General features: G+C 43.5%; 2 protein-coding genes and 1 long non-coding RNA gene across 3 annotated transcripts; 2 read left to right on the top strand and 1 right to left on the bottom strand.

Moving 5' to 3' along the window:
* The first annotated feature begins 21353 nt into the window (after positions 1-21353).
* Positions 21354-27105, top strand: LOC141130018 (uncharacterized). Its single transcript, XR_012241948.1, has 2 exons — positions 21354-21575; positions 25573-27105. It is a non-coding gene; the product is annotated as an uncharacterized lncRNA (long non-coding RNA).
* Positions 27106-41241: 14136 nt separating this feature from the next.
* MPC2 (mitochondrial pyruvate carrier 2) lies at positions 41242-88391 on the top strand. Its single transcript, XM_073616110.1, has 5 exons — positions 41242-41471; positions 76156-76196; positions 78987-79071; positions 83127-83238; positions 88136-88391. Exons 1-5 carry the CDS (start codon positions 41369-41371, stop codon positions 88191-88193), a joined length of 399 nt encoding a protein of 132 aa, XP_073472211.1. The 5' UTR covers positions 41242-41368; the 3' UTR covers positions 88194-88391.
* A 32862-nt stretch (positions 88392-121253) lies between these two features.
* On the bottom strand, positions 121254-121481 carry LOC141127581 (peptidyl-prolyl cis-trans isomerase-like). Its single transcript, XM_073614180.1, has one exon. It carries the CDS (start codon positions 121479-121481, stop codon positions 121254-121256), a length of 228 nt encoding a protein of 75 aa, XP_073470281.1.
* Between the last annotated feature and the right edge of the window lie 415 nt (positions 121482-121896).

Genomic DNA, 121896 nt, shown 5'->3' with positions numbered 1-121896 from the left:
ATTTAAAAAGTATAATGAAAAAGATAAACTTTCCAGAGTACTAATAAATTTGGTGGTGAAAGCCCACCATAGCTGTATCGAACTGGCTCTGCTTCAAAGATGAAAATGATGAACATTTTGTCTTTGTAGGTAAGTGGATATAAATCAAATTTGGGAACAGAATGTACATCCTTTCAATATATGCTGCTCAAAAAAAAAATTAAAGGAACACTTTTTAATCAAAGTATAGCTTAAAGCCAATTCAATTCCTGGGATATTGATCTGGTCAGTTAAGTAGCAGAGGGGGCTGTTAATTTCATTAACACCAAAGCAAAACTAATTAACAGCTGGTGCACTAGATGGGCAACAATGGGACAACCTCCAAAACAGGAATTGTTTTACAGGTGGAGGCCACTGACATTGACTGAGTCCAACTCCTCCAGGATGGCAAATCAATATGTACAATTGCCAGAAGGTTTGCTGTGTCTCCCAGCACAGTCTCAAGAGCATGGAGAAGATTATAGGAGACAGGGAGTTACTCTAGGAGAGCTGGATAGGGCCATAGAAGGTCCTTAACTCATCAGTAGGACCGGTATCTGCTCCTTTGTGCAAGGAGGAACAGGATGAGCACTGACAGAGCTCTACAAAATTACCTCCAGCAGGCCACTGGTGTGAATGTCTCTGACCAAACAATCAGAAACAGACTTCATGAGGGTGGCCTGAGGGCCCAACGTCCTCTAGTGCGCCCTGTGCTCACTGTCCGGCACTTGCCAAATGCCATTGAACTTGGCATTCGCCATTGAACACCAGAATTGGCAGGTCCGCCACTGAAGTCAGGGATCCAAGTAGAGGAACAACAAGCAGGAGGAGCCAGAAGGAATGTCAGCAAAGCCAGTCTTTATACAGGCAGGAATGAAGTGAGCTGGAGATCTTTAAGTAGGCAGGACTGACGAGCAGATCCACAACAGCTGGTTAACTGTGGAGAGAGATGAGAGCTGGCAATTAGCCGACAGCTGAGCGGCCAGCTCAGAGAAGGAAGGGCTGAGCCAGCCCTGACACACATGTGGCAGACATGAAAGGGTCTGGAGGAGCCATGGAGAACGTTATGCTGCCTGTAACATCTTTTATGATGACCAGTTTGGTGGTGGGTCAGTGATGGTCTGGGGAGGCATATCCATGGAGAGATGCAGTGACATCTACAGGCTAGACAATGGCACCCTGACTGCCATTAGGTAACAGGATGAAATCCTTGGACTCATTGTCAGAACCTACACTGGTGCAGTGGGTCCTGGGTACCTCCTGGTGCATGACAACGCCCGGCCTCATGTGGCGAGAGTATGCAGCCAGTTCCAGGGGGATGAAGGAATGGATACTATTGAATGGCCCCCATGCTCTTAGCCTGACCCAAATCCAATAGAACACCTCTGGGACATTATGTTTCGGTCCATCTGACGCCGCCAGGTTGCACCTCAGTTTGTGCAGGAGCTCAGTGATGCCCTGGTCCAGATCTGGGAGGAAATACCCCAGGACACCATCATTCGTCTCATTAGGAGCATGCCCCAACGTTGTCAAGCATGTAGGGGCCATACAAACTACCGAGTACCATTTTGAGTTGATGCAATGAAATTTCAGCAAAATGGACTAGCCTGTTGCATCATTTTTTTACTTTGATTTTCGGGATGACTTCATTATCATTTTCATTTCTTTCAAACGATGAAGCATCCTTTCGTTCCTAACACATTACCCAGTCCATATCAGTATAGATATCCAGCATGATATTTTTTTCCCTATTGAGATCTGATGTGTTTTCAAAGTGTTCCTTAAATTTTTTTGAGCAGTATGGTTAACAGAAAACCGATGGATTTACCAAACCGTGGTCTAGAGGAGGTAACACAGGGGGATGTGGACACACAGTCCTCTGATGCTCAAGAATTGTTCACACTGCTCAACCCCAGTCAACTCCCTCACACTGATTAATTAATTGGTGCTGGTCTAGAGGAGGTAAATGAACTTGTAAATGAACTTGTATTAACAAATAAATAAACTTTCAAAGCATATGACATCCACTCATCAGCAAGATTTATCCAGGATTACTCAGCACTTGAAAATCCATAGAGGTCCATAAAGCCTCTATTCAAAACAGATATATTTCTCATACAGCCAATGCAAAAGAGTTTAAACTTCAGTAGATAGAGTATAAGTCCCTTGTGAAAAGCGTGCAGTATAAGAAATCCTCATAAAGGAAAGTTCAATACTTTTCAAACAGTATGCAATCCATTTCATCCACTATATATCCTTTGTTTAATAGATGGAGGAGGACAGCAGCAAAGCCATGTTGTATAGTTTTTGCCGGCTGCTTCAGAAACAAACAAATGTGCATGGGTGTTCCTTATACCATATACGCAAAAAATCAATCAGGAATCAAGAGAATCGTTTGTGGGAGGATATTGGTAACGTGTTCTCAATGGACACCACTAGATGTCTCACTAATGTGTGTGGCTTAGACTTAAGTGTCTCTCTCCATTGTAAAAAAAAAGTAAGACTCAGCCCAGGTTCACACTGCTGCTGGTTAGAAATCGTGCAAGCTCAGCTGAACTCGCACGATTTCAAACCGGCAAAGCAGTCCGACTTTGGGGGCGATTTGACAGACATCTGTGTGGGTTCATGCACAGATGTCTATTCAAATCGCCCCGAAAGTCAGCGCCACACTGAATCAGACGGTACCATTCCCGGCAAAAGCCGCCAATTTGGCATGCGATTTGACATGTCAAATCGCATGCCAAATCAGCCCAATGTGAACGTGGACTCAATCCTACACTGTGACAACCACTCCCCTTGATTTCCTCATGCCACATTAAGCATAAATGATTTATACAATATATACAACATCCCGGAGCTGTCAATTTTTTAATATAACACTTCCTAATATTCCTTATTTTTAACGTTTTATTAAATAAAAAATAAAAAAAGGGAAATAAAGGTGGGAGATGAAAGAAGAAAATTCCTTACGGTAAAAACAAAGTAAAGATTAAGCTATCATTGAGGCCAGGTGGTTTAGTTGCCTCCAGCTCCAAAATCTACCTGGCTTCATGTTGTAAAAGTATATGGTCAAAATCCCCTTCCTGGTACTGGAGGGGACTACTTCCAACATCCAGCAATTAAGGCACTTGGGGTTTCTGTTGTGTTGTAAGCACACATAACGAGCAATAGGAGCTTTTAAATGACAAGTGCCAATTTCATAGATATGATCTTGTAAATGTCTCCTAACCGTACGGACGGCCTTCCCATTATAGAAGGACCCACAGGTTCAAAGGATGACATATACCACCCCAGTGGTGTCATCTGTAGCTTGATCAAGTATTGATTTAATTAAACCAAATACTGTTGTATGATACCATACCGTGATTATCGGTTTGACCGAACATCTGTAACTTCATCCAAGTTGAATGGATTTGCTAACGTGAAAGAAAACCATAAAACATTTATTGATTTCATCAAACAATTTTAATAAATGATTTTGTAAACTTTTATTGGTGTTATCCTTTGTGCACCCTAAATAAGTAAAAAATAAAAAATACGTAAAAAAATCCTGTTCCATTTGAACTATCTTCTACCACTATATACAGCTTTTTTCCTATTACCAGTTAAAAACAATATGAAATCCAATAACAAAAGTGCAATATATTTCAGATTACCATCCTTAAATGGGGTGGCTGCATTTGTTTTCATTTTTAGGCTTTTTTTTTTCCAGATTCTAGATCATCTTAATCTGGCCAGTAAAACACCTCCTGTCCGAGGGTGTCTCCATTCTGGATGGTGGAGCAGGGTTGGATAAAGAGAATCATTGGCCTGGTGCTGAGGATTTTGGTGGGGCTTAAAAATAAATAAATAAATATATAAAAAAAGCAAACAATTTTTAACAAATTAATTTAAATAGAGAGAGAGAGGATGAGAGAGAGAGAGAGAGAGAGAGAGAGAGAAAGGGGATGAGAGAGGGGTAAGGGAGGGAGGATCAGAGAGAGAGAGGGGGGGGATGAGAGAGAGAGAGGATGCGCATGAGCATGTGTGGGAGTGACATCAATGCAGCCCGGCCAAGGTATGTGACCAAAGGCACAGAACTTGGCAGGAAGACCGGGTGAAGATGGAAGCGCTCGGGACCCATTGGATTGATCACAGCGCAGCGCTTGAGGGCTCAGTCTGACAGGTAATTGTACCCTAATGTGCTAATATGCTGTGCATACTTGTTCATTATGGCAAAACCTACCTTAGGGCCTCTAAAAAGTAGTAATGTTAGCGAAGTTTACTACCACTTTAATATCACAGGATCCCAGGAGCTTCTTATGGGGCCCCCTACTGACCCGGTGGCCCTTGGGCAGTGCCCAAGTGCATAGTTGCCAACATTTCAAAAATATTTTCAGGGACACTTTTTTACCAGTAGTATATTTAGAGTATACCACTTACCCAGTTTTTGTGGGTAAGAGGCATAGGGGAGGAGTATGGATGGTATAAAAGTGGGAAGTATGTGCAGGTGAGGGAGAGGAATGTGGAGGGTATAACAGTGGGCACTATGTACAGGAGAGGAGTGTGGAGGGTATACCAGTGGGTAGTATGTACAAGAGAGGAGTGTGGAGGGGATGACAGTGGGCGGTATGTACAGCAGAGGAGTGTGGAGGGTATGATAGTTGGGCAGGATGTACAGGAGAGGAGTGTGGAGGGTATAATGGGGGCAGTATGTACAGGAGAGGAGTGTGGAGAAAAAGACAGTTGGCAGTATGTACAGGAGAGGAGTGTGGAGGGTATGATGGGGGCAGTATGTACAGGAGAGGAGTGTGGAGGGTAGGACAGTGGGCAGTATGTACAGGAGAGGAGTGTGGAGTGTATGACAGTTGGGCAGGATGTACAGGAGAGGAGTGTGGAGGGTATAATGATGGCAGTATGTACAGGAGAGGAGTGTGGAGAAAAAGACAGTTGGCAGTATGTACAGGAGAGAAGTGTGGAGGGTATGATGGGGGCAGTATGTACAGGAGAGGAGTGCGGAGGGTATGACACTGGGCAGTATGTACAGGAGAGGAGTGTGGTGGGTATGACAGTGGGCAGTATGCACAGGAGAGGAGTGTGGAGGGTATGACCGCCGGCACTATGTACAGTAGAGGACTTTATGAAAGTGGGCAGTATATACAGCAGAGCAGTGTGGAGGGTATGCCACTGAGCGGTATGTACAGGAGACAAGTGTTGAGGGTAAGACAGTGGGCAGTATGTACAGGAGAGGAGTGTGGAGGGTATGAGAGCAGGCAATATGTACAGGAGAGGAGTGTGGAGGGTATGACAGTGGGCACTATGTACAGGAGAGGAGTGTGGAGGGTATGACAGCGGGCAGTATGTACAGGAGAGAAATGGATGACAGTGAGTAGTATGTACAGGAGAGGAGTGTGGAGGGTATGACAGTGAGCAGTATGTACAGGAGAGGAGTGTATGACAGTGGGTAGTATGCACAGGAGAGGGATGTGGAGGGTATGAAAGTGGGCACTGTGTACAGGAGAGAAGTATATGACAGCGGGCACTATGTATAGGAGAGAAGTGTGCAGGGTATGACAGAGGGCAGTATGTACAGGAGAGGAGTGTGGAGGGTATGACAGTGAGCAGTAGGTACAGGAGAGGAGTGTGGTGGGTATGATAGTGGACACTATGTACAGGTGAGGAGGATGAAGAAATCTGGGAAGAAAAAAATTTAAAGGTTTGTGGAAGGATGTTTAAGGACTGGGTAGTGGTTAAGCGGGCCATACATGGGATGAAATTAAGCCAATTAAGCAGAGACCAGCCATAGTCGATCTATGTATGGGCTAGCTGGTTGTACACAAGTCAATCTATTAAATGAACTTGAGTACAACCAGCCTGTCAGGTTTTTCCCAAAACAATCAGTGCTGCCAGCTATAGTTACCAACACTGATCATTGTATTCTGTGGGTAGGGAAGGCTCCCCACTTGCAAAACACAAAAACACTGTATGAGTGATTCCCCCATCCACAGGTCAGCAGGTGAGAAGGTGTGTGGGGGCAGGCTGGGGAGAGAGGTCTGTCAGCAGGGGGGTGTGAGGTGGTCATGGAGCGATATTAATCAGTGGGTGGGGGGAGTAATTGGGAGTGATATCTTTTGGAGTAGGGTCTGTCATCTTCAGATTGGGAAATGGTCACCTGTGAAATAAGTTAAAGGGAGGTGGCTAACATGAGAAGTGGCTGGGGAGTGACCTGGTTGGTGGCGAGTGTGAAATGGATGATGTGTTTCAAGTTTCTTTCACGTTTGTGGTAATGCTTGCTGCCCTCTGAAAAGTGATCTGTGGTGGATTGCTTTTCAACGAGTGGTATAGCAGCAGCTGACAGGCATTCATGAGGTGCTACTTCCGCCTCCTTTTTTTTTTTACATTGCTGAATGGTATTTTTACATTGTTTGACTATGTTGCTACTGCGAGTGAGTTTGGCTTGCAGTTGCAGAGTGGCCCCATTGAAATCAATAGGCATGTTTGACAGGCAGTGCTGCCTGTCAAACTCTGCAGGCTGAGTTAAAGATGCTGCAGCTAAAGAAAGAACAAAAAAAAAAAAGTTGCAGCTGTGAAGTAAAGCATTACAGCTATGGCAATCGTACAGCCCTGTCTAAATGTATTTTCAAGATTTGGCTCAGGAACGTGCGGTGAGGTCAGTGGGTGGTGAGGAACTGGCTAGTATCAGAGCTAGATACACACAGGTTACATACGCCGCGAATGTTAGAGCGAGAGCAATAATTCTAGCACTAGACCTCCTCTGTAACTCTAAACATGTAATCTGTAAAAAAATTTAAAGCGTCACCTATGGAGATTTTTAAGTACCTAAGACTATACAATTAATTATTATATAATGTTTTTAAGGTAATTTACTATATTTTCAAAAAATGTACTCAAGCAGGTGGCTTAACGGACAAATTACCGAGGTTTGAAGTTATAACTTCAAACCAGTAATTTCACAGTAAATAGATAAATAATAAATTATCATCTTATAACATATACCATAATAATATATGATTTAGCTTGATTAAAACTGTACCCTTTCAGCAGCAGAAGATTCTTTTTCTCCCTCTTAACTGTGTGAGAAAAACATGGGATTATGGGTAAATCTAATACACATAAAAACATGTTTTTTTCCCTCTAATTAAGAGGGGTGGGCTGGAAGGGAACATTTGTCTTTTAGAAACATGCCACCTTCTATGACACTGCAGTGAGAGGACAGCCTCCACTGCAGCATTCATATTGGACAGCTGGGGCCAATGGTACTTTATAATTGGTCCAAGACTCCAAGCTGTCCATTGAGCTCAGTGCCTCTGACAAGAAGTGAGAGGCACTGTGAGCTCATCCTTTCAGTCTGCTGCAAACAGAGTGTACCAGCTTGTATTTAAACTGGCCGCACTGTATGTAGATTTGACAGGCTGCACAAGGAGCCCATATCTCTGGAACCGTAGGTCCTAGGAGCCCCAAACTTGGGCAGTGGTGGGGTATGTCTTCGGCTACCTACCCCCGCAAACCCCCCCCCCCACATTTGGGGTCTCTATGACCCTCGAAACGCAATTTTTTTTGGGGGGGGGTGTGAATTTTTTTTTTTTGCAAATGGGCCTATCTTGAGGTAAGGGGCCTGGAGCTGCAGCTCCAATAGCCCCATGTTAATCCGGCCCTGTGGGGGAGCAACAGAGAAACAAAGGTTTTAAATAAATAAATAACAGCTGACCATTGTACACACTCCGTCAGTGTTAAATGGTTTGTCTCAGCCCCCTGCTTTTCCTGGACAGCTTGGTCTGTTAACCTTTAAGACCAAGATGTGGCTTCCAATTTAGAAGTCTTGACTGAGAGCTGCCAGAGACAGCTTGGTCATACAACCACCTAAAGTTGGGAACACATATGTGCAGTAGCTGGGCATTAAAGCCCATCTTTTTCATCACCACATATATGTGTTATGCGGTCAGCAAGAGGTGAAGTTGAAAAATAACAGCGAAAAATAGATGTAGTCTGAAGCACCATGAGTGATGAGCCTCCACCCCTAAATATATAAACAATAAAAAGACACATTGGTCGTGGATCTTTAAATGAGGCAAATCACTTTGAAACATTTGTCTCTTTTTTGTCACATGTCACACGATAGGGACTTAAACAGATATTTTGAATCCACTTTTTTTTACTTGGATCCACATTATATGTACACACAATTCTTCTTTATAGATCACTGTTGGCCACAAGTGCCATCACCTTCTCACATAAGTCATGGATTCACTGTAATAGAAACTTAGTCCGCCTCTATTTGCCCTCGAGGTCCATTTGGGTCATGTCGCCACAGCCCCTGGGGCAGACATCCCTTGGTACCCCCCTGTAACGAAACATCCCACACTCCGCTTGAGTGCTTTCGTCATATACCGCTTCTTCCCTGTCTGAATATAGATATCAAAAATTCCAACCGCTGACAACCAATAACTAGGCAGTACTCATTTTGGCTGCTCAACATGAACTGTTTATTTTAACACAGGCACACAGAGATATTCAAACTTCTCATCAGTAGACTGTCCCAATCAGCAGGGAGAGCTGTTGGAGGAACCCCCCCCCCCCCTCCCCACAGCAAATACACATAGACATAAGCATCCCATAATAGGTTGCTCCCAAGGCTCCCAAGGCAGACAGACAAAATAGAACAATGGGATACATCCACACCTAACAAACACATAGCAACCCCCTCCCCACCTCATATTATCTAGCAACGGTCTCTGATGAACGGTGGATTTTATCTTCACATATTCTTGAGGTCAGACTGGGGTTCTCGGTCAGCCTGTGCCCCTAATAGACACAGGGTGACTTACACATAAGAGGGGCTGGGGGAGCTGGACAAGGAGCCTCCAATGCTCTCCAAGGTAACCTGGATTTCCCAAGCCCTCTGCCCAAAGTGACTCCCGTCACACCTCCCCTTACAGGGCTGCTAGGTTCCCCCCATTTTTGAGCTGACCTGTAAGTAACAGGGCTACATGTCCACATTTTTCCCCTTTTTTCCCTCCCTGCATTGGGAGTCATCTATTTTGTACATGTTATTATCATTCTGGCATAGATAATTTTCTTGCATCTACTCCTGAGGAAGTGGACAATGATCCACAAAAGGCATAGAGTTATAAGATGCCAAGAAATGTGTGGATCGCTATCTACTATGCAATCATGTATTTCCATTTGCCAATAATCATGTATCATCTGTTAAAATATCTTGTATACAAATATCAAGATTTTTTATGAATTTATATTATTATGGTAACCTATTATGGATCAGCTTATTATATTTCTTTTGAATTATTATTTTTTTGTGTTTATAAACTGTGAAAATGAAATCTGCTATCATGTAATAAATTTGTAAAATATATATATATATATATATATATATATATATATATATATATACATTTACATATATATATATATATATATATATATATATATATATATATATATATATATATATATATATATATATATATATATATAACAATGTAGATTTGTTAATTGTTTTGGTCATGTTTTTTTTTCTAAGCTCTCAATTTCAGTTCATGTAAATACCTAGAGGACTCAGACTTGAGTACAGTTCAATTTAATTTCAGCATTCGATACTAATCAAGGTAAACAGGTTTATGAAATTTGCAAGCTAGTTAGTGAACCAAAGGTGAAGGAAACAGGCTAGACAAGGAAAGAAGAGAATAATGGTTAGATAATTAAAAAACAATGTTATCTGAAAGTCATGAAAAAAAATAAACCTTACTTTTCGAATGTTTAAGGTGATACCCTTGTCAGTGCTCCCTTTTGTGTTTATGTTAGATATCCTGCCATATCTTTTATGTGTGTCTCCCCTATGCACAGCATTACCAAGGCAAAATCTTACTGCATGAAGAGGCAGATGGCACTTTCTCTCTGTTACCTCTTCTGTTCTCGCCACACTACATGACTACAATAATATAATAAAACTGAAATTGTGCTTAAAAGTTTCAGGACCCATACATACCAGTGCACGCAGCATGTGTATTTTCAGTAGCACATAAAAGCATTTTTTTTTTACGTTCTGCTATTAAACATATCCAATTAAAAAAAATCAAATTTCTTCAAAAATGTAGGCCAAAATGTATTCCGCTACATGTCTTTGGTAAAAAAAAAAATCCCAATAAGTGTACATTGATTGGTTTGCATGAAAGATATAGCATCTACAAACGATGGTATATATACTGAAATTTGTAGTTTTTTATTTTTATACTAGTAATGGCCGTGATCAGCGACCTATAGTGGGATCATAATAGTGCGGCAAGCAATCTGACACTAACTGATGCTGCTTGGGAACTGTCACTAACATCACCAGTGACAGTAATACAGTGCTAATACTATCTGTCACTGTACTAATAACACAAGCTGGGAAGGGGTTAACATCTAGGGGTAGCAAGACATGCCGGCAACTCGATTGCTTCTTCTTAAATCTTTATTGAGCACTAACAGCAGTGTGACATCTAAGGTGCTAACATGTTTCGGTCGGAGCCTTCTTCATAGCCATCTAGGGGTAATGATAGGGTTAACTGTGTGCCTAACAAGTTTAATGTGTGCAATAAGTTCTGCTTTTACTAGTAGATGTGGCTGATTTTTCTCCCTGCTTTGCAGGGAGAAAACACAGCCACATCTCTGCTCTGTGTACAAAGTCCTGTGTTGTTCATAAACACAGGGCTCTGTACTGTGATTTGCTAAGCTAATCAGCAGGTCCTGGACATAAATAATTGGCTGGGACCTGCTAACTGACTTGTGCTATAGCATATAACTGCACAGATGGGGCTGCGCGTGCGTACTCCCTACCCTGAAATGCTGCATTATGTACATGTACGTGATTCAGCGCAGAGCGGCCGCCCCATTGCTGCATATGTGCATGGGGCAGTCCACAAGCAGTTAAAAACAAATACAATATATTTCTGCAGTACATGCACATGTTTTATCTCTTTAGATACCTGTTGATCTGCCAAAATTGCCCTTAGCTCCTAATTCCTGTTGTGGACTGACAACACATGTGTTTTTTCAGGACTGACATCTCAATAAATGGTGTCAGCCCTGCTCAGTTGTCTTATGTTAAACCACAGAAACCCCCTCTCCCCATCATCAAAATATAGCGGATAATTTTTTTCTAGTTCACATTAAAGTGGTGTTCCGGCCGAAATTATACATTTTAAATAAAAATACTCCTATAATACACAAGCTTAATGTATTCTAGTAAAGTTATTCTGTAAACTAAGGGCTGTTTTGTTAGTTTATAGCAGTAGTTTGTTATTTTATAAACTTACAGCAGGCCGTGGCCATCTTAAGTCTGGGCATCTGAAGCCAGACTGTATTTCTTCCTGGATCTCATCCTTGCAGATCTCGCACATGCTCAGTGCAGCACAAGCAGTGTAATAGGTTTCAGGTCAGGTTTCCACAGCAACGGCAGTTTCAGAGGAAGTTGCCTCCCCTTCCCAGAAAGCATTGCAAACAGGAAATGATGCAATGGGCCGCGGCCAGGGAGGAGGAAGTGAAAAATGAATACAGCAGATATACAGTAAGTGCTGAGAAAAAAAATTAAAAAATATCCAATTTGTTTACAGTGCACAGTTTAGTGAGGGATGCTGAAGAGTTGTAAAAGTGGGTGGAACTCCACTTTAAGAACTGGGAGAACTTCTTCAGAAAACATATGAAGTGTACAAAGAACAAAGGTCAACTCTAAATTTATGACAAGATCAACACGTATTTTGATGGGAATATATCAGTTTTTTTTTCTGTTACTAGTTTAAAGTGGAGTTCCACCCACTTTTACAACTCTTCAGCATCCCTCACTAAACTGTGCACTGTAAACAAATTGGATATTTAAAAAAAAATTTTCTCAGCACCTACTGTATATCTGCTGTGTTCATTTTTCACTTCCTCCTCCCTGGCCGCGGCCCATCGCATCATTTCCTGTTTGCAATGCCTTCTGGGAAGGGGCGGCAACTTCCTCTGAAACTGCCGTTGCTCTGGAAACCTGACCTGAAACCTATTACACTGCTTGCGCTGCACTGAGCATGTGCGAGATCTGCAAGGATGAGATCCTGGAAGAAATACAGTCTGGCTTCAGATGCCCACACTTAAGATGGCCAGGGCCTGCTGTAAGTTTATAAAATAACAAACTACTGCTATAAACTAACAAAACAGACCTTAGTTTACAGACTAACTTTACTAGAATACATTAAGCTTGTGTATTATAGGAGTATTTTTATTTAAAAAGTATCATTTCAGCCGGAACACCACTTTAAGTAATTCATGACCTATAAAAGCAAATGAAAGTAGCTAATTGGCAAAAAACAATTATGTGCCAGAATTATACATTGTTAATACTATATACGCAATGCCTTGAAAAAGTATGCAACCAAAAACATAAATTTTTTTTTTTATTGGGATTTTTTTGTGATAGACCAACACAAAGTGGCACATAATTGTGAAGTGGAAGGAAAATGATAAATGTTTTTCAAATTTCTTTACAAATAAATATGTGAAAAGTGTGGCGTGTAATTGTATTCAGCCCCCCTGAGCCAATACGTTGTAGAACCACCTTTCTCTGCAATTACAGCTGCAAGTCTTTTTGGGTATGTCTCTACCAGCATTGCACATGTAGAGAGTGACATTGTTGCCCATTCTTCTTTGCAAAATAGCTCAAGCTCTGTCAGATTGGATGGAGATTGGATGCAGTAATATCACAAGTTTTTCGGCTGCAAGAACATCTCATTCCCATCTCTCCTGATTACTGAGTTTCTCCATACTCACATTGTCATTTTTATAGACTTTGCTTATATATTTTTGATCACTTAGATACACTCACCTTAATGGATTTTGTATATATCAGAGTAATTTTGCTTTAGGTCCTTGTAACAGGTTGATGGTGCACACCACTCTTCACATGGCCGTTTTTTGGTAGCATTTTTTGGTAGCATTTTTTTACTTTATTGTATCACTTTTGCACAATACTATATGAGTTTGTATGGTTGTGTTTTATCATCTTCACTGATTATTTAATGGTTGCGCGCTTGTTTTTCGGAGATATATGTTTTTTAGCTTTTTTGTATTTAGGCTTACACAAGCAGCTGCACTTTTTTCACTTAGTTAGCGCAGAAATTTCCTTTATAGCTTTCTTCTAAGATTGCCATGTATTTGGCTCCATCCATCTTTCCAACAACTTAGACCAGCTTCCCTGTCCCTGCTGAAGAAAAGCATCCCCACAACATGATGCTGCCACCACCATGTTTCACAGTGAGAATGGTGTGTTCAGGGTGTTGTGCAGTGTTAGTTTTCCACCACACATAGAGTTTTGCTTTTAGGCCAAAAAGTTCAATTTTGGTCTCATCTGACCAGAGCACCTTCTTCCACATGTTTGCCGTGTCCCCCACATGGCTTCTCGCAAACTGCAAACAGAATATCTTATGGCTTTATTTCAACAATGGCTTTCTTATTGCCACTCTTCCATAAAGGCCAGATTTGTAGAGTACACGACTAATAGCTGTCCTGTGGACAGATTCTCCCACCTGAGCTGTGGATCTCTGCAGCTCCTCCAGAGTTACCATGGGCCTCTTGGCTGCTTCTCTGAATAATGCTCTCCTTGCCCGACCTGTCAGTTTAGGTGAACGGTCATATCTTGGTAGGTTTGCAGTTGTACCATACTCTTTCCATTTTCGGATGATGGATTAAACAGTACTTCGTGAGATGTTCAAAGCCTGGAATATTTTTTTTTATAACCTAACCCTGCTTTTAACTTCTCCACAACTTTATCCATGACCTGTCTGGTGTTCTCCCTGGCCTTCATGATGACGTTTGTTCACTAAGGTCCTCCAAGAAACCTCTGAGGGCTTCACAGAACAGCTGTATTTATATTGAGATTAAATTACACACAGGTGGACTCTATTTACTAATTAGGTGATTTCTGAAGGCAATTGGTTCCACTAGATTTTAGTTAGGGGTATCAGAGTAAAGGGGGCTGAATACAAATGCACGCTGCCTTTTTCAGATATTTATTTGTAAAAATGTTATCATTTTCCTTCCACTTCACAATTATGTGCCACCTTTTTTTGGTCTATAACATAAAATCCCAATAAAATACATTTACGTTTTTGGTTTTAACATGACAAAGTGTGGAAGATGTAAAGGGGTATGAATACTTTTTCAAGGCACTGTATATTTATAGACATGCTTGTTCATGTTTCTTTCTAAGCTCTGAATTTCAATTCAGGTCAATGCCTAGTATACTGTATATAAGAGGCCTCAGACTTGAGAACAGTGGATTTGATTTCAAAAATTCAGTACTAATCAAGGTAAACAGGTTTCTGAAATATGCAGACTAGTTAGTAAACCAAAGGTCAGGGCAACAGGCCAGACAAGAAAAAAAGAAAGAGGATAAAGGTTGAACAACTAAAAGCCAATGATGTCTGAAACTCAAGTAAAATTAACTTTTCAAAGATTTGAGGCTATGGGCCCTCTCTCAATGTCTCCTGCTATGTTAATGTCAAATGACGTAGTAATTTCCAAAGGTAGTACAGCACATTATTGAAACACACCTCCAATGACTATCATACCTTTTGGAGCACAGCCATAGAAAAAGATGGTGCGTGTCTGATGCTTAGTATTCAAAGTATTGGGGTTGCTTTAAAATATTATATGCATTAACAGGAAACATCACGTGCTTTAATGTGCCACAGTGTGAATGGGCCCTCAAAAGTTAGAGTCCCAAGGAAAAAAGGGGGGAGAGGTTTTTGAAAAGTTTTAGATGTGAGTAGGTGAGGAGAGTGAAGGACAGGATCAACTTTTGCAGATGTTGCACCAAGTTCTTTTTTGTGCAAAAAAATTTCAGTCTATGAAATTAAACTCTATAAAATATAAAAGAGGAATTTGCAGTACACCTGTAAAAATGTATGTCAAGCCTAAAAAGTGTTTTCTAGTTTTGGATAGAGTGGAAAAAATTAGAACTCCTGTCTGTGTTTTACTGCTAGATCGTTTGGGCTCTGTTAGAAAGATTTACCCTCACTTCTTGTCCTGCTGGCAAAACTTCTACAAGCCAGGAGGTGAAGGAAAACCAAGAAGGCTCATTTCACAGTTACTGCCCTACTGAAAAGCTATCTGCAGTGGATCTCTCTTCAAAGGAAGATGAAAGGAGGTTTGCAGTCACTGCCTTTGGATGCCTGTTTTTTTCTGGCTAAGGGTCACCGTCACGCTATAATGCCAAGTGGCCACAGCCCACCCCAGATAGTCGGCACTCAGTGTGGACCACACCTTTTTGGTCCCCCAACTACGACACTGTTTGTGCTGCTTTTCCATTTACTAGACTGAGTTTTGCTGTACAGGGGATTACAAAGGCCAATACCTAGCCAAGTTCAGATATTTAAACTGCTTGCAATAAAAAATATACATTTCATTAGGTATTAAAGTGGAGTTCCACCCACTTTTACAACTCTTCAGCATCCCTCACTAAACTGTGCACTGTAAACAAATTGGATATTTTTTTTTTTTCTCAGCACCTACTGTATATCTGCTGTATTCATTTTTCACTTCCTCCTCCCTGGCCGTGGCCCATCACATCATTTCCTGTTTGCAATGTCTTCTGGGAAGGGGCGGTAACTTCCTCTGACACTGCCGTTTCTATGGAAACCTGACCTGAAACCTATTACACTGCCTGTGCTGCACTGAGCATGTGCGAGATCTGTAAGGATGAGATCCAGGAAGAAATACAGTCTGGCTTCAGATGCCCACACTTAAGATGGCCACGGCCTGCTGTAAGTTTATAAAATAACAAACTTCTGCTATAAACTAACAAAACAGACCTTAGTTTACAGACTAACTTTACTAGAATAAATTAAGCTTGTGTATTATCGGTGTATTTTTATTTAAAAAGTATAATTTTGGCCGGAACACCACTTTAATCAATGCAAAGCTATATTAATTTGTATCCTGTTTAATCGGTCTTGAGTACAGCTTTCATTTTCATTTTCAAAAGATTAAAACCAATATTATTTAAATAGAACATTTTAATTGTTTCAAGATTACTGAATAGTAATTTAAGGCATTGGACTAACGATATTTCATAACTGATCTGTCCCACATCTTCCCTACTCTATTAAAGTGGTTGTAAACCCTCACATATACTCAGTGAAGTGACTGGCCTCAGGTGATACACAGAGATGAAACAAATCCTTCTACATGGGTTGCACCTGCTTATCTCTAGGTGTCTTTCCCCTACATGCATTCAAAGTGCAGGATTTACACAGGATCTCTCACCTCTAAAAAGCAGGGGGCAGAGAGCTGAAGTTACATCAGTGAGGAGAGCAGCGAAGGCCGATTGGAGGGAAGGGACACACCCTTCTTCACACAGCACACAGGAACAGAGCTGAGGCTGTCAAACAGCTGTAAGTCCCTCCCCTGTCACCATTTTTCTCTTGGTGTCAGGAAAACTTGTCAGAAGTGACTCATGCTGATAGCAGAGGAATGAGGCAAAAAGCAGAATTGACACTTAATGCTCTGAATTGAGACAAGCACACACAGAGTATGTTCTGCAGAAGGATATGCTTTGTTCATATTTCAAGTCTGAGGTTTACTACCACAGCAACAGAAAGTCATCTTGAGGCACATAGTTTCAGTATACCATTTGCAACACACTTCCATCAGATACCTTCTGTTTTAGGATGACTCTACTGTTTTTTGCACTGATTAGTTGCAGGGCTTTTTTTGGTTCCATTTATCTCACCCCACCATAACATGCTTGGTTATTGTGTAGTATGTGGAAACACCAGCCATTGCAGATTACCTAATTTTTCCCATCAGTAGAAAGCCATAAAGGTGAAACTGTACACCTTCATGCTCCCCCAACAAGCAACTCCAAGTTTTTCCAAGTGGCAAATCACCAGGCCCCAGTACAGTTACATTAGGGCAAACAATAGTGTGTACAATCCTCTGTAAATTTCTGGGGGCTCCAGCGGCAGATCATGTGGCAAGGAAGTGCAGGTGGGCAAGTACAGCTTGCTTATTGTGCCTGCTTCAAATGAAACCTGTTATTTGGGTAGCATGAGCAAAGTACAGATTATTGAAACATTTACAATCTGTGTGCTAAACCTACATAAAATAAATATATGACCTCAATGTATGTAAGTTTTTTTTTTAATTGGAAAAAGCCAACTTTATTTGTATAAAAGTATTTTACAAAATAGTTACTTATGTGAAATAATAAACAGTACATTATAACAGTCGTTTTGTGTGAGATTCTTTGTACATACATGTTAAGGTACAAGTTTATGATGGTGTATACATCCAGTATATAAAAGACTTCATGTCATTCTACTACCAATAGATTTCTGATAAAGATTTTCATGGTTTAGACTTCCATAGGATAGGCACCTTCTAGTTTTATCTAAGTAGGTCTGTCTGCGAGGCATTGGGGTATTTTAAGCACATGTTTCTCCATCCTCTAGCCATCTATCCCACACCTTTGAGTACTTATGTGTGCATTTCCTATGGGCATAGACCAGCTTTTTAAATGGCAGTGCATCATTAATGTCCCTCTTCCATTGGTGTATGGAGGGAGACTGAGCCTGCATCCATACCTTGGCTATGCACTTACGCGCCATAAACATCATTTAGAAATGTAGCTTGGTATTTGTCAATTTCTACGTCTGGCAGAAGTCCCAAAAGACACAGTTTGGGGTCCAATACTACTGGGGATCCCATATTGTCATGTAAAAATTGGACAATCTGCGTCCAATACGTCTGAATGTTTGGGGAGCTCCATATGAGTACCTGGTGGTGCGTGGCACAAATGGCATGTCAGGTCATATGTACGGAGAAATTTTGCCTTTTTAAGAGGGGTCAAGTAGGCTTTGTGTATAATGTATATTTGTGTCAGTCTGTCAGATAACTTGGGGGACGTCAATCTGGTCCTTTCCATTATTTCATCCCAGTCTTCCTCCTCTATGGGGTCTATGTCTTTTTCCCATTCCATTTTTGCCTTTTGTGCAGTGGCATTTGACCTACGGTTTCTGATCTTTAGATAGAGGGTCAATATGAGTTTAGAGGTTTGCTCTCCCAGTATTATATCCAGGACCAGGGGAGAATCTGACACTACTTCTATATTTGGTAGTTGTGTTTTTAATGCATGGCGAAGTTGTCAGTACTTAAAAGCCATCTGGTTAGGAAGTGTATATTCTTCCTTAAGCACTTGAAACTGCTTGAGTCTGGAGTTAGATAGCACCTGATGTATATATATTATACCATGTGTAGCCCATACTGTCGAGTCTGAGAGATATTCTAACTCAGGTAGGTGTTTGTTGAACCATAGTGGGGTATGGGTGTGAATTTTCCCAGTGTTTTGCTTTTTCAGCCTGATTTCCCATATTCTTTGATGATGGAGTAGCATTGCCATATTATAACTTGTTTTTTTTTTTAGTAATGTGTTTCCCTCTAAGGATAGCTTGGAGCGGGGTAAATGCTGGGTGACCCGGTTTGTTACATACTAGGGATCTGTAGCGTTGCATTTCCACTTTATTAAAGTGGTATATATGGAAGAGTTGAGCTGCCAAGTAATAATCTTGTAAATCAGGAAGGGACACTCCTCCCTTATCTGTGGGGTTCTTTAAAACATGCCAGGCCAGTTTGTGTCTGCCATTTCCCCATACAAATTAGTTTAGAATGGCTTCCATTTGTTTAAAGACTTTTAAAGGGATATAGAGAGGAGCGTGCCAAACCATATATAGTATTTTGGGTAACAAAATCATTTTTATTATATTTATTGTCCCATCACCCCTAGTGGCAGCCTGGACCATGTCTGGGTTTTGGACTTTATCAAGTTAAATAGGGGTGTAACATTTAGGTGTGTGTGGTCCGTCAAAGACCTAGTGACCTCCACCCCCAGGTACTTAATTTTGGATACTCTGGATAATGGAAGAGTTAGGTTTGTTTTAGGGGGGGGGATATGTCCAGCGGGATGATTTGATACGCAATCCCGAGTAGCTACCCATTTTTTCAATAATTTCAAGTGCGGCCTGTAGAGAAGGTCCTTGATCTGCCAAGTATAAAATAGTGTCATCAGCATATAGACCTATTTTATCTACTGTATGTCCTTTCCTCAGTCCCTTTATATATTAGTGTCTGCTCTGATGGCAATTGCCAGCGGCTCTGCTGCCAAGGCATATAGTAGGTGGGACAGGGGGTATCCCTGTCTTGTACCCCTTTCCAGAGGGAATTGCTCCGAAAGCCAGCTGTTAACAAATACCCTTGCTTTGGGTGTCTGATATAGAAACTTAACCCACTGCATAAACTGTGAACCAAAGCCATAGTTGCGTAGGCACTGAAGGGATATTTAGCTTAACCACACCCATTTTACAATTTAGTTTCCATTTCGTGTTTTTCCTTACTTCATTGCACATATTACTAGGTGCGTATTGGTAATCTAGTTTCGTTTCTCATGCTCCTGTTATCTTCTTTTGTGTTTCGTTTCCTGTAAAGCACGTGATTTCTTAAAAATAATTAGTTTCACTTTTGTCATAAAATGTTTCTGTATTTGATTGGATAATTTGTATGACACGGTCAAGGGGCGGTAGTTTCTGAAAGCCCCCTTTAAATATTCACACCAAAGAATAAAAAGATTAGATTTGCTCGGCGAGACTTTGTCAGTTTTTTATCATTGTCTCAATGGGCTAATCTCACAGGCCTGTGGGGATTGTAAGGTACACCTTATGCAGACTTATCGAGGGTCTAAAAATATCCCTAGACAATCTACATTTGCCAACAGATGGTGGCTCGTCCAGAATTGATAATAATACGTCCGGTAATCTAGATTTATATCTATTTTTCTCTTGCCGTGATTTATTTAGAGATCGATTCCTTTTAAGGGACCTGTAATTTGTTTTTTAGACCTCGATAGATAAGCCCTGGGTGGGCTTCAGAGAAACTATTCTGAGAAGCAGTAAGATAAGCCCTGGGTGGGCTTCTAAGAAAATTGCTCTGAGAAGCAATAAAAAACCCTGGGTGGGTTTTAAAGACTTTAAGGAGAAGTCCATAGAATAAGACTAAATATATAAAGTGCGTATTATAATATAAGTGTGGGACACTGGTAGTAGTAACTGCTGCTATTAATGCTAGGATCGCTGATCTCTGTTTTGCATTTTGATGATCGCTACTATTTACCAATATAGTGATGGTATTCAAATAATTGCAATTAAATACTAAAATAATATAAATACCACCCTGTAATCAACGTAAATAAATAACGTGCATAAAAAAAAAAATAACAATTCCTTGTGAATAAGAAACAATGAAATCTTCTAAAATCAATAATCAAAATGTGCAATCCCCAATACTGAGTATACCAGAGCGGAGCTACATAGAGGGAATGTTGGAGAAAAAATAACAAAGAAAGAAAAGGCTGCCAGAGACCACTCCCACACCTTAAAGACATACTACTGAATGCCTGATTACTACTAACTGAAGGTGAGGGTTCTGTGAGACCACACTAGGAGACACCAGCAGCAGAAGGATACATATTCATTACATCTTATTTATCAAGATTAAATAGAAGAATTACTTACAGACTATTTATATGCCAGCACCCACCTACCTCCTTTAAAGCACTTTTTTATCTGAACACCTGCACTTTATTATAGCACCAAAATGGACTATTATCACATATTTTTATGATCACTATTTTTATGTGTACTTTTCTATGACATTATTTATGATTGATTGCACATTTTGATTATTGATTTTAGAAGATTTCATTGTTTCTTATTCACAAGGAATTGTTATTTTTTTTTATGCACGTTATTTATTTACGTTGATTACAGGGTGGTATTTATATTATTTTAGTATTTAATTGCAATTATTTGAATACCATCACTATATTGGTAAATAGTAGCGATCATCAAAATGCAAAACAAAGATCAGTGATCCTAGCATTAATAGCAGCAGTTACTACTACCAGTGTCCCACACTTATATTATAATACGCACTTTATATATTTACTCACACGTTTTTTATTTCTAATATTGCGCAAAATTAATTCAATTATTGATGTTACTAAGTGTTGGTGTGAACACCCCCATTTTGCTGCAATATTATCACTTGTTTACCTATTATCACCTACACACATAACTATTTGGCGACTTCACTTTTTATTATCCACCAGCACGAAGGACACTTTTCAATCATAGAATAAGACTGCAGCGACTGTTTCGGGTAAACAGTAGAAAAAACCTTCGGGAAAGGTTGATGTATACAGTACTGTAATTATAAGAAAAAGTCTGATAAGGTGTGCCAGACAAAACCCGATCTCTTTGCTTTATCTTCCTGTTGCTAGCTAGCTGTCATAAGATGATTTGTAATCTGTGTAATGTTTGTCTGTGTGGAATTTGTCGGGTGTCATAAGGTAAGATGACACCTTTTCCACTGCACTGTTTATTTTTAATGATTTATATATGAATGCTTTGACTCTAACGTTTAAGATATAACCTGTACCGTACTGTAGTCTGCAGAATGATTCTGGTATTGTTTCAGTAAGTAAAAATATTTTCTTTTCCTTGCAGTAATCAGACGTTCAGTGTCATTTTAGAGAAAGAACTAAAAAGAGAACTAAAATATTGGGTGGTCTGACAGAACTAAGTCTTATACCGGAATTATCGTTTTAAGGTTTATTGGTGTTTAGTTTCTGCTGATTTATCTGTATAGAGTTGAATAAGAATTTTAGAGTTTATAAGGAACCCTGGATTGGTGAGTATCCAGGTTAATTTCTTCTTATGTACTAACAAATGTCTCAAAAGTGTCCTGATTGTATGAAGGTTTAATTTACATAACAAATTTGTGTTTTAAGAAGGGTTGACAGTGAAGGGAGTAATATCACTTATTCGAAGAGCAGGGGAGACTTATCAAGTCTGTCCCAGGTCTTTGATGTATTGTGACATTAAGGACGTTTTTACCAATTAAAATATGGGTAGAGCGTTAATAACACTTTATTAAGGTAATACATAAATTGGCGAGGCTAACTTTTAATTAAAACATGCTATTTGAATAATTCTTTTTGCTACTGACATTTTTTGCGAAGGGGAAGTCAGGTGCAAAATTTGGACATTTGGCTTTTTGCCAACAGGGTTCAAGTGCAAATATCTCACTGACTGTAATAGATAGTGGGGAATTGTTTGCGGCATTAGTGCTACCGCAATTGAAGGCACTGTTTGAACTTGTTGGCACTCTGCCAAAAATTTGAAATGTAAATAAAAATTGTTTGGTTATAAACATAGGAAAAGTAATAATATACAGAGACTCTACAAGAATTTAGAATGTTTAGAAAGAAAAATAAAGTTGAAAATAAAAATGCACGCTGTGGAGATCCCCCGGCTGGACTGCGGCTCCCTATAGCATCCTAGCCCAAACATTGTTCACGATGGATTTAGCAGAGTCATAGGATGGTAAATTTAAGGGTTAAATAAACCTTCTCTATGCTTGTACTGTGTGCCCCGCCCCCTCCCCCCTTACATTCCACAACCAGATAAGGACCTCATCACATAAAGACACACAGCAACAATTTTTTTTTTTTTAACAGCTTGCAAGCAAAAGTTAGCAGAATCTGTGTTAGAATTCTGGAAAAAAAGATTTATAGACATTTGGACACAAGAGGCAGGATTTGTTCAGTATAACATGCACAGTCTCTTAATACAGACATGCCTCAGCAGCCTTAAACATGCACTTATAGTAAGACAGCAAATATCGGATTGCGCTACAGGCACTGTAACTGATTTTTGCAAGAAGCTGACAGAGAAGGATGCTGCAGGATGTTTTGACATTCCTAAACAAACACCAGTGCAGACACATTATCAAAATGATTTCTCAGGAAATAAAAAGGGGAAACTTTTATACAAAGAGGGAAGGGGCAAGGACAAAGAGGGAGTTACATACAGAGAAAAAGAGGAGAAAGGAATCTTAAGGGAAATTGTCTCGCCCTACAATACTCCCATTAACCTGGTAAAGAAGGCAAATGGTGACCATAGGTTTGTACAAGACCTGAGGGCCATCAATAGCCTAGTGGTACCGATTGCCCCAATAGTGCCTGATGTGCCATCAATACTTACCGCCATACCATACGATGCAGAGATTTTACTGTGATTGATTTAAAGAATTTTCTTTTTCTCCGTCCTTGTAGACGAGGAGACACAGCCACTTTTTGTTTTTACTGTGTCGATTGTCCAACACAGTAGTCAGTTTATCTGGTGTAGAATGCCGCAGAGTTATATAGACTCACCTGTGGTCTATTCTATAGTACTCCAAGCCACCCTCGGACCTTGGACTGCCCCTCATGGTTCTGTACTGTTGCAGTATGTTAATGAGTCTTTTGATTTGTAGTTCTTCAGAGGAGGACTGACGAGCTGATAGCCTATCCTTATTGAAATGGTTACATGTATGTTGTCACAAAGTGTCTAAGAAAAAGTTACAATGGTGTAAACAGGAGGTTGAGTACCTAGGGTTTGTGCTGTCTCCGGGAGTAAGGAAAGTCAGTCAAAAAAAGAGCTTTCGCTCTTGTGGGTTTGCCCCACCCACTTACCAAGAAAGACATGCTTGCCTTTCTTGGAATGATTCGTTACTGCCGCCAATGAATACCTGACTGTTCTTTCTATGACAATATACTGAGACAAGCAACCCTCTCTGAAATGTCTGATAATGTAAAATGGTCTGATGAAATGTTAAATGTTTTTGCCATGTTGAAATGTGCAATGGTTACCAGCCCGAGCCTCGGCCTCCCTGAAATATGGCAAAATGTATAACTTGTTTGCCAGGGGAAATTGCAGAACCATGGCGGGAGTACTGGCCCAGGAACATGGTGGGAGACTGCGCCCTGTAGTTTTTTTTTTTTTCTCTCAAAGATGGTCCCGGTGCATGTTCAAGGCATGCCCGCGTGTCTCAGAACTCTAGCGTTCTGTGTAATGGTGGTTGAGATGGCCATTTCTTTCACTCTGGGACACGACACCACACTTCACACCACCCACAATGTGTCAATCCTGTTGAAAAATGTACATACACAGCACATGTCTGCTCAGAGGTTGAGCGGATATGAGGTGATTTTACTGTCCAATCCAAAATTGCACATCAAATATGCTTCTCCCACTGCAGGCCCAGCACCAATTTTAAACGCCCTTTTAGGATTAAAAGGAGAACAGGATGAGGTCGTGCCACAACATGACTGCATAAACCTCATTCACCAAGACACATCACCCAGGTCTGATTTATCTTCCACAACACTACCAGACACACAGAAAGTTTTTTGTGGATGGTTCTTGCTCTAGGCCAAATGATCACACATACCATGCAGGGTATGCAGTTGTGCAGCTTCCAGATGTTATACTTGAGGCCAAGCCTATCTCATATCAATCAGCACAGGCTGCTGAATTGCACTCACTAGAGCATGCCAGCTCTTTGAAGGTCAGGATGTAAACATTTACACTGACTCGAAGTATGGGTACGGCGTGGTACACAACTTCGGTATGATATGAAGTAGGCGTGGCTTCGTGGCAGCAGATGGAAAGAACATTTCACATTCCTCTTTAGTAATGTTACTGCTAAAAGCTATCCAGCTACCTAAAACACTGGCTATAGTACATTGCAGAGCACATACAGGCCAACAGACAGAGATAGCCAGGGGAAATGCTCTGGCTGACCTTGCTGCTAAACAAGCTGCTATCTCACAGACAGCAGACATCCAAATGGCTATGCTGATATCTGACCTATCACCATTTGAACAGTCACTTGCAGATCTCCAGGATTATGCATCAAATCATAAATATATATATATATATATATATATATATATATATATATATATATATAGTTAAGGGACTGGGATAAAAAGGGTGTGCAGAAAGATCCAAAAAATTGGACTTCTCTGCAAAGAAGGGAAAACATGTATACCAGCGGCAAGTGCATCATTCTTCATCTTACAGTACCACAGAATAGGCCACGGCTGATCTTCTGAGTAGAGATTTTAATATTCTCAAGATGGGTCGAACTTTTTGTGACCACAAAAGAAGATGCACAAACAGTAGTGAGGATCCTCACTCAGGAAATCATTCCTCGATGGGGATGCCCACTTCAAATAAACTCAGACAATGGTCCAGCTTTTATGGCCAGGTCTGCCAGGACTCGGTAAGATAGAATGGAAGTTTCATATTCCCTACCACCCTCAAAGCTCAGGGATAGTAGAAAGAATGAACAGAACAATAAAAGACAAGATAAGAAAGGCCACAGGAGGAACCTTTGCCAACTGGAAAAAGGTCCTCCCAGCAGTCCTGGCAGAAATAAGAATGACCCCATCCAAAACAATAGGGTAGTCACCTTTTGAAGTTTTGATGGGTAGACCTTTCCCCACCCCATGGGCCAGAGCACCTTTAATGGTAGAAAAGGGAGATTTAGACTTAATACAGGAAGAATATGTAAGAAAACTGGTTGAAACATTGGATACAGTCGAAAGAAATGTTGCTCGCACCTCTCCTTTTTTTTTTTTCACAGGAAGCTTCTCACCCTTTCAAGGTGGGAGACACCGTGGTGGTCCAACAGCTGAACAGAAATAAGAAGCAAGAGTATCCCTTTGGACCTCCTACCACAGTGATTGCAGTGACCAGAATAGCCATCCTAGTGGAAAACTGCCAGTCCTGGATCCATGCCAGCCGAGTAAAAAAGGTTGCCCAAAGCTCCAGGAGCAGGAAGGAGACCTTGGATAAAGGAGGCCCTCAAGCAGAAGTCCAAGCAGACGAAAGAGGAGTTCCTGGGAAAGCAGGTCCGGCCAGAGAAGATGACCTCACTTATTTCACCACAGACTTCTGGCAAGGCATTTTGCATCCTGATCCTGATCTCTCTGATAGTGTCCCTGCCCACTTGGATCATCACTAACTGTATCTACCACCCTGAAGATTTCGGTGCAATTAAAAGTATCTGTGGGAACACACACACACACACACACAAGAGAATATTACAGTGACACAAGCTGGAACAAAGAGAGAGATTGGAGATAGTTTTACTGATAAGATGCTTTTGCTAAAATTTAAGTATGCTTATGCTCAAAAATCAGGGTATGAAGCATGTTGGATATGTAGCAAATTACATCCTAGTACTGCCCGAATTCCTTTTTGGCTGTACCTTTAAATATTTCCTCCTTTCTCAACGAGACTCCTCCTGTCTTCTTAACTAACATATCCATTCTGTACATAAATAACACTGTTACCTTTTCAATAGCAGGTAAAAGTCATTCCCCCTATTGGTGTTTTAATTTAGGGAATGAGACACAGACTAACCCCTCCATTTGTAGCAGGTCAATATTTAACATCTCCCTGTGCCAACCTAGAGGCCAGTATACACCCCAGATACCCCCTCAAACACCGCAACAAAGGGGAATTGTTCTATAAACAAGATATTGCCTGGGCATGGTTTCCTTCTTAGACAGGATGGGGTATAGACATGATGAAAAGGCTGAACAATTATTCAAGTATATTGGATGAGATAATGGAGAGGAATGCAGATGACATTGCTATGTTAAACATAACTAGAGCAATTAGAAAACAGAACTACATGAGTTAGCTATAGAAAGCATGAGTGCAGCTCTCGCAGGTTTGTGAAATGACTGAGAACTACGAATGCTGTACTTGGATCTCTAACACAAGTGCTAAGGTGCCTGACTGCTATGATATTATTGCACAACACCGAAAAGAAGTAGGCCAGCTCCAGCAGGAAGCTAGGGACATTGCTAAAACATGGAGTCCATTTGACAATGCAGGATTTGGGCTTGGAGGTATATTTTCATGGTTAAAAGACATTGTCCTTGTTATGATATTTATTCTTGCTCTGATTTTTTTACCTCTGCTTTAAGTGTTGTATTTGCATAATTGTACGCATTCAATCTCCTGATCATAAGGTACATACTCTCGGTGCGCTATAAACGCTAGGCCCTCTGTAACTACATCAGATTTATATGGGGGGGATGTAACTGGCTATGATTATCAAGGGGGTTCCTCCAACAAGAGCATTTATAAAGATATATCTACCCTGCCGGTCAGTCTCCAGAGCAATCAATTCAAACGGGGTGAATTTGGCCACTAACATCGTGACCCCCCTGGAAAAATTTGTATGGGTGCTGTGATATGCCCATCCCACCCAGGGGTGCCTCAGCGCCGCCTGCAAATGCCCAGTAACAGGTGTCTCCACCAGTGCAATAATATCTGCCTTTTGTCTTTTAAGGAATGTTAGTATAGCTGTTTGTTTAATTTTACCTCGCATACCTCGCACATTCCATGTCATAAATTTAATATCTGTCCCATTGGTCATGGCTTACTGGGGGTATATATACTGGCAGGGTAGCGTCTCCTATTAACATATATTGCATATTCATTTTAAGAACATCACTACAATTCACACAATAACCATGTACTTTTGGGCTCCTTTTCCAACATAAAAACTTGCGCACAACGGTGCAACATTTCCCAATGCTCTGATCTGCTGATCTGGCATTTTCCTTCCCTCCCAGCTTTTCACCTCCCCAGCTTGGTGAAAGCATACTGTACCCATGAACCAAAGTTCGGATTTTCTTCCAGCCTTCCAAACTGACTGGAGGTGTTCTACTTGATCCAGCAACCTTTATATGAATTAGCGTCCAGTTATCAACGTTGGCTGGAGGTGTAGTACTTAAGGTGTTACGAGCTGGAAAGTTCAATATAAAAAAGAAAAGGAAAAAAGAGGGGTTGCAAACAAAACGGGGGCGATTATTCACTGTGTGAAGCATGGAAACGGCACGAGGGATGTCCTATGTGTCTCTGAGTGAGACTCTCGCTGCAAAGATTCACAGTCATCCTGGTGTGCTAGAGTTTTGGGGCCTCAGCCCTATGATATCCCCATAATTGTGCTGTGGGGGCAGTACAGTACCCAGGGTGATACTCTCTGTAGTCCAAGTAACTGCAGGTCCAAAGCCGTGTACCCAGGAGTATCAGCAAACTGAGGGTTCCCCCCCCCCCCAGAGATACAGTAAGAGGAACGGACCCCCTAACCTCAAGAGGGGGAGTCTCCAGTCTCACATTCAGTAATGTGTGGGTTGTAAGGATAGGGGGGAAGAGCAAAAACAGAAGGGGGGGCTCTGGATTTTTTGTGTGAAGAAATAAATGATGATGGTGAAATTACCCCCCACAACGAAGGGGACATTTAGAAGAAAAAAAGGGCCTGTCATCTTCTGCCAATGGCAACAGTACTCACAGTATCCGGCTGCGTGCCCGATCATCCATCCGGACGTCCGCGTTGGTCCAACCAGTGAGCTGCCGCCTTCGGGTCTTCAAAAAATAGGGCTTTGCCATCCTCCTCCACTCTCAGTCTGGCTGGGAACAACATAGCATATTTAAGGTGTGCCACCCTGAGTCGTCTCTTGACATCTTGGAACTGTGCACGCTTTCTTTGGACTTCATTAGAGAAGTCAGGGAACACCACGACATGGCCGTTGCCCAGGGTGATGTTACCTTTCTCTCTGGTCAGCCACAGGATTTTATCTCTATCTTTAAAGTTAAGGAACTTGGCAATGAAGGTCCTGGGGGGGCTCCCACCGGTGGAGGTTTAACCCGTTCCACTGCAAACATGATTGAAAAGGCTTCTCTTCCAAAATGTTGGATCAAGAGGGATTGCAAATATTCAGTAGGGTTGGTACCTTCAGCCTTTACAGGTAAACTGATGAATCAGAGGTTGCCAATGTATGTAAGTTTAGTGGGGATTCTTGTCCTAAAGAGGAGCTTCAGTCCTCCCTGTACTGGCACCAATATTATTGTGCATACACAGATTTGCTGAAGAGCTCTGCCAGGCCTTCGAGTCCTGGAAGAGCCCTTTGGCACATCTGAGCAGGAGATTTTTGGCGCATGTGCAAAGAAGCCAAAGTGTCAGAAAATGCTCTGTAGAAGGAATGCTGCTGCTGGTGCATGTTTGCGTGCGCGCACGAGTCTTGGCACCAGAGGAGCTATTTAAACAGGGCTTGTAAACAGAGCCAGTGCTGTCTAATCTGCAGCTTTCCCGTGACCCCTGCTACCTGTAACTTGCTCAGAGATCTGTTCCTGTGTCTGACCCAGCTTGCCTTTGACTCTTCCTGCCTTCTGCCTGCACCCGACCCCGGCTTGTCCTTGACTTTGATCCTGCCTGCTCCTCTTGTTACCACGCTGTCTGCCTGTTGCCGACCTGGCCTGTACTCTGACCTGTCTTGGCCTCTGCACTTGTCCTGGCTTCTCAACCCTGTGTGTGCCTGTGCCTGTTTCTGCTCCACATACCTTAGGGCTGATCCATTCTTGCCCATGCAAGAAATGTGTCAGTGCTGCTTTGCAAAAAAATATATTTAAATCCAAATGTGAGGGAGGGCGGGGGGAAGCAGCATGGCACTATGACATGTACACTAGAATGAAAGTCTGCTTTAAATGGATTTATTGTTTAACCACTTGCCGCCCGCCATATAGCAGAATGACGGCGGCAAAGTGGTTTCAAAATCCTGACTGGACATCATATGACGTCCGCAGGATATTGAGCAGTTGCGCGCCCCCGGGGCCGCGCATCGCGGCAATCGTTGTTGCGGTGTGTCAGTCTGACACCCCGCAGCACCGACCTAGGTAAAGAGTCTCTGACGGAGACTCTTTACCACGTGATCAGCCATGTCCAATCACGGCTGATCACTATGTAAATAGGAAGAGCCGGTGATCGGCTTTTCCTCACTCACGTCTGAGAGACGCGAGTAGAGGAGAGCCGATCGTCTGCTCTCCTGGCAGGGGGGGTCTGCGCTGATTGTTTATCAGCACAGCCCCCCCTCGGATCCTACCCAGGACCACCAGGGAAGCCGCCCAGGACCACCAGGGAAGCCACCCAGGACCACCAGGGAAACCAGTCACACTGGACCACCAGGTATGCCCCCTAGACCCCCAGGGACATACTAATCAGTGCAAAGGCAGCTGCCAATCAATGCCCAGGCAGCTGCCAATCAGTGCCCACTCCAATGCCTACCATTGCCAGTGCCACCAGGAATGCCTATCGGTGCAGCATATCAGTGCCCATCAGTGCCACGTATCAGTGCCGCCTATCAGTGCCCAGCAGTGCCACCTGTCAGTGCCCATCAGTGCCACCCATAAGAACCCATCTTTGCAGCCTTTCAGTGCCCAGTGTCGCCTATCAGTGCCCATCAGTGCCACCCATCAGTGCCGCCTACCAGTGCCCATCGTCAATGCCCGCTCATTGGTGCAACCTCATCGCTGCCGCCTTATCAGTGCCCATCAATGAAAGAGAAAACTTACTTATTTACAAAATTTTTTAAACAGAAACAAAAGCAAAACTTATTTTTTTCTAAATTTTCGGTCTTTTTTTTATTTGTTTCGCAAAAAATAAAAACCCAGGAGGTGATCAAATACCACCAAAAGAAAGCTCTATTTGTGGAAACAAAATGATAAAAACTTAGTTTGGGTACAGTGTAGCATGACCACGCATTTGTCATTCAAACTGCGACAGCGCTGAAAGCTGAAAATTGGTCTGGGCAGGAAGGTGTATAAGTGCCCTGTATTGAAGTGGTTAAAGAAAACCTGTCATGAGAAGAATGTAGACTGCCATTGCTGAACTCCCTATGAAAATGCTAATCGATTTACTGATCCAGTATGTATATGAAAATCAGGAGTTCTGATTTCACTTACTGCAAATTTGTTCTGGGTCAGTGATTAAGAAAGTGTTGAAGCCATATTATATGAGGTCATCAATGAAAGCCATTATATTTATTTTATGACACATTTTCTTTAAAGAGACCCTGCCACCTTGCCCATTCAGGGCAAAGTGGCCGGGTCTGTTAAAAGCCAACTTCCTAAGCTAGTTATACTAACCTTCACAGTGATCACCTAATGCTCCTTCCTCTGTTGAAGCTGTTGTATAATGCCATGTGTACGCTGGCGTTGGAGCTTACAGGGAGTGATGATACTATATTCTCCATTAGTGTTTGAGCCTAGTGGGCAACAATGATTCATAAAAGGGGATTGCAGATACTCGGAAGCATTGATTCTTTTTGGTTTTATGGTGGCTGCAATAGAAGAAGAAGCACTGGGTTGGGGCTTGGCTTTCAAGAATTATTTACCCATTGCCCTGAATAATATAATCTGCCCGTAACCTCCAAGATATCTTGCCTGTTTTCTTACAACTGTAAACTAGAATTTATAAATCATATCTTCTGATTTTAAAACTATTCAGTAACTCATGTGTAAAACCACAAGTAGGCAATACAGAGCCAAGAATATAAAAGCTTGTGCTGCACAGATGTCAGCCACATATTCATCCAGGTTTTCTTCATCTTGATCAAGCCTTTTCATTTTTATTATTCTCTCAAAAAATGTGTATGTTTGAAAGTATAAGACATGGTCTGGTACTTTTTTAGAAGAAGAATACTGTACAGGGACTGCATAAAGCAGATATTAAAGCATAACTTTGCTCAAACAGTGAAGTGCCGCTGGATCGCTCCCTCCCCCCGGTTTTGTGAGAAAGTACCGATTTTTATTGGGAGCTGCTCCCACTTTTGAAATCCTTGTCTAGGCAGGGATAGTGTCTCTTGCCCCACCCCTTCCTGCAGCCTCCTGGGACAAAGGCAACATTTTCAGGGTACTGCTTTCAAATCCCCCTGCAGGAGGTGTGTCTATGATGTACAGGACTCACAGAAAGAGGATTTAATGACCCTGACATTTAACCCAAAAGACAGATCACAGAAAGTGGGTTCAGTGACGCTGGACATTATTCACCCTTGGAGAGCATCATCAGGAGGATCACAGAAAGTGAATTCAGTGACACAGGACATCATGCACTCCAGGAGAGCATCATCAGGGTGGTTCATAGAAAGTGGGTTCAATGATTTTGGACATCATTCATCCCAGGACAGCATCATCAGGAGGATCGCAAAAAGTGAACTCAGTGACACAGGACATCATTCACTCCAAAGTGGGTTAAATGATGTTGGACATCATTTACCCCAGGAAAATATCATTAGAAGGGTCACAAAAAGTGGGTACAATGCAGGGTGGATTTGATTTAAATCACTAATAAAAAGACTTCAATCTTCACTTTGTGGGGTTCCCTGAGCTTTCAGAGGGGGCCTGCCCTAAAAGCTTCCTTCACTCCTGGCTGCTAGATGTATTTTGGGATGGAGGTGTTGCCCCATGCCTTCGTGATTGAGCGTGCACAACACACCCCCCCACGTCCTCCTCCCTCGGCCCCCCCCCCAAGATCCCTGATTACAAAAATCCTCAATTTTCAAGACAAAGTCACCATCCTGCGCCTTGCTAGAGAAAAGGGCCCACTCAAGTTTAATGGTAATAATATCTCCATATATCCAGATTTCTCAGCTGAAGTTCAACACCAGCACATATCCTTTCCTGCGGTGAAAGACTGCCTCCACGCTGAGGGCCTGCCATATGCGAGGCTACCCGGCCCTCACGGCTACATAGTCGTAGAGAATATTAGCTCTGCCTCTTGGACCTTACTATAAAACGTATGCTCTGTCACTCAGAAGTCGTTCGAGCACGACAATAAGGCAGGTCGCCTACTTGCATATCTAACTAGGCCGGATCATACTTCCATCTCTATTCCTAGGATACTAACTTCTCAGTATAGGGTTAGCAATGTCCCTCAGGAGATAACAGACGCCTTCTATCGTGATTTATACACTACTAGGGCCCACTACTCTGATGCTGGATGAACTGGATGACTACTTGACTCAGACGGTGCTTCCCTGACTTTCTGACCAAGACCGGACTGAATTGGACAAACCTTTCTCTGTTGAAGAGCTCTCCCTGCCAATTTCGCAGCTCCCGACTCATAGGACGCTGAGCTTGGATGGCTTTCCAGCTGAATGGTATACGCAATTTTGACACCTCGAGTTCCATCTTACTCAATACATATAATGAGGCGCTGAAAGATGGAGTGCTCCCTCCTTCTATGAGAGAGGCTTTAATTATTTTGATACTCAAACCACGGAAAGATCCGCTCAAATGTGACTCTTATATAGACCTATCTCTGTCATTAGAGTGGAGGTTAAAATTCTGGCCAAGATCATGGCTAATTTTCTGAATGGGATTGTTGCGAAATTGGTTGGGAGTGATCAAGGGGGATTTATAAAAGGCCGTTCAACCAGAATGGATATTCGTAAATTGTTCCACAGTTTGACCTATCCCCATGACTGTACCTCTACCCGTGTGATTGTGTCACTAGACACCTTATATAGTGTAGAGTGGCCTTATCTATTTCGGGTATTGCAACTGTATGGGTCTGGCCCTCGACTCATGCATGGATATGGCTACTCTACACATGACCGCTTGCCCGACTGAGAATTAACTCTCAGGTCACTGAGCCCTTTCCGATTACTAGAGGCACCAGGCAGGGGTGTCCCTTATCGCCCCTCCTGTTTACTTTGGCTATGGTGCCCCTTGCTGTAAGGATCTGTAGCTCTCCAATTATTAAGGGACTTCCTATAAATGACATTGAAGAGAGTATATCTCTCTATACTGATGATATTCTAGTTTATCTAACGGACCCTCATACATCTCTTGATAACCTCTTGTCTGAAGTTAACACGTTTGATGACTATTCCAGATTCCATGTGAACTGGGCTAAATCTTTCCTATTTCCACTAGATCAAACTGTACTCCCGCTGATTCACTCAAACTCTAAACTGCAAGTCGCTACCTCTTTTAGATATCTAGGGGTTATAGTTCAGTTACCACTATCCTTGTATATTGCCAATAATCTACGCCCCCTACTGCTACAACTACACAGACCAAACAGTGAAAAGATCTGCCCCTGGATCTCATGGGGAGAGCCAATGTCCTTTAAAATGATTTACTTACCTAAACTACTGTATGTTATGGCTAATTCACCTTGCAAAATTCCCAAATCCATTTTTAAAAGCATTGACTCCACCTGTATTGAGTTCCTTTGGAACGGGCAATCCCCTAGAGTTGTGTTAGAAACTCTGCGCCTCCCCTCACATATGGCAGGTCTGACATTCCCTAACTTCTACCTTTACTACCTAGCATCCCAGCTGGTTAACATTCATGATTGGCTCCACCCCAACTCTGATAATGCCTGCACCACTACTGAGGGAGCAATAGTTTCCTTATTTGAGACACTCCTTAACATTGTCTATAGGGGATGCACACCACCTGGACCGGGCATGTTGATAATCCAAACCTCCCTATTCCGAACGGTAGTTGCGAAAATGTCCACTGATCCACGGCAGACCTGCAGACCTCCCCCAAAAGTCCCTTGTGGTTTAGCCCTAACCCTAAGGAGTTATGTTCTATACCTGACCCCATCAGATGGACATCAAAGGGAGTGAAATACCTATGTAATCTATATTACCCCCCCCCCGGGTTTTAAATCCTTTTCTCAACTACAGACTTTGACATCCCATCGACATACCTATTTTACTATTTCCAACTCAAACATGCTATATGTACTCAGTTTGGTTCTCTGCTCAGTCCTATTAAGACACCTGACCTGGAAAAACTTCAGAGAGACCCAGACCAGACAAAACTTATATCAAGGTATTACTCCACTATCATGACAGGCACTAACCCTAGGTTTCAGAGGACTCAAGAAAGGTGGGCCTCCTCTAGCACAGAAGAGAATTGGTCTGAGTTCTGTGATACGTTTAAAACCTCTGTTATCTCCTCGAGGGACAGGGTGATTCAACTAAAAATTTTCCATCATTCACACCTCACCCCTGATAGACTGTATAAAATGGGACTATCCCTCTCTGCTGACTGCTTCTGCGGTTGCGGACAAACTGCTGATTTTCTCCACTGCTTTTGGACTGGTCCACTGGTACACGACTTCTGGGTTGACATAGGCTCCTTCATATCTTCTGCACTGGGTTTGCCATATAGTGCACCCTAAAAACTGTCTGCTGGGCATATTTGGTGACCTCGCTGTCCAGCCTCAGGCTAAGAGACTACTTCGCATCCTCTATTTCTATGCAAAGAAGTCCCTCCTGCTGAAGTGGAAAGGGTCAGAGACCCCAACGCGGAATATGTGGCTGAAACTTGTCAATGATTCCCTGCCTCTATATAAAAACTTACCTTTGACATCCGTAAGAGGACTAAAGCGTTCCACAAAATATGGGGCAGATGGCTGGCTAGCCCACTAACCCTCTCCCCTGTACTACCATGACAGGGGTTCACCTTGTGAGTGTTGCATTAAACACTAACTTCTGTTACGCCCAGGATGTTTAAAAACCATATCGCTTACTCCTCTGTTGATGTTTATATCCACTGGTAGATGTAATACCTAGTTTATTATTGCACTCTGCCAGGATTTTCATGATATGCTGGATTAGGAGCATTCTGTTATCGGTGTTGTAGTTTTTGTTTGTGCCTTTTGTTTTCTGTCAGTATTGCAGCGTACACACGAGCGGACTTTTCTATCGGACTGATCCGACGGACCAAGTCCGGCGGACAATCCGATCGTGTGTGGGCTTCATCGGACCTTCAGCTGACTTTTCCAATCGAAAATCTGATGGACTTTAGATTTGGAACATGCTTCAAATATTTACGTCGTAACTCCGCCAGACCCAGAAATCCGCTCGTCTGTATGCTAGTCCGACGGACAAAACACTGACACTAGGGCAGCTTTTGGCTATTGGCTGTCAACTTCCTTATTTTAGTCCGGTGTACGTCATCACGTATGAATCCGTCGGACTTTGGTGTGATCGCGTGTAGGCAAGTCAAAAGTCAGTCGAAAGGCCGCCGGAAAGTCCATAGGACCAGTCTGGTCGAAAAGTCCACCCATGTGTACGTGGCCTATGTCGTAAAACTGCAATAAAAATATCTTTAAAAAAAAAAGTAAAAAGGCTTGATTTAAATCAACTCAATTTAAATCATAATTTTTAAAGAAGTGTCATTTCTGTCCCGCAGGAGCTCCTCCTCCTCCGACCCGCTGTTGACTCATCGACATTCCCATTCACTTTAATGGGACAGCTGATGATGAGGTAGTGACACAACAAGGTAAGGGACGTGGAGGCAGCAGATGAGTGGATGGTCGCTAACAGGTGTTGCCATGATGGATCAGAAATTACAGGTGCTCTTTAAATGTAATCCGATTTTTTTTTTTAAATCATTGATTTTTTTTCCACCCTGGTTCAATGACGTTGGACATCATTCACCCAAGGAGATATCACAGAAAGTGAATTCAGTGACACAGGACATCATTCACCCCAGAAGAACATCATCATTAGGATCACACAAAGTGGGTTTAATGACGTTGGACATTCACCCGAGGAAAGAATCACCAGGAGGATAACAGAAAGTGAATTCAGTGACAGTCACAGAAAGTGGTAAGAATAAGTAGTGGGTGTGGCGCTGCTCTGTGGGGTAATGCGTAAAGATAAAAATAAAAATAAGTATAGATAAAGATAGCCTCAATGGATTCCTATGCGTTAATAAATTAAACTCTATAATTGTCCAGTGTTATAAATCATATGTCAGTGTTGGAAACCTATTTGTCATTGGTGTGCAACCACTAGATATTGCTAGACAATCCTACATATGATATAAATTCATAACTATGTGCAAAAAAAACTTTCAAAAGAGACAATTGAAAAGAAAAAAGTCCATCAATAAAAATTGAAGTGACAGGTGCTGGCCTCATGTACACTGCTGCCCGTAAACGGATGTTTAGGAGCAGTTAGGTGTTTTTTTCAGCTGCCCCTGAACTTTATTTTTGGCTATTTAAAAAAAAAAAAAAGCCCCTTCTAAATGCAAACGCAGCATGTAAACGTGGCAAAACGGACGTTTTAAACGTCGGTTACTGTCTGTCAAGTTAAATCATTCAGGAGAGGTTGTAAAAACATCCCGTGTACATGAAGCCTTAAAGTGCTTCAAACCATAAACTATTCATATGGAACAAATTCATAAACGTGTTGAAAAAAAAAAATCTCCTCAAAATTGGCACGTTAATAAGTCCATCAGTAACTAATAGAGTGGCAGGTGCTTCAATATCTATATATACACTAAATTCATGCGTTGTGCTGGTGCTTCAATTCAAGTGCCTCCTCTCTTACTGCATTCACCAGAGAGCTCTCCCCCCTATGTGGTGGACTGCATTCACAGCGCACAGGGACTCAAACAGCAGACCTCAGATTCACAATCAGTGTAATGTTCCTCTCTCCTTTAACTTTCTTGCCCCATCATTTCACATGTGGAGATACTAAAAAGGCAAGACGCCATAGTGTAATACTATATAGTATACACTAGTATACTATATACTCTATATTACCGGGGTTCAAGGATGTTGGTCATTATTCACCCCAGAAGAGCATAACAGGACGGTCACGGAAAGTGAGTTCAGTGACGCTGGATAGCATTCAACCTGGAAGAGGTAAGCCACGAGACTTGGGCACGCTGGATGATGTCAGAGCTGCGTCCGGATGTGTAGGGAAGGAGAGTGCATATGGAGTGGTGAACCGCAAGCTTAGGTTGCCGTGACTAACATGTTTCGCACACATGCGCTTTATCAAAGTCACGGGAATAATGGCAACAACAATTTCACACTTGTTCACAAGTGTGTTCATGGATACTGGACATCATTCACCCCAGAAGAGCATTAGGAGAAGGATAACAAAAAGTGAGTTCATGGACACTGGACATCATTCCCCCAGTGAGAATTAGGAGGATCACAGAAAGTGGGTTCATGGGCGCTGGACATCATTCACCCCAGAAGAGCATTAGAAGGAGGATCACAGAAAGTGGGTTCATGGACGCTGGACATCATTCACCCCAGAAGAGCATTAGAAGGAGGATCACACAAAGTGGGTTCATGGACGCTGGACATCATTCATCCCAGAAAAGCATTAGAAGGAAGATCACAGAAAGCGGGTTCATAGACGCTGGACATCATTCACCCCAGAAGAGCATCAGAAGGAGGATTGCAGAAAGTTGGTTCATGGACGCTGGGCATCATTCACCCCAGAAGAGCATTAGAAGTGTAGCAGGCACCTACTTTTAAGTATGTGACCTTTTTGCTAGTTTATAGTTTCAGGTAAATTTAGGCAGGCTTGTACCATTATAGCAGGCCGTTTGTTCATTTGGGATTTGAGTGGCAAGTAGTTTGTATGCGAGTCCCGGCCAATCATTAATTTGTTTGACAATGCCCCGGGACTCTCGTATAAAAGCCGGGTCACATGGTCAGTCAGGGGTTTTCCTGTTCGAGCTTGGAGAGAAGCCCAGCCTGGTTCCCGGAGGGGAGAGGTTCCCCCTCCGGGGAACCAACGGAGCTCCCCTTGCGAGGAGGGTGGGGGAACCGGCATCCGTAGAGGAGTAGATGACACCGTACAGCATGTAGTCACTGGTGTCATTGGCCGCCCCTGCGGGGAAGGGAGCGTGCCATAAAGGAGGAAAGGGATCAAGGAATCATTGCTGAAGAAGTAGCAACTAAGCGGTGGACAACTGGGTGATCGATCGTTTATGAGTGGCACATGGACTATTGATCAAGTGAGTGAAAGCCCAAGGGAAGGGTACTGCCAGAGGCTGAGGGATGTTGGTACGCAAATCAGTGAGATCAGTGGCCTGTGACTTTGGGTTCAACAATGCCCCGGGATTCCAATCAGTCAAGCGGGAGGAGTTATTCAAAGTGACTTTTCTTTAGCTCAACTTGGAAGTACCATGCAGATGGGAAGTAGTGGTAAAGAGGTGGCGGTGAAGCTACTAGTACACATATAGAGATACAGACTGTCCTTAAAAAGTTCTGCAGATGAAGAAGTTATTCAGAGTGACTCTTTATCAATTATTCTCTATCAAATCTACTTCCATCTTCCCTGATGAAGAAATCGCATAGAGTGATTTCCTATTATCCGCAGTGATTCTAGGTCCTTGTATGAGAGGCAGAGAAAAGATGATAAAGCAACAAAAGAGCATCTCAGAGAACCCTTCTCCTATCCCAGTTCATGTTACTTAATAAAGCAAGAGAAAAATGCAATATGGGCTGTTTCTAATTCTATGGGCTGCGATGGGCTAGGTGGAAAACATGATTTACGAATATAATATCTAATCAGCAGCTCCTTCACGGGTAAGTGCTACAGAAGGATCACAGAAAGTGTGTTCATGGACGCTGGACATCATTCACCCCAGAAGAGCATTAGAGGATCCCAGAAAGTTGGTTCATGGACGCTGGACATAATTAACCCCAGAAGAGCATTAGACAGAGGAACACACAAAGTGGGTTCATGGACACTGGACATCATTCACCCCAGAAGAGCATTAGAAGGATCACAGAAAGTGGGTTCATGGACGCTGGATCATTCACCCCAGAAGAGCATTAGAGGATCACAGAAAGTTGGTTCATCGACGCTGGACATCATTCACCCCAGAAGAGCATTAGAAGGAAGATCACAGAAAGTTGGTTCATGGACACTGGACATCATTCAAATGCTCTTCTGGGGTGAATGATGCCCAGTGTCCATGAACCAACTTTGTGTGATCTTCCTTCTAATGCTCTTTCTGGGGTGAATGATGTCCAGTGTCCATGAACCAACTTTCTGTGATCTTCCTTCTAATGCTTTTCTGGGGTGAATGATGTCCAGCGTCCATGAACCAGATTTTCTGTGATCTTCATGGACGCTGGACATCATTCACCCCAGAAAAGCATTAGAAGGAAGATCACAGAAAGTTGGTTCATGGACGCTGGACATCATTCACCCCAGAAGAGCATTAGAAGGAGGATCACAGAAAGTGGGTTCATGGACGCTGGATCATTCACCCCAGAAGAGCATTAGAGGATCACAGAAAGTTGGTTCATCGACGCTGGACATCATTCACCCCAGAAGAGCATTAGAAGGAAGATCACAGAAAGTTGGTTCATGGACACTGGACATCATTCACCCCAGAAAAGCATTAGAAGGAAGATCACAGAAAGTTGGTTCATGGACACTGGACATCATTCAAATGCTTTTCTGGGGTGAATGATGCCCAGTGTCCATGAACCAACTTTCTGTGATCTTCCTTCTAATGCTCTTTCTTGGGTGAATGATGTCCAGTGTCCATGAACCAACTTTCTGTGATCTTCCTTCTAATGCTTTTCTGGGGTGAATGATGTCCAGCGTCCATGAACCAACTTCCTGTGATCTTTATGGACGCTGGACATCATTCACCCCAGAAAAGCATTAGAAGGAAGATCACAGAAAGTTAGTTCATGGACACTGGACATCATTCACCCCAGAAGAGCATTAGAAGGAGGATCACAGAAAGTTGGTTCATGGACACTGGACATCATTCACCCCAGAAGAGCATTAGAAGGAGGATCACAGAAAGTTGGTTCATGGACGCTGGACATCATTCACCCCAGAAAAGCATTAGAAGGAAGATCACAGAAAGTTGGTTCATGGACACTGGACATCATTCAAATGCTTTTCTGGGGTGAATGGACACTGGACGTCATTCAAATGCTTTTCTGGGGTGAATGATGCCCAGTGTCCATGAACCAACTTTCTGTGATCTTCCTTCTAATGCTTTTCTGGGGTGAATGATGTCCAGCGTCCATGAACCAACTTCCTGTGATCTTTATGGACGCTGGACATCATTCACCCCAGAAAAGCATTAGAAGGAAGATCACAGAAAGTTGGTTCATGGACACTGGACATCATTCAAATGCTTTTCTGGGGTGAATGGACACTGGACATCATTCAAATGCTTTTCTGGGGTGAATGATGCCCAGTGTCCATGAACAAACTTTCTGTGATCTTCCTTCTAATGCTCTTTCTGGGGTGAATGATGTCCAGCGTCCATGAACCAACTTTCTGTGATCTTCATGGACGCTGGACATCATTCACCCCAGAAAAGCATTAGAAGGAAGATCACAGAAACCCAAAACCTGGAGCTGTAGAGAAGAATCTTTTCCAGAATAACTGCCTACGATTTTTTTTTTCAGTACAAGTTTTCCTTTAAATCCCCGGACATCAAACATGTGAGCAGAACCCAGCACAAGTGTGCACCAATCTTTCTGTAAAATGCTTCCTGTGTTAGGAAATGTCACGCAGCCCATCTGCTCAGGACGCCGCTCTGGTTAGCTCCCGCACAGTGGAACGCAGACATGGAACGCGTTAACAAACATCTGTCCGGAAGAGGCGGGGCTTATCACGGGGCTTGTATACACACTGAACCAATGAGAACAGCGTTCGGCATAGACGCCCATCTTGGAGACCTTGTGCTGACAGTTGCCGCTTCCGCTCAGTTTAGGAATTGTATCCATTGCCCTCCAAGTCTCCGCACTTGTCACCGATCAGACAGCAGAGATGGCGGCGGCGGTCGGGTTGAGGGCGTCTTACCATCGGGCTCTGGGTAAAATCGAGCTCATGCTGCCTCCCAGATTGAGACCTTTCTACAATCACCCGGCAGGTGAGATGGATCTCACAAGGACATGACTGTTCTGTATGTCTTACTGAGCCCTACCAATCACAGCAACACAATAATACCAAACAATAGGATTTTCTGATTTTTTAAATGGAAGGACACACTAAAGGTCACCTTTTATGATGGACATACATGTAATAATCTGATCCAGCCATTCTTCAGACAATTGGATAATATGATTGGATTCAGGAATTATCAGAAAGACACATACTGTGTTATTTGATTTCATCAACTTTTTTATGATCAACCTGGACAGAAATCCAGTCCTACGAAAGGTCATTCAAATTGGTTATTAAAGTGATTGTAAACGATCACCTTGTAAAACAACCCATTCCGTTTAAAATAGAAATGAAAGGCAAAACATTTTTGTGTATATGTGTGTGTAAATATATATATATATATTTTTTTTTTTTCCCCCTTTTTTTATAAGTGATCACATTCCCTCTGTTCTCAGCTGCATAGGAGCTGGGGGGAGGAGAAGCAGCAGAACCCTGAGCTTCCCAGTGAATGGCTGTGGGGGGGGATGTCAGGACTTATCATTGGAGCAGAGCACACAGAGATCCCAGCACAGCTAAAGAACTGACCATGCTGTGTTCTCCTGCTTAGTTTTTAATAGGAAAGTAGAGGGACTAGCAGGGTCACCAGGGATTTCACAGGAATATGAAATGTAGGGGTAACAAACGCTTTAAGCGTATGAGACCTTGAACAATCTTTTTGATCATATGCCCAATCAGAAAAAATGATCAAAAATATGGTTGTATATAAAATTGTTCATTGTATGGCCACCATTAGAGATGCGCTCAGGCACATGCGAAAACCCCCACATGCCCGATCCCACCAGGAAGCCGACACGGCACAGGGCTAATCACAGGCACCGAGACATTTCCTGGTCCGTAGCTGCAGAGATCGGGAAATGTCTTGTGATTAGCCCTGTACTGTGTCGGCTTCCTGGTGGGATCGGGCATGTGGGCTTTTTGAATTCGCCCGAGCCCATCTCTAGTCCCCATCAGTATCGTTAGACAGTGTAAGCAATGGTGGACGCACAAACTTTTATTGTATTGACAGGTACTTTTAGATGTATTAAGCTCAATTTACAAACCAGAAGCACAGTGGTGTGTGTGTGTGTGTGTGTGTGTGATATATATATATATATATATGTGTGTATATAGTGTTCCCCCTGCAGGTTAATGTCATAATGTGCTTGTTGTATGCAGTGTAAAAGGTTTCCTTTCAGTGAAACGCTGACAGGGCTTCCATCTTAATATGGTCTTTCTTCCAGGTTCGTGCGCTTTGGCCATTAAATGGCTGGACCACAACAATGTCACTCCAACACATGCGCATGGAAGTCAAAATCGCAGCACAGTGCTCCAGAATGGAGGGCACACTTGAGTGTGCCCTCCGTTCAGAGTGCAGTGCGCATGCGCCGCTGACATCACCGGCCGCTACAATTCTGAATATCTTCTAAACTGTGCAGGTTTAGGAGACAGTCACTGTACCTTCAGGTAAGCTTTATTATAGGCTTGCCTGTAGGCACAAGTGAAAAAGCAGATTTTAGTACTGCTTTAACACGGGTGGCACCATTTCCTATCAGCTGGGAATCTTTGATCAGATCTTTTGTTGAACCCTAGCTGAGTGGTATGGATGTCACTTTTGTGACATCCATGTCCATTCAGTTTTTTTTTTCCTCAGAGAACCTAATGGATCAATGTAACGTCACCTTTAATTCTGAAAAAAGAAAAAAGGATTCCATCCTTTTCCATTTTTTATTTTTTATACCCAGGTGATATAGAGTTAAGTGGACATTAATTGACGCACATCTGTTTACATCCACCTGCTTATAGACTAATGTGGATCAATTCAAAACTGCCTGAACAACTGACAGAAATCGCCCCAAGTCCAATGGGACCTGAAAATTACAGTCACATGGCTAGAATAAACATTGCTTGTTGAATATTTATATATTGAGCCTATGGTGTCGGAAGATTGCCTTTATTTAAAGTGTATCTCTCAGAAAAATATATTTTTTTTTCAGTATTGGACAGAGCGGGGAAGGGTCAGGCTTAATGTACATGGGACGTTTTTATAACCTCTCCTGAATGATTTAATTTGACAAATAGTAACCCATGTTTAAAACGTCCATTTTGCCGCGTTTGCGTTTAGAAGCATTTAAAAATAATGAAATACGACTGTAACCGAAATGCAGCTAAACGCGTTTAGAAGCGCCTCTAAACACAGCTTCTGAATACATTTTTTTTTTTTTTTTTGGGTTCCAAAAAAAGCCTCTAAACATAACTGCCTAGAAACGACTATAAACGACCCTGTGTATGTGTACTGATAAGATAACATAGAGGAGAGTTCAGGAGAAATTGAAAAAAATGCCCAACTGCTCCTAAACGTCCGTTTACCAGCAGCAGTGTACATGAGGCCTTAGACTCTGTCAAGTTTTTATTGCTGTGTCCTCATTGGGGAGATTTATTTGCACTTGTGATCATTGTCTACTCATAAAGTAAGGTGAGTAGTTATTGCTGTCCCCTAGCTTAAGAGGTAAGGGATACATCTTCCAATGGGGGCAACAATACTACAAATATATGGCGAAAGAGTGATGTGGACTAGGTGGGAAGATAATGAGTTCAACGTAAAATTCCAGACTGGAATATCCAGGGTAACTTCTTTGCTGGTCTCAGGATACTTGATGCAGCACCTCTCAGAGACTGAAGTATCTCTAAGGCTCGGTTCACACAGGGGCAACACGATTTCAGCGCGACTTTGTATGGCGACTTCAGCGTGACTTTAAGCATATTACAACGCGACTTCAAGTCGCCTCCAGGACAGGCGACTTTGGCTGTGGCCAATCACAGGATAATCAGCTCTCTGGGAGGGAGGGGTTTGCCTGGGCAAACTAAATTTTTTCCCTGCAAAGTCGCTTGACTGTAGAGAGAGATCCGACTTGGAGGCGACCTCCATTGATTTCTATGGTACAGGTCACCTACCAAGTAGGATCCAATAGTACAGGGAGTACGCTCTGAAGTCGGAGCGACTTCAGTAGTGACTATTAAGACGCTCCCATTCACTGTAATGTGAATCTTTCTGGGGCGACTTGGGGCGACTTGAGGGCTTACAAGTCGGATCCCAAGTCGCCCTAGTGTGAACCGAGCCTAAATGTGACTGATAAGGAAAGAGGGCGTGATCTGGGTGTAGTAAATTACATATATATTGTAGTGAAAGACAATTGGCAACTCGCATGTAAACAGTTAAAACACTTGCTCATCAGTAGAATGGGTTCTCTGGTGGGGAACTTACAACAACAAGAAGCAGCGCAGGTTACAATGCAAACAATAAGCCTCAATGCACATTTAAAAGAAAGTCCTTTGAGCACTGAAAGCTCTTCGTGAGATGTGTACGGTCTGTTGTCAGGGCAGCCTTATCAGGGGAGGTGAAGCCACTCCAAATATGTAAAAGAAAAGGAAAACCGCAAAGATACCTCTTAGTAAGATCGTAAAATTTAATGTAACAATTCAATTAAAACACTCGCATATAAAGACTGTGTAGTCCGGCATGGGTATGTTCAGTAAAGGCCATATGCGTTCTTAGATGAAAAGAAGCCTAGTTCCTCTCCGCTGCCGGCTGGTGTATTCAACACGAACTTCTGGGATTAGATCGTAGTCCAAAGCGAGGCTTGGGAATCCGCCAGGCAGTTGAATGGAGGGCTGGAACGCAGATTCGATGGAGGTGCTGTACTACCATAAAGCAACGCGTTTCAGAGCATGCGCATTGCAGCACGCTCCTTTTTCAAGCTAGCTGGTGGGGAACACTCAGCCCAACAGGCAACCACAGTCCAGGCAGTGAGACACAAGGTTTGTCAGTTGGATACCCGTAGAACTGCCGAGACACCAAGTGCAGCAATGCACAGTAATGGTAAATGCATATAATTAGGCAATTTGCAAAAACATGAAAAAAATATGGAGCTTCGACTTAAAGTATGTAGGGGAAAAATCTGCGCTGCCTTCAACTATCCAATATTCAGCAAGAACTAAGTGGAAAAAACAATTAAGATCCAACATACAGGGTTAAATTCTTAACCGTGATAAAAATGTGATTGCGTGTAGGTGCTGCAATTCAATTAGCCTGAAAAGCGCTTAAAAGTCGGTCTGCGGTGTAATGGTACATAGATGTGGAGTCCCAGCTAAAAACTTGCAGTCTAAGCAGGAAGCTGGTGGAGGGCACTGTTGAGTGCAAAGCGGGAGGTATGTGATGTCAGTAGAACATGGGGGGGGGGGTGTTTAAGGAAGGGGGCATGGTTGTGCGTTTTGAGGCCACCCAGGCACCTTGTCAAACAAAAAAAATGTTTGGCTAGAAAAAGAGGCTGGGTTGCCTAGAAACACATAGCCACAGCCAATGACACTTCACTGACATCACATCTGGTCCTCTTTGCGCTCAACAGTTCCCTACACCAGCTTCCTACAACCAAGCCGGACCCTGGCTGGACCACTTTGGCTGCATCACTTAGGCTGCACCATCACTGTTTGATCATTCCTTTGACTTTTTTTATATATCGCTATATTTTTTCCACACATTATCTGGTAGATTCGAACAATGGATTTTTGTATTTCTGACATTGCGCATTTATTAGTTGAGTTGCGCTGAACTAATCATTGTTATCTATATTGTGACACTAAGCCCGGGTTCGCACCACTGCGATCAGACATTGCATGTGATTCGCACCTGCGGTACTGATCACATGCGATGTCTGTGGGATGAACTTGTAATAGATTCGCACAGAAAATAGTGCAGGGGCTTGTTTTTCCCTGCACTAGAATACTATGCTCCTGTGCGAGTTCACACTGAAATCTGTGAACCGATCTGGGAGTGTCATTAACAATGTAATGACACCCGCAGAGGTTTGCAGAAGGCAGTGTGAACTGCCTGCGGAAGAGGTGCGAGGCGGGAACCAGCTTTGTAATAGCACTGGTTCCTGCATCGCATCAGTGTGAACCTAGGCTGAGGGGTTGATTTACTAACTGGAGAGTGCAAAATCTAGTGCAGCTGTGCATGGTAGCCAATCAGCTTCTAACTTCAGCTTGTTCAGTTAGCCTCGGTTCACACCAGAGGCGGCACGACTTGCAGGTCGCCTCACCGAGGCGACCTGCACACGACTGCCCGGGCGACTTGCAAAACGACTTCTGTATAGAAGTCTATGCAAGTCGCCCCCAAAGTCGTACAGGAACCTTTTTCTAAGTCGGAGCGAACTTGCGTCGCTCCCCTTAGAACGGTTCCATAGCACAGAACGGGAGGCGACTTGTCAAGCGACTAGGTCGCCTGACAAGTCGTCCCTGTGTGAACCGAGTCTTAGGCTTTGACAATAAAACCTGAAAGCTGATTGGTTTCTGTGCAGAGCTGCACCAGATTTTACACTCTCCAGTTTTAGTAAATCAACCCCTGAGTGTTGTGAATGTGAAATTACTTCTTTAGTGCCTGCTGGCAACTCAAGTGTGGTTTTAACATTATTATTGTATATGTCTTTTTTTATTATTATTATCTTTTTTTTTTTTTTTTTTTTTTAATATATATTTTTGCTTGCACTAATTGACAAGAGCCCAGGACGGTATTATGTGATGTATGTATTGTAAACAGACTCTGAAAAAAATTGGTTTTCTTTGTCCATGCCTCTTACCTGCATAGAAAAGAATGCAACCAAACACACAGCAGTGTTTCTAATGTGAATGGGCACTACAAGAAGTGGATATGCAGAGCTGCACAGTGGTGATTACCCCACATTATGTGTCTGTCATTCTTTTATGCTGCAGGTGAGCACTTCCAGTCCATGGGATTAACAGAATATTTATACCCTTCCCTGGGACACGTTGCCTAGTTTCCAACCCTTTTTATTATAATGTTTAACATTATTGTTTAGAACTGCTATAGTGTGTGTATCCAATAGATTTTTTTTTGTCATGCGTATTCTAAAGCGGGTAGAATACATGGACTACAGGAAATTTTATTGTTTTCAATAGTCTGTCCACAACCATCTGTTTAGTACATTGCAAAAAGACCCAGCGTGCTGCATTTTGGGTACATTGACCTGCATTTTGCCCCCAAAAAAGTGCATTAATACATGTATTGTGTTGGGAGCATAGGGTCATTATCTGTTAGATTGGGAGCCACATCCTAAGTGGCTGGATCTCAGCTGTGCAGTAATACCAGACAGATATGGGTAGTATGTATTGTAAATTTTGCATACTCTTATGACTAGATAAGTGTCTTGTTGTACAACATATCTGGAAACATGATTAAAAACACTTTGTATATGAGTGACGTTTAAATGATACTAAAGGTTATTTTATTTATTTATTTTTTTTATAAAAAGTATTTTCTGCTCTGTGCAACAATATTGCATATACATCTTCTGGCAGTCCCCTGCCGGTGCTGCTGCTTCTGGGGCCAACCCTTCTCTAAGATATTAAAGTATTTGTTTCCTAATTACTAGTAAAAAATGTTTGGAAATGTAGAAGGTGCCATGGATTAAAGTGGTTCTAAAGCCTTAAGGGCTTTTTTTACTTTAATGCAAAAAAACTTCCTGTGCTGCAGGATCCCCCAGCCCCCTTTATACCTACTTGAGCCTGATCTTGACCCAGCCATGTGTCAATCAATCAAATTCTGTGAAAAGGAAGCAACTATTGCAGCTCTGCCGTGCCCCCTATGTCTATAGGCATAGACAGGATGGCTTGGGAGCAAGCTCACTTGAGTGCCCCCATAGAAAGGGGCTTTCTATGGGGGCACTCACTGAAAAGGAGGAGCCAGGAGTGTCTGCAGAAGACCTGACAAGAGGAGGATCAGGGCTGCTCTGTGCAACACCATATAGCACAAAAGAGTAAATGGTTGGACTTTAAATACCCCTCCCAGTGAACACGCAGATGCATTCCTATATAGAAACGAGGGTTTCACCGATAATCGTATCGGTGCCGATACCAAGCATTTGCCATGAGTACTTGTGGAAATGCTCTGATGCTTAATCCGATACCTCCAGCAACGAAGAGGCGTTGCGCAAGAGAGTTGAAGAAAGAGGTTGGGGAGCCGCACATCGCGGGGCCCAGGAGTATTGGGGAATCAGCTGGTGACTGAGAGCAGAGCCAGGCATCGCTGTGGTCTCCATTCCTCCGCAGGACCAGGATAACTGAGCTAAGGCAGAGGCTGGCCCGGGAGGCAGAGGAGAAGGTAGATCAGGGCTGTGCAGGGGGACTCCCCGGATCAATGGGTGACATATGATTGTCTACACTGTTATAGCCCCGGCGGGAGGGACGGGGCCTGCTGGGATCATCCAATACATATGGGGGGGGGGGGAGGCGGGCACAGGGCTTTACCACATATTCCCCACCACCACCAGTGCTGCAGGGCTTTCCATTTCTACTTCCTCCCCCTTCCAGGGTCATTCATTAATTGAAAGTCCTTAATGAGGATGATGGAGATTCCAGAAGCAATCATTGTGTCTGCAGGGACTGTCCAGCCTGCTGGACAATGTTTGTCATAGAGAAGATTAGGAAAGTGACATTCAGCCCTGACATGGGCATACATTGTGTATTCTTTTCTTTGTAGGGAAAAATATTCTGCTGCAGAGAAGTAAATGCTGCTTATTACAGCTATTTATACCCCGACCAGCCATAACATTATGTCGTATGTATTTTCCTATGTTTCTATATATGAATGTATCTGCGTGTTCACTGGAGGGGTATTTAAAGTCTCCTACCGTTTACTCTTTTGTGCTATATACTTTTAACAAGTATGACACCCTCCACTGGTACAGATTTAGTCTAACACCCCCCCCCCCCAATACACATCCAACAAATAAACGTTTGTTAATCTGTGCAACACCAGTGAAACAGGTAAGTATGACATGGTTTTTATTACCTTAGTAAAAGCTTACATTTTTTTTTTTTTTTAACTATCCCTTTTGGGGTTGCTTTACTAAAGGCAAATCCACTCTGCACTGCAAGTGCACTTGTAAGTGCAGTCGCTGTCGATCTGAAGGGAAGCTCTGAAATTAGGGGAAGCTCTGCTGATTTTATCATCCAAGCATGTGCAAGCAAAAATGCTGTTTTTTTTTTTTTTTTAACCACTTCAGCCCCGGAAGGATTTACCCCCTTCCTGACCAGAGCACTTTTTCCAATTTGGCACTGCGTCGCTTTAACTGCTAATTGCGCAGTCATGCAATGCTGTACCCAAACGAAATTTGCGTCCTTTTCTTCCCACAAATAGAGCTTTCTTTTGATGGTATTTGATCACCTCTGCCGTTTTTTATTTTTTGCGCTATACACGGAAAAAGACCGAAAATTTTGAAAAAAAATGATATTTTCTACTTTTTGTTCTAAAAAAAATCCAATAAACTCAATTTTAGTCATACATTTAGGCCAAAATGTATTTGGCCACATGTCTTTGGTAAAAAAAATGTCAATAAGTGTATATTTATTGGTTTGCGCAAAAGTTATAGCCTACAAACTAGGGTACATTTTCTGGAATTTACACAGCCTTTAATTTATGACTGTCTATGTCGTTTCTTGAGGTGCTAAAATGGCAGGGCAGTACAAAACCCCCACAAATGACCCCATTTTGGAAAGTAGACACCCCAAGGAAATTGCTGAGAGGCATGTTGAGCCCATTGAATATTCATTTTTTTTGTCCCAAGTGATTGAATAATGACAAAAAAAAAAAAAATTACAAAAAGTTGTCACTAAATGATATATTGCTCACACAGGCCATGGGCATATGTGGAATTGCACCCCAAAATACATTTAGCTGCTTCTCCTGAGTATGGGGATACCACATGTGTGGGACTTTTTGGGAGCCTAGCCGCGTACGGGGCCCCGAAAACCAATCACTGCCTTCAGGATTTCTAAGGGCGTACATTTTTGATTTTACTCCTCACTACCTATCACAGTTTTGAAGGCCATAAAATGCCCAGATGGCACAAACCCCCCCAAATGACCCCATTTTGGAAAGTAGACACCCCTAGCTATTTGCTGAGAGGCATGTTGAGTCCATGGAATATTTTATATTTTGACACAAGTTGCGGGAAAGTGACTATTTTATTTTTTTGCACAAAGTTGTCACTAAATGATATATTGCTCACACAGGTCATGGGCATATGTGGAATTGCACCCCAAAATACATTCTGCTGCTTCTCTTGAGTACGGGGATACCACATGTGTGGGACTTTTTAGGAGCCTAGCCGCGTACGGGACCCTGAAAACCAATCACCGCCTTCAGGATTTCTAAGGGTGTACATTTTTGATTTCACTCTTCACTGCCTATCACAGTTTCGGAGGTCATGGAATGCCCAGGTGGCACAAACCCCCCCCAAATGACCCCATTTTGGAAAGTAGACACCCCAAGCTATTTGCTGAGAGGCATGGTGAGTATTTTGCAGCTCTCATTTGTTTTTGAAAATGAAGAAAGACAAAAAAAAAATTTTTTTTTTTTAATTTTCAAAACTTTGTGACAAAAAGTGAGGTCTGCAAAATACTCACTATACCGCTCAGCAAATAGCTTTGGGTGTCTACTTTCCAAAATGGGGTCATTTGGGGGGGTTTTGTGCCACCTGGGCATTCCATGGCCTCAGAGACTGTGATAGGCAGTGAAGAGTGAAATGAAAAATTTACGCCCTTAGAAAGCCTGAAGGCGGTGCTTGGTTTTCGGGGTCCCATACGCGGCTAGGCTTCCAAAAAATCTCACACATGTGGTATCCCCATACTCAGGAGAAGCAACAGAATGTATTTTGGGGTGTAATTTCACATATGCCCATGGCATGTTTGAGCAATATATCATTTAGTGACAACTTTGTGCAAAAAAAAAAAATTTTGTCTCTTTCCCGCAACTTGTGTCACAATATAAAATATTCCATGGACTCGACATGCCTCTCAGCAAATAGCTTGGGGTGTCTACTTTCCAAAATGGGGTCATTTGGGGGGGGGTTTGAACTGTCCTGGCATTTTATGCACAACATTTAGAAGCTTATGTCACACATCACCCACTCTACTAACCACTTGAAGACAAAGCCCTTTCTGACACTTTTTGATTACATGAAAAAATTATTTTTTTTTGCAAGAAAATTACTTTGAACCCCCACACATTATATATTTTTTTAAAGCAAATGCCCTACAGATTAAAATGGTGGGTGTTTCTTTTTTTTTTTTCACACAGTATTTGCGCAGCGATTTTTCAAACGCATTTTTTGGGGAAAAAACACACTTTTTTACATTTTAATGCACTAAAACACACTATATTGCCCAAATGTTTGATGAAATAAAAAAGATGATCTTAGGCCGAGCACATGGATACCAAACATGACATGCTTTACAATTGCGCACAAACGTGCAGTGGCAACAAAATAAATACATTTTTAAAAGCCTTTACAGGTTACCACTTTAGATTTACAGAGGAAGTCTACTGCTAAAATTACTGCCCTCGATCTGACCGTCGCGGTGATACTTCACATGCATGGTGCAATTGCTGTTTACATTTGACGCCAGACCGACGCTTGCGTTCGCCTTAGCGCGAGAGCAGGGGGGACAGGGGTGCTTTTTTTTTTTTTTTTTTTTTTCTTTATTATTTTTTTTGCTTTTTTATCTTATTTTAAAACTGTTCCTTTTTCATTTTTTTTTTTTTTTTTAATCATTTTTATTGTTATCTCAGGGAATGTAAATATCCCCTATGATAGCAATAGGTAGTGACAGGTACTCTTTTTTGAAAAAATTGGGGTCTATTAGACCCTAGATTTCTCCTCTGCCCTCAAAGCATCTGACCACACCAAGATCGGTGTGATAAAATGCTTCCCCAATTTCCCAATGGCGCTATTTACATCCGGCGAAATCTAAGTCATAAAATGCTCGTAGCTTCCGGTTTCTTAGGCCATAGAGATGTTTGGAGCCACTCTGGTCTCTGATCAGCTCTATGGTCATCTGGCTGAATCACCGGCTGCATTCTCAGGTTCCCTGTTGAGACAGGAGAGCCAGAGAAAAACACGGAAGACGGTGGGGGGGGGGGGGGCATTCTCTCCCACTGCTTGTAAAAGCAGTCTAGAGGCTAATTAGCTGCTAGGATTGCTTTTACATGAAAGCCGACCGCTGGCTGAAAAGGATGATACCTAAACCTGCAAGCATCATTCTGGTATAACCACTCAAAGTCGTGAATGGTGTACCTGAAGACAAAAAAATGGTTAACAATAAAGCACAGTAAACGGTAAAGTATAAAAAATTGCATACCTGAAAAGCAAACATGATAAAACATAATAACAATAAAACATTGCAGAATAGAATACAGTAAAAAAGAGCAGAACAATAGAGAGAATAGAGAGAGAACAATAAAACGACAACTATTATTTTTTATTTTATATTTTTGTTTGTGTTTTTTTTTTTTTTACACTTTTTTTGTAACTGTAACTTTTATAACTGTAACTGGTTCCAGGTTCGGGTCTCTCAAAATGCGATGGCATCTTGGGAGACCCTGTGAAAGTGTGCCTAGTCTGTGCAATGCTGTACCCTACGCTAATACTCAACTAGTGAATGGTAGCGTTCAAAACATTCACCAATGCAAAGACCAGGATTGTCAGGACAGGAGGGACAATAATAGCGGGTGTCACGCCTATATCCGCGCTTGCTGCAGACACGACATCTTTTTTGGGGGGGTTCGTTGGGTAGGGGTACTCGGGAGGACATAAAAATGCCTCTCATGCAGCCGACTGCATTTGGTTGGGGATGTGAATGGGGGAAGTACAGGCGCTGCAGAAGTGGTGGGTTCCCAATTAGGATTGGCGAATGCAGCAGGAAGGGCATGATGGGCACGACGGGCCTGTGTTTGTCTTTTTGGTGGCAGCGGGACACTACTTGTGCTTGCCACCTCACCAGCTTGAACTGCACTTATGGGACTCACCACGTCACCAAGTGTTACTGCAGTGCTGGTTTGACTACGACCGGGGTGTACTAGGCTGCTGGCGCTTGCCAGTTTACCAAAACGCTACCAAAAAAACTGTTAACGATCGCAGGGATCAGGCCTGACTCTGCAAACACTGCAGTTATGCGTTTAGTGTTTTGTAAGTGACAGTGATCGATCGATACTGCACTTGGGTGGGCTGGGCTGGGCCGGGCGGAGGGGCAAAACGCAGGTGCTAGCAGGTATCTGGGCTGATCCCGCTAACACTGCGTTTTTGGGAACCCTAAACTGCTGGGGACGCCAGTATAGATCTGATCGGATCAGATATTGATCAGTTCAGATACTATACCACTAAGGGAGGTGTACGGTGCGTGCGTGGGTGTTAGCGCGACCGGCGCTAACCTGACGCTGCCTGGGGCTGGTGCTTGCCAGTTCACCAAAACGCTACCAAAAAAACTGTTAGCAATCGCAGGGATCAGGCCTGACTCTGCGAACGCTGCAGTTATGTGTTTAGTGTTTTATAAGTGACAGTGATCGATCGATACTGCACTTGGGTGGGCTGGGCTGGGCCGGGCAGAGGGGCAAAACGCTGGTGCTAGCAGGTATCTGGGCTGATCCCGCTAACACTGCGTTTTTGGGAACCCTAAACTGCTGGGGACGCTAGTATAGATCTGATCGGATCAGATATTGATCCGATCAGATACTATACCACTAAGGGAGGCGTATGCTGCGTGCGTGGGTGTTAGCAGTACTGGCGCTAATCTGACGCTGCCTGGGGCGACGCATATCACCGCCGGGCGATCAGGGGGCTAAACCTTTATTCGGTAATAAACGGCGGGTACCCTGACACTATAAAAAATAAACGAACTAACCAGCGTCACCTGTAACGGTTATACGGTGATCAGTGGTGAAAGGGTTAACTAGGGGGCAATCAAGGGGTTAAAACATTTATTAGATAGTATATGGGGGTCCCTGTCGCTATAAAACGCTGACGGCGAACCTAAATATTTATGTCCCTAACTAGCGTCACCAGCGACACTAATACAGCGATCAGAAAAATGATCGCTTAGCGACACTGGTGACGGGGGGTGATCAAGGGGTTAAAACTTTATTAGGGGGGGTTAGGGGGGTACCCTAGACCTACAGGGGGCCTAACACTCACTGCCCTAACACTGTAACTGTCACAAACTGACACCAATACAGTAATCAGAAAAAAAAAAAAAAACCTGCTTGGTGTCAGTTTGTGACAGGGGGGGGGGTGATTGGGGGGCGATCGGGGGGGGGGGGATCGGGGTGTTTTGTGTGCCTGGCATGTTCTACTGTGTGTGTGTGTGTGTGTGTGTGTGTGTGTGTTGTGCACTCACTTTACAGTCTTCTCTCCTCGGCCCGGAACGGAAATTACCGAGCCGAGGAGAGATGACATCATTTCCTCTGCCTCTGTGTACAATACAGAGGCAGGGAAATTATCCCATTGGCTGGGAGCGATCGCGAGGGGGGGGCCACGAATGGATGGCCTCCCCCTCACCACCGATCGCCGGGGGAGATTTGCCGACCGCCGCAGGCACCGGGGGGGGTCCGATCGGACCCCCCACCCGCGGGCAGGCAAGGACGTACCTGTAAGTCCTTTTGCCTGCCCGTGCCACTCTGTTGACGTACATCGTCGTGCGGCGGTCGGCAAGTGGTTAATTAAGTGTTCTTGCATAGCAAGACCACTTACTGTTATCTCACATATATATTATTATTATTATAGCCAAATTTACCACCCTAACTCCTCCCACAGTTTTTACACTACATAGACAAGTAATATACCGAAACGTGCAGATTGTTCCCGATTGGTGTGGGAATTACCATCACTTTGTGGAACGTTTCGCCGAAATGGTTCACGAAATATCGTCGTTTTTGCAGTGAAATTGGTCCCATAGGAATGAATGGGGAAATGTTCAAAACTAGAGTGGGAGGTGACAAAAGCTGAAAAATCAGGACATGATTTCTAAACTGCCGCCACTCCCTCATTTTCAAGCCCACCTACACAAATCTTATATCAAAACGTTCAGCTATCCCTGCTGCCACTAAACATGTCCACGGCTAAGCCATAGTCCTGATAGTTTTCACAATATGACCATTTGTTTGCAACTCACACCATCCATTGACATTCATTGAAACTACACTCTAGCCCCCTCCAAATTTGAAGGGCAATATCTAAACTGCGACTGTGCCTTCATTTTTAATATTTCAGAGACATACTATGTATCAAAATCTAGGTCTGGGTCTTGTGATTCTCACAATATAAAGATCTTCGCTGTAGGATTTATAGTTTTTAAAATACGACTGTTTGAAGTACTGCACAGTTATTACAGCTATCATGATCCTGTGTATTGTGTATTGAGCAGTGGTTGGGAAGCATAAACAGGGCATGAGCGTTGCTAGGAAACAGTGAATGTAAACACTGATTATCATCAAACTGATAGCACACCTTCACCTCCATTCTACATCAAGATGCTGAGACCCCCCAAATGCATGTGGTCATACCTTCATCTGCTAGGCTTGATAATGCTTGTAGACTACTGGTGGAGGCAATAACACTTCACACAATTTCCCCAGAAATTGTAGCTTTTCTAGTTTTCCTTGCAGTGCAAAATGGATTTGCCTTTCGTAGATGACCCCCTTTATGTCCAAAGGAAGACCTTTGTTGCCTAGAGCAGCTGTTCAGTCTTCTGGAGGGAGTGTTGACCTCCAATACCTTCCCTATGTAATATGTTTTATAGCACTTCTTCTTCTTCCGCCTTTTTTTTTTTTCTAAAGTGCCTTCTAGATGTTATGACTTTCTACTGCTTATTTGTCCATTTTACTGATTTTTTTTTCCCTTAGGCCTCTTTCACACGGGGCAGATCAGTGATGATCCCCCCCCCGTGAACACCCGCTTGCTCAGCGGGGATCGCTCCGCCGATCCCCGCTGAGCAGGAAGATGACAGGTCCATTGCTGCACACTGTGCAGCGACGGACCTGTCAGAGCGCCGCTCTCCCCTATGGGGGATCAGGTGATGACGGACTGTAGTGTCCGTCGTCACCCGTTTCGATCCGAAAACAAATGGAAAAGTAGGGTTTTCCTCCGTTACACTTTTCGGATCGGAGCGGGTCGGATGTCAGCGGACATGTCACCGCTGACATCCGACGCTCCATAGAGATTCATGTATGTCCGTTTTTCATCCGAAAACGGAAGGATGAAAAACGGACATACGGATCCCTTGTGTGAAAGAGGCCTAAGGTATTTAAAGGGGATATGTCAACTTGTGGAATGAGACTAACGTGTAGCTCTTGTCTGTCTACATTTTTCAGTTATTTTTTTTTCCTTCAATTAACTTTTAAAACTATTTCATTTGGCTGGGAGCAAGATAAACCCAGACCTCCTTTACAGTGCGACAGAGCATTTCCTTTATCTTTGTACATCAGAATGCATACTGGACCAAGGTGAACCCTTTCTTTGCCCAGGAAGGAAGTTTCTCTGGCTAAAGGTGGCCACACATTAATTCCTTCTATCAATCATTCACGGCAGCGAAAATGACTGAGCTGACTAAGAATGGTAAACCATGGACCCTCCAGAAAATCAGTTTGCTGAGCATTTAAACAATTTCAACGCTGACAAGTTGATCAGCCTTTGGCCGAATTTTATTAGTCATTTCTGATTGATCGTCTGAATATCTGTAGGTGTGTCAGACCACTGATCTGAATACAGATTGGTTTAAGGTCCAATTCAAACTATCTGTGGTGACAGACGTTTTACCGCATGGTAAAACATCTGTCACCGCAGGGACAAACAGGAAGCAATTGTTTCATATGTGCCCCATTCACACTGCAACACGCTGTGCTAAAAATTGGACATGCTGCATTTTATCGCACCGACCCGAATCACACTGCAATGTCTGGCAGCGCAGCGAATGTCAGACATTGCAGTGAATGAAGTGTACATTTTGTACACTTCGTATACAGCTCATACAAGGGAAAAAAGGGAGTAGTGTGAAGAACCGCACACCACACTGCCCCCCCCCCCCCCCCCCCCACGCAGGCAGCAACGCAGAATGGCCAGAGGGTTTTTTTTTTGTTGGTTAGGCTTTCCCACTTGTTTTCACCTGGTGATCCTGCCAGTAACACACTTTGTCTAAGGGATTGTTCACATGTGTTGATTATAAAGAATGAAGCAATGCTCCATTAATGCACCTTTTTCATTGCGTGTTTTTGAAGCATTAAGGCCCCTTTCACACTGGAGCGGTTTTCAGGCGGTATTGCGCTAAAAATACCGCCTGAAAACCGCCCCTAAACAGCCTCCGCTGTTTGTTCAATGTGAAAGCCCGAGGGCTTTCACACTGAAGTGGTGCGCAGGCAGGGCGGTGAAAAAAGTCCTGCAAACCGCTTTTTTGGAGCGGTGAAGGAGCGGTGTATTCACCGCTCCTTCACCGCTCCTGCCCATTGAAATCAATGGGACAGCGCGGCTTTAACCTCCTTTTTCCGCCGGCGGGGGTTAAAGCCGCACCGCTAGCGGCCGAATACCGCTGCAAGAACGACGGTACAGCAGCGCTAAAAATTGCGCTGTTGTACCGCCGACGCCCCCACCGCCCCAGTGTGAAAGGGGCCTAAAAAAGGACCAAGAATGCTTGATAAATACCCATGGAAGTGTTGCTTTTCTAGTGGAAGTGATGTAGAGGTAATGATCTACTTTGAGGCATGGTTAGGTTGTGGTGTGATAGCAGATGTTTTTTTGATAAATTTTTTTTTTTTTTTTTTTTTAAGGAAGATGGATTCTTATATTTTGATCTTATTGACACTTGGCTTGGTCCAGCTCAACTTTGCTGACTAAAAAAGCACTGGCAGTAATGCTCAATGCCTCTGCTCCTGTCTGGCACTGTCAGCATTGCTAGCTGGCTTGCTTGATGTTGTTTTTTGTCTGCAAACAGAAGAAAATGGTGTTACCACACAGCTACTATGTACAAACAGGAAGTGGCCTGAAGCTGCTCTGTCCAAGTTCTCTATTTCCCCAGTGCATTCTGGGATACAGGAAACTCCACTGACTCTCCCCCAATGCCCAGCTAACACTTTATAAATGCTTTACTAACATGCCATGAGTGCTCTAGGTGTTAGGTGCGGTTATAGAGCATTGAAATCAATGGAGCCAACCGACAAGGGTTTATACCTCATGAAAGCTACCTACTGAGGATGTTGCTAAGAAGCTCAGCTGTTACTGTTTACCTTCCCCATCACAGGAGCGAGCTCTGAAATGCTATGTTAAGAGCTACTGCATCATGGAAGAGAATGCATGTGAGGTGGTGTGAATCCGAGAAAGAGCTCACTCCTGTGATGGTGGAGATGAACAGTAACCGTTGGGCATGTCTTAAAAATGTCCTGGCAGCTAGGCAGGACAGGATGATGCAATCTCCGGGAGTTTTCAGGTCAGGCTTCATGAGGTACGGAAATGTCCTAAACCTATAGCAAGGACATTATTGAATTTTGGTCAAGGCAGCACAGCTTTTTTTTTTTTTTTTTTTTTTCTATCTATCTATCTATCTATCTATCTATCTATCTATCTATCTATCTATCTATCTATCTATCTATCTATCTATCTATCTATCTATCTATCTATCTATCTATCTATCTATCTATCTATCTATCTATCTATCTATCTATCTATCTATCTATCTATCTATCTATCCAGACACCCCTTACCTGCATAGGCAGTTTTTTGGTAAAGGTGAACTATGCCTTTAAGTATTTAAATCCGCAGTCTCAGCTAGTGGTTTATAAACCATTTATGGCTCTCAGCCAGCACTGGAAAAAATTCATGTGACTAGAAGCATAGAGGTCAGATTTTTACAATGGCAGTCGAACAGGCAGAATTTTCCTGAAGGATATTGACAATGTCAAGCTACTTTGATTCTTTTCTTTTGGGTTATGTACGTATATATGCTGTTGGTTGGTGAGGACTGGGTGGCTGAATAGCCTGTCTGCTTAATTTCCCAAAGGCTTGCAGGAGTTAGACATTGAAGTTGACCTTGCATTACCCATTATTAACACAATCGCTAGAGCTTTTGTACTTTTTCAATGATAAACATACACTATATTGTCAGAAGTATTGGCATGCCTGCCTTTACATGCACACAAAATTTAATGGCATCCCAGTCTTATGCCCCGTACACACGGTCGGATTTTCCGATGGACAATGTCCGATCGGAGCGTGTTGTCGGAAATTCCGACCGTGTGTGGGCGCCATCGGACATTTTCCATCGGATTTTCTGACACACAAAGTTGGAGAGCAGGAGATAAAATTTTCCGACAACAAAATCCGTTGTCGGAAATTCCGATCGTGTGTACACAAATCCGACGGACAAAGTGCCACGCATGCTCAGAATAAATAAAGAGATGAAAGCTATTGGCCACTGCCCCGTTTATAGTCCCGACGTACGTGTTTTACGTCACCGCGTTCAGAACGATCGGATTTTCCGACAACTTTGTGTGACCGTGTGTATGCAAGACAAGTTTGAGCCAACATCCGTCGGAAAAAATCCTAGGATTTTGTTGTAGGAATGTCCGAACAAAGTCCGACCGTGTGTACGGGGCATTAGTCCGTAGGGTTCAATATTGAGTTGTCCCACCCTTTGTAGCTAGAACAGCTTCAACTCTTCTGGGAAGGCTGTCCACGAGGATTAGGAGTGTGTCTATGGGAATGTTTGACCATTCTTCCAGAAGAGCATTTGTGAAGTCAGGGACTGATGTTTGATGAGAAGGCCAAGCTCGCAGTCTCTGCTCTAATTCATCCCAAAGGTGTTCTATGGGGTTGAGGTCAGGACTCTGTGCAGGCCAGTCAAATGCAGCCCCAAACTCGCTCACCCATGTCTTTATGGGCCTTGCGCACTGGTGCGCAGTCATGTTGTAACAGGAGGGGGCCATCCCCAAACTGTTCCTACAAAGTTGGGAGCATTAAATTGTCCAAAATGTCTTGGTATGCTGACGCCTTAAGAGTTCCCTTTGGAACTAAGGGGCCAAGCCCAACCCCTGAAAAATAACCCCACACCATAATCCCCCCTCCACCAAATTATTTGGACCAGTGCACATAGCAAGGTTCATAAAGACATGGATGAGCGAATTTGGGGTGGAAGGAGGAACTTGACTGGTCTGCACACAGTCCTGACCTCAACTCCATAGAACACCTTTGGGATGAATTAGAGTGGAGACTGCGAGCCAGGCCTTCTCATCCAACATCAGTGCCTGACCTCACAAATGCACTTATGGAAGAATGGTCAAACATTCCCATAGACACATTCCTAAACCTTGTGGACAGCCTTCCCAGAAGAGTTAAAGCTGTTATAGCTGGAAAGGGTGGGCCAACTCAATATTGAACCCTACGGACTAAGACTGGGATGCCATTAAAGCTCATGTGCGTGTAAAGGCAGACGCCCCAATTCTTTTGACAATCTAGTGCATCTACAAGCCCAATTAATTCAGCATTGTCTTCTCACCTGCTGCTCCCCCAATGCAGATTCTGTCCTGAGCCATCATCTTGGTTTCCTATGCAGCATTCTTGGAGCCAGCCCCCTAAAAAGCCTGCATGCACTGTACATTCTAATTCCGCATACACACGGTTGGATTTTCCGACGGGAAATGTTGGATGTGAGCTTGTTGTCGGAAAGTCCGTGTGTATGCTCCATCGAACATTTGCTGTTGGACTTTCCGCCAACAAATGTTTGCTAGCAGGTTCTCAAATTTTCCACCAACAAAACTTTGTTGTCGGAAAGTCTGATCGTGTGTACACAAGTCCGTTGCACAAAAGTTCACGCATGCTCGGAATCAAGCAGAAGGATCCGCACTGGCTATTGAACTCTCGGCTCGTTGTACGTCTTGTACGTCACCGCGTTCATAATTGTTGGCCAACATTTGAGTGACCGTGTGTATGCAAGACAAGCTTGAGCCAACAACCTTCGAACAAAAATCCACGGTTTTGTTGGCGGAAAGTCCGATCGTGTGTACGGCATAAGAGTACAACTATGGGAGTCAATGGTGAAGGATCTTGGTGTTGTCAAAGATTGCAGACTTTAATAGTATGCAATGCCAAGCTGAAATTTCGAACAGCTAGCAAAATACTTTCTTTTATTAAGAGGTTTGGCCTCCATAGAGATCATTTTGCCCCTGTACAAATCATTAGTAAGACCTCATCTGGAATATGCAGTTCAGTTTTGGGCACCACTTCCCAAAAAGGATACCGGGGAACTGGAGAAAGTGCATGCATTTCTGGATGCACAGAATATAATATTTACAAGTAATAACAGCAGTGATTTTTTGATCCAGGGAATATCTAACTGCTTTAGGGAATCAGGAAGGAAAAGTTTCCACTGGTGCAACAAATTGGACCACACTTTAAGGTGTGTGTGTGGATTTTGTTTTGTTTTTTGTTTTTTTTCTTCCTCTTGATCAACTGTGGGTATAGGATTTTGTTAATGGAGATTTTCAGTTTACGTAATCCTTCTTTCTTCTTCCTTTTTTTTTTTTTTTTTTTTTTTTTGTTTTTTTTTGTTTTTTTTTTTGGTTTAACCGTAGACGGACTGGTGTTTTTGTTTGTGGTGTTTTTGTTTTTTTTCTCAACCATACTATGCAACAATGACACCATGTCAGATCACACATGAGTGCAGACAGATATCTGGCTCCATGGCATTTTGTTTGTAAGTAGAATGAGAGAGTGCGCTATTTTTGACCCTCCTTGGATATGTGATCTAAATTACCCTGTAGGCTGCACTGAGGAGTTTCATACATCACCCATACCTAGGTGAGAATGGAAGGTGCAAATACTAGGTAATGGTAATGACCTTATGTAATTTGTGGCGAGAAGTCCGCTTTAAAAAAAACAGTAGACATATACTTCCAATGAAAATAGAAGAGGCCAACACTTTTTTTTTGGCACTTTGTCCATTTTAGATCATGTGGTTTGGTCACCTCTGCCACTTTTCTGCAGGGTGTTACCACTGCTCCAGATGCCTGCTGCATTTTTTTGGTTCTGCGGCTGCCTACTTTTTGAATAGTATTAAAATTCTTTATATGAATGTTAGACTGTTTTGTCCACTTTTTCTTTATGTTTAGTATTTTTAGCATAGCTCTCTCGCAGTTTTGCATTTCACAGTGTAAAGCTGTGATTTTTCATTTCAGCATGCATTATAAAGTATTGTGTATGGAAGTTATTATAAACCATTCAGGAATTGTACAAGTATGTGGGTGATTTGTCATGTTAATGATGCTAGTGTGGGCATGACAGATTTGATTTCATGCCCTGGTAAACCTTTTAAAAGGAAAACAGTGATTTTCACTAGAATGGCCTCTGTTATGCCAGAGTGGGACATTCATCAACAGATCATTAGCCAGTGCTCAGAACGCATACTTTCTGCCAAATCTGTGGACAGTGGGGAAGGTTGGATTTTTCTTTATTTTTTGTTTGTTTTTACCATTTCCATAGATTTTCCCAAAACGTCTTTCAGGACAGCACTCGGGAGATCATAGCTCCTCCTCCCACAGGAAACACCTCACCAATTAAATCTTTATCAGGAGGCCTCCATGTTGCTTCCATCAGTTTTTTGTTTCTTCCAGCCGGAGGAACACCTGGTGGGAGCCATGATCTCTCAGGGCTTTCCTGGGAGATGAAAGGTTCTCCCCTGTCAGTTTTTTTTTGCTAGGAGAGTGCTCCTCCCACTTGCTGCTTGCTGAATGGTCCCTTGGGCTCCTTCTCCCCTTTCAGTGCTCGGGGAGAGCCTGTACTGCCTGGGAGTGCTGTCCTATTTTTCTTGCAGATAGGCGGGTTGCAGTGGTCCCCCGCTGGGCGGCGGCGGTGCAAGGCTAAGCAGCTGCCATTGTTCTGGTGGCCGAGGAGAGTCCTCTGCCATGTCCAGTGCAGTGTACAGAAAGAGGAAGCACTTCCGGGTCGGGCGCGCTGCGTCATTTCCGGGTGCAAGCGCAGGGGGAGAGGGCATGTTCACCTGGTGCCTTCTTAAACTTCCGGTTTGGGGCAGCGGCGTTTTTGAATCCGGAAGCGGCTTTCTTTCACCACGCGACCACAGTGCACTCTGCTATGGAGGACAATACAGCGGATAAGGATGTGAGAAACAGAAGTAAATGTGTGGGGATCTTCACAAAAGTAAGACTCCATTCACACCTTGGTGTTCCGTCTTGCGGGCGGAATCGGCATGCTTCTGCCCGTGATTCAGAAATGCCGCAAATCGCAGGACGCCCTTCCGATGCCTGCTATTTTGAATGGCACCAAATAGTGGCGTGATTTTGTCGCAATTATCACCTGACGAATCGCGGTAAAAACACACACAGAATCGCGGGACGCTTGACGCCCAAAAGAAGTACAAGAAATTACCACCCAATCTCCCTGATTAACATAGATCTAAAAATAATGACTAAAGTACTAGCCCTTAGATTAAATTCTTTCCTCTCACAATATATTCACCCAGACCAGGCAGGCTTTGTCCCAAACCACCAAACATCGGACCAGACCCGTAGGATTATAGATTTAATTTTGGCTATCCAATCTGATTGGGACAGTGAGGAACCTAGACAGGGCATGCTGCTTTCATTAAACATCCAGAAGGCATTCGACTCCCTATCTTGGGATTATTTATTTGTTGTGTTACGTCGTTTAGGGTTTGGCGAGCGCTTTCTGCCCCTCCTTCAAATGCTGTATGAAAGCCCCACAGCATCCTTGATGCTCAGAGGATATTTATCCCAACCCCTTGATATTAGGAGGGGAACTAGGCAGGGATGTCCATTATCTCTGTTATTTGCCCTATGGAGCCTTCGTTTAAAAACTTCAGAATTGTTCAGATTAATAGGAGTAGGCTCGAAATAAATGAAATACAATGTGGACCTGTCTGGCAGAGAAGGAGACCTAATTTTTCTCTGTTGCACTTTAAAAGAGAAGTAAAAGAATTTTTTTTTTTAATTTATTACAGTTTTATACTTAGGTGGGTGCAGCATTGGTCCGATGCTGCATCTGTACCCCAATGCCTCAAACTGAGCGATCAAACTGAACGATCGAACATCGCCGATGGCTCGGATGTCTCGCCTCCCCGAGCAGAGAGCTGCTGACTGTCAATCCGCTGCTCTCCGCCCCGGAACCCCCCCCACTGGAGCGCTGAGCTGTGGAGGGGCTGGGAGCGGCCGTCTCAGTAGCTCGCTGAGAGCCTAAGACATGCATCAGTCCAGGCACCTGGCGGATCCAAACTTTATTGTCGGGACTGAACTTGGTGACATCAGCAGAGAGCAGACTTCAGACCGCTCTCTGAAAACGGGTCACAGGAGTGCAAAACTAATTGCACTCCTGTGACCCTTGGGAGAAGCCCAGCCAAACGAACTCAGGCTGGACTTCTCCTTTTTAATTTACACTTTTTTTTAAGATCTTATTCCTCCCCTAGCCTGTGACTGGGGCAGTAAAAGACAAAGCAGCAGACTGATTAGCTCCCTCACATTCTGCTCCCTTTCTGTCAGTATGTGCACCACTGATTGGCACCTTGTGCCCGCCTCCCAGTCTGAGCTCTGTTCTACAGTGGATTGCAAGAGGCTGATGCTAAGTCAGACTGCAGTACAATGCTTGGATAAAAAAACATACGCTTAATTTTTGGAGAAATACAGAGCTGCATTCATTTTGAGTTTGTAAATGATTGACTTGCAAAGTTGGTTAACAGATGTTGTTTACTCAATTCTGTGCATCTGGTGAACATCTGTAGTGCACTCTGTCCTGAATCTGAGCCTGGTTGTTGTGAAGTCTGTGTTAATCTATCTATTTTATGACTTCTGTCCCGCTGACTTTTTGCCACCTTGATTTTCCCATGGTAATGGCATAGAGAAATTCAAAGCTGGCACTGCCTGGACAGCTAGGGAACTCACCGCAATTCAGACAGACCCAGGAAAAAACACTGGGGGTTATTTACTAAGGCCCCTTTCACACTGGGCGGTTTGCAGGCACTATTGCGCTAAAAATAGCGCCTGCAAACCGACCTGAAAGTGCCGCTGCTTTGTCTCCAATGTGAAAGCCTTGAGGGCTTTCACATTGGAGCGATGCGCTGGCAGTATGGTAAAAAAAAGTCCTACTAGCAGCATCTTTGGAGCGGTGTGTATACCGCTCCTCCACCGCTCCTGGCCATTGAAATCAATGGGACACCGCCGGCAAAGCGGTAGTTTTTAACCCTTTCTCGGCCGCTAGCAGGGGGTAAAACTGCCCCGCTAGCGGCCGAATACCGACGGTAAAGCGCAGCTAACAATAGCAGCGCTTTACCGCCGACGCCGCCCCAGTGTGAAAGGGGCCAAAAGCTGGAGAGTGAAAAAACTGATGCAACTGTACCTACTGCCTAGAAACCAATCAGCTTCCTGGTTTCCTTGCCCCAGTGGTCAGTGCAGCCTTGCCCCAGTGTCCATTACATGATCGCCACCGACATACACAAAGCGTGTAGATTTAAATATGGCGTTGCGGAGTTCGGAGGGACTCGGTGACTGGGCGGAGCCAAGATACACATAGCCGAGTGTACTCGGCTCTTTCCGGTGCCGCTCACAGTCCCGCCCTATGATGGACATAACATAGGTCCATCGGCGGAACTGGGCGTGATTGTGAGCGGCGCCGGAAAGAGCCGAGAACACTTGGCTATGTGTATCTTGGCTCCGCCCAGTCACTGTGATCTCGGCGGCGCTAGTTCAGCTCTGCCGAGTCCCTCCGAACTCCGCGGCGCCATATTTAAAACTACACGCTATGTGAATGTTGGCGGCGATCACCGCCGATAGATCACAATTAGCGGGGATCGGCATATAACACGCACCCACGATTTTCCCCTGATTTTAAGGGGAAAAAAGTGCGTGTTATAAGCCAATCAATACGGTAATTACTAGAGGCATGTGTATTCATAATTGAATCTTTCTGTGCTGTGTATATTTCTTCCAGATCTATGCAGTGTGTAACTTTGCCTCTGTGCAAAAATGTCCTGTAATAATTAAGACCCATCACTGCTGTTCCCTCTCCTAGTGCAGGGTGATTGGTCTTGTCTCCGCCCTTTCCTTCTGCAGGCAGCCTGTAGTGGGTGGGCTTGTTGGGCCCCTCCCACAGCTCTGTTTATAATACCTTGGTTTGCAAAGGCATTTGGTGCACCCAATGTGGATTAAACTCCTTTTGTGGTTTTGAGGAATATTTTGAGTGGTTTTGGGCTCAGCTTTTGATAATGTAGTAGGTACAAAGTGAAGAAACCAATGGCGGTGTTCTGCTGAGAAAGTTCCCCCTCGGCAGATAAGGACCACCCTCTACTGCGCAGGCGCAGCGCTTGCGCAGTAGGAACCGGCGGAAATAGCCGAACCCGAATAGAATAGAAATCAGCTGTACACGGCGCCTGTAAGAGGGCCCCTTCGCTCGCCACGCTTCGGGCACGGCCTCGCTTCGCTTTGCACTTTTTTTTATTCTCCCTCTAGGTCCACTTGGATGGTGGGGCTTTAACCTGGACCCAGGGCACAGGCGCCGTGTACAGCTGATTGAAGTTTTTCAGCTTCGGCTATTTTCCGTGGCTCCTAGTCGTTCGTACTGCGCCTGCGCAGTACAGGGGGGTCCTTATCCTCTGGGGGAACTTTCTCGGCAAGACAGCGGCCAACCAGATTTATTTTTCTTGTAGCTTTCATCTTGAGGGCAGATCTTCTTCTTTTTGTTTCATTCTTTAATTTATGTTGATCCCAGCATGTCAGAGCGAAGTGCCAAGCAACTTGTTGGTTTTAAATAAAGGCTAACAATTCACAATAGTAAGTTTTCTTTATTATGCAGATTATTTGTTGCTTTACTTTACCTTAGTTTGTGTATTGTTTGTTGCTTTATTTAATCTCCTAATGACTTGCAGGCAAAGGATCTACAGCCTAAAAAGAAAAGCGTTCCTGCAAAAGGCTGTAGATTGGCTGCACCTCCTTCACCTGGGGTGGAAGTTCTGGCGTCAGGACTAGGACGTTTCTGACAACCTGTGCCCCTGAAATCTATTTTTTTTTTTTTTTTTTTTTAGGAGCCAGTTGGAGCAGTTGCTGGGAACCAAGCTGGCTAGCGATTTTTTTATGATATATAAATGTTATGAAAAAAACTGTTTTCTCTATGCTTCTGCCGCTTCATTCATAGAGCTGAGGGGGGACTATGGGATTCATTTATAACATGTGGATATCTCAAGCATAACAGTCTTCACAAATAATCCCCATATTTTGCGTAATATGTTTATTTGGTATGATCATCAGCTCCATTTAGTGACCACGTGAAATACCTCATTCAAGAAAATATCACATTATCCCCTCTAGATGGAGCTGATGATCAACAAATAAATTAGGCTAAATATGAGGATTATTCATGAATGCTTGAGCCATTACCATAGCAGGTTGTGTGTGTTTTGTTTTTTATAAATCTCTAATGTGTTTCTTTGCTTTGTGTGGATATTGTAATAAGTGTGAACAGAAAAGTGGTGTGTTTTTTTTTTTTTTTTTTTTTTTTTTTTTTATTACATACATAAATTTAAACCTGCTTTTCAATTTTAAATCTGAAATGGGGGGGACCACACAGGTCTGGTATCCATAAAATTGTTGCTAACAGAAAAAGCTCTTAAAGTTTAGGAGATATTTACCATATACGTGTGCGCCGACGTCATCAGTGCATGCGCTGTGTGGAAACACACACCCGTGCCGTTTCTTAACTAGCGAGTGCCGTGACTGACGGCTCATGCACAGGAGTGACATCACGCGACTCCGGCCAGTCACAGAGCCGGAGTCTGCAGCCCCAGAAGGAAGAGGGGCAAAGATGGATGCGGGGACATTGCGAGCTTCGTTTTGAAGGTAAGTGTCACTTAATGGGCTGGTAGACGATGCATACTAGCCCATTATGCTTTTACTTTGCAGGGGAAAAAGAGGAAGTAAAACCCATCAGGGTTTACTTCCTCTTTAAAGTGGTTAAACAAAAAAAATTCCCTGCAAGGCAATGTCATAATGCTGGTATGCATCACATGCTAGCATATTTTGAGAGACTTTCCTTAGAACAAAGCCCTCCAGTGCTGCAATGTCACCGCTGAGAGGGCTGACATCTTCCTTCTGGGTTCGCGGCCTCCGGCTACAACAGTGCCCAGGGTTGTGGTGATGTCACTGCCGCGCATGTGTGTGGGGGCCGCTGTTTACAGCACGGGCGCTGAAGGTCTGGCACTGTACAAGTTTAGGTGATATTCATAGTACCTACAGGTAAGCCTTATTATAGGATTACCTGTAGGTACAAGTGAAACAGAGTTTACTACCACGTTAAGAGGGGTGTGTGTGTATATTATTATATAATTTTTAATATTTTTTTTGATTTTTTTTTTTCCCTCTATATTATAAAAAAAGTTTTTAATAGCACAAAAATAATATTTTAATTTATCAAGTCATGGTAATGAAAATGTAATTTTTGTGTTTTTATATATAAAGCAGCTCAAAAGTTATTAGTAGTTGAATGTAACATTGCAAAGCATATATTCTGGTCATAAAATATGAAATAACCCCAGTCATGAAGAGGTTCATTAGCCTGCAAAATTTGCTGCATGCTTAAAAACAAAACTACAGTATTAGGCTTAATGTACAAGGGACGATTTACAATCTCCCTTGAACGATTCAACTTGAGAGCTAGTAACCGACGTTTAAAAGCAGCAGTTTAGTCGCGTTTGCATTTTTAGAAGCGTTAACCTCTCCCCCCTCCCTCCCTGCAATCTTCTGTTGTTCACAGGTCCCAGAAGAGTGCCCGGCCATTCACAGTGCGCAGCGTGGCTCACGCATGCGCAGTGCGTGCCCAGCTGTGAAGCCACAGCCGGGGCGCCCACAGAAAGAATGCAGATGCCGCCGAGAGGAAGGGTAGAGGAGCGGGGCTTCGTACGCACGCATCGCTGGACCGCGGGACAGGTGACTGATTATTAAAAGTCAGTAGCTGCACTTTTTTTGTAGCAGCTGACTTTTTTTTTTTCCGGCAGAACTTTGCTTTATCATAATAACCTTGTCTGTACTCTGCTGGTAAATTTTTACTATTCGTTGTAAACTAGGTGTGTACACTGTCTAGCGCCTAGCAAAGGTTTAAAGATTGGAAGGGGGGGTGTGTCCGGGATGACGCTGGGAGCAGACGTGTGCTAGCTGAGCTCCCGTCTCCAGCCAGTAATCCTCTCATGATCCTAGTGTGGAAGATCGAATTACAAACGTTATTAACCCCCGGACCATCTGAGGGAGGACTGGGCGATGCCCGCAGGCAAAAAATCGAACCAGGGCAGGTACAGCAACACTCCGATCAGAACCCGCTCTGGGCCGAACACAGCGGCACACGAGGCGTCCAAGATGGCATCGCAGGCAGACCTCCCTCCGGACGGAGCGATACAAGCGGGCTCGGCGGCGTTCGATGCCCTAATGCTGGCCATAACCACATGCCAGGCCACATTGACTACAAAAATCGACCATGTGCAGACAGAAACAGCCCTTATCCGGAGAGATATGGACAAATTCAGAGACCGGGTGTCCGAAGCAGAGCGCCGAATCTCTGAGGCGGAAGATATACAGAGGGAACACCATGCGGACATTCAGGCCCTGAAGTTGAAAGTTAAACACCTGGAAGGCCGGGCCGAGGACGCCGAGAACCGCAATCGGAGAAGCAATCTGCGGGTTCTTGGCCTTCCGGAAGGTGCAGAGGGGGCAGACCCGGTGTCATTCATGGAGGGGCTTTTGCCTAAACTGCTGCCCAGAGCCACCTTCTCTCCTCACTTCTCCATAGAGAGAGCTCACCGGATGCCAGCATCTAGAGGCCCTCCTGGCACACCGCCGCGTACTTTTATATTCAAACTATTGCATTACAGAGATCGGGACACTATCCTAAGAGAAGCTAGACTCCAGGGAGAACTGAAATTTAACAATGCAACCCTCCTGATATTCCCGGACTATTCGGTGGAGACACAGCGTCGCCGCAAATCCTTTGATCAGGTAGGAGCCATGCTGAGACAAAAGGGGGTGAGATATAGTATGCTCTTCCCTGCCAGGCTGCGTGTTCAAGACGGGGAGAGAGTGCAGTTTTTTACCTCTCCCAGAGAAGCTACAGCCTGGGCTGAAACACTCCGCAATTGAACCCAAGATAGAGCCAGATCTATACTCTTTCTCTGATCAGCCTTAAATCTTATGACCCAAATGCTCTATGAATCCCAGGACCTACTGTCCCTACTGAGTTTTTGCGTGACTCTGCCCATGCATAATTTTAAGTTGGAAGCAGCGAAAAACTTTTTGCAGCAGTTCTTTCCAGTAACCAAGGCGACCGTCGCTGGGTCTCGATTTCACCTGGAGAAGAACATGAGACAGTCTGCCGCCCTAGGAGGCGACTCTCTAGTTTCCCTCCTGAATGCACTACTGACTCCGGGCCGAGGTGAGGAGATGTGGTTTTCCTTCCTTAAACTGTGAACCGAAGGACTGCCTGAGAGACCCCGATGTTGACTGTCCATACCATCTCCTTTATAGCCACACTGTATGCATCGCGTGGGGGATGCGGTAACTGAACCGGGATCAACTCCCGATCCCCATCCCTTCCCATCCCCCCCCCCCCCCACCCCCATTTTCCTGTTTGATATCCGCTCCCTAGATCAAAGTGAAACGATGGAGACAGAGCGGCTAGGAATCTCCTATTGGAGACACCTGTCCTGGACTTCCTATGTTAGTTCTTGGTATAGTAATGATACATAGCTCAAATCTGAGGAGCATCTTATTGATGTTAAGATAGTTGTACAGGGGTTTGCCCTCAAAAAAGTTTAAGTTTGCGCCCCCGGGGACCCGGGTGATCCACACTAATTATCCATGCCGGATAGCAAAATGCATTGGCGTAGGGGAAGGCGGAGCGCCATACGCACACTGCCCTCACATTAGGCCTTGAGCCTTCCTTTTGTTGGCTGGGAATGAGGCCCCTCTTACCGTGTTGGGGGGAGGGGCGGGGTGGGGGGGGGGATGTTTGGTTTATCTGGCCTGCGGTTGCAGACCCGTTCTTTTTGTTCTTTTCTGCTCTTATGTTTTTTAGTTATGACAGTACAGCAGGCCGACTGCCTGAATATCATTCCATGCCGCTTATTGTGACGAATAGCCTACCCGGGCCCAGACCTCCAGGCAAGGAGCCTACACCTCTCATAGATCCTACTGCAATTTCGGACCTTCTAGATGACCTCCCTTAGACTGCCCTCCTGGAACACGAGGGGTCTAAACTCCCCGGTGAAACGCTCACTGGTATTTCAGTTTATCAAATCATACCAGCCCCATCTGTGTGTGTTCCAGGAGACGCATTTAGTGGGGAAAAAGACTCTCAGTCTCAAGAAACCGTGGGTAGGGTATCACTACCACACAACACATTCCACCTTTTCAAGGGGAGTGAGTATAATAGTCCTTAAGACACTACCATTTAAACTCCTTGACCTGGCTCTGGACCCGGGCGGCAGATATGTGATAATACATGCTCTGCTCCATAATATACCGTGGGTTATTGTGGGCCTCTATCTGCCACCCCCGGCCTCCCTTCAGATATTAAACCAGATAACTGCAAAAATAGCGGAATTCTCTACTGAAAATGTAGTAATCATGGGAGATTTTAATCTGGTACCGGATGCAAGTTTAGACAGACTAACCTCCACTGGTGTGTCTTCCCAGGGGCTTGCGGATTGGGCGGACATTTATGGAATGATTGACCTCTGGAGGTGGAAACATCCACGGGTGAGGGTATATACCTGCCACTCGGCGTCGCACAGAACCTTCTCGCGTATAGACCTGGTCTATGCGGGGAGTTCTGTCCTACCCAGAGTCCGGGACATTACAATTCTCCCCCGGGGAATTTCGGACCATGCCCCGCTTCTCCTTGATCTAGATGCCTCAACGGCCGCATCGGATAGAGTCTGGCGGTTGTCCAGGTACTGGATCTCGGACGTGGAGCCGAGGTACAGACAAGAACTGGAAACATATTGGGAAACCAATGAAGGGTCTGCTTCGGCGGCCTCTGTCTGGGATGCTTTTAAGGCATGCACCAGGGGACAGTACCAGACCATTATCTCAGAGACCCGTAGGGACAGGAGAAGGAAACTTACGGACCTGGAGGCTGAGGCAGAGAGACAGGAAGCTAAGTACGTTAGCTCCCCCGACCCCCAGTTATACGAGAGACTACAAACTGTGCAACACGAAGTCCTCATGCTACGGACCTCACTGACCCAAAAGAAATTATTGCACCAAAAACAAAGAATATTTGAACAGGGGGAGAGGACGGGTCGCCTGCTGGCGTGGTTAGCTAGGGAGCAGCCGGGGGGGATGTCGATAGGGCAAATTCGTGGGGATGGGGGGTCCACTCTTAACTCCCCGATAGACATCAATAGGGAGTTTGCCTCTTACTATCAGAATCTATATCGTTCTAGAGTAGATTATGACCCTGCAGAGCTGAAGTCTTACTTAGACAAAATAGACATACCAACCCTTACTCCTTCCTACGCTAATAAATTGGATGCCCCTATCAGCATTGAGGAAATCCTAAAAGCACTAAAAATGATGCAGACGGGCAAGACACCAGGCCCGGATGGTATTCCGATCGAATTTTATAAGATGTATGCTGAACAGTTGGCCCCTAAACTTCAATCTTTATTGGCTAGGTCCATGGATGAGGGATCCATTCCTGACTCTATGAATGAGGCGGTGATTGTGGTCATCCCCAAGACAGGAAAAGATCCGATGCTATGCCCGTCCTATCGCCCCATTTCCCTACTCAACGTAGACACTAAGATCCTTTCAAAAATTTTGGCCAATAGAATAAATACGGTGATCACAGCCCTAATACATCCAGATCAGACGGGCTTTATGCCTGAAAGGGGAACAGACATCAACCTTCGACGGCTACATACGCACATTGCACTGGCCTCGGGTGGGAGTCCGGGGGTGGTGGCCTCACTCGACGCGGAAAAAGCGTTTGATTTGGTCGAGTGGGGCTACCTGTGGGAGGTTCTCACCAGGTTTGGGTTTGGGCCTAGACTTTTGACCTGGATCAAACTTTTATACGCCAAACCTACAGCCCGTATTCGTACTAATGGTACCCTGTCGGATAGATTTTCCCTGGAGAGGGGCACGAGACAGGGATGCCCGCTTTCCCCGGCCCTGTTCGCTATGGCACTGGAACCGCTCGCCATCTCACTTAGAGCGGATGAGGCGGTTAGGGGTATACGGGTCGGTGCGATCACGGAAAAAATCTCCCTATACGCCGACGACTCATTATTATACTTGGCGGATGCCTCGGACTCCCTGAGAGCAGCCTTAGCCCTTTTTGATTTGTTCGGTCGTTTCTCGGGTATCCGTATAAATTGGAATAAATCGGTGCTCTTTCCCCTCTGCAGCTCAGTGCCTCCTACGAATACAAACACCCCCCTGAAGTGGGTAGATGAGTTCACGTATCTGGGAGTTAGGGTAGGAGGCGACTTGAAGGGATACCTAGACAGGAATGTCTATCCACTACTCTCTCAGCTTCAACAAAAATGTTCCACCTGGAAATCCCTCCCCCTGTCCCCGGTAGGCAGAGGGAACCTGCTAAAAATGATATATCTACCTAAATTTTTGTATTACTTCAGACACACCCCGGTCCCCATACCAAAATCCTTTTTTCGTAGGCTGGAGGGTGTGGTGATAGCTTTTCTCTGGGCAGGGAAATCCCCACGAGTGGCTAAAGCTATTTTATATCTTCCGCTGTCCGGGGGTGGCCTTGCGCTGCCGAACTTTTTAATTTACTATTGGGCAGCCGTCTTGGTGACGGTGAGGTGGTGGTTTTCGCAGCCTCGCCAGAACCCGGCGGTCACCTTGGAGGCGGCAGTCACGGGTTCTTATGCAGCGCTGTCCAACCTTCCGTATAGGGGAATGAAGGCTACTCCTGCGGTCACAGGCCCCATGAAGACCACAATCCAAGTGTGGAAAGCCTCTAGAGCAGCGCTCTTACAACCACTCACGGTGTCCCCACACACCCCGCTGTGGGCAAATCCGATGCTCCCACACCTCCTTAGTTTGCCGGACCCGGCGGCATGGGCCAGTCGAGGTATCACTAAATTAAAACAGGTGATGTCAAGGGGAGTAGTACAATCTTTTAGAGAATTACAACAAGCCCATAACCTACCAAACTCCTTTCTTTTCAAATACTGGCAGCTAAGGCACGCCCTCAGGGCCCAGTTTCCCCACCAGGTGACGCTCGAACCAGATTCAATCGAGCGCCTCTTGATCTCTGGGATGCTGGAGAAACCCCTATCCTCCCTTTATTTATATTTAACAGTCGCTCATGACATTAAAACTGATAGAACTAGGGCCAAGTGGCAGGCGGATATCTCCTCGCTGGGGGAGGATGAGTGGGAGGAATGTCTGACTACGTTTATCCCGTCCATGATTGCTGCCAAGGATAGATTTATTCAGTTAAAATTTATCCACAGAGCTTACTACACGCCCCAACGTCTAGCAAAAATTTACCCCGAAAAGACTTCTGACTGCACTAGATGTGGGGCAGAGGTGGGCTCCTTCTTTCATATGGTCTGGTCCTGTCCCAAACTAGGTCCGTTTTGGAATGCGGTAGCAAACAAACTTGAGGTGGTATGTGGTACAGAGATTCCAATGGATCCTTTAACTTTTTTGCTCAGCTACTTAGGAGAGATTGAGGGAGACCGCTATACCAAACAATGCCTAACATATTCCTTATTTTATGCAAGGAGAGAAATACTCCTTAATTGGAAGAAAAAAGAGGCACCCACCGTGGAGGCTTGGGAGGCGGCGGTAAATAATGTTCTGCCGCTATATCGCCTGACCTATGAGAGCAGAAACTGTCCTCAAAAATTCGATAAAGTGTGGTCGAGTTGGGTGGATGCATGTGGCCGCCCCTGAGATGGGGTGGCCCCACTTGTTCACCCTCCCCCCTCTTCCCCCTCGTTTGGGAGGGGGTTTGGTATATTGGATATCTTACACCTTGAAGTAGCGTCTGATACTTCCCTAGAGACTTATTTACTAATACTGTATCACTCCAGTAAGATGTCACACTTCATGTACTGTATATATTTCGTCCGTCGCCACAGGTTGGAGTGGAATGGAAGAACCCTTTTATGTGTATGATTGCATATTGTAGTCTATCGACTGCTGTTAGATCCTAGTATAATGCTGAAAGTGTATGTACTGTCTTATATGTTTAATAAAATAAAATTCACTGTTAAAAAAAAAAAAAAATTGGAAGGTTTGGGTGGTACATTGTATGTTAATGCACTTAAAAAACAAAAAAAACTGACCTTACAACTGCCTATAGCAGGGATGTGCAATTAGCGGACTTCCAGCTGTTGCAGAACTAAAAGTCCCATGAGGCATTGCAAGACTCTGACAACCACAAGCATGACACCCAGAGGCAGAGGCATGATGGGACTTGTAGTTTTGCCACAGCTAGAGGTCTGCTAATTGCATATCCCTGGCCTATAGGGTCATATATAACACTGCTCCAAAAAAAAACCCCAAAAAAACAACTAGAATGAAAATGATGTCTAGGTATGCTGTGTGAATGGGAACATAACATATTTAGTGGGGGTTTCTAAAATTTGACAGCAAAAGCCTAATTACACTTCAAGAGAAGCTTGATTTAAGATGGATTGGCAGATGTGATAATAGACTCGTACTGAACTTCTCTCTCCCAACCCCCCCCTTTCTTTTTTAGGACCCAAGACTGTGTTTTTCTGGGCTCCCATAATGAAATGGGTAAGTCTCTGTACTGGATATTTAACTTTTTATTATTCGCTCTACTGTAGGTATAAGTCGCATGAGAACACATCGCTGTAATTAGGAAAAAAGGAAAATTGTCAATACAGACAATTATCCCAGAATCTTTAAATGATGGTGCATTGGTTATATGAGCTGACTTGGGGGTTTAGGAGAGGCAACCTTTAGGGAGAGGCAGCCAATCGACAGCTGATTCTTTAGCAGGGATTGTCCAGCAGAGAGAAGAATTTAGAATTCTGCAGACCATACCTGGCTAGTTGCATTTATGATAAAGGTCTGCTTTAATTGCTGTTAATTTTGTCCACTAAATTATGTACTCTAAAGGCCAAGCTTACCAGAGCATGAGGTAAAAAAAAGTATTGCAATTGCATGCAATTCAAATAAAAGTCTGAATTGTTGGTGCACTAAAGAGGCAGCTGAATGAGACTGCTGCCAGCATAAACTGTCCTCAGTTACTCCTTGCCATTTGCATGTTCCCCCTACAGCACCACCCAGTGTATCAACCCATTTCATTATTTTGGGTGGTGTTGAACCTATATTCCCCCACTCGGCTATGCCCAGGGCTTGAATAAATTGGCAGGCTTGCACATATGAGGACAGTGGTGTGCAAATTATGAAAAAAGCAACCATCAGAATGTCGCTAACTGCATATTAAAGCTGAACTCTGGGCTCCCCCTAACCCCCACCCCATCTAACTAATTCCTCTCCAATTTAAAAAAGAAATGTAAAAAATGAAGCCCTCTTTTTACTCCTCTAAATCTGTGGTTATGTAATGCTCCAGTTCTTATTTGGATGTCCAAATTGCTACCTGGCCTACTGGCCTTCTCAGTTGCTTGTTAATAATGCTTGTTAATAAATTAAGCCAATCCTGTTTAAACCTCTAGAATGCCACATTGTTGCCTTGCCTTCATTGATCACTTAGTTTAACTAATCAAGGTGAATGACAGAAAATACATTTTTACCTAAAGGATTTTTGACAAAGGGCCAAAAGTTTACGTATTCTAGACCGTATGGGTGGAAGCGCAATGCTCTTCCAAATATAAATGGAGCAGATGTTGCTAATTAACAAAGTGGCACAAGACCCTTTTGTTAGCAGTGATCAGTTCTCCGTTCTGTGGCTGTGACACACAGCATACAGACCATAGAGCTTAAACTGCATGCTCTAGTCTTCCTGCCCACCCTCACTTCCCCGCTCAACTCAGAGCAGAAAGGAGAAGGAGGTGTGTTAACCCTACAGGCTCTGCTCATGTAATTTAATCACTGCACAAGCAGAGAGGGATGACCTGAGACATTTCTCTCTGCTTGGTTAAAGTGGTAAATGCCATTTCAGACAGTTTCTGCGCAGGGAGTTTAGTTAATTCCCCGGAGTGTGGGGTGTTCCTTAAACTGGGGTGTTGAGTGGAACACCTGGCCAATCAACTGAAATGTTTAACCTGGCTTGATCTGTTGGTCCTCTGGGGAAAACCCTAGGTGTATTGATCCTCTGGGATTCCAGCCTAGCCACTTTACATATCCTCCTTGAGATTGGAATCAGGATGCACCTCCAAAATGATCACCTTTTAACTCATGCTAGATGTAATTACTTTATGAAAACATTGTCTAATTTAATTATTAACTGTTGAAATTCCAGCCAAAACTTTTCTACAGGGAACACAGACAGAAAAAAAACAAAGGGGTTTAACCCTTCCCTTTTTCTCTTATTCTATTTAGAATGAAAGGAAATGTCTTGGTTGGAGTTGTACTTTATTTTGCCAGTAATGATTGACTGTACAGAACTTTGATGTTCTACATCCTGCCTATAGTAGACCCCAAGGGGTTCCAGTTGTGTAAAGCACTCTTAAATCTTGCATAAGCTATCTTGACTGAACATTTCCATTAGTCAGTGAGAGAGCCCATTATATTGACTGGCCAACAGGAATGAGTGTGAGGCGCAAAGGCACAGGCTAGTTTCAACACTACCATAAAGTGCTAATGCCTTTCCCAAGCAGAACAGAATTGGCAATGGTGGGTACTGCAGCCTTCTACAAGTATGTGCAAGCTTTTAGGGACCTATTGTTTGCTTTGTACCTTCAGTGTTTTTGTGGTTTATTTCTTTATTACTCTTTAGGGCCCTTTCACACAGACGTGTACGGGCTCCGCTTTGCTCAGCGGGGGATCGCTCCGTCGATTCCCGCTGAGCAGGCAGATGATAGGTCTGTCTCTGCACACTGTGCAGGGAACGTCCTGTCAGAGCGCCACTCCCCTCTATGGGGGATCGGATGAAGACAGACCGTAGAGTCCGTTTTCATCTGTTCCGCCAGACCGATGGAAAAGTAGGGTTTTCCTCTGTCACACTTTAGCGGATCGGAGCTGGTGGGATGTCAGCGGACATATCACCGCTGACATCCGTCGCTCAATATACTTGTATGGAGCGTTGTTCAGGTCTGCCTAAAAAAACTGACAGTCCGCCCGTGTGAAAGGGGCCTTAGGCTCGTTTGACACTGCTGGGGATGGCAAAGTCGTACGACTTTACCCGCGACTTGATCTGACTTGGATGCTACTTAGGAACCTGTCCAAGGGCTGAAATCGCACCCAATTCGGACCAAAGTAGTGCAGGAACCTTTTCTAAAATTGGAGCAACTTAAGTAGTATCCGTTAAGATGGCTCTCATAAGGAAAAATTTAATTGCAACACACTCCAATAATGCCTGAAAAAGTGCTCTTTGGACGTTTTCAGTAACTTCCATTTTTGTTCTAGTCAGTTTGTGTTTTTTATCCCATTGACTTGTAGGGGCTGGTGGTTGCTGGATTAGCTGACATGACAAGACCTGCAGAAAAATTAAGTCCTGCCCAGTCTGGTGTACTAATGGCTACAGGTAAATGACATTGCTGAAATGTACATTCTGTTAAAATATATATATTTTATTCATGATGTATCTGCCTGGTGACTTTACCATGAAAGCCATTCATATGCATTTTTTTATTAACCATATTCCATTCTGTGGTGATCACATACAGCCAGGAAGCCTCACCGTAAAGAATGAAAGCCTTTAGCTTGCTAATGAACACTGCTACCTTCAGGCTGTATTGTTTACTTGTAAAGTTTATTTAATATTGAAATTGTCAGGTACAAATATATTGAGTTATTGTTTGCACATTTGTCAGCCTGTAATAGAACCAGAACAAAGGTAATTTTATTAAAACAGTGTATCCAATAAAAGCCTTACACATCCCCAAAAAACAAAAAAAAAAAATGTACGAATTGTTTAGGTGTACATGCTGATGTTGCTAAATTTGGCTTGGAAATCTAGGCATCAATGACTCCTGGTCACCAAATGGTTAATAGTGAAATTTTGAACCCCTACTTTACCAGGCTTTTTTTTGTTTTGTTTTTTTAGAACATGGAACCTGGTACTGGTGCATAATTTGCAGGGCATTATTAAAAGTGGAGTTCGAGTCACTTAGTTAAATTTTTTTTTTTTTTTTTAAGACTCCGCTCTAACTTGCTCCGCTCTAACTTGCTCCGCTCTAACTTGCTCCGCTCTAACTTGCTCCGCTCTAACTTGCTCCGCTCTAACTTGCTCCGCTCTAACTTGCTCCGCTCTAACTTGCTCCGCTCTAACTTGCTCCGCTCTAACTTGCTCCGCTCTAACTTGCTCCGCTCTAACTTGCTCTGCTCTAACTTGCTCTGCTCTAACTTGCTCTGCTCTAACTTGCTCCGCTCTAACTTGCTCCACTCTATATGCAATATTTTTAGTGTTATTCTAGTAGTCCATTTTTTTTCAATTCAAACATAAATAAAAAGGTCTGGATCTTAGAAACTGGCAGGGTCCATCTCCACTGTGGGCATCTGAAGCCCTCTTCTATCCATTTCCGGGAATCGGTGCAGCTGGATACCCAGCATGCACCTCCCAGATCTTGTGCCTGCGCAGTAATGTCATGGCGCTCCTTCCTCTTTAGTCCTGACACGTTGCCATAGCGGCGTCGGCAGATGTTGCCATCAATCATCGCAAGATTTCGTCACTAGGAGACTCGCAAGGACCCCTGGAATACATGACGCCTCTATCCCAGGGGCCCTTTCGAATCGCCTAGTGACATAATCGCCTAGGCGGGGATTGCTGGAAATGCAGGAGAAAAAAGATAATTAAGGTGTTTCCCTTTTCTTTTAAAAAAAATAAATAAATAAAAAATTTGCATGGCAAAAAGGATGCTCAAAGGGGATACCAGAGTGAGGAAGTGTATGAAATGGGTGGAACTCCACTTTAATACACAGGTCATACACAGAAGGAGGAGGAGATGAAGGGGTAATGTACAGGTCACTTATAGTGGGGGGGGGGGGGGGATAAAGATGAGGCAGTTATTGTGATAGGATACTGGCACTACAGAGGCAGGAGGGAGATGAAATGAGGATGGAGTAGAGAAAAAATTTAAAAAATCCCACGATAACCTTTAACCCCCCCACCACCACCACCTTAAATATGCTGCTGGCTACCTCTCTAAGATCATTCCATCTAATTTATGAAATTCTTCTTCCTCTGTTATGGGAAGGAGGGGAGGACTCTCATATGTAAACCATAGTGGCGTTTATATTTTGTGATCGCTGTAATTTGGCTGTTGTGACCACAAGGCACAGAGCCTCTCATAATGGCTCTGCTCATTTTTGCCTGGGATGACCAATCACAACCGACCACATGGCAATTGTACACAATGGATGGTTTTCATTCATGCCATCAATTCTGTACTATTGTGTTTTTATCTCTGTGGATGGTCACCGTGATCACATTGTACAAGGACAATCTCAGCCTGTCTATACCATGTGATTAGCTGTGGCCAGTCACAGATAACCTCAATAGTAAACAAGGAATCCAATTTAATCCATTAAAAATGTTTGCTTATAGCAGTGAAACTCGCTGGTATAAGTAATTTATAATATGTAAAAAGGAAAATAAAAAACTGATCACTTCCTCAGAGTAGTACAGTGTTACTTTTGTAACGCTGTATTGCTCTGGTCACAGCGTGTTTGAAAAAAAATTTAATAAAGAAATGACCAGTCAGCTTCTGATCACCGCCACACCAGATATGATGCTGGTCATTTTGGGTGGATATTTGTACTGTCCTGGTGTGTGGGGTTTTGTTTTTTTTTTTTTTTTGTTTTGTTTTTTGGTTTTTTTTGGGTCTCACGAAATTCCTAAATAAATACTGATTTGGGTTATTTTTGCCAAAGAAATGAAGCAGAATACAATTTGGCCTAAATTTACGAAGAAAGATTCTTTATTTGCAAGTTTTTTCCAACATTATCAGTCTTTTCCTTTTTATTTAGCAAGGAAAAAAAAAAAACAGTGGTGATTAAATACCATCAGAAGAAACCTCTATTTGTGTGAAAAAAAATAATTAACATTTCATATGGTTACAGTGTTCGATGACCACGCAGTTGTCATTCAAACCTGAAAATAGGCCTTGGCAGGAAGGTGGTGAAAGTGCCTGGTACCGAAGTGGATAAAGGGCCAAGAGGTGGCGGTGGGAAGGGGTTAAAATGGCATTACAGAATACTATGTCCACCCTTCCTCCCTTTTTTAAAAGTTTGGTGGCAGACAAATGGTTACTTGCATTTTATACCACTAAAATTACATAGCAAAGGTCTAAGGTCATAGCTAAGTAATTTTTTCAACTTTCCGTCTATTAAATCTTTTGCCCTTGTTTAAACGTTGGAAAAAAATCATTTTTTTTCTGCCAGTAAATACCTAATACAGCCCACTTCCTGTTTCTTGACTGGTAAAAAGCCTTGACTTATGACATCATGCACAGCTCTCTCACTCTCTTGTGAGAGTTTGCCAAGGAGGGGGGAAGAGTCATAAGAGGGCCAATGAGAGCTTAAGAGCTGGAGGCATGCCTCTGTGTAAATCCAGGAAGTGAACAGACAGCAACTTTAGCTGCCCACAGTTAAAGTGGTTTTAAACTCTCAAAAAAAAAAAAAAAACAACCTGCAAGACAGACACAATGAGCTAATATGCATCGCATACTAGTTCATTATGAAATACTCGCCTTAGAACGAAGCTGTTGCAGCGCTCCCCGTACACTGCACAAACGAGACATTTCTTCAGTGCGCACGTGCCGATGACATTGGCACATGTGTATACAGTGAATATATCTCCTAAACTGTGCAAGTTTAGGGGGAATTCACGGTACCTACAGGTAAGCCTTATTATAGGCTTACCTGTAGGCAAAAGTGGCTGTAAAGGGTTCATTTAAAATGGATGCAGCCAGACTGAGTGGAGGGAGATTTCTGCAGCATATTTGGCAAGTACAGAATCAGCTTCAGAATGGCAAAGATGTTTTTATTACAAATTATGTGTGCAGACTGCAGTTCCTCTTTAAATAATAAGTTGGGAAGAGGGCTAGGGTAGGAAGGAATTAAAGTGGAACTTCACTCCAAAAGTGAAGTCATGCTGGTTCTCTCCTCCCCCAGCCCCCCCCCCCCCCCCCCCAGATTTTTTTTTTGGGGGGAAGGAGGGGAACAAGGTCCGCTTAGGTGAGAATGATGTCTCGCCCCGGTGCCCCCTGGGATAGGACATATGCTCAGGAGGCTGCAGAGCCATTCAGAAAGTGCCATGCAGTGGGGAACTGGCTGTGGTTCCTCAGGAAGCCACAGCCAATTCCCATATCCAAGATGGCGGCACCCACAGCTGTAACAAGGACCGAGTGTGGGAAAACAGCGCTGGACCCTAGACGCTGTTTGTTTGTTTTTTTTTTTTTTTTTTTTTCAGCACTCTTGCATCTTCTATAAAAAAAAAGTTACTTTTTGTAAAACGGTTATAAATCATATCAACATAAACCTGTTACTTGCAGTTATGAGAACATTTTTTTGCTTATGTGTAAAGGTTTAGTTTCCTCATACTGACATTTTTCTGTATATTTTAAAATGTTCTGACAGGGCTGATATGGTCACGATATTCTCTAGTGATTATACCGAAAAACTGGTCTCTGTTCGCTGTTAACTTCTTTGTTGGCTGTGCAGGAGGTACCCAGCTGTTTAGAATATGGAGGTATGTATTCAAATCAATTGGTATAGGTAAAGTATCATTACTAATCCTTTTAAAAACTGGATGGAGTGTTTGCTTACCTGTCATGTGATATAATATTGTAATTAGCTTTCTGGTTGTAAATATATAGTATTTCAGTGTATCCAGGGCACCTTTTCACTGTAGTGGTAGAGCGACTTTCTGCTTTCTTTTGCACCAATGTAAACAGTTCTTCTTTATTAGGTTAGAGATTAAATTAAGTAACCAGATTGTACCTTTTTATTATAGCTGACTCGACACTGATTCTTTTTTTATAGGAATCTAGAAGATTCCTCCATCCACACTAACCTTGTGTGGATGAATTGCTCCCACTAGGTTATTGTATTTTGGCAGCTGCCGGAATACCTAAACAGCGGCTGCATCTGATTAGATATGGCTGACAGTTTTCTGCCTGACTCTTTTGATATTTTAGTTGAAGTGTGGGCTGACAAGGCCACCCATGAAGCAAATTGTGTCCGGTTCATCAGGAACCAGCCGAAATTCACAAAGGGTTTGGCCAGCGATAATCTAAAATGTGGTTGCCATAAGTTACTGCACTGTAATCATAGTAGTCGTGGTGCTTCATTAGCATGTATTTGTTGTGTTTGTTTAACCTGAAGCGGAATGATGCTAATCATCCTTTTTACGCTCATCAAGCATTTTAAGTTACCTTAAAATGATTTAGCATTCCTATGAATTTTAAATGCACTGAATTTCAATTTATTTGGAATCAACAAGAACAGAATTTACCAAAGCTATCTCTGCATAATATAAATATTCTAATACATTGCTTCTAAAAAGTTCTGTCAGTAAGTTTCTGTTAGAGTGCCAGAAAAATAGGCAAGTCTCTTTCTGAGGAAGACTGGGTGAGAGATCTGACAAGTCTTCTACAAGATAACTGCAGAGATAACAACATAAGTAATGTACTGACACAACCAGAAGTCTCCACAAAGACAGCATCGGTGCCGTACTGACACAACCAGAAGCCTCCACAGAGACACAACCAGACGCCTCCACAGAGACACCATCGGTGCCGTACTGACACAACCAGAAGCCTCCACAGAGACACAACCAGACGCCTCCACAGAGACACCATCGGTGCCGTACTGACACAACCAGAAGGCTCCACAAAGACACCATCGGTGCCGTACTGACACAACCAGAAGGCTCCACAAAGACACCATCGGTGCCGTACTGACACAACTAGAAGCCTCCACAGAGACACCATTGGTGCTGTACTGCCATAATAACCAGAAGCCTCCAGAGACACAATCGGTGCCCTACTGACACAACCAGAACTCTCCACAGAGACACGAACGGTGATGTACTGACAACGCCAAAAACATGTCTGCAGTGCCACAATTAGTACTGGACTGACACAACCTTCACAAAGACACAATCTTTACCATAATGACACAACCAGAAACTACTTTTGAACAGTGGAGAAACTTTATTTCAATTGTATGCAGGACCTTCATAAGCTTCCGTTTTTTTTTTTTTTAAGGTCTTACTAATTTGGGTAAAGCAAAATAGAAAGTGAGCACTATGTGAACGGCAGCAGCTAGCACACAAGAGTGATTATACAACTCCCTCAAGTAACAAATGGCACCAATGGTGTGCAGCGCTCTATATAAATATTGAACAGTATATAAGAAAACGTATGCGTAAAATTCCAAAGTAAGATAATATAGTCCCAAAATATTAATGCAAAAACAGTCAGTAATGTAAATTTGGTAACCACCGTGTGTAAAAGGTCATCCAGTGGTTCAATGTAGTACATCTATTCGCTCACCAGAAATAAGTAAATGTACAGCCTTAAACTACCATTGCACTCCACCCAGTATTGTAAAAATTGAATTAACATCCATGAGCCCCCACCAATACAGTGCCTTGCAAAAGTATTCAACCCCCTTGGCATTTTTTTGTTTTGTTGCCTCATAACCTGAAATTAACATGGATTGTTTGAGGATTTGTATCATTTCATTTACAGAACATGCTCACAACTTTGAAGTTGCGTGTTGTGTTTTTTTTTTTTTTTTTATTATTATATATATATATAAGCAAACAACAAATAGGACAAAATAACAGAAAAAGTCAATGTGCATAACTATTCACACCCCTAAAGTCAATACTTTTGTAGAGCCACCTTTTGCGGATATCACAGCTCCAAGTCGCTTTGGATAAGTCTCTATGAGCTTGCCACATCTTACCACTGGGATTTTTGCCCATTCCTCCTTGCAAAACTGCTCCAGGTCCTTCAAGTTGGATGGTTTGCACCTGTGAAAAGCAATCTTTAAGTCTGACCACAGATTTTCTATTGGATTGAGGTCTGGGCTTTGACTAGGCCCTTCCAACACATTTACATGTTTCCCCTTAAACCACTCAAGTGTTGCTTTAGCAGTGTGTTTGTGGTCATTGTCCTGCTGGAAGGTGAACCTCCGTTCTAGCCTCAAATCACACACAGAGTGGTACAGGTTTTGCTCAAGAATATCCCTGTATTTAGCACCATCCATCTTTCCCTCAACTCTGACCAGTTTCCCTGTCCCGACTGCTGAAAAACATCCCCACAGCATGATGCTGCCACCACCATGTTTTACTGTGGGGATGGTGTTCTTTGGGTGATGTGATGTGTTGGGTTTGCGCCAGACATAGCGTTTTCTTTGGCCAAAAAGTTCAATTTTAGTCTCAATAGACCAGAGCACCTTCCTCCATATGATTTGGGAGTCTCCCACTTGCCTTTTTGCAAACTCAAAATGTGCCATTTTGTTTTTTTGCTGTAAGTAATGGCTTTCTTCTGGCCACTCTGCCTTAAAGACCAACTCTATGGAGCGTACGGCTTATTGTCGTCCTATGTACAGATACTCCAGTCTGCCTGTGGAACTCAGCAGCTCTTTCAGGGCTACCTTAGGTCTCTGTGCTGCCTCTCTGATTAATGCCCTCCTTGCCCGGTCCGTGAGTTTTGGTGTGCGGCCGTCTCTTGGCAGGTTTGCTGTTGTGCCATATTCTTTCCATTTGGTTATGATAGATTTGATGGTGCTCCTAGGGATCATCAAAGATTTGGATATTTTTTTTTATAACCTAACCTGACTTGTACTTCTCAACAACATTGTCCCTTACTTGTTTGGAGAGTTCCTTGGTCTTCATGGCAGTGTTTGGTTAGTGGTGCCTCTTGCTTAGGTGTTGCAGCCTCTGGGGCCTTTCAAAAAGGTGTGTATATATGACAGATCATGTGACGCTTTGATTGCGTGCGCACACAGGTTGACATCATTTCACTAATTATGTGACTTCTGAAGGTAATTGGTTGCACCAGAGATTTTTATGGGCTTCATAACAAAGGGGGTGAATACATACGCACATGCCAATTATTTTTTTCTGAAAAATAGTTTTATGTATATATTTTTCTAATTTTACTTCACCAACTTAGACTATTGTGTTCTGATCCATCACATATAATTCAGATTAAAAATACATTGAACTAAAGGCTGTAATGTAACAAAATAGGTAGAAAGCCAAGGGGGTGAATACTTTTGCAAGGCACTGTATATACACTCACTAGAAGCAAGGAAAAAATATGCATCTCTCTGCTCTGGGGAATCTTAGCCTTTCTTGCCAATTAGATAGGAATCTGGAAAGCTATTAAAGTATTTGTAAAGGCAGAAGGTTTTTATCTTAATGCATTCTATGCATTAAGATAACAAACCTTTTGTGTGCCGCAGCCCCCCTAACAGTTACCCGAGGTCCGCAATGTCCAGGAGTGTCTCAGCCATCCGAGATTCTCCTTTCTGATTCGCTGAGAGACAGCAGAGGTGCCGCTGTGACTGTGAAGCTGTGACTTGGCTCGGGTGCCCCCATAGCAAGTCGCTTGCTGTGGGGGCACTGACCAGGAAGGAGGGGCCAGGATCACAGAATAGGAACCTGGAGAAGGGGAAGATCCGAGCTGCTCTGTGCAAAGCCACTGCAACAGAGCAGGCAAGTATAACAAGTTTGTTATCTTTATAGGGGAAAAAATAGACTTTACAATCACTTTAAGCTCTATAAAAAAGCTCACCAGCTGGAGCCCAAAAAGGTTTTCTTCCCGTATGGAAATATAAACCTTCTCCAGGTAAAACAAACTTTGTCTTGTCCTCTATGAATCTCAGGGTAAGTTTTCCTCCTGGAAATATCAGTCTCGGCAATGCTTTATCTTCATAACATCCACCATGGAAGTCTGTGATGGGATGGTGGCCTGGATGCAGATCAAGATTGGGAAGGTCAGGCCAGACCCCAAAGGGGGATAAAACAACAAGTGGAGTCCCAGTAATGGGGAACCAACGCTCTGGAGGATCCACACAGGTAAAAAGTAATCATAGATGGTTTTATAAACTATTTATGTAGCATGTAGTTTAAATGAGGTGAAAGATGATATATTTTAACTTGTGCCAAGCAGCTTTGCATTGTTCCACATCTTGCATCACTAAGGGACCCTAGTTAGATGCTAGCCTCTTATCTTCTACTCATTTAACAATGTAGTAACTGACTGTATCCTATGTGACTTTCCACCCGACAGAAAGCGCTTTGAGCTACAAAACGCTCAGGTGTGATTGGGGCCTTGGAGGTTACGGCTTTTTCGCATTTTTTTTTTTTTTTTTTTTTTTTTTTTTTTGTGATCAATACAAAGATTGGTGTTATTTCTTTCTGTTCCTGTTCATTTATATTACGATATTATGTGTGGTTCTATCTGTTAATAACAGTTTTTGCATTATCTAGTTACTGTCCCTTGTAGACCTACACGCTGCATGATATGTTTTTACAAAATTATGTAGTATGTACGTACACTACAGGATTCCAAGGGGATGGTGTGTTAGATTTACTCTATTTGTTTTCCCTTATTTCCTCTTTTTAGGTACCATCAACAACTAAAATCAGGTGCCAATGAAGAACAAAAGAAAGCAGAGCCTTGAACAATTTTGCCTACAAGTCATTTTAATATCTAAGAAGACAAGCAGTAGATGTGTTATCAGTTTAGCCAAACATTTTGCTGTTTTGACGCACAACAAAGTGTTCTATGTGTACTGATAAAATACTAAATGGTTTGTTGGACTGATTTTTATAAACCTTGATGTTCCTCCTTAAATTAATAAACTTAACTTTTAACAGTGGCAAGATTATTTTTTGAAGATTAGATTCTCTAGTATTAAATAGAGGTTTCAGATGCCTCTGTCGACAGATAACTTTACAGTATTCCAGCTGCAAACATACAGTTTAGGGCCCTTTCACACAGGAAACCAATCGGATTCACCTGATTGGACACCCTCCAGTCACTTCTATGGAGCCGCAGGTGTCAACGGACACCTGCTGACATCGGATCCTGTTCTCTAAAAACAGACGGATGAGGATCTGTTCCCCCCCATCTATCGGATCAGATGGCAGTCGGGTATAAACGGACAGGCGGTCTGTTTACATCCGATCACCCATAGAAGAGAGTGGTCTGTGTCCGTTCTCTAAAAACAGACGGATGAGGATCTGTTCCCCCCCATCTATCGGATCAGATGGCAGTCGGGTATAAACGGACAGGCGGTCTGTTTACATCCGATCACCCATAGAAGAGAGTGGTCTGTGTCCGCTCTGCATAAGCGGAACAGACATGTACCAGCCACCCGCCTGCTCAGCAGGGATAATCGGACAGATTCCCCGCTGAGCAGGCAGACTTCAACGGAGCCCTGCTTCTTGTGTGTAAGAGGCCTTAATTATAAGATGATCAAGAATTCCCTTCTGTAGGGTGATATACAGTTGCCTTAAATATAGCAGCAGTGTGTTTTAAAAAAGTGAGTAAACTCAAAATCCTTATAATAGCCTTTATTTCCATACACACAAATGCATTGGGAACACTGCACAGTCTATTCCAAATCAAACCGTGAAGAAAAGTTTTTCAAATTTTTGTTATTATTTTACAGAAAGTGAAGAAAAAGGAATATCAGGCTTTTCCAAAAAATAGCAGTGTCTGCATTTTTCGTTTACAAACTCAAACATTTACTGAATAAACTGAAAAATGCTTCAAGTTGAACTAATAATTTAGTTGTATAACTGCTGTTTCTGAGAAATGCTTCACATCTGTGTTGCATGGAGTCGACCAACTTCTGGCACCTGTGAACAGGTATTCCAGCCCAGGATGATTGCACTACATTCCACAATTCCTCTGCATAACTTGGTTTTACCTGAGAAGCAGCATTTTTTATGTCACCCCAGATGTTTTCTATTAGATTAAGGTCCAGGGATTGGGCTGGCCACTCCATAACGTTAATCTTGTTGGTCTAGAACAGGGGTCTCAAACTGGTGGCCCTTCAGCTGTTGCGAAACTTCAAGTCCCATGAGGCATTGCAAGGCTGAAAGTTACAAGCATGACTCCCACAGGCAGAGGCATGATGGGACTTGTAGTTTCGCAACAGCTGGAGGGCCACCAGTTTGCGACCCCTGGTCTAGAACCAAGTATCAGCTCGCTTACTGGTGTGTTTGGGGTCGTTACCCTTGAAATAGGTGTTTCAACAAGACCTTTCCTCTTCCGCATTAGGCAACATGACCTCTTTGAGTATTTTGATGTATTTGAACTGAGCTATGATCCCTGGTATGCGATATATGGGCCCAACACCATAGTATGATAAACATCCCCATATCCTGATGCTTGTGCCACCATGATTCACGGCCTTCACAATGTACTGTGGCTTGAATTAAGTGTTTGCGGTTGTCTGACAAACTGCGGCCCCTAGACCCACAAAGAACAATCTCTTGCTTTCATCAGTCCACAAAATGTTGCACCAATTTTCTTTAGGCCAGTCAAGATGTTCGTTGGGAAACCTCTTCTAGCACATATCGTTTTTTCAACAATGGGACTTTGCAGGGGGCTTCTTGCCGAAAGCTTGGCTTCACATAGACGTCTTCTAATTGTTACAGTACTCACAGGTAACTTTATACCTTCTTTGATCACCCTGGAGCTGATCATTGTTTGAGTCTTTTTTTTTTTTTTTTTCCCCTGTCCAACCAACGTCTTAAAGTATGTTGTTCTTCTGAACAATGTCTGGAACAACCTATTGTACTCAGATTTTCAGAGAGAAATGTACATTTTGCTGCCTTTGTCTTTAACACTTGTCTACTGGCCGAAGCCATAAAAGTATCCCATAGTTTGGTTTCCGCAAAAATGTTATCGCATCTACAATCATACGCTTATTGGTATTTTTTTTTACCAAAAATATGTAGTAGAATACATATTGGTCTAAATTGATGAATACATTTTTTTTTTTTTTTTCCATTGGGTATGTTTTATAGCTGAAAGTAAAATGTATTGATTTTTTTTTTTTTCCAAAAGTGCTTTTTTTTTTTTTTTCTGGCGCAAAAATAAAAACCGCAGAGGTGATCAAATACCACCAACAGAAAGCTATATATAGTAATATATAGCATATGCAATTGCAACTCAAGTCTTTTTGTAATTAAATGTTATTAAAAATGTCCTTTCCTTTTCAATTTGCAGCTCTGTAGTTTTCTGTAAAATGCAACGCAATATGGCTACCTGGAGCTGTTCTGTACACAGAATATGTACAGAATTCCCCCCAGAAATATTCCAGCTTGTGTGATTTGGCTCACTAATTTTCCCAGAAGTCTACACTAAGATACAAGTCAGATTTCTGGCATTCCCTACAACAAAAATTTAATTCATAGTGAGATACTCCCAATAAGAAATTACATCTAAGGGCAAGCCGACCCGGCAATTTTCCCCATGTCCAAGCCCTGGGGGTGGAGTGAAGCGTGTTGGATGTGTGTCCTGGTCAGCGTCCAGGCTGAGGTTACCACTCCATTAATTGCAGTAAAACACCGTAGATTTGCGACTTCCAGGGTTTACCATTCCTTCTTTAAACCTTTGAGCTAGGACGGGCTCCATCCGCTGTCAGCACTCTAGCAGCAGCTGCGGATGCACTTGCCCACATACCCCTCTTCCTATGAATCCTGAGCAGCCCACACACTTTTCCCAGGTCCCTGCAATTTTCCTCACAAGAACCCTGCAGGTGCAGCAGCAATGGAATGTGTTTTTTGTTGGGTAAAAAAAGTGGGGCCACCTGTTTGACACTTATTTATTTATTTATTTATATATATATATATATATATATATATATTTTTTTTTTTATTTATTTATTTCTTCAGACTGAATGACCTCACTAATTGAACTCCACACTACTAGTTTGAACACTCCCCTTTCAATTAATCATTCAATTACACAGAATCAGAGGCATGCATGTCATGACTGTTGGGTCTGTTGGTTTTCTATTACTCTACTACACCTACTAGTAAATTATTTGCCATGTGGAAATATAATTTATACCATAAACGGTTATTGATCTGGTTAATGATGTTGGACCGCTATTATTTTGAACACATTATAGCTATGTAGTCTATACAAAGCTTTTCATATTATGATATTCTTAATTTCAAAGCATGCTGTGTACATAAAATATTTAGTGCCCATTTTCAGGAAGTGAAGAACAATCTCTCCAACAGGGATGCAGCAATAAAAATATATTTATTCGTCTTACTTTGTTACATAAAGTGCACAAAGCTAAGACACTCTCTATCACATGTATTTCCCATTGTCTACTGTTCTGGTGGCAGCTGTTCAACAATACTATTAATGTTTAGAACATAAATAAATGTAAAGAACTCTATAAATTATAGTTTACACCTTCTGGTTCTTACCACTGGTATTTGCTAAGTTGTGGCAAAGTGATTGTTCATTAGGCCTGGATCAATATGGTGGATATGCTGAATCAATAAACTGGAACTAGTTCCACAGATTTGATGGTTTCCTAAAACTGGTATATTCAGGACATGCCTTGAATGATAACTGTTAGTTACTAGTGTGCTTATGTGTTGGCTCTCAACTAAACTGTTAAGCTATGTTTGCTCCAATGTCAAGCATTTCTTAGATAATGATGGGGCGTGGCCACCGGATGACATCATCTGGAGGCCCCGCCCCTACTGACGTCACCGACCGGGCATGATGAGTTAGTGACGTGCAGATCAGCAGGATGCAGCATCGGAGGAGGGTTGTCGGCGGGAGCGGTGGAGGAAGGAAAAAAACGGAGACAATGGACCAACGAGAAGACCAGAGGGAGAAGCTCGGAGGAGGAGGAAGAAGACCTTTTTAATAAAGGACTTGTCAAAAACTGTCTATTGTGTTGTCACACTACACTACTTTTTTTTTTGGGTGAATTTTTTTTTTTTTTAGCTGGCAATTCTTTTTTCTTTTTACATTAAGCTGTCAGCAGGGAAGCCCGCTGACAGCTGATGACTCATCGGTTGTTAAGGATGCAACGGCTGGCTTTCCAGCCCCCTCCTTAGCAACCAGCTATATGCAGTGTAAAAAAACGCAAATCGCAGTAAAAACGTGTGTCCAAAGACGCGCCAAGTACCTCAAAAAGCACTGCAGAAATGCTCAAAAGCAACATGCATAGATGTGAATCGAGCCTTAGGGGAAAATCCTGAGGATTGTTTTTGGACATGGGACTGTTAACATTCTTCTGGGGGATGTTGGGACTACGAATACTTATCGCTCTTATTTCTCATCTCTCCCTTTACACTTGGACTGCTGGAATCCATAAGGTTTGTGCCACTATCCCTATGGGTAGCTGAAATGTTACACTGAATGCATACATTCAGTATACAAAATAATTTTTGTGCATGGGCAACTTTCTTCCTTTAGGCTGGGTTCACACCTATGCAAATTGGATGTGGGTTTCTCCGCATCCAATTCGCATAGCAGGAGAATATGACCGGCTCTCTATGGAGCCGGTTCACATGTCTCCAGGGCGGCTGTGGAGCGCACTGCACAGAAATGCTGTGCGTCTGCCTCCGTTTCAGGGCCGAATTCAGGCAAAGATTCTGTCCCGATTCGTCCCTGAAATGGAGAACAGGGACGGATAGCGTTGCTGTGCGATCCGTGGCCGGTTTAGGTGTGAACCGAGCCTTAATCTATATAGAAATATCATGGAAATGGCCCCTATGCACTGGGGTCACAGCAGAATTCATTGCCAGATCAGCCTGAAACAGTTACCAAAGGAGTTTGCTAAGTACTGGTTAGGCCAGACTGGGTTGTCCTGAAGACAAACACTAATGCCGTGTACACACGAGCGGACTTTTCGAACAAACTTGTCCGCCGGAACAAATCCGTTCATCGGACTTCCGACAGACCTTTTCAGTTGAAAATCAGGCAGACTTTAGATTTGAAACATGTTTCAAATCTTCCCGGCGGAACCAGTTTCTATTGGTAAAACCGTTCGTCTGTATGCTGGTCCGACGGACCAAATACAACGCAAGGGCGGCTACAGCACCTGCCCGCGAGAATGTTTTCAGGTAGGTCAGTGTGGGTCAGGTAGGTCAGTGTATGTAGGTCAGTGTGGGTCAGGTAGGTCAGTGCGGGTCAGGTAGGTCAGTGTATGTCAGGTAGGTAGGTCAGTTTAGTGGTCAGCATTGATGGGCACTGGTAAGCCAGGCAGCAACCAGCAAGTCAGCCTACCCCCCTGCCACAAAACCACACAACCCCTCCGCCCAACCAAAAAAACCCAGCGCCACTAGAGGCCCCCCCGTGCCAGCCTTGGACTTCGGGCTGAAGGCCCTGGTCTTTTTGCCACCTAGCAACGCCCCTGGTTCCAATCAACATCTTCTGCCAGATTGCGGAATTCAATGGCGTAATTGGCAACAGTTCTCGTACTCTGATGGACATGAGGCACTTGGCAGCAGAAGCGGAGTGTGCAGAAACGTCAAATACCCTTTTAAAAGAAGTCACAAACTCAGGGTAACTCAAGACAACGGGTTTTTATGTCTCCCATAGAGTTTGCCCAGGCAAGGCTCTCTCAGAAAGCAAAGATATCACGAAACCTACTTTGCTTCTGTCCGGGGGAAACGCCTGGGGCAGCATCTCAAAGTATACCTCAACCTGGTTGAGAAACCCTCTGCATTGGACTTGATCGCCCCTAAATCGCTGGGTAAGCGGAGCGGAACCAGACATACTTTTTATAGAGTTAATACTCAAGGCAGGTGCCTGCACAGAGACTGGAGCAGCAGCAGGGATGGCCTGCAACACAGGTTGTACCAGAGCAGCCACAGTGGGACATTCCAGGTGGGCCATGCGACTCAGGTGTGTTTGCAACGCCATGGCAAACTGATTCATGCGGTGATCCTGCTCATCCAATCTGGAAAAAACATTACCAACAAGTGGATTGACTGCATCTTCTGAATTCATGGCCTTCTCCTACTGTCAGAAACCATGAATCAGACGGAGACAGAAGTACAGTTAAATTACACTTGTTTAGTAATAATAAAAAAAGGTAAACAGAGTAAACATAGTCAAAACATAGCCAGAGTTCAGGAACAGATAGACAAGCCAAAACGTCAGAGAGCCGGAGATGAGCGTAGTAGAATAGCAAGAAGGATCTGAAGCCAGAAGAAATGTCAGCCAAGCAAGTCTTTAACAGAAACACATGAGAGCGTCTCTAGAGATGTGACCAAGGCAAAGGCAGAGATCATCTGGACTGGACGGCTTAAGTAGGCAGGACTGATGAGCAGGATATCATCAACAGGTGAGTCACTGTGGAGAGATAGGAGCTGGCAATAAGCTGACAGCTGAGCGGCCAGCTTTGAGAAGGAAGGGCTGAGCCCAGCCCTGACAATAAGGTATTTACTGGCAGAAAATCGTTTTACCATCCAAAAGGTAAAACAACAAGGGTAGAAGATTTAATAGATGGAAAGATGAAAAAATGACTGAAGTTCCGCTTTAAGCTTTGACAATAAACCCTAGAAGCTGACTGGTTTTTATGCACAGCTGCACCAGATTCTGTGTGCACCAGTTTTAGTAAATCTCACCCATGATGTCAGACATAACTCATATGCACATTTTTTTGGGTGCTGTAGGGCTTCAGGTTAAAGGGTCAAAAAGCTTATTTACCATGTTTTTTTGTGTGCGGGTAGCCCATTGAGATGACAACACACAAATGCGCATGTACATGACACCCAATGCTGCTCAACATAGTGAGAATGGGGGCTCATGCATAAGCATGTCATCCATTTCAATGGGCTGTCCTATACGTGACAAAGATGGCACCTTATGGAGCTTTAAGCTTTGTGTTTTTTTTAACCACACATTTTGACTTGCATTATTTGCTCATAAATTTGGCATCTTGCTTGCCACATTTGGGGTGCCATTAGCAATAAATGGTACTGCAAGCAAGGCACACATTTTTCTTTTTTGTTCATGCGCTTCTGTAGTGTGAATGCAGTCTTGAGTAGTGAGCAGTGATTCTGCAGTTTGATGGTGGTTACTTTATGAATGTCTTGCAGCTTTTTTCTGCTTCTGCAAATAAGTACATGGCTGCCACCACCTGGTGTATTGATGGTACAGCTTTTGGGAATTAAAGTAATTGTAAAGGATCATTTTTTTTTTTTTTTTAAAATAACAAACATGTCATACTTACCTCCACTGTGCAGCTCGTTTTACACAGAATGGGCCCGAACATCCTCTTCTGGGGTCCCCTGGCAGCTCTCGCGGCTCCTCCCCGCATCAGATAACCTCCTAGGAGAAGCGCTCTCCCGAGGGGGTTACCTTGCGGGTACGCTCCCGAGTCCAGCATTTGCGTCCACATACACGAATGCCGGACTCGGCCCCACCCCCCGGCGCCCAAGTCATTGGATTTGATTGACAGCAGCAGGAGCTAATGGCTTCGTTGCTATCAATCTAGCCAATCAGGACACAAGACACTGGCTAGAGCTGGTGTGCTCGTCCCCAGCACAAGAAAAAGAGGGTTCAGGTAAGTAAAACGGGGGCACTGGGGGGCTGCTGCACTGCAAGACATGAATGCATTGAGGTGAAAAAACAAGAAAGGTTTACAACTCCTTTAAGCTTGCTTATTGATACAGAGCCATATTACATACATAGTAATAATTGCAAATCTGTTGCGCTTGAGCTTTATAATACACAAATAGCAGCTAACACAATATTGCTGGGTACAATGAAAGACATGTAAAGAGAGGTGCAGTGCTTATTTAAATAAAGTCCATAAAAATAAAATAAAGTTCATGATGAGTCAAAGTAATCTTGAAGTGAATACTGGCACGCTGGATAGAAAAGCCGTCACCAACACCCAACAATACTGACTTACCCTGAAATAGAGGGATATGCACAATGGATAGCCAAATGAAACAGCAACTAGATCCATTTAACCCGGGGTATGTTAATCACAGTACACAGGTATGGACATCAGTATTCAAACTTCACCATCGACCGCCAAGAATGGCAATAGAAGATCCTCACCTCAGCAATAGTACTCCCAGGGATGACCAGAAGAATACTCATTGCGCAGGCATCCAGTAAATGTGTTTATTTAGTAAAAAATGTATATAAACTCACATGTTCTCAGTGTAAGTCAAGCAAATGGAAATAAGCAGCGTTCCCAACCAACAAAATGGCCGCTGTGTCTCGGTCCACATTTGCGTCACGTGCCCAAGCTCCTCCCCACGCGTTTCCTCATCAAATGACGTTGTCAGGGGCGTGGCTTAGGCATGTAATGCTGCTGTCTATAAAGGGTAGGACTTACATGAATTCTGGATATTGGCTGCATTCCAGGGAACCACAACCACAGGCCACTCACACTTAAGGGCGGCTCATATACATAAAATTCTCATTTGTAACATATAAAAAACATCTATACAAATTGAATAAAAAACACTATTGAGCGTGCAGGACAATATTAGTAATTAAAACCAATCTGTTCCTATGATAAGCGAATGGGACCGGAAAGCAGCGCCATCTTGTGGTAAAAAATAATAATACATCAAAAACGATACATAAAACTAATATGATGATGAGACAAAGCAATATAGATATATTAAACTCATAAAGAGATAACAATAAATCTAAAAATAGACAAATAGACGCATCTTATATGAAATAGATCTCAGAATAGAATAATAACATTAGCATCATATTAACTATTATTTATAAAGGAATTAATGTCCCACTCAATGTTCATTCCAAATGGGGCATAAGTTTGGGCTTGATAGATCCATCTCGTTTCTGATCGGGAAATCTCCCTGACAGTATTACTGCTACTCCAATGGGCAGTAAATTTATCTATCTCTAGGAAGGTGGTACTCTCAGGATTACAGCCATATTGCAAAGCATAATGCTTGGACAGGCTGTGTTTGGGAAATCCCTTTATAATATTATCTACATGCTCGGCCAATCTTGTCTGCAGCATACAGACAGTGCATTCTATGAACTGAAGCCCACATGGACAACGAATAACGTATACAACATTTTTGGTCACGCATGTAAAGAAAAGTTTCATGGGAAATGTTTCTTGAGTGGAGGTGGACTGAAATGACTCAGTCCTCCTGCAATTATGTGCATTTATTTGGCAGACTGGACATTTCCTACAGGGAAAAAAAAACAACATATTTTGAAAAAACAAGAGGCGTTTGGTTGGGTCAACAACATTGAGTGTTATCTGTAGTTTCAATGGGGGAACCCCCCTATAAACTTCCCGAGGGTTATTGGGAAAATTTGGCCCTAAAACTCTGTCATCCTTTAGAACTTTCCAGTGTCTCTGAAAAATTTGTTTAATCTCATAATGCTGATTTGAGTAAGTAGTAAGGAAGGCAAACTTAAAGCCATCGTCCTGGTTCTTTGGCCTAGGGATTAACAGGTCATCCCTGTTCCTATCAAGAGCTAGTTTCAGTACTCTTTCCTATTCATCTGTCTCATAGCCTTTCTCCAAAAATGTATTTTTAAGAATGGAGGCTTCACACAAAAAATCTTCTTGATTTTTACAGTTCCTCTGTAATCTCAGAAATTGGCTTTTAGGAATGGATTTTGACCAAACTTTATGGTGGCAACTGTTGGTGTTAATGTATCCATTGCTAGCTGTTTCTTTAAAATAGGTTGATGTAATAATACCATCATCGACAACTCTGAGTTTCAAATCGAGAAAGTGTATCTCAGATTTACTTGCCTCATGCTGTAAGATGATGCCTCTATCGTTACTTTTCAGCATAGACATGAAATCATCAAGGGATTCAAAGTCTCCATCCCATAGGAGGAGGATGTCGTCTATATACCTTTTCCAGAAGTTCAACTCTGGTCTAGGCTTATGATAGATGACATCCTCCTCCCACTTGGCCAAGAATAGGTTAGCCATGCTTGGAGCAAATTTTGCACCCATGGCCACACCCCTAATACGCAAATATTAAGAACCGTCAAACCAAAAATAATTGTGCCCCATAGCATAATCCAAAAGGCTTAAAATAAATTCCCTCTGACAAACAGAAATGATGTTAGATGCTTGTGTGAAATGACTGTATACAATGAAAATACATCAGCAGTGATGAAAATGTAACTTTCCTTCCATTCCACAAGTTTGAGAGCATTCATAACTCGTGTAGAGTCTCTCAAATAGGAAGGAGTTCTTTGCACTAGAGGCTGTAAAAAGTGATCTATATATTTGCCCACCTGTATATTAAGAACCGTCAAACCAAAAATAATTGTGCCCCCATAGCATAATCCAAAAGGCTTAAAATAGATTCCCTCTGACAAACAGAAATGGTGTCAGATGCTGGTGTGAAATGACTGTATACAACGAAGATACATTAGCAGTGATGAAAATGTAACTTTCTTTCCATTCCACAAGTTTGAGAGCGTTCATAACTTGTGTAGAGTCTCTCAAATAGGAAGGAGTTCTTAGCACTAGAGGATGTAAAAAGTGATCTATATATATGCCCACCCTGGACGTAACCGAATCAATGCCACTTATGATCAGGGGGACAAACAGGATCCTTGTGCATTTTTGGTAGGTTGTATATTACCGGCACTCTAGGAGCCACAGGTACCAGAAAAGCTTTCTCTTTCTTAGAGATGATCCTTCCTTGAAACCCTTCATCAACCAAAGCTCTTTTTTATACTTAATGGTGGGATTCCCTTTTAAAGGAACATATGTTTCTCGGTCTGACAATAGCCTCTGCATTTCTGCTTTATACGCTTCCCTATCAAGGATGACAATCCCCCTGCCTTTATCGGCCAGGCATACAATGATGTCATCACGTTCTTTCAGACGCTCCAAACCTTTCTTAAAAATAAACTTCCTCCTGTTTTTTTTTAATCTGTAACTGCTGCAGATCTTTATTGACCAAATCCCTAAAGATTGAAATTGCAGCGGCCAAATGGGCTGGGGGATTAAACAACGAAGCATTGAATAGAGATGAATTCCTCACACTAGTGGAAACTATGTTATTAGACCGAAATGGATTCAAGATCATATACCGCTGAATGTTAACTTTTCCTATGTATTTTTGAATGTCAATGAAAGTCTCAAATATATTCAATGCCCAAGAAGGAGCAAACTTTAAACAATGATTGAGTACGTGTTTTTCTTCAACTGACAAACAAACTGAACTAAGATTGAAAATGCCGGCATCCTTCTGACCTGCCTTCTTTTTAGAGCGGATCCGCCTCCCCCCTCTGGAACCCCTTTTGGGTCTATGCCCCTTTTGTTGTTTTGAGCCTTGGGAAAAAAAATGATCTTTATTGTAATTACCATCAGATGGGCCGCCTCTTCCAGCATAATTAAACTCGGAAGCGCAGTTCTGTTGGTGCCAATAATTACCTCCCGAGGACACCCTCGGGGAATAATCGTCCTGTTGTTTATACTGAGGAATCCAATTGTTTGGATGTTCAGTAATGTATCTTTCATCACTGTGAAAATTATCTCCACCTGCTAGTGGGTCAAACCGGTTGTAAGTGGTGGTGGAATACGGATCTGGAGGGGGGGCAATTAACCTCCCCTTTTCCTACCCCTTCCTCGGAAACCTCCTCTGGATGGTGTACGGGGGGCTGAGGGTAAACAGAAATGGGGTACACTTGTGGGGTGTGAGGCGTGACGGGGTTCCCCCCGACCAACCAACCCCCCTCCCCAAACCCGTGAGGCATTGCCTGCTGGGCTATCTTTAGTTTGCCATTTGAAGACACATTTGTTATTATAATCTGAAACATCCCTAAGATATTTCTTCTTTTTCTTACTCCTTTGTTCTATCTTCTGTTTCTTATGGCATCTGATCTTCTATTATAGTCATCACTACCTTTATAGGGATTCAGTTTTTCTCTAAGAGCATAAATCTCCTCACCAACTTTAGCCTAGGTTCACATTGGAGCGATTTGTCATGCGATTTGAGAGATCAAATTGCATGACAAGGCGCAGCCTATTTGAGGCAAGGGCACTGTTCCAATCGGTGCGACACTGATTTTGGGGCACCGCACCGATTTGCAAAAGTAGTTCCTAGTAGTTACTACTTTTGCCGATTTCAGAAGTGACTTCAATAGGCATCTGTGCATGAAGCCACATAGATGTCTACCAAGTAGCAGCTGAAATTGCGCTGACCTTGCTACTTTGAAATCGCACTACTTCAAGTGACGTAGTGCGATTTCAAAATAGCATCAATGTAAACCAAGGCTTATGGAGCTTTTTTTTGTGCTATAAAAAACAAAACAAAAAAAAGAGCGAAAATTTTGAAAAAAAAACAATATTTTTTACTTTTTGCTATAATAAATATCCAAAAAAAATATATATTTTTTTTAAATGTATTAATCAGTTTAGGCCAATATGTATTTTTCTACATATTTTTGTTAAAAAAAAAAAAATCACAATAAGCGTATATTGATTCGTTTGAGCAAAAGTAATAGCGTCTACAAAATAGGGGATAGATTTATGTAATTTTTATTTTTTATTTTTTTACTAGTAATAGCGGTGATCTGCCATTTTTTTTAGCGGGACTGCGTCATTGCGGCGGACAGATCAGTCACTGACATTTTTTTGGGAGCATTGACATTTATACAACGATCGGAGCTAAAAATAGCCACTGATTACTGCATAAATGTCACTGGCTGGGAAGGGGTTAACACTAGGGGGCGGTCAAGGGGTTAAGGGTGTCCTAGGGGGGTGTTTCTAACTGTGGGGGCAGTGTAGTGACTAGGAGTAGAGAGACATCCTGTTTCTAATCGCTAGAAACAGCAGATGTCTCTCCTCTCCCTGACAGAACGGGGGATCTGTCTGTTTACATTGACAGAGCCCCAGTTCTCTCTCTCAGGAGCAATCGCGAGTGCCCGCCGGGCACGTGCATCAGCTCCTACGTCTATTTAAGTCTATTTAAAGGGTTGACGTACAGCTACAGCGATTTGCCCAGGAGAGCCAACCCACGCACCGTAGTATAATGATGGCAGCACGTCGGCTAGTGGCTAAAGAAACCTTTCAAAGCTTACAAGGATTCAGGCTCAATGCACATATTCTTAATTATTCGTATTTGTATATAGTTTTCACTGTATGTATCTTTCGAGCAAAGGTTTCTGTACTACTACTTTTCTTACATTGGAGTGGCTGATGTTTCACAATCTATAAGGTTCTCTTTTTGACATTCATAACTTGCAGGCTTAATGGCTCATCCCAGTTCTGATGTCTGCAGAGCTGAGTATAGCAGTAGAGACCAAGCCACTTGGTTTGGAATCAGTCTTTCTGGGATTTCTAAGTATTATAGCTACATTGATGAGCGCCTAGATGGGGACTTGTGGAGATCAGTGCCAAGACAAGCAATAAACAATCCTGCCTTAATATGAGACATACAGAGGCACAATTAAGTTTGTAAGAATACATGTTTTTCAATTACAGTGTGAACAAGTGCAGACACACCAATGGATTGATGTGTTGATGGATTCCACTGATGAGGCTTAAAGGATAGCTCCACCTTGAAATGGCAATAAAGCAGTTGCCCTTGTTGCTAGGCAGTCTTCCTAATCGCCTCTTCCTATTCCGCGACGTGTTCTTCTCCTCCATGAGCGGCCCCGTTGTCTTCTGGGAACTGTGTGTGTTCCCATAACACCACGGGGCCATTCACAGATCGCTGCGCCGCTCGCGCGTGCACAGTAGGAAACTGGCAGTGAAGCCGCAAGGCTCCACTGCCTGTTTCCCTTACATAGGATGGCAGTGACGGGACCCGAGAGCTGAGGGACGGTTTGGCCTCGGGCGGCCGACATCGCGGGCACCCAGGACAGGTAAGTCTACTTATTTAAAGTCAGCAGCTACAGTGTTTGTAGCTGCTGACTGTAAAATTTTTTTTTAGCTGGCCGGAATCCCACTTTAATACTTCCTTTACCCCTTTCACAGCTCGTCACATGGGGGTAAGATTTACTAAAACTTGTGCACACAGAATCTAGTGCAGCTGTGCATAGTAACCAAATGGCTTCTAACTTCAGTCTGCTCATATAATTTGTAATAAAAACATATTTGCCATTCTGAAGCTTCCCTCCAACCACTTTGCATATTATTTTATATATACTGTGATTCTGTACTTCCCAAATATGCTGCAGAAATCTCCCTCCACTAAGTCTGGCTGCATCCATTAGAACTGTGGGCAGCTGAAGCTGCTGCCTGTTAACTTCCTGGATTTACACAGACACACAGAGGCACACCTCCAGCTCTTCAGCTCTTATTCGCCCTCTTATAACTCACCCCCCCTCCCTTCCTGGCAAACTCTCATGAGAGCGATAGAGAGAGCTGTGCATGATGTCATACTCCTAGGCTTTTTTCCAGACAAGAAACAGGAAGTGGGCTGTATAAGGTATTTACTGGCATAAAAAATGTTTTACTATCCAAAGATAAAACAACAAGGGCAGAAGATTTAATAGATGGAAAGATGAAAAAATGACCGAAGTTCCATTTTAAGCTTTGACAATAAAACCTAGAAGCTGACTGGTTTCTATTCACAGCTGCACCAGATTCTGTGTGCACCAGTTTTAGTAAATCCCACCCATGATGTCAGACATAACTCATATGCATATTTTTTTGGGTGCTGTAGTGCTTCAGGTCATAAAGTAGAAGAATATCGGTAAATGACAGTTGGACAAAGAACTCTGGTATAGGAGATTTTATTCCATCTTTCTGGCCAGAAAAGAATGGACACTCCTGACCCGACTCGTGTCTACACGTTAAGAGTGAATACAGTGTAGATATATATTTTCAGCATATTGCGTCACAAGCGAACAGGCGGTACACTTCTGTTTTAACAGACATTCTAACCTTTTAAAAATCAACCTAAGCATCCTAAAACCAGACAAGTTCCGCAAAACCATATATATTTTTAGCTTTATACAAAACTCGTCTCTCTGCAGTATGCTCTTGTAGGTTCCTTCATCTGTCTTAAATGATGTCAGCAAGCAAGCTTTTTGCACAGAAAGAGGAATGTAGCAAATTGATGGGGAAGTCACAAGTAGCTTCAACATAAAATACAAGAAATATGATTCTTAGCTGAAATTCTAAATCAGTCTTACTATGCACATAACTATGGCCATATAAACTGACCCCTGTTCCTACTTCATTCCCCCCTTTGATCATAATCATAGCGATTAATATGAGCGAGATTAAGCATCACTAAATAGCATAGTTTTGTTTTGTTTTTTTTTCTATGGTGACCTCACTAGCAGGCACAAAACATTCTTCTACCGAGATTATTCCCCATTGTCGGCTCCAGCCGGGTCTCTCATTAACTTATAAAACACTGGGATAGTGACCCTTGGCCCATGGTAACAATAAGAATGCAAAAAGAGTAAAAATATTAGCACTCCATACACTATAGGGAGAATCAGAAAAGAATTAAAACTTGTCTCTGCAATACTTGAGTTGGTGATCAGGGTATGGTTTACCAGCTTACCGGTGGAACTAAAGCTCCGAATGGTTAGCCAAGTTTATAGGGAGCATAAGTAGGGTTATAACAGGTTATCTGATTTTCAACGGATCACATTGAATAGGTAGTCCCATTATGTATGCAGGTACCAGCTTCTGTGCCCTTGCATTGATAATGAGAGTGCCACAGTAACATCTTGGTAGCTATGGATCCTATTCTGGTGGTCCTTATACAAGGGTCACATGAATTACCCTCCCCCCTTTTTAGCTCGGCCAGTATCACTGCTATGGCTTTCAACAGTCTCATTATAAAGATTTTTGTAAACATTACACCGATAAATATCCTCAGGCTTCAGCTTATGCGTAGACCAACCAGCGTCCGGGGTGTGGTTGGAGCAGAGCTTAGTAGATATCCTTTATCTTCCGCCATGCGTTGAGCCAGCAGCTTCCAGGAGTGTGTTGGCCGCAGGGCTGCAGTCTGTCTATCTTCTGCCGTGCGTAAATTCAGCAGCTTCCAGGAGTGTGCTGAACACAGGGCTGGAGTTCTTCCTTCTGATTTCTCTGGTCAATCTCAGTCTCAAAGGATCTTGGGGATCTACTGTACTGTGCCAGGAGTCTGTGAGGTCAGCAGCTCGTTTTACCCTGGAGTGGTGTATCCAGGGTGTCACCTAAGCTACCTCAATGGCTGTTGGGGTAGATAGCAGAACAGTGTAAGGACCCCTCCATTTTGGCCCTAGTGGGGTTAAGTTCCACTCCTTTACCCACACTGTGTCTCCTGGTTTAAAGGGGTGTACTGGGTTCGACAAGCTCACGGGAAGTTTCTCTTGAACCCATTTCCCTATGTCTTGCTTACTCTCCCCAAGTCTCTGTATCAGTTCACAGTTAACTACCCCTCCTATCTGATGCAAGTCTCCTCTTATCCCTCTAATGATGGGTGGGGGCCTACCATACAGTACCTCAAAAAGGGACAGATTTGTCCTCTTTGTTGGGGTACTCCGAATTCTCAGTAAAGCAATGGGCAACATCAAGGTCCATTTCATTTGGATTTCCTGACAGAGCTTGGCCAGTTGTGACTTCAGCGTGCGGTTCATTTGTTCAACTTTTCCAGAGCTTTGGGGCCTATATGCAGTGTGTAGTTTCCAAGTAATCTTAAGTGCTGTTGCTAATTCCTGGAGGCACTTGTGGACAAAAGCAGGGCCATTGTCTGAGTCTATATCTGGGGATAAACATCTTTTACAAGACTGCTTCCGTCAGTAAAGTACTCAACATTTGGACTTTCCAAGGGGCTGTCTTTCAAGTCTGGTCGGCTTGCATATCCATTACCTGGAGACTGTCATGAGTTAGGGGTTCCTGTGAGGTGGGGAGCAGAGTGGCTGGGTTTAAAGTATTTACAGTCTCTAAGTGGATATGAGGATTTTCACACAGCATAGCTTGATATTCAACTATTCGACTGTTAATGAACCAGTGATTTCCCTTGTAATCCATTAATGCCTGTACTTGGTGTGGGACTCGGACATAAGTCTCCTGACCTAATGACAACTTGTCAGCTTCGACCACAAGGAGGGCTGTTACTGCGATGGCCCGCAGGCAGGATGACCATCCCTGAGCTACAGTGTCCAGTTGTTTTGAAAGGTATGCTACAGGGCGCTGCCAAGACCCAGAGTATTGTGTCAGGACTCCTACTGCTATTCCTTGTTTTTCACTGACATACAAATAGAAGACTTTTTGGCTATCTGGCAAGCCTAGCGCAGGAGCCTGCATTAGGGAGACCTTAATGTCTTGGAATGCTCTGTTTTGTTGTTGTCCTCATTGAAAAGGTTGCTTTTCTCCACCCTTTGTGGATTCATAGAGGGGTCTGGCTTTTGTGGCAAAGTCCGGTATCCAGATTCGGCAGAATCCTGCCACCCCCAGGAATTCACGTACTTGCCGTCTGGTAGTTGGGGTGGGAATCTGACAAACAGCTTCTTTCCTGCCTTCTCCCAATTGTCTCTGTCCTTGTGATACTCTCAATCCCAGGTACTTTACAGTCTCTTGTCAAAATTGCACCTTTCTCCGGGACACCTTATAACCTGCCTCCCACAGTAATTGTAATAGTTCATTAGTGACCGCTGGGTGCATGGTCATTACAGCCTGATTGACCGCTCTGAGGTCTTGAACAGGACGACAGTGAGCTGTTTCGGGTTTCTGTACTGGGAGTAGAGGTGTATTCCAGGGAGACTGACAGGGTTTTAGAATGCCATAGTGTAGGAATTTGTTTAAGTACTTTTGTATTCCTAATAGGGCTTTTAGAGGGACTGGGTACTGTTTCAGGCTGACTGGAGTGGCTCCTGATTTTAATTCAATAAGGATTGGGGAAATGTGTCTGGCTAATCCTGGTGGGTTGTCTTCTGCCCATAGTCCCGGAATGTCTTGCAGTATGCGGGCTTCAAAGGGATGGGGCAATTTTAGGATAGCCTGTCCGTCAGATTGGAAGTATATGTATGCTCTGAGTTTATCAAGTAAGTCTCTGCCCAGCAAGGGAATAGGGGAATCCGGCATGTACAGGAACTGATGTTGGACTTGATGCCCCCCCCAAAACTACAAAGTCTTTCTAATAGGAAGGGTCTTTTGCCTTTGTACTTCTGCACTGCTTGGTTAATTCTGTGTCTCTCCTCAGTATTAAAAAGGGTCAATAAAAGTTGCTGGCAGTCCGACCAAGTGGGGTTATGGGTCTGAGTTATTGATCGGAGCAAATCTGTGATGGCTTGGGGCTTCTCAGAGTGGGCAGGGTTATGAATCTTCCAGTTCAGTAAATCTGTTGTGGTAAAAAAGGGGTGTAAACTAGAGTCCGATGTTCCTCCACCGCCTGTTTTCTTAGGGGCATTTGCAGAGGTATGTTGAAAGACGGGGCAAGGGTCCAGCTGTTTGCATCAGGATTTCTCGGAGTGGAAGTGGACACTTGATTGGGGAGCCCATTGACTACTACTGAGTTCCCTATTTCTGTCCTGCCTATACCCAAAGTGTTACGGTTCGGAGTATATTTACTGAGATTTGGCATTGACAAACTTGCTGAATCTGATGTAGGTGGACAACAACTTGAGTCCCCTTGTTTACTGGACGGGGCATTTGGACATGGCTCTGACCTGTCTGTCTGAAGTCCGTTCATCTACATACGGGGGAGGCTGATCTGTCTCTTCGGGTTGAGAATATATGTGTTTTGTTTGTTTTGTCAGTGGTACTACTCTTGTCATAACCATAATGCTACACTGTTCCTCTTTTTGTGGCTTCTATCCACTGCAGGTCTTTATCTCCCATTTGTCCAAAGGATGCACAATCATCCAGACGGACGTTTTCTCCTAGCTGACTGACTGACTGACTGAGGATTTGTCCGAAAGATGCACAATCATCTGGACGAACATTCCTCCTGACTGACTGGCTGAGGATTTATCCGAGAGATGCACAATCATCTGGACGGATATTTCTCCTGACTGGCTGGCTGAGGATTTATCCGAGAGATGCACAATCATCTGGACGGATATTCCTCCTGACTGGCTGAGGATTTATTCGAGGGATGCACAATCATCCGAAGGAACAGTTCTCCTGGAAGGTGCGTCTTGGTCATGTTTGTGTGAGTCTGACATAATATTCTCAAATAATCAGTCAATGGTCTCTAAGTCAAGGGTTCCCTGTGGGGGCCACCGCGCTCCATAGCAGGGCCAATCTTTTTTTTTTTTTTTTTTTTAATTTTTTATTTATAACAGACAGAGCGGGCCCACATGGACCAAACAATACATCCAACAGTATATCTCCACCACGGATTATTACATGACACAGCGCATTCAAGGCCATTATGTTTGAGGAATCATGGCGAATTAATTAGTACAGTCCCATGTGTTCCCCCTCTCCTTTTTTCCTTTTTCCAAGAAGTTGTGGAGAGGTCCTGCGAGCAGGAAAAGAAAGAGGTAGCAAAGAGAAGAAGAAGAGAAGAAATATAGTGTGGGGAAATATACGGGAAAACAGGGGTGGGGGGAGGGGGTGGGGAGAGAGTCCCCTGGCTCATGGATCGAGTTGAGAATATGATGTAATGCAGCAGCATCACTGAATTCCCTGTGTCCAGCACGCGGCAAACCGAGTTAAGTCGGTATAGTTGCTTGTAAAGCCTGTCCTTCATTGGAATATATAAACATGTTCCACAACTGCCATGTTTTGGAGAATTTCTCTTGTCTGTTTTGTGCTGTATGGATGAGATCTTCCATATGTTTAATCTCTTCTACTTTTTTAATCCATAATGCTATGGGTGGTGGAGTTGTGGACTTCCAACGTAATGGAATACAGGCCTTAGCTGCGTCTAGTAGATGGCGCAGCACTGACTTTTTATATATTTTCATGGGAATGTTTGCCGCATGCAGGAGGAAGAAGGCCGGATCATCAGCTATAGTGTATTCTGTAAATTTCTGTATGGTCTGCTTTAAAGTTTGCCAGAAATTTGTCAGACCAGGACACGACCAAAAGACATGTAATAGTGTCCCTTTTTCCGTTTGGCATCGCCAACAAAGGTCAGATGTTGCCGGGAAGATTCTACTTAACTGTGGGGTTCTGTACCAGTGGGATAGAATTTTATAGTTCGTCTCTTGAGTTTTGGCACATATAGAGGATTTGTGTGTGAACTTCAGAATCTGTTGTTTCTTGGCTAGGCTAAATTTACAGTTCAGTTCTTTTTCCCATTTGGTCAGTCCTGGTGGGACAAAATCTGTTGGGGGAGTATTGAGGATATTGTAGGTCAGGGAGAGTGTGTGTGGTAGAGCCCCCGGGGTTGAGCAGATGTCTTCGAATGTGGTGAGTATCTGTCCGTTCATTGGGGGTTAAATGGTTTTGAGGAAATGACTCAGTTGAAGTGCTCTCAGGAAGTCCAGTCTGTATGTGCCTGTTGGGTCAGTGAGTTCTGCGGTTGTTTTCCATTGCCCGCCCGTACTAAAGTGGGAGGCTTGGTAAAGGTCCAACCTAGCTAGGTTCCCGAATACCATATCTTGTAGTCCTGGTGTGAACAGCGGGTTCCCTAGTATTGGGTATAAAGGGGAGTTCAGTGAAGACAGGGTTGTCCTCGTAAGCAGTCTAGCGCAGACAAGTATGGTGTTTCCTATTAAAGGGTGGCTCTTGGTCTCCGCCGGGATAATCGGGTGACACCAAGGAGCTCTCCGGAGGGGGACTTGGCTTTGGTTTTGTTCCAAACTAGTCCAGAGCTTGGTCTCTTGGTGTCGACACCAATCGATCAATCTACCCAGATGAACCGCCTGGTAGTAGGCACGAACGTCTGGTAGTGCTAGGCCACCGTATTGCTTGGGGAGGACCAAAATTTTGTGAGCTAATCTCGGTTTTCGTTTAGCCCAAACAAATTCCGAAAACGTCGATTGTACTTTCTTGAAAAAAGGTGTAGGTATGTTCACAAGTAGTGCTTGCATAAGGTAAAGGAATTTGGGGAGAATGGACATTTTCAGTATGTTGCACCTTCCCACCCAGGAGTGTAAGCCCGCGCCCCATTTGTTTAGAAGCTCCCTTGTCGTTTTAAGCAGTGGTGGAAAATTTAGTTCATAGAGCTGTGATAGGTTATGGGGAATCTGTGTACCTAAATATTTTAGGGTCTTGTTATTCCATTTCAAATGAATACTGGATTGGAGGTGCAACAACTGTGAATGTGGTATTCCAACTCCCATCGCTTCCGATTTGGCGAAGTTTATCTTTAGATTGGAGAGACTGCCGTATAGTTCGAACTCTTTCAACAGATTCGGTAGAGAAATTGTTGGGTTTGTAAGTGAGAACATGAGGTCATCCACATAAGCGGAAACCTTGTATTGGGTTTGGTTTATCTCTACCCCTTTAATGTTGGGGTTTAATCTTACATGGCATAGGAAGGGTTCGAGAGATAGGGCAAAAAGGAGGGGGGAAAGTGGGCAACCCTGTCTCGTTCCATTGGTAATCGGGAACAGGTCTGACAACATCCCGTTGGCTCTAACTCTGGCAGACGGTGATGTGTAAACTGCCATAATCCATCTTAGCATCTTTCTACCAACCCCTACATGTCGGAGTGTTTCGAACATAAAGGCCCAGTTTACACGGTCGAATGCCTTTTCAGCGTCTGTGCTGACAAAGACACTCAGTGTTTTTGTGTGGTTGGTTGTATGAATTAGGTTCAACACCTTAATGGTGTTGTCCCTCGCCTCTCTAGTGGGCACGAAACCTACCTGATCTAGATGTATTAGGTGTGGGAGGTGTAGCTGTAGTCTAGATGCTATTATTTTAGTGAATAATTTGATATCCGTATTGAGCAAGGAAATTGGCCGGTAGCTTCCGCACTGGGTCGGATCTTTCCCTTCTTTAGGGATGACCGAGATCTGAGCCTGCAAGGAAGAGTCGTGGAACCCGCCCCCCTCTGTGTGGCTATTAAACAGCTCCACCATGTGGATCCCCAGGGATGGTAGAAGAGTTTTATAGTACTGTACTGTTAGACCGTCTGGGCCCGGGGCCTTCCCCGGTTTGGTGCTGCCTATTGCTGCTTGTAGTTCAGGTAATGTTATAGGGTCCTCTAGTAAGTCGCGTGTTTCGTTGGACAATGTGGGCATTAGGGAGTTAGTTAAATATTCCCTCATTCGCTCTGTTGGTGGGCTTGTCGTGGGGATGTTGTAAAGTTTTTCGTAGAAAGATTTGAATTCATTTGTAATTTGTTGAGGAAGTGTCATTTTGTGGCCGAGGTGTGAATAAATATGTGGTATATAGGATGCCGTCCTTTGAGTCTGTAGAGATTGTGCCAGCATTCTGCCACATTTGTTGCCCAATTCGTATACTCTTTTCCTGGTAATTTGCATCGCAGCTTTGGCTTTATAATGAAGTAGATCAGTGATCTGTGCACAAACCGTATCCAATTCAGTCCCCAATTGTCTGGTCTGGGTCTGTTTATGTGCAATCTCTAGTGTTTGTAATTTCTTTATCAGTAGGGTCATTTGTTCAGTCCTCTGTTTTTTAAGTCGTGAACCATGTTGTATAAGGATACCCCTTATCACTGCCTTGTGGGCTTCCCATATGAGGCCCTTGTTATTGTCTGTGGTGTGGTTGTCTTGGAAATAGTGTGTTATCTCTCTGGTGACAGCTGTAAGCGTCTCCTGGTCTTGCAGTAGGCTCTCGTTCAATCTCCAAGGACTCTTTGTTCCCTGTAGAAGTCTGTCAAAGCATAACGCATCATGACTGGGGCATGGTCTGACCATGTAATGGAGCCGATGGTGGTATTCCTGACTGCATGTAGTTGTCTATGGGGGATCAAACGATAGTCTATACGTGAGTATGTTTGGTGTGGGCGGGAGAAAAATGTATAGTCCCGTTCTCCGGGGTGCAGAAGACGCCAGGTGTCTATTAATTGTGTCTCATGCAGGGCTGAGTAAATAGCTTTGCGCGTGCTTTTGTGTGTGGAAGATGTTCCCGTTGAGGTGTCCTCTGAAGGGATGAGGGGGACATTTAAATCTCCTCCCACAATGAGTTGGCCTTCTGTGAATTTTTGAAGGAGTTTCAGATGTTTCCTGATAAAAGCGTCTTGGTGACAGTTGGGGGCGTATAAATTGGCTATAGTCACCTTCACGGCACCTATCATGCCCTTTAGGAAGAGGTATCTTCTCTCCGGGTCTGTCTTTATAGCAGTCAAGGACCAGGGTATTTTAGCCGATATCTGGATAGAGACCCCTCTAGATTTAGCCTCCGAATATGTTGAGTGGTATACCGTCGGGTAGTGTCTGTTTTTCAGGATGGGAAAAGCATTTTCCGGGAAGTGGGTCTCTTGTAGTAGAACTATGTCTGCTTTCATGCGTCTCATATCATTTTGTAGCATTCTTCTTTTTTCTGGGACATTAAGTCCTTTTGCGTTTAAACAATTACAATGTGGAGTTCGTCCATGGTCCTGGGGATTGGGGGGTAAAGAGATAGTAGATGGGGGAGGTGTGAGCAGGAAGGTAGTAGGGAAGTAACAGATAAGTGTGAGAAATCAGAAAAGAGATAGAGATGAGAGTAAGAGACTCTCGATCAGAGTCTCAAATTTCTATTTAGAGTAGCAAAAACTTGCTAATACGCTCTGCAGGGAAGCCTGCGTATTGAGCGTGTGCCTAAGTGGGAGTGTGATCAGCGAGGGACCTGGGAGGTATCCGGGCACCGTCCACACTCCCCCAACTCTGGTGTGTATGTAAGAGCAGGCAGGTAGAACAATGGCAGTCATGGCTTAGACAAGAAATAAACAGGTATAATACCCTCATAGAACAACCATCCTACATAACAGTTCTTACATGTCTTAGTACAAACTGCAGTACTTGTATGGTAATATAGGAAAGCAGGCTAGGCATGTAGTTGAAACAATAACTAGAACAAATCTCCGGTGGGGCATCCCTTCTCCCCCTCCCCCCGGGGCCAAACCAACCGCCCGCCGTCTTCTCCCTCCCTCCCTTGGCAACGGGCAATCCGCGCGTCAGTGGCCAATGGCGGGGTGAGGGGTCCGCACCTTGGAAGAGTCCCCGGCTACCCCCTCCCACATCGGCTTCCTAGACACGACCACCTCAGCAAAGCTTTACCCTCCCATCTGTAACCGTGCCAACGTCCTAACATACACGTTCTTGACAGGGATGTTGCAAATCGACAGTGTGGTGGTCCTTCCTTGTTGCGTATGTCTTAGACTTTGTAGTTAAACATCTGCCTGGGTTAAGTCATTTGAGCAGGAACCAATCACCGACGTTACCCATTGGCATTAGGCGTAAAAGTTCCTTAACGGTCTGCAAATTAAAATATTGATAAGTTTTGGGGTGAGGGATTAGTTGCCGGGTGGAAGGATTCAGATCTTCCGCTTGTGCCCCTCCGTTATACGTCATGTGTTGGCGTGGGCCCTTTGGGCATGTTATCATTGAGGATTTCTATCTTGACTCGCAGTTCGTGTGAGGGTGGGAAAAGTCCCTCTGGCGGGTTAACTGCGAGTACTTTGTTCTAGTTGCAGTGTCTCGTTAGATATTCCTTAGATGGTCCTTATGTGGGAGGGTGGGGAGGGACCCCTCCTGCTCACCACTGACTGACCGTGTGAAGTTGCACAGGCCAACCTTAAACTGTAACTTGGCCCTGGTGCAGCAACAGACACGTGGTCTACTCAAAACTAAGGGTGACCTGACAGTGGTATAGGAGGATATTGGCTTTAATCAGCACTTTGGTCTATAGTGCACGTATTGGAGCTGATAATAAGGAGGGGCAGCCCCTAAACCCCTCCATTGCCCCGTGTTCATAGTATGCAGGCCTCCCGCCCCGTCCAGGTCTGTGTGGTAAGCAAGGTGGGTGCCGGGTAGGTATTCCGGAGAACTTGAGACCGGGGAAACACCCCCATGGTTAAACAGAGAAAGGTGCCATAGTAACTATGCCTACTTCCCATGTCTTTTTAACTGGTTATGTACAAAAGTCAAGACTCACGTGTACCGTTATTGTTGGAGGCTCTAGAACGGCCCCGATTCCTCTGGGATCTGGGCGGCTGGCTGGATCCGGGCGGTAGAGGACCTGAACGGCCCATCGGTCTCGGTATTTTCAGCAGCCAGTTGGGTATTGGGATCGGGTCCAACCCCATAAAAGTGAAACAGGCAGGGAGATCCGTCGGCGATCGCAGTGTGAATGAGGACTGGTTGGATCGGAAAATCACTGCTAGAGGATACCCCCATCTATAAGTGTATCCACGTTGCCTTGCAGCTTCCAACAGGGGTTTTAGCATCGCTCTGCGTTGGAGGGTGGCTCTGGATATATCCGGTAAGATTTGAATTTGTGCACCGTCGAATTCTATGTCTCCGTTCCCCCAGGCGTTGCGCAAGATGGTTTCTTTTTGAGCATACCGGTGCAAGCGGCATAGGACGTCTCGGGGTCTAGCCGGGTCTGTAGATTTTGGTCCTAGGGTTCGATGGACCCTGTCAATTTCCAAAGAGGGTGCGGGGTTTTCTAGAAGTCTATGGAATATGGCTGTTACTGTCTCCGCCAGGTCCTCCAGTCCCGTTGCCTCCGGTATTCCCCGCAGCCGCAGGTTGTTGCGGCGGCTACGGTCCTCCATTTCTTCGATATGCAGCTGCATCTCTTGTAATTCCATATTGTGGGATTTTTGGGCTTGTTCCAGGGATAGAACCCTGGATTCCAGTGTAGTGGTCTGAGTTTCCCCAGCGGACACACAATGGTTAATCGTGTGTAACTCTGACCTGATCTCCTGTATGTCTTTGTTATGTGCTTCCTCCATGCGTTGGATCAGGGTCTCGATATCAGCCCTTGTAGGGAGAGCCTGCAGCATGGCGCGGAGGTCGTCTTCTATCCGCATCTGGCTGTGTGGGGAGGTTGTCGGCTCGGATCTGAATGCCGCTGGGGTCCCCATGTGTGGATCTGCTTCCATTGTGTTAGATGGGGAGAGTGTCTGTGTCACAGGGGGGATCCTCTCCGTATAGTGTGCACGCGGCGCGGCTACAATGGCGCCTGGGGATATCTCCTGCCTGTCTCTGAGGAATCGTCTTATCCCGTGCTGTGGGTTCGGGGTCCCCGTTCTTCTAGTCATCGCTCTTGTCTCGTAATGTTTAGAGGTGGACATGCCGTGTTCACCTGCAGTAGAAGTGAGTTGTTTGGCCGGCGAAGTGCGGATCGGGCCCGGAGCTCCTTCAGCTCACGTCTTTACTCGGCCATCGCTAAGCCACGCCCCCCCAGCAGGGCCAATCTTTCTCACACAATGTTATCAATTTCTCAGGGCTAAGTTTTAAATTGCAGTTCTTAGCAAATCCCTTCCTAAAGTTGGAGATCATGGATTGTAGGGGAGATTCAACACTATGTTTCCCACCCATTCTTATAACCTAAAGACACCAAGACAGACACAGAGGGTAGGGTAGATGATGAGAATTCAGTTAGGGGTCTGAATCCTCGACACAAATAGGAACAATAGACAACGCTTCCCTCGGTCAGTGGCCTGGGCGCGGTCTCCCGTCCAGGAGCCGCACTTAGAAGAGGACCACGGTCACTTCACCACAAAGTGATGTCTCATACACACATCAATCATACCAGACACTCCCACCCAAAAATTACTGACTGACTGAGGATTCGTCCGAAAGATGCACAATCATCTGAACGGACGTCTCTCTCGGAAGGTGATCAGGCTTCCCTTCTCTCGATCCGTCGAGAGGCTGGCTGGCTGTCTGACTGTTATCCAAAAACAGAAGTAAAAAGACTCTCACCTGTTCCCGTTGGAGCTCCAGCTATCTATTTCTCAGATTCCCAGGTCCTTTTGACGCTACGAAGGTCGTCCACAGCAGGCCACCAAATGGGACACAGCGCAGTCTCCTAGATAACAGTTCTAGAAGGCGCCTTTTGAGACTACGATATAGCCCGCAGGGCTGGCCTCTCGGACCACTCCTTGTAGGTCTGGTGGAAAACAGTGCCACCTGCCTCAACAGGTCACACCGATATTCCCCCCCTCACGGCCAAATGCACCAAATAAAGTAGCAGAATATCGGTAAATGACAGTTGGACAAGGAACTCTGGTATGGGAGATTTTATTCCATCTTTCTGGCCAGAAAAGAATGGACACTCCTGACCCGACTCGTGTCTACACGTCAAGAGTGTCAGATACAGTGAATACAGTGTAGATATATATTTTCAGCATATTGCGTCACAAGCGAACAGGCGGTACACTTCTGTTTTAACAGACATTCTAACCTTTTAAAAATCAACCTAAGCATCCTAAAACCAGACAAGTTCTGCAAAACCATATATATTTTTAGCTTTATACAAAACTCGTCTCTCTGCAATATGCTCTTGCAGGTTCCTTCATCTGTCTTAAATGATGTCAGCAAGCAAGCTTTTTGCACAGAAAGAGGAATGTAGCAAATTGATGGGGAAGTCACAAGTAGCTTCAACATAAAATACAAGAAATATGATTCTTAGCTGAAATTCTAAATCAGTCTTACTACACACATAACTATGGCCATATAAACTGACCCCTGTTCCTACTTCAGTCAAAGGGTCAAAAAGCTTCTTTTCCAGGTTTTTGTGTGTGCGGGTAGCCCATTGAAATGACAACGCACAAAAAAAATGCGCATATACATAACACCCAATGCTGCACAACATAGTGAGAACGGGGGCTCATGCATAAGTATGTCATCCATTTCAATGGGCTGTCCTATACGTGACAAAGAAGCTTATACACCTTTTCAGGGCCGGCCCAAGACATTGTGCTGCCTGGGACCAAGAATGAAATGCTGCCCCCCTTAAAAAAAAAAAAAAATCACGCCCACCAAAACGCCCCCACATTTATTATTTTATATTATGATAACTAAAGGGGACTGGTCATGGCGGTCTACATGTAAAGGAGTATTAAGAGGACCTGTCATGGCACTATACATGTATACAGGAGTATAAAGAGGACCTTCACTTTATTCTGCTCTAGCCAATGACAGGTCGACTTGGCCTTGTGTTTTTATATCATTGTCATGTTGGAATGTCCAAGTACGTCTCATGCGCAGCTTACTGGCTGATGAATGCAAATGTTCCTCCAGTATTTTTTGATAACATACTGCATTCATCACGCCATTAATTTTGACCAAATTTCCTGTGTCTTTGTAGCTCACACATCCCAAAACATCAGCGATCCACCTCCGTGTTTCACAGTAGGAATGGTGTACCTTTCATCATAGGCCTTGTTGCGTTTATGGTTGTGGCCAAAAAGCTCAATTTTGGTCTCATCACTCCAAATAACTTTGTGCCAGAAGGTTTGAGGCTTGTCTCTGTGCTGTTTGGCTTATTGTAAGTGGGATACTTTGTGGCATCTGTGTATTAATGGCTTTCTTCTGGCGACTCGACCATGTAGCCCATCTTTCTTCAAGTGCCTCCTTATTGTGCATCTTGAAACAGCCACACCACATGTTTTCAGAGAGTCCTGTATTTCACCTGAAGTTATTTGTGGGTTTTTCCTGGCAGTTGTGGCTGAAATTTTAGTTGAAAACATATTACAGCGCACACATTCAAGAATGACATTTCCTGCAAGGCTAGTTTTTGAAATTTTAGTTGGTCTACCTGACTGTGGTTTGGTTTCAACAGAGCCCCTCATTTTCCTCTTTTTGATTAGAGTTTGAACACTGCTGATTGGCGTTCTCAATTCCTTGGATATCTTTTTATATCCCTTTCCTGTTTTATACAGTTCAACTACCTTTTCCCACAGATCTTTTGACAATTCTTTTGCTTTCCTCATGACTCAGAATCCAAAAACGTCAGTGCAGCACTAGATGAAGGATGCAAGGTCTGTCAGGAGTCCAGAAACTCATTGACCTTTTATACACACACACTAATTACAAGCAAACAGATCAAAGGTGAGGATGGTTACCTTTAATAACCATTCAAACCCCTTTGTGTGAACTTGTGTGTATGTTATCAGGCCAAAATCACCAGGGTATGTAAACTTTTGATCAGGGTCATTTGGGTAGTCTCTGTTTGTAATTATGATCTAAAAAGAGTAAACACAGTTGAATGATAATAAATGGCTTCAGTCAAACACTTACCATGAGTGAAAGAAAAGTTTTGTGTTATCATTCATATTCTCTGAAAAATGGCCAAGAAATCATAAATTCAGCCATTATATGTAAACTTATGAGCACAACTGTATATAGGAGTATAAAGATGACCTGTCATGGCACTATACACGTATATAGGAGTATAAAGAGGACCTGTCATGGCACTATACACGTATATAGGAGTATAAGGAGGACCTGTGATGGCTCTATACATGTATAGGAGTATAAAGAGGACCTGTTATGGCTCTATACACATATATAGGCATATAAAAAGGTCCTGTCATGGCACTATATATGTATATAGGAGTATATAGAGGACCTATCATGGCTCCATACATGTATAAAGTGGACCTGTCATGGCTCAATACATGTATATAGGAGTATAAAGAGGACCTGTCATGGCTCTATACATGTATATAAGGGTATAAAGAGGACCTGTCATGGCTCTATACATGTATATAGTGGTAGAAAGAGGACCTGTCATGGCTCCATACATGTATAAAGTGGACCTGTCATGGCTCAAAACATGTATATAGGAGTATAAAGAGGACCTGTCATGGCTCTATACATGTATATAAGAGTATAAAGAGGACCTGTCATGGCTCTTTACATGTATATAGGGGTAGAAAGTGGACCTGTCATGGCTCTATACATGTATATAAGAGTATAAAGAGGACCTGTCATAGCTCTATACATGTATATAGAAGTATAAAGAGGACCTGTCATCACTCTATACATGTATGTAGGAGTCAAAAGAGGACCTGTCATGGCTCTATACATGTATATAGGAGTACAAAGGGGACCGGTCATGGTGGTCTACATGTATAGGAGTATAAAGAGGACCTGTCATGGCACTACACATGTATAGAGGAGTATAAAGAGGACCTGTCATGGTTGTTTACATGTATAGGAGTATAAAGAGGACCTGTCATGGCTCTATACATGTATATAGGAGTACAAAGGGGACCGGTCATGGTGGTCTACATGTATAGGAGTATAAAGAGGACCTGTCATGGCACTACACATGTATAGAGGAGTATAAAGAGGACCTGTCATGGTTGTTTACATGTATAGGAGTATAAAGAGGACCTGTCATGGCTCTATACATGTATATAGAAGTATAAAAAGAACCTGTTATAGCTCGATACATGTATATAGGAGTATAAAGAGGACCTGACATGGCTCTATACATGTATATAGGAGTATAAAAAGGACCTGTCATGGTTGTTTACATGTATAGGAGTATAAAGAGGACCTGTCATGGCACTATACCTGTATAGAGGAGTAGAAAGAGAACCTGTTATGGCTCTATACATGTATATAGGAGTATAAAGAAGACCTGGCATGGCTCTATACATTTATATAGGAGTATAAAGAGGACCTGTCATGGCTCTATACATGTATAAAAGGAGTAAAAAAGAAGACCAGTCATGGCACTATACATGTATATAGGTGAATAAAGAGGATCTGTCATGGCTCTATACAGGTATATAGGGGTAGAAAGAGAACCTGTCATGCCTCTATACATGTATATAGGGGTAGAAAGAGAACCTGTCATGGCTCTATACATGTATATAGGGGTAGAAAGAAAACCTGTCATGGCTCTATACATGTAAACGAATATAATGAGGACATGTCATGGCTGTACACCTGTATATAGAAGTATAAAGAGGACCTGTCATGGCTCTATACATGTATATAGGAGTATAAAAGGACCTCTCATGGCTCTATACATGTATATAGGAGTATAAAAGGACCTGTGTGTGGCCGGCGGCCGAGATGTCAGCCAGCCACCCGCGATCGCTCCACAGAGAGCCAGAATGGTGATCTGTCAATGTAAACAGACAGATCCCCATTCTGACAGGGGAGGAGAGACAGATCTGCTGTTCCTAGTGATAAGGAGCAGATCTCTCTCCTCCTCCATTCTGTCCCATTCCCCCGCAGTTAGAAACACCTCCCAGGGAACACATTTATCCCCTTCCCTGCCAGTGACATTTACACAGTAATCAGTGCATTTTTATAGCACAGATCACTGTATAAATGTCAATGGTCCCAAAAATGTGTCAAAAGTGTCAGATCTGTCCACTGCAATGTCGCAGTCCCGCTAAAAATCGATGATCACCGCCATTACTAGTAAAAAAAAATAAAAATGCCATAAATCTATCGCCTATTTTGTCGACGCTATAACTTTTGCGCAAACTAATCATTATACGCTAATTGCGTTTTTTTTTTATTACCAAAAATATGTAGAAGAATACATATTGGTCTAAACTGATGAAGAAATTTTTTTTTTTTTGTTTTTGGATATTTATTATAGCAAAATATAAAAAATATTGGGCTTTTTTACTAAATTGTCGCTCTTTTTTTGAGCAAAAAATAAAAACCACAGAGGTGATCAAATGCCACCAAAAGAAAGCTCTATTTGTGGGGAAAAAGGGACGTCAATGTTGTTTGCGTACAATGTTGCACAACCAGGCAATTGTCATTTAAATCAATGCAGTGCAGTATCGCAAAAAAGAATGATTGAAGTGCATTATTTCTATTATTACATTGTTATATAAAATGAACTCACCATAATGCAGAATCTGTTGGAGTCCTGAGCGTGTCACTTGCCACCGTCACCTGCTACACATTGGGGATTGTCACTTGCCACGATGTCACGTGCCACACGTAGTGGATTGTCACTTGCCACGACGACACCTGCCTCATGTAGTAGATTGTCACCTGCGACATCACCTGCCACAACTAGCGGATTATCACTTGCCACTACGTCACCTGCCACATGTAGCGAATTGTCATTTGCCACGTCACCTGCCACACGTAGCGGCTTGTCACTTGCCACGTTACCTGCCACACATAGCGGATTGCCACATCACCTGCCACACGTAGCGGATTGTCACTTGCCACGACGTCACCTGCCACATGTTGTGGATTGTCATTTGCCACATCACCCGCCACACGTAGCGGATTGTCACTTGCCAAGTCACCTGCCACATGTAGCGGATTGGCACTTGCCAGGAGACACTCGGAAATACTCGGAGATGCTCGGAGACACTCAGAGACGCTCGGAGACGCTCGGAGACACTCGGAAACACTCGGAAACACTCGGTTCCCGAGTGTCTCCGAGCGTATCCGAGTGGTCTTAAAACGTCTCTGAGTGTTTCCGAGTGTCTCCGGCGCCCCCGCACCTCTGGCCACATGCGGTACTGCATAGACAAGCAGTGGCTGTGGAACGGATTATCGTAGTTTCCATTATTTCCTGTGGGGAAACTCGCTTTGATATACGAGTGCTTTGGATTACAAGCATTCTTCCGGAACGATTTATGCCCGTAATCCAAGGTATTACTGTGTGTGTGTGTGGAAAGTAGCAGCAACTGTGTCGGCTGAGACAGGGGGATTGGCTGCTTTGATCATTAAGACCAGTTTTCCCTTACAGCTGAATACGGTGGCTCTAGTACAAACACAGAGAAAGAGAATTGGAATGAGGTCACTGAAGTTGAAGAGACAATAACACTCACTGTGGAGCCACAACAAAAAGTCTACATCTTTGTCTACCAGATGTGCTTGGGAAAAGAGCCTGTGCTACATTGCCGTGACATGAGAATTCTTGACAAGTCTTCTCCACCTACCGATAACCCCCTTCCACATGCATGAAATTGGTTCTGGATCTCTAATGTTGCTGTGGCTTCAGTCACTCCTATTAGCATTGTACCACTGAACCAAACACAACATGCTTTTTATCAAGCCAAGTGGTTAAGGTAGTACAGATGAAGAACTGGGAACCGTTTGTGTTAGGGCCAGCATTGGCCATGGACAGAATTCCTGGTCCAGCGTGCTTCAGAGTAAAGTTCTCATCTGCAAACTTGTTTCCTTTGATAGATTTTCCACCAGTTCCATTGTGATGGGTAAAGTCTCCACCCTGGCACATCTGGCACATAAAGTCAGGGATGACTCTGTGGAAGCAAGAGCCTTTGTAACCAAATCCTGGTTGTTCAGTGCACAACTGAAAGAAGTTTTCACAGGTCTTTGGAATTATTATCTGTTGGCACCACTATAATCCCACCCCAGTTCTCTCTCTATACTTGTATAACAGTGTAAATTTGCTATTCCCTCAAAATAACTCAACACACAGCCATTAATGTCTAAATCGCTGGCAACAATAGTGAGTACACCCCTAAGTGAAAATGTCCAAATTGGGCCCAAAGTGTCAATATTTTCAAAAATGTGAGGGGTGTACTCACTTTTGTGAGATACTGTATATATATAGTCCTTTGTGTCTTCTGGTTGGTTCGTTAATCCCCTGATGAAGCCAAAAGGCGAAACATGTTGGGATATCATACGAA

This window comes from Aquarana catesbeiana, linkage group LG02 (assembly GCF_042186555.1).
Source record: "Aquarana catesbeiana isolate 2022-GZ linkage group LG02, ASM4218655v1, whole genome shotgun sequence".
Classification (NCBI taxonomy): Eukaryota; Metazoa; Chordata; class Amphibia; order Anura; family Ranidae; genus Aquarana; species Aquarana catesbeiana.
Note: the sequence above shows the minus strand (reverse complement) of the source record. Positions and strands in the feature narration are given on the sequence as shown.

Excerpts from the sequence above, each read along its gene's own strand:
- MPC2 (XM_073616110.1), top strand. The coding sequence starts at position 41,369 with ATGGCGGCGGCGGTCGGGTTGAGGGCGTCTTACCATCGGGCTCTGGGT. Across the intron at positions 76,197-78,986 it reads GGGCTCCCATAATGAAATGG|GGGCTGGTGGTTGCTGGATT; the intron begins GTAAGTCTCTGT and ends ATTGACTTGTAG. Across the intron at positions 79,072-83,126 it reads TGGTGTACTAATGGCTACAG|GGCTGATATGGTCACGATAT; the intron begins GTAAATGACATT and ends ATGTTCTGACAG.
- LOC141127581 (XM_073614180.1), bottom strand. The coding sequence starts at position 121,481 with ATGTGCCAGGGTGGAGACTTTACCCATCACAATGGAACTGGTGGAAAA.